Source organism: Neomonachus schauinslandi, chromosome 9 (genome assembly GCF_002201575.2).
Source record: "Neomonachus schauinslandi chromosome 9, ASM220157v2, whole genome shotgun sequence".
Classification (NCBI taxonomy): Eukaryota; Metazoa; Chordata; class Mammalia; order Carnivora; family Phocidae; genus Neomonachus; species Neomonachus schauinslandi.
Genome location: NC_058411.1, coordinates 113,074,945 through 113,214,487, shown reverse-complemented (window position 1 = coordinate 113,214,487; position 139,543 = coordinate 113,074,945). Strand labels below are relative to the sequence as shown.

At 42.2% G+C, this 139,543-nt stretch overlaps 1 protein-coding gene across 2 annotated transcripts; it reads left to right on the top strand.

Annotated features, from left to right (window-relative positions):
• The first annotated feature begins 18,143 nt into the window (after window positions 1-18,143).
• HMG20A (high mobility group 20A) lies at window positions 18,144-90,163 on the top strand. 2 transcript variants are annotated; one of them, XM_021693735.1, is made up of 9 exons: window positions 18,144-18,357; window positions 71,588-71,680; window positions 74,456-74,603; window positions 76,461-76,673; window positions 80,014-80,146; window positions 80,953-80,984; window positions 88,159-88,234; window positions 88,944-89,159; window positions 89,829-90,163. In XM_021693735.1, exons 2-9 carry the CDS (start codon window positions 71,592-71,594, stop codon window positions 89,963-89,965), a joined length of 1,044 nt encoding a protein of 347 aa, XP_021549410.1. In that variant the 5' UTR covers window positions 18,144-18,357; window positions 71,588-71,591; the 3' UTR covers window positions 89,966-90,163. The 2 variants fall into 2 exon arrangements, with proteins under 2 accessions (XP_021549410.1, XP_044773671.1); XM_044917736.1 differs by lacking the exon at window positions 18,144-18,357 and adding an exon at window positions 49,437-49,460.
• The last annotated feature ends 49,380 nt before the right edge of the window (window positions 90,164-139,543 follow it).

The following is a 139,543-nucleotide window of genomic DNA, read 5'->3' as shown; positions in this document are numbered from 1 at the left end:
AAAATCTTTAAAAAAAAAAAAAAAAAAAAAAAAGAAAGAACCAAAAGTTAATGCAGAGCATATTGTCAAATGCATGAGCAACAATTTGGTCTATATTAAAAGTGCCAGTTTTACTTTCTTAGGGAGCTTTTGCTGATATGGATTGGACTATTTAAGGGCCTAATAATAAAAATTATTCAGAATTAGATTACTATAAGTAGTCATGAGATGAACATCTTCTTTAACCAATTATCATTAGTATTTTCTAAGCTAAGAATGAGCAGATGCAAGATATATAAACAGCAGAATTAAAAAAAAGGACAAGATTTCAATCCTTTTTCCCTTGTGTCTGAGCACAACAGCAAACAGTAAAATTCAGAATGGAACAGAAATAAGCAGAGGATTTTTTTGTAATAGAATCACTTTTTTAAAATGCACATCTAGCCTACACATCAGGGAGAAAGATCAAACAAGGGAAGAAATCAAGTTAACCTCTTCTCTGTTTAATTGAGGCCCATCATTTCATTCAATCAATAGATCACTCAGTTCTCATTTGGCCAAATGGTCTGCACTGTCACTGCATAGATCTCTTTCATTAATATGTAGTTTCTTTTTTATAAGTTTATTTAAGTTATCTCTACACCCAACGTAGGGCTCAAACTCACAATCCTGAAATCAAGAGCCACACGTTCTTCCAACTGAACCAGCCAGGCACCCTTGTACTATATATTTCTTGATTTCAACAATTTTAACATTTACTGTCATGGGTAAAAAAAGGGAAAAAAATCGAGTTTGATTTGATTATCCTTCTGTCACTAAATATCCAAAGATACCCAAAAGTGTTGGGGGAAGGTAGAGGTGGGGGAATGTAATATAACCACTCCTGGAGAGTATAATTTAGTTAATGGTGTCCTAGCACACAGATAATATTCAACTGCTTCCTAAAGTTCCTCATTCCCAGGAAACAATGAGGCATACTGTCACACTGCACAGGCTATTTTACATGAGGCTGCTTACTTCATTCATAAGAGATAAAAGGAAGCCACTTTATCAAAAAATATACCCTAAAAAATGGGAAATATCCAAATTTTCAATTGCTACAGATGACTCAGTGAGTGGGCAGTTACAGAAACTCATAGCTGGTGCTAGAAAAAGCTAATGTTTTCATGGGGATCACTTTGAAATGACGTTCTGGGTGCACATTATTGGCTCTTGCATTATAATTTTGTTTTACTTCCACATTAAACATTTATGAAGTGCTGGATCCCTTCTGGAGGAAAAAGATGGAGTTCCTCCCATCATTATATAAATAAGAAAGCCATTCTTACTGGGGACATTTTCTGATTACCAGACCACAGTATGGTAATTAAAATATTGCTACTTTGGGCGCCTGGGTGGCTCAGTTGGTTAAGCGATGCCTTCAGCTCAGGTCATGATCCTGGAGTCCCGGGATCGAGTCCCGCATCGGGCTCCCTGCTCGGCAGGGAGTCTGCTTCTCCCTCTGACCTTCCTCCCTCTCATGCTCTCTGTCTCTCATTCTCTCTCTCAAATAAATAAATAAAATCTTTAAAAAAAAAAATTGCTACTTTGCCTCAACAATTTTGGCATCCAATAAGCATGCTTTAGTGTCTCAGGCTGATTTTTAAGCTGATAAAGATGGACTACAGAGAAAACAGTCCTATCTCATAGTAACAACAAAAAAATTAACTGTTTATGCTAAGCAGGTCAAGATATTTAAGTGCTAGACATCTTTTAAAACAAGATAATTATAATGTATTTTAGAGATACACTTATTTACAGACAAAATCTGGTGAATAAAATAATAATGGTTAGTAAAAATACAACCACAACACGCAATCCTATTTATTGAGTATATGGGGAAATATTATTACACTTCTCATATTCCAGTCAAGAAATTAAAAAAGAAGAAATAGTACAAACCAAGTAAACATAATGGCTTCCATTTGCAGCACCCTCAGATTAGAAAGTTCTTTTACATATATTCAGACTTTGAATACAGTATTTATTGGGTGCCAGTGTGTCAAACCCTATACTAAGTCCTGGGGACATAAAGATGAATAAGGCATGTTCCTTTAGTCTCCATTCATTTGATAATCAAAATCATATTAAGAAAAAGGCAGGATTATCTCCATCCTATAGAACAAAATAAAGCTTAGAGATATTAAGGAATTTTTCACATGATCACAAGCTAAATTAAAAGCAAAACTTGTTCTTTACTCTTCTGTTATATATTATATATTATATATTCACTAATCTTAGGGATCTTCCTGATCATGCCACAAATTCATTTGAAAAAGAAAAGACTGATTTTAATTGCTACTGTTTCTTCAGAATAATGATGAGGATTATGACAAATGTGTGTGCATGTGTGTATGTAATACACATACTTTGTATATGCATATGTATATGTAAGTACATGTGCATACGTGTTTGTTACTCACTTCATAAAAGCACTCTCTACAAGGAAGGATACATTTGTCCTCAGGTCTTAAACCATGAAGTGTACTTGTAAACTCTTAAGTTATCCAAAATCCTTGGAATATGGAATTGATCTTATTGACATTTGAGAATGGCTACAGGTAAGTATGCACAGTAAACCTTTATGTGACTACAAATTTAACATTCTTCTGTGACATGAAGGTCCATAAATACAGGAATAAGTCGTATTGAGGCAAAGTTTTAAAATTCCATAAGACACCAAAATGAGTGCTCAGCATCCCCAGTGCAACCTGGCTTTGTAGTTTTCTTCTCATACTAACCCGCTCCAAAGTACCTGAAAAGTGCTATTTTGTTGTATTTTATGGGAGAAATTATATGCTCCAGGACTGTGCTAATTCTAGTCACCTGTGACTCTTGAGCACTTGAAATGTGATTAGTCTGAATTGAGATGTGCTATAAGTAGAAAACATACATCAGATTTTGAAGACTTGGCATGAAAAAAAAATTGCGAAACATCTCAATGGGGCACCTGGGTGGCTCAGTCGTTGGGCGTCTGCCTTCGGCTCAGGTCATGCTCCCGGGGTCCTGGGATCAAGCCCTGCATCGGGCTCCCTGCTCTGCGGGAGGCCTGCTTCTCCCTCTCCCACTCCCCCTGCTTGTGTTCCCTCTCTCGCTGTGTCTCGCTCTGTCAAATAAATAAATTTAAAAATCTTAAAAAAAAAATCTCAATAATTTATTATTTTGAGTATATGTTACGATGCTAGTTTAGTTATACTAAATAAAATGTATCATTAAATTTAATTTTACCTGTTTCTTTGTACTCTTAAAAACGTGGCTACTAGAAAATCTGAAATTACATTTGTGGCATGCATTATTTCTATCAAACAGCACCAGTCCTTAATAGATATGCCCAAGAGATTTGAGATACAGTCTTTGAGACTATCAAGGGCCTATTCAACTATCATACCCTATATTGTTGTCAGTCCTTTATCAGAAAGTGAGCATGGGGTGTGAAGAGGTAAGATTTTTTAATGACATAGGAAAATGTCCATAATCCATTATCAGAAAAAAATCAGGATAGGAGATTATTAAAAAGTGGAGCTGCTTCAAACATGCATTAAGTTATTCAAATTTAGTTTAACAATATGAAAAAGAAAAAAATATCAATTCCTCTAAAAGCAAAGTATCTCCTATAAGTGAGCATGAGTCTGTCTCCTTGGCTGGTCTCAGCTCCTACGTGTCTCTCACCAGCTTACTATACTGACTGTAACACAGTATGATGTCAATTAGGCATTCTGGAATATATATACATATATGCACAAAAATGGGGCGAAAGGCACATATATATACACGCAGAAAAATGGAGGGAAAGGCACCAAACTATCAGTACTGGTTATCTCTGGATGGTAGGATAGCAGATTTTCTGATAAGACAGTTTTCATGCAGCTACAAAGCCCTATATTTGCCTTTTATGGGGATGCGGAGAAAGGGGAACCCTCTTACACTGTTGGTGGGAATGCAAGCTGGTGCAGCCACTCTGGAAAACAGTATGGAGGTTCTTCAAAAAGTTGAAAACAGAGCTACCATACGATCCAGCAATTGCATGCTGGGTATTTACCCCAAAGATACAAATGTAGGGATCCGAAGGAGTACGTGCACCCTGATGTTTATAGCAGCAATGTCCACAATAGCCAAACTGTGGAAAGAGCCAAGATGTCCATTGACAGATGAATGGATAAAGAAGATGTGGTACATATATACAATGGAATATTATGCAGCCATCAAAAGGAATGAAATCTTGCCATTTGCAACGACGTGGAGGGAACTGGAGAGTGTTACGCTGAGCGAAATAAGTCAATCAGAGAAAGACATGTATCATATGACCTCACTGATATGAGGAATTCTTAATCTCAGGAAACAAACTGAGGGTTGCTGGAGTGGTGGGGGGTGGGAGGGATGGGGTGGCTAGGTGATAGACATTGGGGAGGGTATGTGCTATGGTGAGCGCTGTGAATTGTGCAATACTGTTGAATCACAGATCTGCACCTCTGAAACAAATAATACATTATATGTTAAAAAAAAAAGAAAAAGAAGAAGATAGCAGGAGGGGAAGAATAAAGGGAAGGAAATCAGAGGGGGAGACGAACCATGAGAGACGATGGACTCTGAAAAACAAACTGAGGGTTCTAGAGGGGAGGGGGGGTGGGAGGATGGGTTAGCCTGGTGACGGGTATTAAAGAGGGCACGTTCTGCATGGAGCACTGGGTGTTATACGCAAATAATAAATCATGGAACACTACATCAAAAACTAATGATGTAATATATGGTGATTAACATAACATAATAATTAAAAAAAGGGGGGAACAACACCTGAAGATAATAAAAAACAAAAAAACACAATTCTCTCATTGACAAGATTTTTTGTTAGATTTTTGGAATATAAAACTGACAACAGAATTACAAGTTGCATTTATAATAGGATTCAAATTTTATTTGCATATGTTTAATAAAAATATTCATGTGAAGTAAAATCTAAGTTAATAAAAGTTCAGCTCCCGGGTGCCTGGGTGGCTCAGTCAGTTAAGCGTCTGCCTTAGGCTCAGGTCATGATCCCAGGATCCTGGGTGGGATCGAGTCCCACATCGGGCTCCCTGCTCCATGGGGAGACTCTCTCTCTCTCTCTCTCTTTCTGTCTCTCTGTCTCTCTGTGTTTCATGAATAAATTTTTTTTAAAAATCTAAAAAAATAAAAGTTCAGCTTCCTAAATTAGGAACTACTGTATTTATAAATTATTTCTATGCTACTGATAGTGCCATTTGTATTTTACTGATGCTATCATTCCACAAGTTACATTTGTATAGAAAGGAGTATATTAAGAAACAAAGCAGAGACACCTAGGTGACTCAGTGAGTTAAGCCTCTGCCTTTGGCTCAGGTCATGATCCCAGGGTCCTCTCAGTCAGGAGCCTGCTTCTCCCTCTGCCTGCCGCTCCCCCTGCTTGTGGGCACGCACGCTCACTCTCTCTTTCTCTCTCTGACAAATAAATTCTTAAAAAAGAAAGTAAACTTGCTCTTACACTGTATAGAAGAAAAAAGGTTATAAACCACAGGATTCTCTTCTGGACCTCTCATCACTTTTATATTATACTAACTTCCTCACTGAATTTGGAAACCAACAACCTCTTTTAACTTCAGGAAAAGCAGCTGAATTAAGATCTGTCAGTCTACCTGAAATATTCAGTTGTAAGGTTTAACATTGTGAATACAGCCAGTCCTTAATAGGCAAATGCTGAAAAACAGTCTGGGGATATTGCTGCTAAAAGAATTTTCAAGTCAAGGAGAGAACTGGCATTGGGAAAATACTTTTTTCCTTGCTTCTCCAATGCCTTAAGTCTTCTTTCACACTAACTCCCACAATTACTCCTACTTCATACCCAAATAAAATCTATAAAAACTGTTGCACACCTGGGAAGAAGAAAACAGTTTCTCAGCCTTTGAAATATTCAACTCACTATTCCAAAATATTTAAGAGGTGTACCATGGCATCTTCCCTTGTAGTAACAAAAGTAACTGAACCTACTTTGAAAATTATGGGAGGGTGACGGGTTAGATCCTAACTTTAAACAATGAAAAATGCTCCTGTGATACAAAGAATTTATGAGAAAAATAGTTTTCCTGCTTCTCCACCATCAAGGGAACCAAAGAAGCTCAGGAAGGTGAGATAGGAGAGTTAGAGGAAAACCTGTAGATTAGCCTATAAATACACTGGAAAGCTAAAATCTTTCATTAATTTTTAAATGTAATATTTCTACCATCCTTTATTTTATCAGCAAATACATGATACTTCCTATGCCCCAAGCATTATTTTAAGCACTTTGTAAATATTAGCTCATTAAAAACCCTCTGACTTAGGTACTATCATTATCCCCATTCTACAGATGAGAACACTAAGGCATAGAGAAATAAAGTAACTTTCCCAAGATCACACAGCTAATAAGTGGCAGAGATGACATTCAATCCCAGGCAGTCTAGGTCTAGAATCCATGCTCTTAACCATAATGCAATGCTGACTCTCAAAAAGTAAAATGCTCTTGAAAGCCCATTTCTGGCTTATAGTTAAATGCTTAACAAAAATCTGGTAAACAAATTAAGAGGAAAAATACAGAGATAGCAAAAAGTAGAAAACTTATTATTCAGAGTTCTGACACATCACTATGAATACATTAGTATACTTCCCATCAGCCTTTTTCCCTTTTTCACATAGGGTTTTTTCCCCTTTAATTATTACTCAGCATACATGATTTTCTAGAAAACGAAAAACTTTAAGATACTAGCCTCTCAGCAATTTTAGAGTAACAGTTAAAATTAACTTAATACTATTGCATATCAAAACATCTATGTGCTTGCTATCTATTACTTCACCTGACAACCTCACAAAGTAGGTAGAAATATTCATTTTATAAATGAGGAAACTGAAGAATAGTCAAGAAACAAACTTAATGTCAAACATCTAGAATGTAGTTGAGCAGGATTCAAATTCAAGCAATTTGACTCCTGAACTAGAAGAACTCTACTACCAGAAGGTAGGATTATGGGCTACCTGAAAAACAGTGATCATGTTTTTAGAGAGTAGTATTATTTGTCTGGCTTAGTCTAAAATGAGGAGTTACCATACAGACTTATTTTACTTTGCCCTAATTCTGATTTAGACAACTAAAGTTTTTAGTATCCTAACTTTTCTTGAACAAGCTAAGTAACTCTTCATGTCTTACTTTATGTCTTCAAGTATCTTATGTACTTCCTTCACCCAACAATCGTTTGAGTATCCATTATGTGCTAGGGACCATGCTAATAAAACATAGTGACAGAGTCTCTTTCCACTCAGCATATGCTCAAGTTTCTCACAACTAATAAATACAACACACACATATATAGTGAATAACAGCTTTGCCAACCAATTTGGTGGAATAACTGAGAATGGACTCATGCAATTCTCTGCCCCCTATTCTATAAAACAGATAAATCCCTTATTTTTCTTACAATTCCTTAAGAGTGACTGAGAAATAATTACTTGATAGGTACTACTAATCTGTCTCACTCTATACTACCTCTTATCAGCAGGCAATGAAAGCCTATATCCATTTTTAGTACAAAGAAGATGAAATTAAAATATTTTACTAAAACCTCGGTTTACTAGTTTACAAGTTTAAATTACTTTTAAAGTTCTATAAATGTATTTTGGGTACGACCTTAATAACCAAATGATAAATGGGAATGTCGAAGACCATCTAAGAAGCAGTCAAAAAATAAGCATGTTCACAGAAGAAGGTAAGGCCACTGCTGCTTGATTTTACATGGAAACATTTTATCTTAAGCAGTCCTGAGTTGAATCCTACTGATTATGAAAAGGTGGCAAAGGGCAAAAGTTAAAAAGTAAAGTGCAGCAGAAACCCTCCTAACCAGTTCACTGAGTGGCTTAATTGATAGCCAACGACCATAGGTACAATTACCAACCCAAAACCTTATAATGGCAGGTGACCAAGAGCAGAAACAACCTAAGAAACCAAGGTCAACATATGGAGGAGCTTCTGCTTGTGGATAATTACTAGTTGTGTGCATGAAGCCCTGGCAAGTTTCCTGACTGACACATGCTTGCGTTAATGTTTACCTGTAGCTGGCACACTTCCTGCTCTCTTCTTTTGTCCATGTCCTCTGACAAGCTTCTCCAGGATGTCGTATCTGTACTATTATTTGATATTTGCCTTCCACTGCTACTCTTTTTAAGTCTGTAATTTGTCCCATCCTAGATTGTAAATTTATGGAGGAAGGAAGCAAGGTTAACCCCCAAAACAGCTCAGTGCCTTGAAAATAACAAGTGTTTATTAATGATGGATATGGAATCCACCCTATAACTACATCCCAATCCTTAACATTTTGCAGAACTGCTGCTCTTCATCTCTCTGACTGGTATGCTCCAGGGTTCAGTCCTTGAGCTTCTTCTCTATCACCATTCACTCCATTCACTCTCTATCACCACTCACTCTATCACAAGGCATCAATCTCACCTATACGGACAACTCAAATGTATCAACCTGGACCATTCTCCTCTGAACTCCAGATTCATCTGTTCAGCTGCTGACTTGATATCCCTATTAGCATAGCTATTAGACATCTCAAAAACTTAGCCAGTCTGGAAAAGAATTCCTGAACTCTTCCCAGAAACCTGCTCTGCCCACAGTCTTCACATCTCTGTTAATGACATCTCCATCCTTCCAGTTCTCAAGCCAAAAACCTTGGAGTTATCCTTGACCACTCTCTTCACATTCTACATCCAATCCATCAACAAAGATAGTTGGATCAAAACATATCCAACTCGGGGCGCCTGGGTGGCTCAGTCGTTAAGCGTCTGCCTTCGGCTCAGGTCATGATCCCAGGGTCCTGGGATGGAGCCCCGCATCGGGCTCCCTGCTCGGCGGGGAGCCTGCTTCTCCCTCTCCCACTCTCCCTGCTTGTGTTCCCTCTCTCGCTGTGTCTCTCTCTGTCAAATAAATAAATAAAATCTTAAAAAAAAAAAAAAAACATATCCAACTGGAGTGACATAAGCGTAAATGCAGGCCTACTTTTATATACAGAAATAAATGCAGATATGTGTGGATACATAAATTAGTATACATACATATATTTCCAAGCTCTCTGTCCCTGAGTGTGCCTAGAAGCAATGACACTCCAGTAGCAACAAGCACACCTAACATCCAGATCTTGGCCTCAAAATACCATTCTCTGATAAAAAGAGCCACAGCTTCTTGAAAAAAATGAGCCCAGGGCTATTGCAGGAAAAATACAAGATGAGCCTGAAGGATCTAGTAGTACCAGAGAATAGAGAAGTATACATGTATACACACAAACAAAGGGTAGGAGTATGGCAAAGGACACAGAGTCAACCTAAAAGAGATCCCAGTTGGGGCACCTGGGTGGCTCAGTTGTTAAGCATCTGCCTTCAGCTCAGGTCATGATCCCAAGAGTCCTGGGATCCAGCCCCTCATCGGGCTCCCTGCTCTCGCTGTGTTTCTCTCTGTCAAATAAATAAATAAAATCTTTAAAAAAAAAAAAGAGAGAGATCCCAATGGCAAAAGCTGGATAATTTGGTCAATAAAATAAATAATGCTAGCACTGAACTATAACCTTAAGAATAAAATAAATATCCGTGAACTGGAATTGATATAAATGACTATGTAGGTAGACAGAAAAACAGAGGAGAAAGGACAAGTCTTCCTTACAAAAGAATTCCAATTAATAAAGAAAAAATTAGGAAAATAAAGAAGTACTTTTAGAACACAACAGCAATAATTACTGCAAGCATGATCTACTGATGAATACTAAAATTAGTGAGCAGAAACAGGATACTGGCAAAGCCTCAAAGTATTCCCCCCTCAAATATTTGCGAATTACTGTGGTGGTTTTAATATATGTCACAAATTCTTTGATTCTCCTCCTCCAGGAAGTAGGTGTTTAATTCTTCCCCCGCTTGAGTGTGGGCTGGACTTAGCAACCTGCTTCTAATGAACAGAGTATGGAAAGGGAAAAATACCTTTCCAGTGGAGAAACTTGCCAGAAAACACCTTAACAAAGTGATCACCTGTGATAAGTCATGTTGGTTTCACGTATCTCCTATATGACATGATAAGAAGGGCACTTCACTGCTATGGTATTCTTCCCCCCAATATCCATAACCACTCTAACAAGAAAACATCAGACAAACCCAAACTGAGGGACATTCTACAAAATACCTAACTAGTACTCTTTAAAAGTATCAAGTCATAAAAGAAAAGACCAAGAAACTGTCACACATTAGAAGAGATAAAGGAGACTCGAAAACTAAAAGCAAATGTAATATCCTTGTTTAAATAATGGAATGGAAAAAGGATATTCGTGGGAAAACTGGTAAAATACAAATAAAATCAGGGGTTTGAAGTATTGTATGAATGTTAATTTCTTAGCTTGATAAATGTACCATGGTTATTTAAGATGTTAACATTAGGGGAACACAGTGAAGGGTATATGGTAGTGGTTCTTAATAGGAGCAATTTTGCCCCATAAGGGCCATTGGGCAATGTCTGGAAACATTTTTAATTGTTAGAACTGGGGAGAGAGTACTGGCATCTAGTGGGTAAAGGACAGGGATGCTGCATAACATCCTACTGTACAGGGCAACCCCCCACGACAAAGGATTATCTAGTACGAATGTCAATAATGGGAAGATTAAGAAACATGGTATAAGGAAACTCTATGTACTATCTGTGCAACTCTTCTGTAAATCTAACAGATCCAATCACTTCTCAATTCCCTGGTCCAAGACTATCTCTCAACTGGAATTTTTAGGAGAGCCTCCCAACAGGTCGTCTTGATCTTATTCTGTAACCCAGAGTGAAGTTTTTAAAGCATAAATCTGATCATGTCACTCCTTTGCTCAAAACCCTGTAATAGTTTCCATTGCACAAAGTAAACATCCAAGTGCTTACAATGACCTACAGGTTCTATGAGATCTGGACTCAGCTATCTCTCTGACCTTACCACCTTCTCTTCTATTCAGTCTAGTACAGGTACACTGGCCAAGCAGGTCTCTGCTTCAGGGCCAATGCAAAATGTTTCTTCTACCTAGTATGCCCCTTACTTCTTTCAAGTCTTTGCTCACTTCTCATCAAGTACTTCCCAGACATCCTCTTTAAAAGTGCACAGCCTCTGTGACATTCCTGTCCCTCTGCTTGCTTACTTGCTTGATTTTTCTCTACAGCACTCATCTATTACCTTCTAATATAACAATAACTCTCACTTATTTTGTTTAATGTCTGTCTCATCCTCTCTAGAATGCAAGATTTATAAGGGCAAGGATTTTTGTGTTTGGTTTGCTATTGTAACCTGTTCACCTAGAATAATGCCTGGCACGTGTACTAAATGCTCTATAAACATTTGTTAAATGAATGACACACCTCTGAACTCCTAAATTAAATATCCCACTGTCTTTCAACCACTTTTCATCACTACTGCATTTTCTGTCTTATCTCATTAAGAAGAATATGATTTGGGGGTGCCTGGCTGGCTCAGTTGATGGAGCATGTGACTCTTGATCTCGGGGTTGTGAGTTCGAGCTTACTTAAAAAATAAAAACTCTTTTAGGAAAAGAAGAAGAATATGATTTGGAGAAAAAAGAATAGGCTTTGGATCATGGTTTCATCACTTGATAGTGTATGCCTCTGGACAGATTATTTAACCTCTCTAATCCTGTTTCTTCATCTGATGGAGAATGACAAAGGGAAGACTATAAAGTTAGTAACACTTACATTGTAGAGTTAGTGTTAGAAATAAGGTGGTAAAGTGTCTAGCATATAGTAGGTACTCCATAAATAAAAACTAATATCATTGCTTCCTCCTCACTAGCTCTTCAGCTTCACAGTAATATCTATCTAGCCTTTCATGCCCTTTGTTTTCTCCTAATTGAATCACCCTTTCCAGGCTTCCTGTTTGTGATCCAGCCTGGACTCCACAGTTCTTTGATTCACTCACAATCCTCAATATCAATAATTTCCTTATCCTTCAGGAATCTCTACCAAGCAGGCATCTGCAAAGCACTGGGTAACAGCCTGGGTTCTGGAACTGAACTACCAGTTTTTGCAACCCAGCTGTTCATCTTATAATCAAGGAGATTAACAGTACCTACCTTATGAGCTCCTGGGAGTATTAAATAGTTTCTTCAGCTATACACAGAGTGATCATCTGGAGAAAAAAAAAAAAAATCAAACAACCATGCATATCGGTACCCCTACAAATCCAAGGTGTACAATCTCAAATGGGCCTTCAATGCTGCCTAACAATCCTTCATTTTCCTACTCATGTCTCTTTCAGCGTCTGCCCCTCTCTCCCTCCATGTCTCTCTCTCTCTCTCTCTCATTCCCTTGGAAGTTGTTATAAACTCACATATTCTTTTTAAGAACTCCTATTCCACCACATTCTCCTTCTCTCTTATCAGGTATTCAAAAATGATACATGTTGGGCGCCTGGATGGCTCAGTTGGTTAAGCAACTGCCTTCGGCTCAGGTCATGATCCTGGAGTCCCGGGATCGAGTCCCGCATCGGACTCCCTGCTCGGCAGGGAGTCTGCTTCTCCCTCTGACCCTCCTCCCTCTCATGCTCTTTGTCTCTCATTCTCTCTCTCTCAAATAAATAAATAAAATCTTTAAAAAAAAATGATACATGTTATCAACTCATTCTCCTTCCTGCCCTGTCAGTTATAAACTTTATCTCCAACTTTACCTCCTTCCTTTCTGTTCACTAGAATGGAAAATCACCTCCTACCCAAGGCTAATTTCTCTACCTATGCCTTGGATCCCATCCCCTCCTATTGCTTCCAAATCTTTATCCGAGGCGCGATTATTGCTAATTGAAAACTTTTCCCAAATCTTTGGCTCCATCAATCACCTTTCTCCCCCTCTCTCCCTGCCCATCTCTCTCCAACTTTGGTTCTTTTCAATCCCATATAAATGTGCCCCAAATCCTCTTAATTTAAAAGGGGGAGGAAGTAAACTTCTCTAAATCCCTTGCATCTCCCTCCACCTATACTCTTTTTTTCAGTTCTTTGTTGAAAACACTGTATTAGCTCTGAATTAGCTTATATACAGAAGCACTGTATAAGCTTCTGTCGTTCACTATTAACTCCCTAAATGCATTACAATGTAGCTACCTGCACTAGCTAAAGTTACAAATGACATCTTAATCAGTCCTTATCTTATTTGGCCTTTTCATGGCAGGTACAGTGTTGACCACTCTTAGTCCTTGAAATACTCTCTCCTCCCTCAGCTTCTGAGACAAATCTCTCAGTTTCCTTTTTTCATCTTTTGTCTGTCTGGCACAGATGGTTGGCTTCTCTTCAGTTGCCTGCCCCATACAGTAGCTCACAACCTAAATCTTCAGCCTTGCTCAACTCCGTAATCTGATTATTTACCCTGTACTGTTGGTAATAATACTTCCTCAATCTCTTATACATCCACCCCGCCCCTTTTTATCCCTCATCCTTTCTCACCAAGAACTGCTTCCTAACTGATCTTGCTTCCAGTTTTGCCCTTCTCTAATCCAGCATTCACTTGACTGTCAACATGGTAGATCTAAAACACAAACCTGATTCCATCACAGCATTTTTCCCCACTAAATCCTCACAGCCTTCAGGATAAAGTCAAAGCTCCTTAACTTGGCTGATAAGGCATTCAATGATTTGGCTTCTTACCACTTCACTGGCCCCAGTTCGAAAACTGTGCTGTCCACCTGTGGCTACTGATTACTTGAATTTGACTAGTCTAAATTGAGATGTGCTTTAAATTTAAAATACATACCAGACTCTGAAGACTCAGTATGAGAAGAATATCAAATATGTCAATATTTACAAAATATTGATTACATGTTGAAATAATATTTTAGCTATATCAGGTTAAATAATATATTATTAAAATGAATTTCACTTTTTTAAATGCATCTACTAGAAAATTCAAGCATATATATGACATATTTGTGGCTCACATTATATTTTTATAGGACAGAGCTAGTCTAAAATGTTCTTTCCCACATCTCGAGGTGACAGGGTTAAGGGAAGGGGGAGGCCGGATGGGTTAAGGAGCAAAATAAACTGGTCTTTTATCAAAAATAAATAAATAAAATTAAAATAAAATGTCCTTTCCCTTTTTCTGCACCTAGTTAAGTCCTACTCTTGAAGATTACCTCAGGTAACCAACAAGGATGCATTTCAGGACTCCCCTTCCCCAAGACCCCAAGTCTGAGTCAACTACCCCACCTACCTGAGTCGACTCCCCCTCCCCAACTACTCCAAGTCTGAGTCAACTACTCCCACCTACCCCACTCCAATCCTCAGACAGGTGGTGCTTCCACCCATAAGAATCTACTTACACCTGTGTCATAGATCACATCACATTGTTAATTATCAGTTATCAACTATCTTCTCCTCCTCCCTGTACACTGCTTGCAAAACAGAACATCATTCTACATTACACTCAGGGCCTACCATGCCTACCACTTAAAAGGCAATCAAAATATTCGTCAAATAAATATGATCTATTCCTGCCCTGAAAGTTCCTAGAATTTCTAGTTCTACAAGGAAAACAAATCAGCAGTGAAGGAGCCTAGACTTTCTAAAGAGCTCTAGTAATGAAAGGACTGTGGTGGTGGTGAGGAATAGGAATTACAGAGAGAACAGCAATGAGAAAGTACAGCTCATCACACACACCTGCCTCTTAGAATGAAAATAGGGATTTGCAGCAGTGATAGGGAACCTTGAACTCACTCTTGGCATGCCAGGGGCCACAGTCTCGTTCCTAAATTACTTAAACAACCCAACCAACAAAAGAGTATGATTTGGCAGTTTTCAATACAAACAGCTAGAGCCCAGCACCTGTTCCACTTAAACAGCACATCATTACAGTTAAAAACAACAACAAATCTCTCTCATGAAGCAAATGCTAATCTCATGATGCTTCACCATGGAGCAATTTAGAAGAGTTATTATATGAAATGTGCCAAAGCATGAATTTCTGGCTGATGCTTATTTGGCAAATACGGTTGGCACTGCTAGATGTTGAAAAACATGTATGCAAATAAGCAAATAAAAGTTTTTAAGCTCTCAGACTTAAATATTTACACTACCATAAATGTACAAAGATAAATGTTTATATGAGTACACATATAATGCATTCCAGGAACACATTTTTTAATGTGATTGTCAGAAACAGTTATGAAGTGGCATTATTTCTTTATGGGCCTCAGGGTAGACTCTTAAAAATGAATTCTGACGGAATGTTAATGGGGTACAAACATTAAGCGAGGAAGTTTCTCTGTACTATCACTGGGTAAAATGAATACTCATAATCATAACAGTTCAAAGCAATCTTATCTTTTCCTTTCGCCAAAATATTTTCTTCCCTGGGCGCCTGGGTGGCTCAGTCATTGGGCGTCTGCCTTCGGCTCGGGTCATGGTCCTAGGGTCCTGGGATCGGGCTCCCTGCTCAGTGGGGGGCCTGCTTCTCCCTCTCCCACTCCCCCTGCTTGTGTTCCCTCTCTCACTGTGTCTCTGTCAAATAAATAAATAAAATCTTTAAAAAAAATATATTTTCTTCCCATCCTGGGACCCAGCCAAACATAAATATCAGCCCCTAAGTGGGAGATAAAGGATGGAAAGGAGGACCACACATCACAAAGCCGCAAAGAAAATAATTTGACATTTTTTTCCCACGTAATATAATCAAGTTAGAGTCTCCAAAATAAAGACATGATAAAATATTTCCCCCTCTGACAGCTATGGAAAGATGTTTGTTTTTTCACATAGTTTGTGAGTTGGTCATAGCCAAAACTCACTACGAATGGTATGAATTCTGCTTCCATTGTTAACTATTAATCTCTGGGCCGAAGCTGTAACTCCCATCTTTGAAGGCACAAAAATGTACCATACCTGCCATTATAGCTTACTAAACGAGTCACCAAAGAGAAGAAGTGCCAGGCACTTCAGAAAGTAATTAAGCTAGTCAGCAAATTGAGCTATCTGGAAATGCTCTGAGATTACAGAAGAAGCCATCATGAAGCGAGTATCCAAGACTGCTCATGGAAAGTTTTACCCCTGTGCATAATTCACGTTTTTCACTTCCACACTACAGAGAGCAATATGGGTTCTCCCACTACACACATTTCTACATCATTTCATTTATCAGGGAAAAAAGACGCTGTGGCTGAACAAAAATCAGTACGCAGGCCCCAAAACAGAATCCTCAAGGCAAACCCAATTCAGGTGAAAAGCTGTTGACATACATCATCCAATGACCTAAAAATAGCCTTTTATGTAAGTAAGTCTCCAGATATTTAATTCAACGTCTAATCTTACCACATTTAACAGAGGCAGAAGAAAAATGTATTAGGTTTTCTATAGCAAAGCCAATAAAGATGAAATCATAGTTTTCTTTTAACTCGTCACTATCCCCTTAGGGCCAGCCTTCTAATAACTCCATTCCACAGCTTTCAAATTCCTAAACTTGGATCTTGAAAAACAAAACAAAACAAAACAAAACAAAGGATTGCAAGAAAGTAACATTTAAAGGTGGGAAATCTCTTTCCTGTTGCACTCTGCAGTCCTTAACGTTGTCAAAGGGCGAAAAACGAAATCAAATTCTCAGACGGATGGTGCAGGGAGGGGGAGGGATGGGGGTTCAGACTGCTAGTCCCCAACGCGGGAGGTAAGAAAAGTAGCAAAAACGGATGAGTCAAAGGGCAAAGGAGAAACAAACTGACCGACCGAACCACTGAAAATTCCCAAACAACCCAGCAAACCCGCACGTTAGCGGGCTCACAAACCGCAGGGCCAAGTGAGCAGGCAAAGAGCCCCCGGGTTTCGTCCCGGCGCGGCTGGCGAGCCTGCACCGAATCCTCCCGGATTTGAAGCGGGATGACCGTGTGTAGACTTAGCAAGAGAGAGAGAAGCCCTTCCTGCCCCAGTCTCCCCGCATCCAGCTCTTCACAGGCTTCACTTTCCCCAGCAGCCTCCCAGCCGCGCCCGGGGGCGTCCCTCTTCGCCAGGTCCCAACTTTCCCTCCTCTGGGGGGCGCCGAGCTACCGGGACCGCCGCCGCCGCCGCCGCGGGAGGGGGCGGCGGCGGCGGCGAGCCCCGGGGGCGGCGGGGCTCGGGGGTGGCCGCAGAGCCCGCGCCAGGCGGGACACACCGGCCGCCTGGGCCCCCGCGGCGGCGCCACTCGACCCCGCGCAGCCCCGCCCGGATTCCCCCAGGTCAGCGCCCTCACCCCGGGACGACCGTGGTCCCACAAATCGGCGCCGGAGGAGAAGGGAACCGAGGGGACGCGGGTAGCCCTGCCCCTGTTACCTGAAAGGCGCACATGCCGCTGTGGTGACCACCATCGTCGGCCGTCCCGTCCCCTTCCCGGTGACCGCGGCCGCCGCCACCGAGCAACTGACACTGACTAACAAGTAACTAACTACTCGCCGCCGCCGAGTCTGCCGCGCGCTCCCGGCCGCCCGCCGCCCGCCGCCCGCCGCCCGCCCAGCCCACCAGCCTGCCAGCCTCCTCCCAGCCCAACGCGCCACCCCTGCGCGCTCACACTCTCCGCCGCGCTCCTTGAGGAGCGAGCACGCGCGCGCGCACAAGCCCTGGCCTTCGGCCCCTCTCATCAGTCTCTCTTCGACCCCGCGGGAGGAGTCACCGTGACGCCCCTCCTCTCGCGTTCCTACCTCCAGAGGATGAGCCTATGAGGGCGCCTGACTGGTGACGAGGGCGTGGCCAAAGGAAGAGGGCGGGACGACCAGGACCTTGGGCCAAAGTGAAGGGAAATTTTGGTTCCATTAAGTTCCAGAGGAAAAGGGCAAGGGCGTATTGGCCCTTTTGATGCCGAAGTCCCCTGGTGAGCCTGCCCTCGAATACAAAACATGTGTTTCCAAGGACTCCAGTGTATAGTAATTACCGATTCCTTTCTGCCGGCCTTAGCAATTTAAAAAACTACATCTCCCAGAAACCTCCGCGAAAGTAAGTCTCACCTTGCGTAATCACGTAGTCCTTCGCCGCATTTGAACAAAATAATCCCCTCATTTTTCTGAAGGTATGGATAATAATATTCCATTTTTCTCCCCCCGGGAACAATTTTAAATGTTACTGCGATAAGAAAAGTTACCTTTGGGAAGATGGTTAAGCGACTAAGTAAAGGGAAAGAAAAGATAACAAAATAAAGTACTGCGGAGGAATTTTTTCCATGCTGTGAGACGACGGAGTGAGAAGAGTGAAGGCGATTGAGAGGGGCTCAGGGAATTGTCCTCTGTGCAAGGGACTTTCTTTAGGCCCCAGGCCCCTGCCTGCCCCTATCGTCAGCAGGTCAGTAAGCAAGGCGAGCTTCGGGGTGGCCACAGTGGAGGTGCCCTTCACCCCTTGAAGATCATCTCTCTTTTGCTGTTGTTACTGGTTTGTCTCGGTTTGAGGCCGACTGAATGGGGGCGCTTCACTTCCGGTTGGGGGAGGGGAGGAAGGCCGTCCAGGGGGAGGGGGAAGACAGAACTCATTTCCTGTGGGGGTAGGGTGATGGTTTGGGGGTGTCCAACCCACTGCCATTGCCGGCGAAGGCTGGAAAAGGTGATACTTGGTGCCATTTGCGTAGACGGTATCTTAAAGTTTTAGGATTGTGTTTTATGTGAAAAGTTAGGTTATTCCACAAAGTTGTGCTAATCACCAGCCTCCAGTCAGAAGTTATGAGTTTTATTTCCACGTGTAAGATGGAAAATTTCCTTCCCCCCCAAAAAATTTTTTAATGCGTTCATCAAAGTATTCGAAGACCCTTGTTAAAATTACTCAGCTCTACAAGACATACTTTCTTGTGTAATTATGGATTGTCCACCCCTGCTCTCCTACTCAAGTCCAGCCTTGATTGAGTGAGGTATAGTGGTGTTCTCTGTCTTGGCATGCCACCGGAACTCTGTAGCTGCTCTTTTAAGGAGGTGGTTTATTATAGGACTCAATGTTTTACATAAATTATGAGGCATTTTCACCTTACAAGAGTGGAAGTATCGTACTGAAGTACTGAAATACTTGGTGTTACCTTAACTGGTACGATTAGTGTCTTAAATTCTTAGACCTGTCGTTGATTTGAGGCTGCAGCTTTTGCCCTGTACCTGAAAACAACTTCCTCAACCTTAAAAATTCTTACATGTAACTTTCATGTAGCACTTGTGAGAGTTGTGCATTGGTACATTTTTACCTTTGTAATTTAATTAATTTCAGCACTGATTAAAAACTGGTATCTCCTCTTTGTGTTTTCAAACCATGGGGCAAGGATCATGATACTCAGCTAGATTTTAAGCAAGCAGGACATTTGGCTCACAAGGGACAAAAGATGAGTAAGACAGAACTTTTTATTTTTCCTATGTTTTCAGTGTTTTATAAGAAACAATATGTAAAGTGGTAATAAACACTCAACAATTTAGATTTCTTGGCTTCTCTTTTCAAGTATCACTGTGTGTGTGTGTGCGTGTGTGTGCTGAAGGAATCAATCTGGAGCCTATGAAATCTCAACTTTATTAATTTTAGAATACCAAGTGAACTGTAATGTCTTTAAAGGATTTTTAAAAGAATAAGGCCTGTGTATTTTTTCCTTTGGGATTTGTTATATAATCTATCCTCAGAATTTGCGGTTGTTTTAATTCTAGTTCTTTTAAAAAGTTATTTCACTTAGAGTTTATTAGAAAATGTGTTTTAAACTAAATATTACAGTAAGGAAAAAATACATGTTTTAACCTGTGAACATTAAAAAAAAAAATCTAAGACCCTAAAATCAGTGAGTTATCTTTAGAAAGACTACAAAATTTCTGCAATAATTGAAAAGGCAAGACCTGATAATGTGTGTGTTATTATTAATTGAAGGTTAGGGACATGTAGACTGCCTCAAGCAAGTATTAATTAGTTGATTAGAAAGAAAGTGCTCACTATCTTCCATATTAATGTAATATAAAAGAAAATATGATATGATCACCCTGACAATTAAACTATAGTATTAGGAGTTATTGAAGTAAGCAAAGATTGTGGAACTAAATGAAAAAGATAGAGAAAATTTAGTTAAAATATTGATGGAGATACGTAGTATTGCCTTTGGGAAACTGGAGAGCAAAGAAGTTTTTTTAATTGGGTCTTTATGATATTCTGTGGAAGAATTGCAGTATAACAGAAATAAGAAAAATTGCTGCAGCTGAAAGACTTGAGCAGCTTGAAGAGCTGTCTGTTCTGAAGAAAGTAATATATACAGCACATATCTGAAAGAAAATGTTTTGTGATAAGTGGTAGTTAATTCATTGGTTCCATCAAAGAAGAAATATTAGAAAAGCTTGTGAAAAACAGAGGGGAAATGTCCACGGAACCTGCTTTTATTCTTTAAAATCTTTAAAAGTGTTTCTTGAGAAAGGATTGCAATCTTCCAAAGACTTTTTTTTTCCTTCTGTGCTCTTTGTTGCAGCTTTCTTTGTATGTTTTAATAGAAACATAGTATCAAAATTAGAAAAATAAAGACTTATGGAAGTGTACTCTGCTACTTCTTTGAGTTAATGATTTTGAGATTTTCGTTCCATTGCTTGCCATCTATAAGGAAGAAATTGTTGGTACTTTTAGGGTACTCAGATTAGATAGCCATTTTCTTTTCCAAAAACAGTCATTGGATATACTGCTCACAAAAGTTTAAAACATTAAAATAATAGGTCAAAATTCTGGATTCCATTTCACTGAAATTTGATTATCCACAGAGTGCTAGGTACTATATAAAGTGCAAAAGTGTCTTTTTAATTTCTTTTGTCCACCTTTCATTGTAAAATCATGCTAATGTTTTACAACCATTGCTTTTTTTGTATGTTTGTTGTTTTGGTAGTTTGTTTTTGCCATGGGGTTAAGTGTTAATGAGAGTATCCTAACAACTTGGTTTTTAAACTTACTACTCTTCTGTCTCTTTATCTCTATTTCAAGAGTATTCAAATGAGAATACCCCTTAATGACTTTTCATTATATCAGGAAGAGTTTATTGAGTGCTTACTGTGGGATAGACCCTGTTCTAAGGACTTGTGATGTATCAGTGAGTACAGACAACCCTATTCTCTTGGAATGTACTCTCTAGTCTCCAAATGAAAAGTAGAATATTGCTCCCTTGGTATTCCTAAATAAGATCTATTGTACAATCATTGTTCATACTGGATCGAGAAGCAGCCCTGAACTTCATCCGACTTGATCTTGATCTCTAAACCATTCTAAAACCAGTTTTGAATATTTCAGCGTAATTTTTCTCCAGACCATTAAAGCCCCTCTGTTAAATATTTAGTCCTTTTCATCGATGCGTGTATCATGAACTTACCATTTTGGTCTCCTTTATATAGTAAAAACAAATAAAAGTAAGCAATAGAGAAAATAGGGGATCAGAGAGGCCTGGTTTCAAAACTGATGTCCACCTTTTACTAGCTGAGCTTACTAGCTTAGTTACTGTGAGCAATTTATTTGACCTCTCTGAGCCTCAGTTGCTATAAACCTAAATAGCGTTGTTTGGTGGATCGAGGATATTCTGGGTAAATCACCTGGCACAGTGCCTGGTGTTAGGAGCTTAATGAATGCAATTATTTTATTCCCAGTCTTGCTTCTGCTATTTTGGCCATTAGTATTTACCTACATGAGTGTTTTAAGCCTTACGTGTCCCCAAAAGTATGGAGATGCAGTGCCAGGATTACTGAAATTATGCCTTCTCCTATCAGCCTGCTTGGCTATTAAGATTTTATTTTTTATCCCTTGTTGGAAGGAGAAATCTCTAATATCCATGATCACTTTAGAAAATATATATAATAGAAAAGTTTTAAAAAAAGATTAAGGAATCACCAAAGTAATTTGAATTGTTATAGGAAGACTTTCAAATGATTCTTCTAAACCTATTTAAATACTAAGCCTAACATCCAAGAGCCTTCACTCATTACCCATCTACACATTCCTAACTAGATTGGTCTCTGAAAAAAATTCTGTACTGTACCCAGCCTTTCAATCTTTGTTCTTGCTATCCTCCACCTGAAACACTTTCTCTTTTCCTAGGAATCCCTATCTATCAAAATGCCATCATCTTGGAGGCCCTACCACCTTCAACTTCAAGAAGTATTTTCTGATGTTGGTCCTTCTCACTCCACTCTTTCAAGCATGTATGCTCTGACCATTGACTCTCCAGAGCCTTTTGTACTTGCCTTATGGCATTTAGCATCCAGCGATGCTGGTGTTTGCTTTTGTCATTGTTATTTTTGTATGTAGAGCTTATGTACTGCCATAAAAGGCTGCAGACTATATCTTATTCTTATCTGTGTCTGCTGAAATACCTGACACAATGCTATTCACATCATAAGTATTCAGTGCGTATTTGTGGAGTTGAATTGGCACCTGGGGTATGATGGAACTTACTAACTTTTGTGCACTATTTGTACCCAACATTAAGCACAGTGACCAGTGTACAACCAAATATCTGCCAAATGAAGGAATGAATAAGTCCTCATTCTCACATTTGTGGGCATCTCAGGGTGTCAGTGTATCAATAAACATATATTAAACAACTACTGTATGATCAAAACTGTGAGAATTGATCCCTGTCCTCAATTTAATTGGAAAGAAGTAAGTTGCAATTAACATGTGTAGATTCTGAAGACTTCAGCTGTTTGAGTGAAGGTGGGATGGAGAGGTCAGTATAGAGTTGTTTGCATTGTGAAAGATAACCCAGGGGTGCCTGGGTGACTCAGTTGGTTAAGCATCTGCCTTCAGCTCAGGTCATGATCCCGGGGTCCCGGGATCAAGCCCCACATCAGGCTTCTTGCTCAGCGAGGAGCCTGCTTCTCCTCCCACTCCCTCTGCCTGCCGCTCCCCCTGCTTGTACTCTCTCTCACTATCTCTCTCTCTCTCTCTCAAATAAATAAATAAAATCTTTGGAATAAAAAAAAACAAAGAAAGATAACCCAAGCTATCTGAACTCAGAAACAATAGATTTGGGTATCAAGAGGTATTTAACTTGCATTTCCATTCATAGTTTGCATACCCAAGAGATTGAAAATACAGGGGCACCTGGGTTAAGCGTCTGCCTTCTGCTCAGGTCATGATCCTAGGGTCCTGGGATCGAGCCCCGCATTGGGCTCCCTGCTCAGCGGGGAGCCTGCTTCTCCCTCTGCCTGCTGCTCCCCCTGCTTGTGCTCTCTCTCTTTCTGTCAAATAATTAATATATATATTCACACAAAAACTTTTATGCAGATGTTCATAACAGCATTACTCAGAAGAGTCAAAAAATAGAAACAAATCCAAATGTTCATCAATTGATGAATGAATAGACAAAGTGAAGTATAGCCATGCAAAGAAATATTATTCATCAATAAAAAGGAATGAAGTAGTGATACATATTTTCAAGTATGTATTGAAAATATTACACTCAAGTAAAAGAAGCCAGACACAGAAAGCCACATTATGTGTGATTCCATTGATATGAGATGTCCATAGAGATGGAAAGTATATTAGAGGTTGCCAGGGGTTGGAGATGGGGGATGGGGAGTGACTGCTGATGGGCATGGAGTTTCTTCTGGGGGTAATGAAAATGTTCTGGAATTTGATAATGGTGATGATTGTACAGTCTTGATACTAAAATACCTGTATACCAACATACTAAAAACCACTGAAATTGTACACTAAAGAGGTACGTGAATTGTATCTTTTATAAAGGAGATACTTAAACTTGAAGAATTTGGATTTTGGATGGAACTAGAAGGAGAAAGCAAGAGTATGGAAGCAAGGAGGTGATAACAGAGGGAAATATAAGTGGCTAGGTACAAGACCAGAGATATGGTGAGGATCAAGTGAGAATGGATATGAAGGTTTCTGGCCATCTTTTGTCTTAATGAAGCAGGCAGTTAGACTAGAAAGGTGTTGACAAAGGAGAAAGACATCCTAGGATTTTGAAGGAAGCGTCAGATTTTTTATTTGGTCAAGGATGTGGTATATCATCAACTTGGTTTCCTTGTGAAGGTAAACAATTTAGAGGGTGAAAGTATCAGAAGGTAAGGGGGTCTGATAGGAATCAACAATGAAGTTAATGGAGAAGGTTGGAGAACAGAGACTAGACAAAGACACAAGAATTTGATTCTGAAACTATCCTGAGATGATTAAAATAGAAAATCATAAATGAGAAGGAACCAAGGGCAGTGACTTGGAGAGGTCAATGCAAATAAAGGTATTCATTTGAAGAAATATGTGAGGACCTGTTATGTCCGAGCTATTATCCTTATTTGAATTAATGTCTTAGGATAGTCTTATGAGTGGGATTATAAGAGTATGGGCATTTCATAGTTCTTAGTACAATACTATATTATTTTTCTGAAAGGTTGTACTAATTTTTGATGCCACCAGCAATGTATGAGTGTGTTGTTTTCCACATAATTTCACCAGCAAGTTTTTGGCTAATTATGAATAGATACAAAATTATTCTTCATTTTGGCTGTTGCTTTTAATATACCATTTTCTATACCTTGGAATTGGCATCTTTTGGACCATGAAAGAATTCAAAGCCTTTATATTTGCTCCCCATCTAGAATGGATTCTTTAAAAGATGCCGATTTTTTAGGACCCTAGAAATCAAACCAGCCTCTAATTTGAATCAGCTTAAAAACTACTTTATTCAATGGCGCTCTCCTTATTTTCTAAATGATATTCGCATTCAAACCACAGATAGCCATAATTCCAAATACCATTTGACTAACTTAATTCTAAAATTTGGTGTTGTAAGTATTAACTAACTTCATTTTACATATGAAAAAATCGAGACTTAGAGAGCTTAGGTCACTTGCCCAAAATCACTTGATCAGTAAGTGATAGAGACAGGATTTGAATGCCTCGCAGGCAAGTTATTCTCATACTCCATGATTCCTCAGTATCACTGAAATTTTCTAGGAGCTAACAGAAACTGGAAGAAAAATCTGAAATGGAACTTGGATAGTCAGGCACTTACCTGTGCACATAATGAAGCAGTTAGCAGAGAAGTTTTTTGTTTGCTTCATTTTTTTTGCTTGGGGAGCCTACAGTGCAAAGACAGAGAGGAGGGTCTCTCTTTAAAAGCCCATATTTTCAGGGCCCTTTCTGTTTCTCCATAATGAGCAGGTACATACTGTCCCAAAATCCACAATGGGAGCAAAGGAGAAAAGAGGAAGGCAGTGGTAGAAAAGCAACTGCCTTTGAGTATATACGCTGAGATTCATCTGATGGTAGGAGCAGACAAATGGTCCTAAGAGAGTCCCATAAGGTAGCTTTTAAAGTAATAACTTCAAATCTAATCTGGTAATAAGGTTAATAAGGCATTAAAATTAAAAAGAGATAATCAAATCATGGTAGGCATTAGCAAAAAAGGAGAGATTCTTTCACTTTTATTCAAATATAGTATACTCACTAAACATATTTAAGATTAGGAATATTAAACAGATGCCATGTTCCAATACTGGTTTTTAGTCAGATAAAATATAATCCCAATATATAGGTAAGACAGTTAAGGCCCAAAATTATGCACCAAGCAGATGACACAGTGGGTGCTTGAACATAGGCCTCCTGCTTCCCAGTACGCTTTACTAAATTAACTGAACTAAGAGAAAACAATAACACGTGTGGTTATTTTGTAATTTATATGTATAATGTTTTTATAATTTAATATGTTATCCTGAAGAGAGATTATTTCTCTGTGTATCTTCAAACAGTAATAGAGATCCACACACCAGATTACTAAATGTTAGAATATTAGGTTAGAATAAGTGATACTGAAGATTAAGTTAAACCCTGGTGTATCAGATAATCTATCTGTAAATTACACCTAAATAATATTTCTCTGTATCCAACATTGCACTGATGAGGGTGGGAAACACGTATCTTTTGAAAACTTATCATAGAAACATTATTCATAAAAGATTATGATGTGCATGTATGTGTATTTATATTGAAGCATTTGAATTTTCAACACAGCCCAGTCCTTTTTCCATCCCTACTTCTTTAAGTGAAGCTAATACCCCTCTTTCACAAGAATGAGTATCCAGATACTCCACTTTTCTCTTTCTCAGCCTCAGAATGTATATCTTTCTTCTCTTTCCCATCTCCACATTTCTTTCATTCCTGTACTCCATAGCTTTAATACCTATTCTCTTAACACAAACCTTTCATTTTTGTTGCTGATGGTATCACAATTACTCCAAATCTTTGGGGGAACAATGTAACAATATAGCTGTTATATCAGCAATAATAAAGTGTTCATAGTCTTGAGCCAGTAATTCACTGATAGGATTTTATTCTGAGAAAATACTTCAAATGAAGAAAGTAGTTAAAGGCACAAAATGTTAATAGTACTGATATCTGTACTTTCTAAAAAAAAAAAATGGAAACCTTCTGAATATCCAACAATAAAGTAATGGTTAAGCAAATTATTACCTCCCCATTCAGTAAGCTATTAGACATTTTTCACAATAGCTTCTTTTAAAATACATAGGAAGATGTTTTAAGAATTTTTTTTCAAAAATGAAAAGGAAAAAATAAATAGAAGAGGAAAACTGATGTGATTAGTGTATATTTCTAAAGCATTTGTATTTCCTGTATAATAATAACTGACATTTATTGAGCATTTAACTGGTATCAGACATGATACAAAAGCAATATTATTGAAGTAGTATTGAGTAGTTAGTAAGAAAAGTGCTCTAGAGTCAAATCCTGGCTCCATCACTTAATACTATGTGACCTTGGAAAGGAAATGGGAGTTAATAACTATATCTCCATTAAATCGTTAAATCCACATAAACTGCCTGCCACATAGTAAGCCCTCATTAAGTGTTTTTGTTACTAGACGTTTTACAAACGTATTTCATTTAATCGTCACATCCTCATAACTTTATAAGATAGTATTCATTTTACATAGAAGAAAATTGAAACACAGAATCTTTAAATATCTAGGTTAAGTAATTTGCCAAAGTCACACAGCTAATAAGCAGTAGAGTTTTGATTGAGAACTCTGCTATGACTTCCACTTCTGGCTCTGAAGGACTAGGTTGCTGCAGACTGATGCTTTTGCTGAGAACAACATGAAAAGGCAGATATCATACCAAAAAAAGAAAAGAATAGTGGCATCAGAGACCTAATGAGGTAGCCAGGACTTAAGAAACCAAAATTATGGAGCACAGGCAACTTCAAAGAAGTGGGCTTATGTTCTGTGCTTCTCTTTTCCCCTCTAGGAATTTGCTTAATTCATGGTACAAGAGAAGAAATTATGAAACTTAGCAGAGGACTTCTGCTAGAAGCAGAGGAGCCAGTTTAGGGCTGGTACACAAAAATTGGAGTTTAGAGATCCCCAGGTGGCCAGGACTGAGGAGCCAAAATCCTAGGAGAAAAGGTTAGGCACCAAGAAATGATTTTTTTAATTTATTTTTCCCTTAGGGTATTTGCTACACAGAGTCAGAGGCTAAGAAGCTAAGCAGAAAACCCCTGAAAAACAGAGTGAAATTTTTGTCCATCTCATGATGTTAAGAAGCAAAAGTTAAAAATCAGGTCCCTCCAAGGAGGAAAGGACCTATAAACATCCCAGACTCTCAAGTAGGATTCCCTTTTAAAGGATTACACCCTTTAAGTGGAGGCAAACTAGAGGTAGAGAGAGAGCCTTAGAAAATTGCCACCTAACGTCAAATCAGGACAGTTTCTGATTAAAATAAGATGATCTGGGGGCGCCTGGGTGGCTCAGTCGGTGAAGCGTCTGCCTTCGGCTCAGGCCATGATCCCAGGGATCCTGGGACCAAGTCCCGCATCGGGCTCCCTGCTCGGTGGGAAGCCTGCTTCTCCCTCTCCCTCTACCTGCTGCTCCCCCTACTTATGTGCTCGATCTCTCTCTCGCTGTCTCTCTTTCCCTGTCAAATAAATAAATAAAATATTTAAAAATAAATAAAATAAGATGATCTGTCTGTTGCTGCATTCCAGAGGGGAGGGTGATTTCTCTCTGAAGGAAGTAATATCATCCAAAGCTTCTACAATTTTTCGTCTACCTTGTTAGCAAAAATTACCAGGCATATGAAAATAATAGGATTAAGAGAAAATTCAGACAATGGAAACAGATGAAATAATACAGATATTGGAGTTATCAGACACAGACAGTGACTAATATGTTTAAAGAAATAGATGCTAAAACGGAAAATGTCACTAGAGAAGTAGAATTTATTTTAAAAATCATTTGGAAGTTACAGAAACCAAAAAATACAATGATTGAAACTAAGAACCTTTAATAGGATTTAACAAAACAGAAGAGGTGAATTGGAAGATGGAGCCTTGGAAAATATCAGACTGAAGCATGGAGAAGAAAAAGTATGAAAATATAATAAAATGTATAAGAGAATGTGGAGGGCTGAATAATGATCCCTGAAAGATGTCCATATCCTAATCCCCAGAACCTGTGCGTATGTTACCCTACTTAGCAAAAAAGAACTTTGCAGATACGACTAAATTAGGAATCTTGAGGTAAGATTATCCTGGATTATCCAGATGTGTCCTGTCTAATCAGAAGGGTCTTAAGTGGGAGGCAAAAAGATCAGATATAGATAGAAGATACACAGAAACAAGTCAGAGAGAAGAGAAGATGCTGCATTCTTGCCTTTGAAGATGGAGGAAGGGGCCATAAACCAGGGAATGGAAGCAGCACCTAGAAGCTGGAAAAGGCAAGGAAATGGATTCTCCCCTAGAGCCTCCAGACGAATCCAGCCCTTTGGAACCATTTTAGACTTCTAATATCCAGACTATAAGAAAATAAATTTGTATAACTCTAAGCCAATAGTTTTTTGGGTTTGTTTTTTTTTTTTTTAGGATTTTATTTATTTGACAGTGAGAGATACAGCGAGAGAGGGAACACAAGCAAGTGCAGTGGGAGAGGGAGAAGCAGGCTTCCCGAGGAGCAGGGAGCCCAATCCGGGGCTCGATCCCAGGACCCCGGGATCATGACCTGAGCCGAAGGCAGATGCTCAACGACTCAGCCACCCAGGCGACCCTCTAAGCCAATAGTTTTATGGTAATTTGTTACAGCAGCGATATGAAAATATTCAGAAACATGATGAAAAAGTCTAATACACTTGTAATTGGAGTCCCAGAAAAGGAGAGAGAAAATTAGGAGAAGCGATGTTTGAAAAGATAATGTGTTGTGACTAATTGTTAAATTAACCTTTGGTAAGTAGAGCTCTGTGGTGTCAAGTGGTGAAGCACAGTTCAACAAAAGATCATAAGGGAATTGAAATAGAAAAATTTATTTTTCACAGGTCCTAGAGGAAGTACGTGGTACACCTTGAGGGACCACACAGGAAAATCAAGGCAGGTTGCAGATACAGAGAGCCACAGGACCAGGGCATATGCCTTTATGAGGTTCCATGGGCGAAGTGCTTTGGAGTTCCCGGGCTAGGCTTGACTGGTCAATTGAAACCAAAAGAACAGAATTTGGTAAGCTCCAAGGGGATCTTACCTAGGGGATGCGCAAGGGGAAGGCCCTGGAAGATAGGGGAGACTGTTACCACTGGGGCTGTTGGGTAAATCACATCAGGAACTTAAATTTATGTGTGACTCTGCGGGCTGTTGGCTAAGGCACATGCTTTCCCAAGGGGCAAATGTCAGTTTAAGCATCCCCCCTCACCCCCCAGGCTGCTTGGCCAAACGAAATGGACACCCAAGGCAGCAATACCTTAGCTAGCAGAGTACCTTAGCTAAACTTTTGACATAATGACTGAGAATTTTCTAAAACTGATAAAAGACATCAAGCCATGGATTTCAAAAGTATAATAAACCCCAAGCAGAATAAATGCAAGGAGGAAAAAAAAAAAAAAGACTAAATGCAAGGAGGACCAAACTTAGGCACTTTGTAGTAAAACTGCTGAACATAGCCAGAGAATTAAAAGACCCTTCATATTCAAAGGAACAATGATAAGACACATCTGACTTCTCAACAGAAATAATGGAGGTAAAAAAAAACTGGAATGCAATCTTTAAAGTGCTTAAAGAAAATAACTCAATCTAAAATTCTATTCCCAATGAAAATGTTGTTCTGAAGTACATGAGACATAGAGATTACCAGAAAAATAACTAGAACAACTTATTGCATGCAGACCCTCACTAAAAAAAAAAAACAAAAAACCTGAAGGTAATTTTTCAAGCAGAAGAAAAATGATCCTGGATGGAACTTGAAAGTTCAAAAAAGAAATGAAGAGCAACAGAAAGGATAAATACATAGATACAGCTACATTAACATTGACTATATAAAAATAATAATAATGATTTGGGGGATATTAAATATATATAAAATTAAAACATGTGATAATTATAATACAAAAGGTAGGATCAGTGTAAATGGAAAATACTAAGGTCCTAGCGTTGTCTGGGAAGTAGTAGAATTCCTAATGTTTTATTAGACTAAAATAAGTCAATGACTCAATCTCTTGTATAACCAGTAAAAACAATAAATGAATGTATAGCTAGGAGAAAAATAGAATGAAAAATTACTAGATTAATCCAAAAGAAGGAAAGAAAAGGTCATATAACAGATGAGAAAAAGTGTCAAGTGGTGAAGCACAGTTCAACAAAAGATCATAAGGGAATTGAAATAGAAAAATTTATTTTTCGGGGCGCCTGGGTGGCTCAGTTGGTTAAGCAACTGCCTTTGGCTCAGGTCATGATCCTGGAGTCCCGGGATCGAGTCCCACATCGGGCTCCCTGCTTGACAGGGAGTCTGCTTCTTCCTCTGACCCTCCTCCCTCTCATGCTCTCTGTCTCTCATTCTCTCTCTCTCTCAAATAAATGAATAAAATCTTTAAAAAAAGAAAAAAAAAAAAAAAATTTATTTTTCACAGGTCCTAGAGGAAGTACGTGGTACACCTTGAGGGACCACACAGGAAAATCAAGGCAGGTTGCAGATACAGAGAGCCACAGGACCAGGGCATATGCCTTTATGAGGTTCCATGGGCGAAGTGCTTTGGAGTTGAGAGACAATAACATAATAGGTAGAAACCGGATTTTATTGAAAAACAAAACAGTAAATGTCAGATTGATTTTTTTTTTAAAAGATTTTATTTATTTATTTGACAGAGAGAGACACAGCGAGAGAGGAAACACAATCAGGGGGAGTGAGAGAAGGAGAAGCAGGCTTCCCGCGGAGCAGGGAGCTGATGCGGGGCTCAATCCCAGGACCCCGGGATCATGACCTGAGCCGAAGGCAGACGCTTAACAACTGAGCCACCCAGGTGTCCCAGGTTGATTTGTTTTCAATCCAACTACATACTGCTTACGAAAGACACACCAGAAATGTAAAGACCCAGAAAGATTGGAAGTAAAAGAATGGAAAATATCATACAAACACTAAACAAAAAATATATATAATGTAAATAGCAACACACAGTAGACTTGAATACATGAAGAATAACTAGAAATAATAAAGAATATTTCATAATTATAAAAGGGTCATTCTTTTTTTTTAAGATTTTATTTTTTTTAAGTAATCTACCCCCAACATGGGGCTCAAACCCAGAACGCCAAGATCAAGAGTCCCATGTTCCACCAACTGAGTCAGCCAGACATCCCAAAAAGGTCATTCTATCAGGAAAGCGTAAGAACTGTAAGTTTGTATGTATCTAGTAATACAGCTTCAAAAATGTTTCTCCAAGTTCACACAGATCTTTTACCAAAATAGATCATATGATGGGCCATAGAGAAAGTCTCAACAAATGTAATCCAGAATATGTTATCCAACCACAATAGAATTAAGTAAGAAAGGGGGGGCACCTGGTTGGCTCAGTCGTTAGGTCTTTGGCTCAGGTCGTGATCCCAGGGTTCTGGGATCGAGCCCCACATCGGGGTCCCTGCTCCATGGGAAGCCTGCTTCTCCCTCTCCCACTCCTCCTGCTTGTGTTCCCTCTCTCCTGTCTCTGTCAAATAAATAAATAAAATCTTTAAAAAAAAAAAAGTAAGAAATGGATTATAAAAGCATAGGTAGCAAACTCCCCCCAAAATACATTTCCAAATAACCCATTGGATCAAAAAGAAAGCACTATGGAATTAGAACACATTTATAACAGAATGATAAGGAAAATACAGTATATCAAAATATATGTGAATGTGCTAAAGCTATATTTGATGGGAAATTTATAGCTATAAATGCATATATTAGAAAAGTCAAAAATCAGTGATTTAAATATCTCAAGAAATTAGGAAAAGAACAGCAAATTAAAGTAGAAAAAAGGAAATTATATAAAGTAGAAATTAATGAAACAGAAGACAAATGTGCAATAGGAAATATCAACAAAGCCAAAAGTTCATTCTTTGAAGAAATCAGATGCATAGACCTCTAGCAATACTGATCAAGAAAAACAGAGAGGAGCGCCTGGGTGGCTCAGTCAGTTAAACATCTGCCTTTGGCTCAGGTCATGATCTCAGGGTCCTGGGATTGAGCCCCAAGTCGGGCTCCCTGCTCTGCTGGGAGCCTGCTTCTTCCTCTCCCTTTGTGCGCTCTCTCTCTCTCTCAAATAAATAAATTCTTTAAAAAAAAAAAAGAAGAAGAAAGAACACAATATTAGGAATGGAAAGAAGACATTTCTGTGCAGATTCTACAGATGTTAAAATGGTAAGATATTATGAACAACTTTATGCAAGCAAATTTTAAATTTCAGGTGGAATGGTAAACATACTTTACCAAAATTGGCACATGGAGAAATAGAATATCTGAATATTGCTTTTACCCATTAAAGACATTGAATCCATTATTTAAATTTTATTTATAAAGGAAGCCATGCCTAGATGATTTCACTGGTGAATTTTTTTTTAAGATTTTATTTATTTATTAGAGAAAGCAGGAACAGGGGGACGGGCAGAGGGAGAAACAGACTTCCTGCTGAGCAGGGAACCCGACATGAGGCTCGATCCCAGGACTCTGGGATCATGACCTGAGCCAAAGGCAGATGCTTAACCAACTGGAGCCACCCAGGTGCCCCACTGGTGATTTCTTATAAATGTTTAAAGAAGAAGTAACCCCAATCTTACTCATATTCTTCCATAGAATACAACTTGTTTTCTGCAATCAGCAAAGCCTTGATGCCAAGACTCGACCATCACATTTTGAGAGAAAATATTTACAGGCCAGTTTCTTTCATGAACCTAAATGTATTACCTGGGAACGTAAAAAGTCTAAAAGAATCTACAAATTATTAGAATTAATAAATGAATTTAGCAAGACTACTTGATGCAAAGTCAAAATACAAAATTAATTCATATACAAGCAACAATAAGTTAGAAAATTAAATTTACAAAAACAATACCATTTACAATAGAATCCAAAAAAAAATCAAACTTAAGTCTTGCAAGGCCTTTTGACAGAAAACTTTGACAGAAATTAAGAGCTAATAATCTGTAGTCAGATTGGGAAACTCAGTACTGTGAAATTGACTCCTTCCCAAATTGGTCTATAGATTAAATAGAATCCTAATAAAATGCCAGATGGCTTATATATAGGGTAGAAAGAGGGAGTGACAAATTGGTTTTGAAATCCACATGGACATGAAAAGGGCTAAGAGTAGTCAAGACAATTTTAAGAACAAAGCTGGAGGACTTTCATTACCAGATAACAGGGTTTGCTGTAAAGCTACAGTCATTAGACAGTGTCACAATTCACATGAGAATAGACAAGTGGATCTATGGAATGGAATAAAGAATCCAGAAATGGTCTCACATAGATGTAATTACTTAATTTTATGACAGCAAAGGCGCTGCAGCACAGTCAGGAAAGAATGGACTTTTTTTTCTTTTTTTTTTAAAGATTTTATTTATTCATTCAACAGAGAGACACAGAGAGAGAGGGAACACAAGCAGGGAAGCGGGAGAGGGAGAAGCAGGCTTCCCGCCGAGCAGGGAGCCCGATGTGGGGCTCGATCCCAGGACCCTGAGATCATGACCTGAGCCGAAGGCAGACGCTTAACCGACTGAGCCACTCAGGCGCCCCGGGAAAGAATGGACTTTTCGATAAATAGTGCTGGGTCGTGTGGGGAGGGAAAAAAAAATGAATCTCCATTCCTACCTCACAACAAGAATCAATTCCAGTTGGTTCATAGATCTAAATATTAAAGATAAAACTTTAGGGAAAAACTGAAAATATCTTAATCTTGGAATAGGTGAGGATCCAAAAAGGAAGAAGATTGCTAAATTGAACCTTATTAAAATTAAGAACTTATATTCGTCGGAAGACAGAACTATTATAAGAGCGGACAAACAAGTCACAGAGTGAGAGTATATATTTTTGTATTCCATGTATCCAATAAAGGACTTGTGGAACTCCTAAAAATCAGAGAAAAAAGAAAACGAAATTTCTAAAAGGACAGAATACTTGAATGGGTGCTCCACAAAAGAAACTATCCAAAAACCAACATGCAGCCAATAATTGTTAATCATTGAATAAATTCAAATCAAAACCACAATGAAATACCACTACATACCCTAAGAAACAGCTAAAATTTTAAAAGACTGCAATATCAAGTACCTTGATGTGGAACAACTGAAACTTATGTGCTACTGGTGGATGTGTATGTAAATCGTTAAAACTATTTTGGAAATCAGTTTGGTTGTATATTCTAAAAGTGAACATGCATATATCCTCTGACCTAGCTATTCTGGGGTGTACAGCGAGCAGAAATCTATACATACATTCACCAAAAGACAAAAATGAACAAGAGTATTCATAGTAGCATTATTAATAGCCTTACCATCCATCAAAGTAGAAAGGGTGAATAAATTCTTCTTGTAACATGGGGTGATCATCAAGCATAATACTGAGCAAAAGAAGCCAGACACAAATGAATATGTAGTGTATGGATTAAGTTTGAAAACAAGCAAAACAAATTTATGGTGTTAGAAGTCACTCTAGTTACTTTTATGGGGCTAGTGAATGGGAGGGGTTACATGGTAGGTGAAAGTCATACTTTTCACAAGCTATGCACTTACAATTTGTATAATTTTTTTCTAACTTAATTTACTTAACCTCCTCCAAATGACTTTAAAGGCTATGTTTTTTTCTAGTCATCCCCCCACCTCGTACAAACCACGTAGATAGTATGCTTATCTACAACTACCAGTCCATCAGAAGGGTCTTCGCTCGTAACTTCCGTGTTATCAAAAAAGACATCTTTCACATTCTCATTTTATTTAATCTCTCAGCAACATTTGGGTTTATCTTTTTTTCTTCAAATATTCTGACACCATTCACTCCTGGTTCTCTAGCTGCCTGTGATCACATCTTCTCAGACACCTTTGCAAACTCCTCTGTTCATCTAATTCCTCAGGACTCAATCCTCTTTCATTACTCTACCATCTCTCCCCAGGATATCTCTTACATTCTTGACTTAAAATACCAACCATCATATGTGCTGAAAATTCCTAAATTCCTGTCACCAGCCCAGACTTCTGAGCTCTAGGGTCTGGTATTCAGCTTCTAACGTGGTATTTATCTCAAAGGCATCTTATGATGAGCATACTCAGTCTTAAGCTCTTGGCTCTTTCCCTATTTCTACATCTTTGATCTTCCTGATCTCTGTAAACCTTATCTCCATAAATATTTACTAACTTCCTAATTAGACATCTTGGATCATTCTTAAGACCTCTCATTACCGGGGGGCACCTGGGTGGCTCAGTTGGTTAAGCATCTGCCTTTGGCTCAGGTCATGATCCTGGGGTCCTGGCATCGAGCCCCACATCCGGCTTCCTGCTCAGCAGGGAGCCTGCTTCTCCCTCTTCTCTCCGCTCCTGCTCTCTCTGTCTCTCTCAAATAAATAAATAAAATGAGTGCACACACACACATATCCAGACCACTACTAGATTCTATCAATTCTGCTTCCTAAATAGATCTTGAATTCGCCCTCTATGCTCTGTCTCCACTCCCAGTATACTATTTCAAGCCACCATCTTGCTGTGGTGGACTATTGCAGTAGCTTCCCAACTGGTCCTTAAAGATCCATTCTTACTACCTGTCAGTTCATTCTTCACACAGAAGTTAGAATGATCCCTTAAAAAACATAAATATATCATGCCTTTTCTTAAAGTTCTTCACAGGTTTGCTCTTGCACTTTGGAGAAAGCCCAACCCTTTAACATAGCTCCACATTCTCTTCAGGTTTTAGTTCTTGCTTATGTCTCTTTATTGTCCTCCTCTCCTGATCAATCATTTTCTATAGCCCACTCTAGCCTTCTCTTACTTCCTCCAAAGCACCAAGTTCTTTCTCACCTCTGTTCAGCATGGAATGTATCTATTTAACATTCAGCTCACTTCTTTAGAGACGTGCCTTGTCTAAATGACAACTCCCACTGTTATTCTATAGCATTCTGTTTTCCTTCATAGAATTTTTTTATTTTAAATTTTGTTTATTGGTATATTTGCTTGATGTCTTTCACCTCAAACCATAACTTTCATGACAACAGAGACTGTTTTGCTCCCTGTTGTAGTTCTGGTATCTTAACTAAATGCCCATGTTATACGTTTAGTAAATATATGGTAAATGAGAGAAGATAGCATGCCACCTTAGGTAAATTATAGGTCAGGAACCATTTCATATGTGTGCCTGTACCCTGGGAGCATGAAAGGGTTATTTGTTTCCTCTGGTTTAGTCCTTTATTTCTTCAGAATTTCTCTCTGAGAAAGGCAGCACATAATCATTGTAATGCCTGGAGACCATTTTTGATGATAAGTCAGGCTTCTCAGTGATGTATAGTTTATGTGCTAAGCTGAACTGTCAGTTGTGGGCAATTTTATTTAAGCCCCCAAAGAGAATATACCTGCCCACATTTCTTAGATTGGAGCTCTTAAAAACTAGAGGCAGAGTGTTCTCAGTGGCAATCTTGGCGAAGTAATTTGTCTTCTTTTCTAGAACTTCATTTTTTTTTCTTTTAATTCTTAGGGCACTAAAAAGGAAAGGTGGTCTAATTAATTGCATTTGCTTACTACTGAAGTTGACAATATTGTTCATGTAAAGATTATTAGCTGTTTTGGTCATATAAGTATGTTGAAATGCCACCACAATAAGTATATGACATGGGGGCGCCTGGGTGGCTCAGTTGGTTAAGCGACTGCCTTCGGCTCAGGTCATGATCCTGGAGTCCCGGGATCAAGTCCCGCATCGGGCTCCCTGCTCAGCAGGGAGTCTGCTTCTCCCTCTGACCCTCCCCCCCTCATGCTCTCTCTATCTCATTCTCTCTCTCAAATAAATAAATAAAATCTTAAAAAAAAAAAATAAGTATATGACATGGCTTTTAATCACAAGGCAAAAATGACCACATTTCATAATGCTAATATCTTCATATATGTTTCATAAGCTGTACACAGCTATTACAATTCAATATTACAAAATATTCTACATTTTCATAAGAGCTCATGTTTGCTTTCTTCATCTTAGACTTAGTTTTTAATTAAAATTTTAATTGTTTTTAAGCTAATTTCAGTAAAATGAGATGTGTCATTGTATGTTTGGTAGAAAATGACTGAAGTCCAACAATTTGAAGCAGTTTTCAGGCCATTAGCATGAAAAAACCCATTTAAAAAATGCCTGTTCACTACCAATTTTAGACCAGATAAATATCATTTCAAAAGGAACAGTTTTAGGGATTTATCATATTTCTTAATGTATAATAAATGAGGTATTCTTTATTTCTAAGGTCTAGATACCATACTTAGAATTCTCCCATAAATTAAAAAAACATGCCAATGTTTATTGTGCATATAAGGAGATTCAGGGCCATGGTGGGGAAGGGGTGCAGAACAAGAATGAGGATTTTGAATGCTTTTGAAAAGCCAAGTTTCTGACATCACCATCAACATCATCATTATTCTACCTTTAGCAAAATTGTTAATTCTCTCTTGGTGAAATAATTTTTAGAGTTTCATCTATTTATTGATATTTGCAGATTTACCAAACATTCATAGCTATTTTCATATCAATGAAATTAGGGCTCATAGGAGTTTTAAAATGTCTGCTCTTGAGTATGACTGAATAAGTTTCTGAATTTCACAATCCTCTGGTTGCTGCTGCCAGTTTTTTCTTCAGATTTTTAAATGTAGATCACTGACTCTAGAGCTAGTGAAATAATAGAGAAATACTGAATTTCTTTCTATAGTACTATAGCAACATATAAATATGGTACACTATGGTTATTGAGGGGGTGGGGAGATTTAGGTACAGGGAACTCTGCCATATGTAAAAACAGTCTTTTCAAGCTAATTGCCAATTTAGGGAGTGTATTAAATAAACATAATGGTTTTTATGTTTATTTCAAAAAAGGGGAAAGAGCTGCTTTATTTTGCCAGAAAGACAATGTCAGCTGCTAGCCGTTTATTTCCTAGCAAAACAAACTACTTGCAAAATTCTAATTGGCAGATTTCTTCTCCCTGGCATTTAATTAAAATCTTTCTCTAGCAATACATGATACTGAGGGTAGTGTACAGATTCATTTATTGTACCAAGAAAGACTTGGGCCAAGTATGTCTTTCTAGCTTTCAGCCATTACTAATTATGTGTCTTCTCTGATTTGTTTAGCACTATCATTGGTGAGGAGCAGAGTAGATGTATTGTTTACAATCTTTCCCTTTTATGCCTGTGTCACTGTTTCTAGAGTTGTATTCATTTCTGCAAAAAGCTTAATGTTTTTTTAGATAAGTAAAGCCTTACCACACTAGAAATTACAACTCAATTTTTGTGTGTAGCTTAATGTCTGTCATGTGATAAAATAATCCTGGTGCATAGGATTGGAATTGATCTCTATTTGCATCCTACCTTAGAGTGCTGCCCTACAAATGAATATTGCTGCTCCAAGGGGACTGGGTGGAAGACTAAGGATGAATTGGTGTAATTGGATCCTTGTTATTAAAAAGTAGAAAATGCTTAGCCAGTGGTACAGCAACCATTTTTATATCAAGGACACTATCCTGTTAGTTAGCAGTTGATCATCATCCGATAGGAGGCTTGAGTTCAAAGATTTGAAATTCAAAATGCTGTTTTTCAAATAGATTAAGTGGATTTAAGTTCAGTGGTGCATCATTTTATGAGTATAGTATAATGATTGTGAGAGCTTTTTTCCTCCTAAGCACTTAAATTATTATTTAAATCCTTTCTGTTTTTTTTTTTTTTTTTTTTAAACTGTGCCCTCTTAGGAGGTAGGAAAAGCATGTGTGTAACCTGGTGTGTTCAACTCTTAGCTGGGCTTCATGTTTATTGTTTCAGTACTTAGTAAATATGCATAATAAAAAATAAATTGTAGCTACAGATCTGAACTTACTTTGCTATGACCTATAATAGTCTGCTCTACACTCTGCTATTTGTCTTTCAAGTAAATCACATCACCCAAAACTTAAAACCTACTTTACTACAATAGTGCTGACATGTTTTGGGAGCCTGGAAGGCAGATTAAACTGGCATCATAGGATCTCAGTCGGTTTAACAGCTTCTCCTACCTTCTTGGTAATGCATGTATAATAATACTGAATGGCATTTGCTCTCAAGAGATTTTGGAGTTGATAGCAACAGAAATGTATTGCAGGAAAGAACACAGATACTGTAATTAAAAGGGTTACGGGAGAGACTAGAAATTACTCTATCTGAGTAATTTGTTAATCTGAAGAGCTCAACTGTGTGTTTAAATATGATACTGTGGAAAATAATCTTCCCAGTTCAAAAACTAAGAGTAAACTCCGTCATAGGTAGAAGACTAAAGATGTACATGGAGCTTTAAATCTTATACTCACTTATCTTTTCATAATTACATTTATTTCCTGGACACAAGCTACTTGATATAGTTTATTGTTCTTATATTTACTTAAAAAGAAGGTCAGGGCTGCACTTTTTTTTCCTGAATATTTACCAGCTCTGTGTGACAGTCTTATTAGCAAGCCAGATGCATCTTACAACCTAGGGGATAAATTTGTAAGATATTTCATGCAAGAACAAAGAGAGGGTACTAAAGATATAAATTCGATGTAGGGAAGATATAGTTGTTTTTAATACATTGTTTTAATTTAAACTTTTTTTAAAAGATTTATTTATTTTTATTTTAGAGAGAGAAGAAGAGAGTGCAAGTGTGGAGAGGGGCAGAGGGAGAGAATCCTCAAGCTGACTCTCCGCTGAGTGGGGATCCTGATGAGGGTCTTGATCTTACAACCCTGAGATCATGACCTGAGCCAAAATCAAAATCAAGAGTCGGACACTCAACTGAGCCACCCAAGCACCCTATAAACTTATGTTCTATTTCATTTAAATGTTCCTTTTCCTGATCCCAAAACTGGTTTAAGGTGATCATTCCCTATTACAGGGCCAAGTGTTACTGCTTATTCTAATGATATAGTAATGTATCCTTATCGTAAAACATTTGAACTTTAAAGACTCAAAACAAGCATGACTTTTATGCTTTCAAACAGAATTTTAAAATGAAAAAAGTAAAAATACCTGAAGACAGTGGGTAGCCTCTTGAATGACTTTATTTTTTTTTTTTTTTTAAGATTTTATTTATTTATATGACAGAGAGAGACACAGCGAGAGAGGGAACACAAGCAGGGGAAGTGGGAGAGGGAGAAGCAGGCTTCCTGCCAAGCAGAGCCTGATGCAGGACTCGATCCCAGGACCCTGGGATCATGATCTGAGCCAAAGGCAGACGCTTAATGACTAAGCCACTCAGGCGCCCTCTTGAATGACTTTAAATAAGGAATGATATGCATGATTAGATTTTTATTCTAGAATGATCACTGGTAGTTGTGTGGAAACAAGTTGGAGTCAGGAGGGACAGGCAGGCAGGAGGCCGTTGGGAGTACTCAGACCAAGAAAGCTAAAGGCTTTAACTGGGACAGTAATAACAGGAACACAGAAGAAAGGACAGAATCAACTGGGTTTGGTGAAGGATTCATTGTGGCAGGAAGACCAGGGGAAATGCTGAAAAGGACTCCAGGTTTTTGGCCTTAGTGACAGAGTAGAGTACTCTCAGCTGACATGGAGAACATGGGGGATGGAACAGATTTTGAGGAAGATTATGGATTCAGTTTTATAGCTGTTAAGTGTGAATTGCCTATAGCACATTAAAGGAAGATTCCTGATAATAGAGTTTAAGTGCCAAGCATTCGATAAATAAAAAGTCGGCAGCTCCAGAAGAGTTCAGAAAAGTGTGAGAGTTTGGGCGCTTGGTTGGCTCAGTCAGTTAAACGTCTGCCTTCAGCTCAGGTCATGATCCTGGAGTCCCGGGATCGAGCCCCGTATCAGACTCCTTGCTCAGCAGGGAGTCTGCTTCTCCCTCTGCCCTTCACCCCGCTCATGCTCTCTCTCTCTCTCACTCTCTCTCAAATAAATAAAATCTTTAAAAAAAAGTTTGAGAGTTTGATGTCAAATGCTAAACTCAGTCAGATATCCTGGCACATTAGCTTTCTCCTTTATAGATCAGTACATCATTGAGCAGTGTGCAGATTAAGCCTTCAGTTCATTGTTGTTGATGAGAATCTTTAGATGTGTTTAGGATTTCCCTGGTTCAGTCTGATAGATGACCTTTACTGCCTTCAGGCTTTTAATCCATCCATATTTCTCTGCCAGCTCCATAAAACCATCCATTTCAGGGCACCTTTAGTCTTGAAGAGCATAGCCATGCAAGAATTTCTCTCCCAGGGGCACCTGGGTGGCTCAGTTGGTTAAGCAGCTGCCTTCGGCTCAGGTCATGATCCCAGAGTGGTGGGATCAAGCCCCGCATCGGGCTCCCTATTGGGAACCTGCTTCTCCTTCTCCCTCTGCCTGCCTCTCTGCCTACTTGTGCTCTCTCTGTCTGTCAAATAAATAAATAAAATATTTTTTAAAAAAAAGAATTCCTCTCCCAGATTACAATAAAGCATTACTATTAGTAGGTCTTCCTTCTTGTTCTTACTTTATATTCTACATCAAAACTTCCTCATAGTCATGAAATGAATACATTTCATTTTGCATAATTCATATTGCAGATTTTATAGATAATCTTGAGTCTGTCTTGATTATTGTTCTAGTCCATTCAATAAAGGACAAAATGGTAAGAATATGAGGTTGTAGCAGTGTATTTGTTTGACAGAGAGATAGAGAGCACAAGTAGGCAGAGTGGCAGTCAGAGGGGAGAGAGAGAAGCAGGCTTCCTGCTGAGCGGGGAGCCCGACATGGAGCTCGATCCCAGGACCCTGGGATCATGACCTGAGCTGAAGGCAAGGTTGTAGCAGTGTAAAAGGGCAATCATAGGTATGAAATGATAATACAGGCATACTTTTAGTGTTGTGTTTTTTAAACAGAATGCCTGAGTACTACTAGAACATACATTATCTTGAGTGTGAGAAAAATCTCATTCTGGTTTTACGTTTATCTCCTAAACTTTACTCTGTAGAGACTTTTGAATGCCTTAAAATACACAATTCCATGAATGCTTCAGTTGGCTCTTTGAGGTTAGAGAAATGCTTTTATGTTTGTTCATGAAGCACGCTATGATTCATCGCTTTAGGCATAACCAGTGTTTTCCATATATTCATCCTTATTTGGTATGTACTGGCCAAAATAATCACCATTGACTTGACTTATCCTTTGTCTGAGAAATACACTTCTCATCTTCCCAGCCTTAACATTTAATGGTAAGCATTCTCCAAATCCAAGTGAGCTAGGTATCTTTCATAAGGAACTCTGGTATTCTAATGTATTAAGCATTGAGAGATGTTCCTTCTTGCTCTCATTAGCATACAGATGTGGCCAGCTATATACTGTAAATATTGACCTCCATTTAAAATTTACATTTTGAGTAAAAATCTACCAGCTGGTTATCTACTCAGGTTGAAGCTTAACTTTAGAATACTTTGGTTGAAAGAGTAAAGTAAAGGTTGAAAGAGATGTAGAGAAAGAGCAAATGAAAGAAATGTGGACTAATAAAAATATAGAATTCTAGAATTTTTAGAGCTGAAAGGAATCTCATCAGGCATCAGATTAGTCTTGGGATAACTGAGACAATATGATTTCGAAGAGGGAGCACACTTGTTCTATTTGTCCTCAAAAGAGTAGAATGAGAACCCAAGGGTGGAAGCTCCTTGGGAATAGGTTTGGGGTTCATTATAAAGAAAACCCTAATGATCAGAGCTTTCCAGACATTCCCAAGAGTAACATTCAGGTTGAGACCTGAGCCTTGGATGTATAGTTGGACCTCGTGATCTTTGTGGGAACTTTCAGTACTGGAATTCTTACCTAAACTAGTGCTTCCTTTTTTTCTTTTAACTTTTTAAAACTGTGGTATTTACAGGAAAGTACACAAATCTTCAGTGAACAAGTCAATGAATTTGTGCATATATATCTGTAAATATTTCCAGCACTTCAGGAGAATTTTCTCCAGTCAGTAGCTCTCTCCCCCTACCGCAGATAACTGCTATGCTGATTTCTGTCCCCAAAGAGTAGTTTTACCTTTACTTAAACATCATGTAAATGGATTCATGGAATATTTACTCTCTGGGTCTGGCTTCTTCTGACATCGTTCTGTCTGTGAGGTTCATCCATGTTGCATGTAGCAGTAGTTCAATCTGTGCAAGTGTTTCACTGATTTCATTGTAGGAATACATCATAATGTACCTTGCCACTGTTGATGAAAACATAGGCTGGTTCCATTTTGAGGCTGTTTTTAATAATGGGGTTCCATTTTGAGGCTGTTTTTAATAATTCCAATAATATATGGAAAACACTGGCTTAATAATATAGTGACTACCATAGCCCCCATTATTAAAGCAGAATTCAGAATACATACTGTGCTTCGAGAACTTTGTAAAATCCTTATTACATGTCTTTTGGTGAACATCAGCTCTCATTTCTCTAGGATATATCACTAGGAATGCAGTTGCTGGTTCATAGGATAGGTTTATTTTAGCAGTTGTTGCCAAACAGTTTTCCAGAGTGATTGGGCACATTTAAATTCCCACTAACAACATATGAGAATTTCAGTTTCTTCTCATGCTTGTCAGCACTGTGTATTGTCAGTCTTTTATTTTAGCCATTTTGGTGAATATGTTGTAGTATGTCTTTTTCTATGGTTGTTGATCATTCGGGTGGTCTCTTTTATGAAGCACTCACCTTATTTTTATTCCCTTTGGGGAAAAAAAGGGTCATTTATTTGTAGGAGCTCTTTATACATTCTGAATATGAGTCTTTAGGGAATATATGTATTACAAATATTATTTTACAGTCTGTGGCTTACTTTTTCACTCTTTTTTTTTTTTAAAGATTTTATTTATTTATTTGACAGAGAGAGAATGAGAGAGAGCACATGAGAGGGGGGAGGGTCAGAGGGAGAAGCAGACTCCCTGCCGAGCAGGGAGCCCGATGCGGGACTCGATCCAGGGACTCCAGGATCATGACCTGAGCCGAAGGCAGTCGTTTAACCAACTGAGCCACCCAGGCGCCCTTACTTTTTCACTCTTAACATAGTCTTTGATGAACAGATGTTCTTAACTTTGGTGAACTCTAATTCATCATTTTTCTCTTCTCTGGTTAGTGCTTTTTGCTTCCTCTTTAAAAAGTCTTTGCCTAGCCCAAGATTATGAAGACATTTTGACCAATAATTCTTAAATTCTGATACTAAATTAGATAATGGTAAACTTTCATTGGTTCACGCATCAAAAAAAAAAAGAAATGCATAGAATTTTATTATTTTCTCCCATAATTTAAATCTTAAACCTTCAGCATTAGCTGCAAATAAGTAGATAATTATGATACCAAATCTGAAATTTACTATCAAGATAGACTTGGTTATTGCTATAATAACCAAACCACTACAGGATCTCAGTAACTTTTTTTCTCACTCATGCTATTTGTCCAAACTGGGTTAACAGGGGGCAATGCTATTTTTGGTCAGTTAGGCAAGGACATAAACTCCATTGTGATAACCACAGTCACTGTAATGGAGGAGGGGAACATGGAAAATAGCTTTTGGACTCTTGCTACTGTGAGTTGACCCTCTGAGTTCCATGGTGTAATCTTACTGTGTTCCTGAAAGGAAAACTAAAAATATTTGTGAGTAGCTGTAGTGACTACCACAGTTAACTTGGTTACATTACTTATCTTTTCTGTGGATAGTTCACTATAAAATAAGGGCTAATGATAGTATCTACCTGGTGGTAGTTGTGAAGATTAAATGGGGTAATACATGTAAAAGTCTTAGAATAGTACCTGTTACTTAGTAAACACTCAATAAGTGCTTGCTACTATTACTGTTATCATTATTGTTGTTGGGCCTTTACTATGTGATAGATACCATACTACCTGCTTTACATGGCTTAATTCCTCAAATAACTTCTATAGTAGGTACTATTATTATCCTCATTTATAGATGAGAGAACAGGTTCAGAGATGATTAACTTGCCCAACTTCCGTAGCCAAAAATAAAAGATGGCATTTGAATCCGGGCAGTCTGATTTCAGAGCCTTCAGTTTAACCATGACTCACTTCCAGACAGCAAAAAATACTAATAGAAGAATCCAGAAATACATACTGTGCTTCGAGAACTTTGTGTTTGTGTATGTACATACATGTTCATTGTTGTGATTTTATATTGAATTTTTAATATATTCCTATTTTCTGCTAGTTTATAAAATTGTTTTTAACTCATATCATTTAATTGAATGTACTGTTTCATGGTGTTCTGTCATTGTGTGACAAACAAACTTGAATTCATTTTGTCCTTCATTAGCCGATGAAGGAACTGTGGCTGAAGGAGTTTAGCGATCCCAGAAGACCGGTTACTTGGTGCCATAGCCTGAACTCAGAGCCAGACTCCCTGACTCCAGAGCTCTTTCTGCTGCCTCAGGTTGCCTGCCTGAAAAAAAGGATTATATTATGTGGCACATAATCCTTTCTCAAAAATTTGAGGTGCTTTGGTTGCCCCTTCCCCAAAATTGTGAGGGAACTGTTATAGAATTTCCTCATAGTTCACATTGGTTCATCTTGATTTTAAGTTATTAGTTTTGTCTTTTAAATATGCTAATGTTCCTAAACACCCAGAACCAAATTAGATATTTGGAGAGACTTTGTAATAAGAATAAATGCCTCCAGAGAAGATGCTTCTGTGGAAAAACACTGTAATGATGAGCTTTTCCATCTAACTGGATTTGGAGTCTGAAGGGGAAGAGATGATAGTAGAATTAGAGATGGATTAAGTATATTCTGCTTGAAGTAGATCTCAAGATAAATTAGCAAGAAGTAAAATGATAACTTATTTATAAAAAGCTTGTTACTTTTTCTCCCAGTGACATAAGAATATACATTGATCAACCTCAGATGTATTGTAATTTTCAGAATTAAACCTTTTAGGGAAATGCCAAGCCATATTAAATTCATGGTCATGGACTATTTTCCCATAATTAAATGGGATTTTTATATGATAATTACAGTGTATTGTCATGTAATTTTATCTGGAAAAATAACAGTATAAATTGAGTTAACCATACATTTCTAGCCAATAGTAGAATTTCTCATTATATTGCTGTATAGTAGAGAAGGACTAGAAAGTCACACTTATTTTTCTCGGTATCAGAATGTGTCCATTATCTGCGGGGAAGGTGAACCTAATCTGTGCTATGTGGTATTGCACTCATAAGGAAAGGTATTATTGTTTTAAGAGTGGTATTTACAGGAAAGTACACAATATAGAAAAGAGTTCAAGATGCCTTCCCCTGGTCTCCTGGAGTTTCAAACATTCATGTGTTAAACACTGTTCTAAAAAATTGAATGCAGAATTTAAATGAATTTTTTTATATAAAATGCTAAGTTTAAACTGTGCCCTCATGCTCTTCCTGCTAGACATGTTTACTCTTCTCTGCCCTGTAGGGCTAATTCTGATTTGAGAGAGAGAGAGAGAGAGAATGAATATATCACTAGAAATTCTCTTGAAGGCTCCTTTCAGCAATAAGCTATTAACTTCTCTAATGGTATATTTTCTGGAGAGGGGAGTGGGAAGAATCAGGTCAAAGAGAATTTTAGCTTTATGTGTAGTCAAACTTTAAAAAGAAACTATTCATGTATTGTGTGTGAAATTAAAATTGAAGTTTAAGAAGCCTATGATTCTTGATGGCACTTTCCTCTTTCTTTAAAGTAACATAACCGTATGACTGGATGTTGGGGAGTTAAAACAAAAGGTAGAAAGTAATTACTTGTAATCCCACCACTCTAACATAATTACTTTGAGCATTTTGGTGTGTTTCCTTCCAATCTTTTTTTCGTTTGTATATGGCCATTTAATATAGTCTGTATAGTATACTTTCTCATATATATTTCATTGAAAACTTTGTAACATGATTAGCAAAAAGCTTTCACGTTCTTTTGTTGTTTGTAGAGCACGTAAAGAAATATTTATTTGATCTTCACCACATGTTTTTGGGTTAAATGGAGAAGGTATTAGCCCCATTTTACATATGAAGGTATTGAAAGCAGATAATCATATAATGCCTCTGCTTGGTGGCCCAGTGGATTTCTGTTCTTGACAGAAGTAACTTGCACTAACAGAAGTGGGTGCATTTAATGCAGAAAGAGGAGCAAAATAAATCATTCTGCACATTTTTAACTCCCTGAGACCTAGTCCTGCCTTACTAGACAAGTGAGTCTTTGAACAGCAATAGGCAACTCTGGAAATACAGATTTGTCAGATTTTAGTAAATACACACCAAGAATCTTTGAGATGCTATAATTAGTCTGGTTACTCCTCAATTAGAGTTACAGATAATGTGGTTTTATTTTTTTTAAAGAATTTTATTTATGTATTTATTTAAGAGAGAGCGAGCACAAGCAGGGTGTGCGGGGGAGAGGGTAGAGGGAAAGGGAGAAGCAGACTCCCCACTGAGCAAGGAGCCCGATGCGGGGCTTGGTCCCGGGACCCCGAGATCATGATCTGAGCCCAAAGCAGACGGTTAACCAACTGAGCCACCTAGGCACCTGATAATGTGGGGGTTTTTTTCATTATGTTCAGTTAGCCCCCATATAGTACAACATTAGTTTTTGATGTAGTGTTCAACGATTCATTAGTTGTGTATAACACCCAGTGCTCATCACAACACATGCCCTCCTTAATACCCATCACCCAGTTACCCCATCCCCCACCCCCGTCCCTTCTGAAATCCTCAGTTTGTTTCCCTATTTTTCACCTAAAAACAAAGGAAACAAGGGGCACCTAGGTGGCTCAATTGGTTAAGTGTCTGCCTTCAGCCCAGGTCATGATCCCAGGGTCCTGGGATGAAGCCTCAAATCGAATCGGGCGCCCTGCTCAGCGGGGAGCCTGCTTCTCCCTCTCCCTCTGCCTGCCGCTCCCCCTGCGTGTGCTCTCTCTTCTCTCTGACAAATAAATAAATAAAACCTTAAAAAAAAAAAAGGAAATGAAATGAAATGAGTAGCTTATAATAAAACAGAAAGATAACATCCAAACACTTGGTCGGAATTGCCTGGGTCAGTGAGAGCCTAGAGGTTCTGTGTATGAAGGGCAAAGCCTTATCATACTGGGTAGGGTATTTAAAGGAACAATGTTCCTAGGAAACTGTACTTCTGGAGCATTAAATATGTCAAAGTTGAATTTGGGGACCATTTGATTTACTTTCTGAAGCCCTGAGCATTGTGAAGATTTAAGATTTAAAATCAAAATATAGAAATATAATTCTGTTTTAAATTTTCTCCTTTTTAGTTGAAACTGTTCTGTTAAGCACATTACAATGGTGTCTTATTTGTCTTGTGGGGAAAACTGAATTTCATTTTACTGTTCAAAGTAATGAAGACTATTACTGCTTGGCCTCCCTGCAACTAAAATGTTTTGGGGTTTTGTTTTGTTTTGTTTTTTGTCTTCAACTTTTGGCTGAAGAAAAATTCCCTACTACCCAAAGCTCTCTGTTTTTCTTTTAGGAATTCTTCCTAGGAAGAGAATTTAATTTGTCAGTTGATTAAAATGAAGAACACTTTGATGGAGTCTCTTTCCTTTTTTTTTACACTATAGTTTTTATAAATGATCTCCAATTTTCCTTCTCAAAACATTTCATCTTTTAGTATTCATCGGCTTTGAAAGGGTAGAAGGTTTCAGAGTTGTTGCCTGTAATAGAAAGGAACGTTCTTTCCATCTCTTCTTTGCAGTCTTGTTTCGCAGCTGCAGGTTTGAGCTGAAGAGAACAGTGTAAAATAAAAGAAAATAGAGGAGCACTGTTCCTTGAACCAATAAGGACCCTTCCCCTAGAACTGTTAACTAGTAAGTTTTTGTTTGGTTCAAAATACTAGCGACCTTTGTTTCTTCTGCTCTCTCATATATTGCTTTCCTCAGATTCTAGGCTTGAACCATTTTGTTTTAGAGCAAGAAAGGAATTCTATCTACCTCTCTGATATGAAACTGGATTCCAAACATGTGAGTACCCTTCACTAAGTGTTCTGTCCCAGGCATTTACTTAGCTGGTATTTTCTGCTGCCTTCAGATCTCCAATGCATCTGTGAATTTATTATGATAATGAGCAGTTAGCTGGTCACTCCATCTGTTCAATTCATCTGTCTCTTCCCTGTTTTTCTCTCAGATTTAAATAAATATCTTTACACACATCAGCTACAACCTTTACATTTTTTTACTGTTTGTCCATCTGTCCCTCACTATGTCATGAACTGTAAAAGGACAAGAATTTCTTGTCAATCTTATTTAACTCTGTGTCTTCAATGCATATCATAGTTACATGTAATAAACTGTGAAAGACCTTATTTTTCAGCTTTAAAACTGATTTCCAACTCATTTAAAACTCATTTCCCCTCTTGATAAACATAAAATTCCTCTATTCTAGTATACCCTCCATGAGAATCACCAAGAAGTAAGTGAAAAAATATGTGTCTTCACCAAACAAGAACATTAACTTTCTGTATTTTGTATACTTGATTGCTTTAGTTTTCCGAATGTAAAATTAGATTATAACATTGCATGTTGTTGGAAACACCTTTTTGTATATCATATGGCCTCCTACCAGGAGTATGCCCATTACGGTGTTGCTCTTCCCCACCTTCCTCCCACCCCTCCTCCCCCCACCTCATACACATCCACCGTTTTACTGTTTCATAGTACCCAAGTGTCCCAGGAGATTGTTTGGCAAAGTACTCTACCCAGAGAAAGTAATGCCAAGTTTTATTGGATTACTTCAACTCTTAGCTCCGGTACTGGGCCAGAAGTTGTCTTAGGCAGTTATCTCCTTGTTTACTAATAATAAAAGCAGTGCTTAGATAGCCTGTGTAGAAAGGGCCACTTGGGACCCACCATCCACCATGAAAAAACCAGATAGGTGGACTGTGAACTCAAAAGGCAACACCCTGCTTGTAAAATGACAGATTCTTGCTTTGGAAGAGGTATTTTCCCTATGTTATTGCTGTGCTTTACACCCGATACGAAACATTATTTCTAGATGTTTGGGGTTTTCTTTTTTCTCATAACACATATTGTGTCCTAATGAAAACAGTTCTCCATCAAGGTTCCATTGTGGGGGGGAAATTCACGTACAGTAATCGAACTGTCTAGAAGGAAATCTAAACCGTGCTCTGTTTCTTTTGATGATCTAATACTTCCGTGTTTTTAAAAGAAAATATCTGACTCAAAAGTTTGCAAAACTTTGGGCGCCTGGGTGGCTCAGTTGGTTAAGCGACTGCCTTCGGCTCAGGTCATGATCCTGGAGTCCCGGGATCGAGTCCCGCATCGGGCTCCCTGCTCGGCAGGGAGTCTGCTTCTCCCTCTGACCTTCCTCCCTCTCATGCTCTCTGTCTCTCATTCTCTCTCTCTCAAATAAATAAATAAAATCTTAAAAAAAAAAAAAAGTTTGCAAAACTTTTACTTCAAAAAAATCACAGACAGAGATGGAAGATTTATGTTTGTTGCTAATTCTGGCCTCTTCCCCCCACTTCTTGTTGTTTTGAGAATAGTTTCTCTAGACCAAGGACCATAAGAGACTGTAAAATTCTATAAAGCAAACCTACGTACCGCTTGACACCAAGCACAATCTTAGTCACACAGTAAAGGTGCTCAAGAAATATTTGTTGGTGAAATATAAACTCTACAAGCACTTGCATTAAATGAGGCTGGATTATGTCCTTTGTGACCCCAAAAAACACTGTACGATATTTAACTTCACAAAAGCTGCAAGTAGTATATTGCCAGGAGAGCCCACCATTTATCACTAAACAGGTTATGAGTCTGCAGTTGAAATATATGCAGGCCAGAGCTTATAGATTTTATTCCTAGTTTTTTTTTTTTTTCAGTTACTTTGAACTGAGAAATTAGTTCTACCTTCAAGTCAAGAATCTAACCACTTCTCACCACCTCCACTACTGCCACTGTGATCTAAGCCACCATCATCTTTCAGATGGATTATTGCAGTAGATTTCCAAATGAACTCATTGCTCCGCCCTTGACCCTCTCTACTCTTCATTCTGTTCTCAAAACAGCAGCCAGAGTGGTCCTATAAAAATGTTAGATAGCATGTCTTATTTACTCAAAACCTCTAGTGGCTTCTCATCTCAGAGTAAGAAGCCAAAGTCCTTACTGTGACTTACAAAGCCCTATACAATGCCCTATGAGAGCCCTTATCAGCTCTCAGACCTCATCTACTGTTTTTGCCCCTATTTCTGTCCAGCCACATTTGCCTCCTTCGGGCACATTCAGTATCCTCCTTTGCATTGGGTGTTCGCCCCGCCCTGGCCGCTCTATCCTCACAGACATGCATCGCTCTCTCCTGCATCTCCTTCAGGCCTCAGGGAAGTCTTTCCTGGCCTCTATTTAAAATTCCAGACACGGGGCGCCTGGGTGGCTCAGTCGTTAAGCGTCTGCCTTCAGCTCAGGTCATGATCCCAGGGTCCTGGGATGGAGCCCCACATCGGGCTCCCTGCTCAGCGGGAAGCCTGCTTCTCCCTCTCCCACTCCCCCTGCTTGTGTTCCCTCTCTCGCTGTGTCTCTCTCTGTCAAATAAATAAATAAAAATAAAATAAAATTCCAGACACCCTCTTCCCTTGAACTCTTCCTGTCCTCTTTACTGGCTCTGTTTTTTTCTTAGTACTCATCACTATGTGACATCATTCATTTTACTTGTTTTTAATCTTGTTTTTTGTCTATCTGTTCCAGTGTCCTGTGAGCTGTGTGAGGGCAGGGATTTTGTCCTGTTTGATCACTACTTGTATCCCAGTACACAGGAAGTGCCTAGAATGTTAGATAATAAATATTTGTTGCATGAATGAATCCATTTCTTTATTGTTTAATTCCTACACTACTGGGACTCCTGGGTGGCTCAAGTCAGTTAAGCGTCTGCCTTCGGCTCAGATCATGATCCCAGGGTCCTGGGATCGAGTCCTGCATCGGGCTCCCTGCTGAGCAAGGAGCCTGCTTCTCCTTCTGCCTGGCGCTCCCCCGTTTGTGCCCCTGCCCCCTCTCTCTCTCTGACAAATAAATAAAATCTTTTTTAAAAATTAGAAAAAGTAATTCCTACACTACCCTACCAAAATTTTTAAAAATTAATAATAGGAGCAGCTGGGTGGCTCAGTTGATTAAGCGTCCAACTCTTGATTTTGGCTCAGGTCAATCTCAGGGTCTTGAGATCCAGCTCCACACTCAACCACGGAGTCTGCTGACGGTTCTCCCTCTCCCTCTGCTCACACTCTTTCTCTAAAAAAAATAAATCTTAAAAATGTATATATATAAATTAATAATATTTATACTTATACGAGCCTAGGCTCTGCATTTTAGGAATAGAGAGCCATATTTTCTGCACGCTCCCACCTAACCCCCAGCTAGACACATACCTCATTATGCCCTTTTCTTGAAGTAACCCTAAGCTTTATATGTATATTCCAGTTATCTCCCCCATACTAACTACCCCACCCAAAAAAGTATTTAATTATCTTTTTCCTTCTCATCTACCATATCAAAACCTACAGTGAAAGAGTTCTTAACTGAATTTCACTTAACTGAACCCCAGTTAACTGCCTAATGGGATTAGCCAGTGTTCTTATTCCCTCTGTAAAACATATTGATTAATGCCTACAGCCTGCTGACTGCTCGTAGCTTAATGTTCACAGCTAGTAGACTATTCTCTAGTAAGTCTTTGTGCTTTCACCTACTCTGGTTAAATTGCATGCATATCAAAATTGGTTGTATTTATTCTTAAGCATGTTTATAACAGGACTATCTTATTATAAATTGTATAATTATAACATATTAAATATATAATATTTATGGTTATTTTTAATTAATAAACTTTATATTTTATAGCAGTTTTAGGTTCATAACAAAATCAATCAGAAAGTACAAAGAATTCTCACATATTCCCTTTCCTCACCTATGCCACAATCTCCTCCACCGTCTACATCTGCAACCAACATCATACATTTGTTACAGTCAGTGAGCTTAATTGACATAAGCATCACCCAAAACCCTAGTTTCCATCAGGGTTCACTCTTGGTGTTGTACCTTCTATGGGATTTGACAAATGTATGATATGTATCCACAATTGTAGTAGTGTGCAGAGTAGTTTCACTACCCTAAAAATCCTTTGTGTTCTGTCTGTTCACCCCTGCCTCCCCTCTAATCCTGGCAGTCACTCATCTTTTTACTGTTTCCATATTTTGCCTAATCTGGATGTCATATGGATGGAATCATATAGTATGTAGCCTTTTCAGATTGACATCTTTCACGTAGTAATATTCATTTAAGTTTACTCCATGTCTTTTCATGGCATGATAACTCATTTATTTTTAGCACTGAATAACAGTCCATTATCGGGATGTACTACAGTTTGTTTATCCACTCACCAACTGAAAGACATAGTTGCGTCCAAATTTTGATGTTATGAATAAAGCTGCCGTAGACATTCATGTGCAGGTTTTTAGCAGACGTAAGTTTTCAGTTCCTTTGGGTAAATACCAAGGAACTCAATTGTTGGTAAGAATATAGTTTTTAAGAAACTACCAAACTGTCTTCCATAGTGGCTATATCATTTTTGCATTCATTCCCACCAGCAGTGAATAGAGTTGTTCTAAATCCACATCGGCATTTGGTGTTATCAGTGTTATGGATTTTAACCATTTTAATAGCTATGTATTGGTATCTCGTTGTTTTATTATTTTTTTTAAGATTTTATTTATTTTTTGACAGAGAGAGACACAGCGAGAGAGGAAACACAAGCAGGGGGAGTGGGAGAAGGAGAAGCAGGCTTCCCACTGAGCAGGGAGCCCGATGTAGGGCTTGATCCTAGGACCCTGGGATCATGACCTGAGCCGAAGGCAGACACTTAACGACTAAGCCACCCAGGCGCCCCTCATTGTTGTTTTAATTTTCAATTCCTTAATGACAGGTGATATTGAACATCTTTTCATATGGATACTTGCCATCTGTATATCTTCTTTGGTGAGGAGTCTGTTCAAGTCTTTTGCCCATTTTTTAAATAAGTTCTTTATTTCTTACTGTTAAGATTGAAGAGTTCTTTGTATTTTTTTGATAACATTTTTTGTCAGATGTGGCTTCTGCAAATACTTTCTCAAAATCTGTGGCTTGTCTGCTTGTTTCCTCATTCTCTTGACATTGTCTTTTTCAGAAGAACAGTTTTTCATTATAATGAAGTCCAGTTTATCAGTTCTTTCTTTTATGGATCGTGCCTTTGTTCTATCTGTCATACCCAAGGTCATCTGGATTTTCTCCTATGTTATCCTATACGAATTTTGTAGTTCTGCACTTTACATTTAGGTCTCTGATCCATTTTTTAAAAAGATTGTATTTATTTATTTGACAGAGAGAGAGAGCATAAGCAGGGGGAGTGGCAGGCAGAGGGAGAGGGAGAAGCAGGCTCTCCACTAAGCAGAGAGCCCAGGACCCTGGGATCATGACCTGAGCTGAAGGCAGACATTTAACCAACTGAGCCACCCAGGCGTCCCTCTGATCCATTTTCAGTTAATTTTCGTGAAGGGTTTAAGGTCTGTGTCTAGATTCTTTTTTTTTTTCTTTCTTTCTTGTCTTTCTTTCTTTTTGGCATGTCTGGTTTTTCCAGCACCATTTGTTAAGAGACGATCTTTGCTTCATTGTATTGCCTTTGCTCCTTTGTCAGAGATGGGTTGAATGTATTTATATGGGTTTATTTCTGGGCTCTCTATTCTTTCTATTCCAGTGATCTTTTACCAGTACCACGCTATCTTGATTATTGTAACTTAATAGAAAATCTTTAAGTTAGGAAATATTTGTCTCACAACTTTGTTCTCCTTCAGTATTGAGTTGGCTATTCTGGGTCTTTTGCCTCTCCGTATAAACTTTAGAATCAGCTTTTTTATATCCATGAAATAACTTGCTGGGATTTTTATTGGAATTGAGTTGAATCCATAGATCAAGCTGGGAAGAACTGGCATCTTGACAGTATTGAGTCTTCCTGTTCATTAACTTAGACTATTTCTCCACTTATTTATTACTTCTTTGATTTTTTTCATCAGGGTTATAGTTTTTCTCATATAGGACTTACAGATATTTTGTTAGATTCATACCTAAGTATTTCATTTTGGGGGATGCTAATATAAATGGTAATGTGTTTTTAATTTGAAATCCCACTTGTTCATTGCTGGTATACAGCAAAGCAGTTAACTGTTTTTTCAAGATTTTATTTATTCATTTGAGACAGAGAGATACAGAGAGAGAGCATGAGCAGGGGAAGAGGCAGAGGGAGAGGGAGAAGCAGACTCCCCACTGAGCCAGGAGCCCGATGTGGGACTAGATCCCAGGACCTGGAGATCATGACCTGGGCCGAAGGCAGACGCTTAACCATCTGAACCACCCAGGTGCCCCGCAGTTAACTTTTTAAAAAATATTTTATTTATTTATTGAGAGAGAGAGAACATGCACGAGCTGGGGGAGAGGCAGAAGGAGAGGGAAAGAGCACACTCTGAGCTAAGCGTGGATCCAACATGGGGCTCGATCTCACAGCACTATGATCATGACCTGAGCCAAAACCAAGAGTCAGATGCTTAACCAGTTGAGCCACCCAGGCACCCCGGAAAGTAGGTAACTTTTACATATTAACCTTGTATCCTGCAACCTTGCTATACCTGCTTATTAGTTTCAGGAGTTTTTGTCAATTTGTTCAGATTTTCTACATAGACAGCCATGTCATCTGTAAACAGAGTTATTTCTTCCTTCCCAATCTATATACTTTTTATTTCCTTTTCATGTCTTAATTACATTAGCTAAGACTTCCACTATGATGTTGGAAAGCTTTTGGGGTGGGGGGTGGACATCTTTGCCTTATCCCTGATCTTAGAGGAGAAGCTTCGAGTTTCTCACCATGAATATGATGTTAGCTCTAGGTTTCTTGTAGATGTTCTTTATCAAGTTGAAGGAGTTCTCTTCTATTCCTAGTTTGCTGAGAATTTTTAGCATGAATGGGTGTTGGATTTTATCAAATGCTTTTTCTGTATCTGATCATGTGGTGGTTCTTCTTTATCCTTTTGATGTGATGGACTGCATTAATTTTTGAATGTTGAACCAGCGTTACATACCCGGGATAAATCTCACTTGGTCATGGTGTATAATTCTTTTTATACGTAGTTTGCTTCAATTTGCTAATATTCTGTTGAGGATTTTTACCTCTATGTTCATGAGAAATATTGGTCTATATTTTTTTGTGTTTGATGTCTTTGGTTATTAGGATAATGCTGGCCTCACAGAATGAATTAGGAAGTATTCCCTCTGCTTCTGTTCTCTGAAAGAGTTTGTAGGGGATTAGTATAGTTTCTAACTTAAATGTTTGGTAGAGTTCTCCAGTAAACCCATCTGGGTCTGGTGCTTTCTAGTTTGGAAGGTTATTAATTACTGATTCAATTTATTTATTAGATATAGACCTATTCAGATAATCTATTTCTTACTTTGTGAGTTTGAGCAGATTGTATCTTTCAAAGAATGGGTCCATTTCATCTTGGTTATCAAATTTGTGGGCATAAAGTTGTCCACCACATTCCTTTATTATCCTTCTAATGTCCGTGAGATCTGTAGTAGTGTCCCCTTTTCATTTCTGACATTGGTAATTTGTGTCTTTTTTATTCTTAGCCTGGCCAGAGGCTTAACAATGTTATTGATCTTTTCAAAGAACCACCTTTTGGTTTTGTAGATTTTCTTGATTGATTTCCCATTTTCAGTTTTACTGATTTCTGCTCTAATTTTTATTATATCTTATTTCCTGCTTACTTTGGAATTAATATGCTCTTCTTTTTCCAGTCTCCTAAAGTGGAAGCTTAGATTATTGATTTTAGATCTTTCTTCTTTTCTAGTATATGCATTCAGTGCTGTAAATTTACTTCTAAGCACTGCTTTTGTTGCATCCCACAAATTTTCACAAGTTCTATTTTCATTTTCTTTTAATTCAAAATATTTTTAAATTTCTCTTTATTTCTTCTTTGACTCATGTGTTACTTACAAGTGTTTTGTTTAATTTCCAAGTATTTTAGGATTTTCCAGCCTTCTTTCTGTTACTAATTTCTGGGTTTATTTCATTGTGGTCTGAAAGTAGACATTATATGATTTCTAGTCTTTTAAATTAAGGTATGTTTTATGGCCCAGAATTTGGTCTATCTTGGTGAATGTGCCATGTTGAGAAAAATGTGTAATCTACCATTGTTAGATTAAGTAGTCCTACAGATAACAATTATATCCAGTTGATTGGTGGTACTTTTGAGTTCAACTATGACCTTACTGATTTTCTATCTTCTTGAAATGTCTATTTCTGTTAGAGGGGTGTTAAAGTCTCCAACTATAATTATGGATTCATCTGTTTCTCCTTACACTTCTATCAGTTTTTGCTTCACATGTTTGACCCTCTGTAGTTAGACATATAAACATTAAAAATTATTATGTCTTCCTTGAGTATTGCCCCCTGGCATTATGTAATGCCCCTCCTTATTCCTGATGACTTTCTTTGCTCTGAAGTCTGCTCTGTCTGAAATTAATATAGCTACTCTTGCTTTCTTTTAATTGATGTAGTATCATTTCCCATTCCTTCACTCTTAATGTATATGTGTCTTTATATTTAAAGTGGGTTCTTTATAGACAACGTATAGCTGAAACTTGTGTTTCAGTCACTCTTTCATTCTGACCATCATTGTCTTTTAATTGGTGTATTTAGAACATTCACATGTAAGGTGATAATTGATATAGTTGGATTAATATTTATCATCTTTGTTACTGGTTTCTATTTGTTGCCATTGTTCTTTGTTCCTTTTTTTTTTTTTTTTGTCTTCTACACTTTTTCTGCCTTTGGTGGTTTTAATTGAGCATTTTATATGATTCCATTTTCTCTCTCTTCTTACCATATCAATTCTCTTTCTAGTTTTACTTTTTTAAGTTGTTGCCCTAGAGTTTGCAATATGCATTTAAAACTACTCCAAGTCCACTTTCAAATAACACTGCTACGTTCATGGGTAGTTCAAGTACCATATAATAGCAAAATACTCCTAATTCTTTTCTCCCATCCCTTGTATCATTACTGTCATTTATTTTACATAAGAGTGTGTGTGTGTGTGTGTGTGTGTAAGCATGCATAATCAAATACACTGTTGGTATTATTACTTTAAACAAGCTGTTATCTGTTAGATCAATTAAGAATAAGAAAAATAAACATTTTTATTTTGCCCTCAATTATTCATTCTCCAGTGGTCTTCCTTTCCTTATGTGGGTCCAAGTTACTGACCGGTATTGTTTTTTTCTCCTTTCTGAAGAACTTTTTTTGTTTGTTTGTTTCACTTTCAAGTACTACTTTCAAGGCAGTCTACTGGAAACAAATTCCTTCAATTTTTCTTTGTCTGTGAAAGTCTTTATTTCTCCCTCACTTTTGTAATATGATATCACAGGGTACAGAAATCTAGGCTGTTGGGTTTTTTTTTTCCCTCAACGCTTCAGATATTTCATCCCCTCTCTTGATTACATACTTTCTAAGGAGAGATTGGATATAATTCTTATCTTTGCTCCTGTAGGTTAGATATTTTTAGGGGGCTGGCTTCTTTCTTACCCTTCTCCCCCCTCAGGAGATGTGAATGGATCAATTTTATCTTAATTCCAGTGTTTATTTTAACATACAGTGCTATATTAGTTTCAGGTATACAATGTAGTGACCCAACCTTCCATACATTACTCAGTGCTCATCAAGACAAGTGCACTCCTAATTCCCTTCAACTATTTCATCCATCCCCCCACTACCTCCCCTCAAACAAACGCTCAGTTTGTTCTCTATAGTTAAGAGTCTGTCTCTTGGTTTGCCTCTCTCTCTCTTTCCTTTCCTTTGCTTGTTTGCTTTGTTTCTTAAATTCCACATGAATGAAATAATATATTTGTCTTTCTCTGACTGGCTTATTTTGCTTAGCATTATACTGTCCTGTTCCATCCATGTCATTGCAAATGGCAAGATTTCATTCTTTTTATACCTGAATAATACTCCATTGTATATATATATATACCACATCTTCTTTATCCATTCACCTATTGATGGACACTAGGCTACTTCCATAGTTTGGCTATTGTCAATAATGCTGCAGTAAACATAGGGGTGCATATATCCCTTCAAATTACTGTTTTCACATTCTTTGGGTTAATACTCAGTAGTGTGATTATTGGGTCACAGGGTAGTTCTATTTTTAACATTTAGAGGAAAGTCCATATTGTTTTCCACAGTGGCTGCACCAGTTTGCATTCCCACCAACGGTGCACAAGTGTTCTTTTTCTCCACATCCTCACCAACACTTGTTTCTTGAATTTTGTATTTTAGCCATTCTGATCAATGTCAGGTGATATCTCATTGTGATTTTGATTTACATTTCACTGATGATGATGTTGAGCAAATTTTTATATGTCTGTTGGCCATCTGGATGTCTTTGGAGAAAGGTCTGTTCATGTCTTCTGCTCATGTTTCAATTAGATTATTTGGGGCTTTTGGTGTTGAGTTATATTAGATCTTTATATATTTTGGATACTAACCCTTTGTCAGATATGTCATTTGCAAATATCTTCTCCCATTGAATAGGTTGTCTTTTAGTTTTGTTGATTGTTTTCTTCACTGTGCAGAAGGTTTTTATTTTGATGTAGTCCCAATAGTTTATTTTAGCTTTTGTTTCCCTTTAGGAGACATATCTAGAAGGATGTTACTATGACCAATGTCAGAAAAATTACTGCCTGTTGTTTTCTCTTCTAGGATTTTTATGCTTTCAGGTCACATATTTAGGTCCTTAACCCATTTTGGAGTTTATTTTTGTGTATGGTGTAAGAAAGTGGTCCAGTTTCATTCCTTTGCATGTAGTTGTCCAGTTTTCCCAAGACCATTTGTTGAAAAGACTCTTTTTCCCATTGCATATTCTTGCCTCTTTGTAGAAGATTAATTGACCATAGAATTGTGGGTTTATTTCTGGGCTTTCTATTCTGTTCCATTGATCCATGTGCCTGTTTTTGTGCCAGTACCATACTGTTTTGATAACAATAGCTTTGTAATATAACTTCAAGTCTGGAGTTGTGATACCTCCAGTTTTGTTTTTGTTTTTCAAGATTGCTTTGGCTGTTTGGGGTCTTTTGTGATTCTATACAAATTTTAGCATTGTTTGTTCTAGTTCTGTGAAGAATGATGGTGGTATTTTGATAGGGACTGCATTATATGTGTAGATTGCTTTGGATAGTATAGACATTTTAACAATATTTGTTCTTCCAATCATGAGCATGGAATGTCTTTCCATTTCTTTGTATCAACCTCAATTTCTTTCATCACTGTTTTATACTTTTCAGAGTATAGGCCTTTCACCTCTTTGGTTAAGTGTATTCCTATGTATCTTATTATTTTGGGTACAGTTGTAAATGGGATTGTTTTTCTTGATTTCTCTTCTTCTGCTTCATTATTAGTGTATATAAATGCAACAGAGTTCCATATATTGATTTTGTATCCTGTGACTTCATTGAATTAATTTGTCAGTTCTAGTATTTTTGTTGTTGTTGTTGGAGTCTTTAGCATTTTCTATATATATATTATCATATCATCTGCAAATTGTAAATGTTTTACTTCTTCCTCACCAATTTGGATGACTTTTATTTCTTTCTCTTGTCTGATTGCTGTGGCCAGGACTTCCAGCACAGTGTTGAATAAAAGTGGTGAAAGTGGACATCCTTTTCTTGTTCCCAACCTTAGGAGAAAAGCTCTGTTTTTCCCAATTGAGTAAGATGTTAGGTGTGGATTTTTCATATAAGGCCTTTATTACATTGAGGTATATTCCCTGTAAACCTGCTATGTTGAGAGTTTGTATCATAAGTGGATATTGTACTTTATCAAATGCTTTTTCTGCATCTATTGAAATGATCATATGTTTTTTATCCTTTCTCTTGTCTTTCCTTAAGATTTTATTTTTAAGTAATCTCTACATCCAATGTGGGGCTCAAACTCACAATCCCAAGATCAAGAGTTACATGCTCTACCAACTGAGCCAGGCCAGGTGCTCCTATCCTTTCTCTTATTGATGCAATGTATCACATTGATTGATTTGTGAAAATTGAACCACTCTTACATCCTGGAAATAAATCCCACTTGATTGTGGTGAATGATTTTTTTTTTAAGATTTTATTTATTTATTTGACAGAGAGAGACAGTGAGAGAGGGAACACAAGCAGGGGGAGTGGGAGAGGGAGAAGCAGGCTTCCCGCTGAGCAGGGAGCCCGATGCGGGGCTCGATCCCAGGACCCCAGGATCATGACCTGAACCGAAGGCAGATGCTTAATGACTGAGCCACCCAGGCGCCCCAGTGGTGAATGATTTAACATATTGTTGGATTCAGTTTGCTAGTATTTTGTTCAGGATTTCTGCATCTGTGTTCATCAGAGATACTGGCCTCTAGTTTTCCTTTTTTGTGGTGTCTTTATCCGATTTTGGTATCAGGGTAATGCTTGCCTCACAGAATGAATTTGGAAGTTTTCCTTCCTCTTCTGTTTTTTGGAAAAGTTTGAGAAGAGTAGGTGTTAACTTTTCTTTAAATGTTTGATAGAATTCCCCTATGAAACTGTCTGGTCCTGGACTTTTGTTTGTTGGGGGGTTTTTTATTACTGATTCAATTTCATTCCTGATAATCAGTCTGTTTAAATTTTCTATTCCTGCTTCAGTTTTGGTAGGTTATATGTTTCTAGGAATTTATCCATTTCTTTTAAGTTTGTGTAATTTATTGGCATATAATTTGTCATAATATTCTCTTACACTCATTTATGTTTCTATGTTATTGGTTATTATTTCTCCTTTTTCATTTGTGATTTTGTTTATTTGAGTCCTCTCTTTTTTTGAGGCTGGCAGAGGTTTATCAATTTTATTGATCTTTTCAAAAAGAACCAGCTTCTGGTTTCAATGATATGTTCTATTGTCTTTTTGGTTTCTATATCATTTATTTCTGCTCTAATCTTTATTGTGTCCTTCCTTCTGGTTTTAGGTTTTGTTTGTTGTTCTTTCTCTAGATCCTTTAGGTATAAGGTTAAGTTGTTTATTTGAGATTTTTCTTTCTTCTTGGGATAGGCCTGTATTGCTATAAACATCCTTCTTAGAACTGCTTTTCCTACATTCCAGAGATTTTGGAGCATTCTGTTTTCATTTTCATTTCTCTCCATGTAATTTTTTATTTCTTCTTTGATTTCTTAGTTGACCCATTCATGATTTAGTAGCATGTTACTTAGCCTCCATTTGTGCTCTTCTAGATTTTTTCTTACGGTTGATTTCTAGTTTCATAGCATTGTGGTCAGAAAAGATGCATGGTATGACTTGAATATTTTTGAATTTGTTGAGATTTGTTTTGTGACTTAATATGTGATCTCTTTTGGAGAATATTCCATGTGTACTTCAGAAGAATTTTTATTCTGCTGTTTTCATATGGAATGTTCTGAATATATGTGTTATATCCATCTGGTCTAGTGTGCCATTCAAAGCCACTGTTTCCTTGTTGATTTTCTCTTTGGATGATCTGTCCATTGATGTAAGTGGGGTGTTGATGTCCCCTACCCTTATTATATTACTATTGATTGGTTCCTTTATGTTTGTTATTAACTGTTTTATGTATTTGGGTACTCCCATGTTGGGTGCATAAGAATTACAATTGTTATACCTTCTTATTGGACTGTCCCCTTAATAATTATATGTATGTCCTTCTTTGTCTCTTATTACAGTCTTTGTTTTAAAGTCTATTTTGTCCCTTATCGGTATTGCTACCCCAGCTTTCTTTTGACATCCATTTGCATGATAAATGTTCCTCTGTCCCCTTATTTTCAATGTGCATGTGTCTTTAGGTCTGAAACGAGTCCCTTGTAGGCAGTGTGCAGATGGGTCTTGTTTTTTATCCATCACGTCATCCTGTGTCTTTTGATTGGAGGAGTTAATCCATTTACACTCATAGTAATTATTGATAGATATGTATTTATTGCCATTTTGGTACTTGTTTTGTGATTGTTTTTGTAGTTCTTCCCTGATCCTTTCTTCTCTTGCTCTCTTTCACAGTTGGCTAGCTTTCTTTAGTGATATATTTGGGTTCCTTTCTCTTTCTTCTTTGTGTATCTGTGTTTGGTTTTTGATTTGTCATTACCATTAAGTTTTTATATAACATCTTCTGCATGTAGCAGTCTATATTAAGTTGATGGTTGCCTAAGTTTGAAACCAGTCTTTTCTCTTTCCTCCCCCATGTTTTAGTTGTATGATATCATATTTTACATTCCTTTGTTTTATGAATCTTTTGAATGATTTTCACAGATATACTTATTTTTACTACTTTTGTATTTCCTACCTTTCTTATTCTTACTTATAGCTTTTCCTTTCCACTCAAAGATTCCCCTTTAACATTTCTTGTAGGGCTGATTTAGTGGTCATGAACTCCTTTAGCTTTTGTTTGTCTGAGAAAGTCTTTATCTCTCCTTCAGTTCTGAATGATAGCCTTGCTGGATAGTGTATTCTTGGCTGCAGATTTTTTCCTTTCAATATTTTGAATGTATCATGCCACTTTCTTCTGGCCTACAAAGTTTCTGCTGAAAAATCCACTTAGAGCCTTATGGGGTTTCCCTTGTGTATAACTGTCTTCTTTTCTCTTGTTGCTTTTAAATTTTCTCTTTTCATCCTTACTTTTTTACATTTTAATTACTGTATGCCTTGGTGTAAACCTCCTTGGGGTGATTTTGCTGGGGGGATCTCTCTGCCTCCTGGATCTAGATATCTCTTTACTTCCCCAGATTAGGGAAGTTTTCAGCTATTATTTCTTCAAATAAATTTTCTGTCCCCTTGTCTCTCTCTTCTTCTCCTGGGATCCCTATAATGCAAATGTTGTTACACTTGATGCAGTCACTGAGTTCCCTAAGTCTGTTCTCATTTGTGTATTTTTTTTCTCTTACCTGCTCAACTTGATTAATTTCCATTACTCTGTCTTCCAGATCATTAATTCATTCCTCTGCCTTTTCTAGCCTGCAGTTTATTCCATCTGGTGTATTTTTAATTTCATTTATTGTGCTCTTCATCTCTGATTCTTTTTTATCTCTTTGTTAAGGGTCTCCCTGATGTTCTCCACTCTTTTCTCAAGTACAGCGAGTATCTTTATGATCATTACTTTAAATTATCTATCAGGCATATTACTTATATCCATTTAGCTTAGGTCTCTTGCTGTGGTTTTGTCCTCTTCTGTCATTTGGAACATATTCGTCTCTCTCATTTTGTCTAGTGCTCTGTGTCTGTTTCTGTGTGATAGGAAAGTCAGCTATGTCTCCTGCTCATGAAAGTAATGGCCTTATGAAGAAGAGATCCTGTAGTGCCATGCAGCACAGTATCCTCTGTTTACCAGAATCTGGTACTTCAAGGGGTGTCTCCTGTGTGTGTTGCATGCATCCACTATTGTGTCCTGGCCACTTTTTCCTTCAGTCTAGTTGTCTAGAAAGTCTCTCTTTGCCTGTTTTGCCCAGTGTTTGGTCCACAGGTGGGGTATGCAATTTTATCAAGGTGCACTTAGGACTTGCAAGGCCCTCCACCACCACCAGGACTGAGGCGCTGCAAAACACACGGAATGGGAGGTGGGTTGGGAGATGCAATGTTGGCACAGCCTTCTCGGGGAGGGGACTTGGCAGTGCTGGGACTGAGGCAAACTTGACTGGAAAGGGTAGATCCACCAAAGCACAAGGAGTTGGGGTTTGGTGTTAACAACTTAGGTAGCAAATAGTGAGTGTGGCTGCCGTTGGCTCCTTTGTTCTGGAGAAGCTCCTCCGTGATCCCTGGCCCTCTAGGACACACTCAGGAATGAGTCAGTTACTCTCCCTCTCATATGCCCCAAGCATTTTTTAAACTGCTGCTTCTGTGCTGTATTTCCGCTGGCTTTTTGACTTGCTGTCTCTTTAAGAGCAGGGACTCCGCTTACTATTGCCCTCTGGGCTGTCCCAGAACCGAGCCCATTGATTTTCTAAATTCTGTGCTTTCAAACAATGAATCATGGAACACTACATCAAAAACTAATGATGTACTGTTTGATGACTAACATAACATAACATAATATGAATAAATAAATAAATAATGTACTGTAGGGTGACTAACATAACATAAATGTAATATAAATAAATAAATAGATAGAAAGATAGATAGATAAATTAATTCCATGCTGTAAGTCCCGCTGGTTGTAAGAACTCAGGAAATTTGGCCCTCTCACTTTGAAAGCCAAATGTTACAGGAATTCCTCTTCCTCATGCAGGCTTCCCAGTGATAGTTTGTTTCTTTTCCTCTCCCAGCCTGCAGCTCCCTTCCCCTGGCCAGCCCAGCAGCCTACAGCAGCAGTTTGGCTCCCCACCACATCTCTGCCCTCCCTGCCCTCTTCAGTATAGCCTCTTCCCACCTTCAGTTGTGCAGTCTGTTCTGCCTGCCGGAGGTGGGGGGGTGGGGGCAGGTGGTGGTTCTGGGTTATTTACACTAACGTGAGTGTTATCTGGTTGTATCCATGGGACAAGGAGAGCTTAGGGTCCTCTTACTCCACCGTCTTTCCAGCCTCCCCTCTGGTCTGACTTCTTTCAAGATTTTTTTTCTTTGTCTTTGATTTCCTGAAGTTTGAATATGATATTTTTTACTATAGTTTTTTTGTTTGTTTTTTATATTACTCCTCTTTGGTATTCTCTGAGCCTTTGTGACATTAATTGGGAGGAATTCTCAGTCACTGTTGCTTCAAATATTGCTTTTGTTCTTTTCTCTCTTCTGCTATTCCCATTACATGTATGTTACACGTTTTGTAGTTATTCCACAGTTCTTGGATAATCTGTCCCTTTTTTGTATTCCAGTCTGTTTTCTCTTTGCTTTTCCGTTTTAGAAATTTCTCTTATATTATCAAGCTCAGAGAGTCTATCCTCAGCTATGTCCAATCTACTAATAAATCCATCAAAAATGTTCATTTATGTTATTTTTATCTCCAGCATTTCTTTTTGATTCATTCTTAGAATGTCCATCTCTCTGTTTATATTTTACATTATCTGTCTCTTCCTGCATGTTGTCAAAGCCCTTAACATATAATTTTAAAATATTCTGGTCTGAAAGCTTTAGTATTCATGCATATATTACTTGTTCAGTCTCTTCAAACTGTGTTTTTTGTCTTCTAGTATGCCTTGTAATTTTTTGTTGAAAAGTAGACATAATATACTAGATAAAAGGAACTATGGTACATAGGCCTTCAGTAATGTAGTGATAAGAGTAGAGGGAGAAGCATTCTATAGTTTTATAATTAGGTCTCAGTCTTTTGGTGAGCCTGTGCCCCTGGACTGTAACCTCCAATGCTTCTCAGGTTTTTTCTCCCTTTAGGTGAGACAGGATGTTTGGAGAGAGCTGGAGTTGTATGTTTCCCTTAGTCCATGTGGAAAGCTAGAAGGGCTAGAATTGATATTTCTCTAGCATTCCTAAAAAGTGTAGTAAGGATATGGAGAATTTGGAACTCTCATATATTAGGAGAGTTACTGCTCTCCTAATGTTAGGAGGAATGTAAAATGGTGCAGATGCTTTTGAAGACACTTTGGCAGCTCCTCAAAATGTTAAATATGGAGTTACCATATGACCCAGCAGTTCCATTCCTAGGTATATGCCCAGGAGAATTGAAAACATGTCCACAAGAAAACTTGTACACAAATGTTCATAAACAGCATTATTCACAGTGACCAAAAAGTGGAACCAACCTAGGTCTATCAGCTGATAAATGGATAAGCAAAATGTGATGTAGCCCTACAATGGAATATTATTTAGCCATAAAAAGGAACGAGGGGCGCCTGGGTGGCTCAGTTGTTAAGCATCTGCCTTCAGCTCAGGTCATGATCCCAGGGTCCTGGGTTCGAGCCCCGCATCGGGCTCCCAGGGAGCCTGTTTCTCCCTCTCCCACTCCCCCTGCTTGTGTTTCTGCTATCTCTCTCTCTGTCGAATAAATAAATAAAATCTTTAAAAAAAAAGGAACGAAATGCTGATGCGTATAGTGTGATGAAGCTGGAAGACCTTTATGCCAAACGAAAGAAGCCAGACACAAAGGGCCACATAGTGTATGATTCCATTTATATGAGATGTTCAGAAGAGGTATAGCCATAAAGATGGAAAGGAGATTAGTGGTTACCCAGGCCTTGGAGAAGGGGAGAATGAGGAGTAACTGCTAATGGGTACCAAGTTTCTTTGTGGGATGATGAAAATGTTCTAAAATCAATTATGGTGTTGGTTGTATGGTATAGCCTTGTAAATACATAAAAGCCACTGAATTGTATACTTAAAGGAGTGAGTTTTATGGTGTGTGAATTATATGTTTAAAAAAATAAAGCAACTTAGGGTGACCTTTGATATGAGTCAGGGACAGGGAGTGTGAAGAGAGGAGGGTGAGTGGGAGGGTTTGGGTGACTTAGGTTTGAATTGGTTGGAAAAGTTTGACAGAACTGATATGGCAGTTGGGGAAGATCCTAAGAAAATGTAGAATGATTGCTGAGAACATTGAAGGCCTAGTTGTGGTTGGATAAATTTATAGGAGCACCCTTTGTTTTGTGATTTTTCTCCAACACCATCTTGAGCTAAAACTCAGAATTGATCTATATCTGAGGTGTAGAAGGAGTAGCAAGGCAAAAGATTTGAGAGTGTTGACAAAGGAATATTTGAAATGTGGCCACGGAATCTGAGCTGGACAGAGAAGGGAAAATCAAGGGTCAGTGAATAGAAGTTTGTGTGGTTAGAGGTCAGTTGTAGTAGAAGTAATTGAGAGAGCCAAAATGATAGGGAATAGTGGTCAGAAATACTTGAATTTCAGGTTGGTTGGACAAACGACACGATTTTTAAAAGAACTGGGAGTTTTACGTTAGGCTTTTAGTGTGGAAAATGAGGGCAGAATCCCTTCTTTCAACTCTGAGGTGTGTGATGGGGAGGGAATATGGTGCCTCTCCATGAAAGAACTTAATGAAGTGGGTTTAACATATGAAAGGAAGGAAAGGGCACTTGAAAAGAGCCAACCCCAGAAAACCTAAGTACAAATTAGGCTTCCAGCACTGTCCAACACATGTGGAATAATGTAGTCTCATTGTTGAGATCATCCCTTTTTTTGGGAAGGGTTACTAGGAAAATCTTAGTTGAGGAACATTTCTTAAACTCCACCTGTATTGACCAAAGCAATGTTCTGAATATGATTTGGCTCCCCATATTTACTATAGGGAGAAAATGTGTTGATTAGCCAATAAATATCTAATATGTTTAATATAATTGTCATTAAAATATCTTAAATTGGCACCATGTTTTATACATCATTTTTTTTTCAGTGAGTGGCTAGTGTTGGAGGGTATTTTTGGATTTTCACAGCTACAGTCTAGACCCTCGTTCAAAGTGTAAGCCCCAAGGTAATACCGTTTTTTGAGGCCTCCAGGTAGAAGCCTTCACTGGGAGGTCCCTACTGTAAGGAAACGTCTGCCTGATATGCTTACTTATGTAAACTGCAGTGGAGAACCAGAGTTGTATATTGCTTTGTCTTTGCATATTTCTCTTCTTTTCCCTTCCAGAACAGCATTCATTACATTTCTTAAGTGCTTCACATAGAATTTCAAAGTTCAGTGTGACCTCTGTACTGGGACATTATCAGACACAGATGCTACACTGGAAGGCTTTTTGGCAGTCAGTGGCTTGGTAGCCATGATTCTGTTTGAATCACCCCCTCACGGACCATATGAAAGCAGATTCTTGCAGGATCCCAGTATGTTCTTGGGAATCATTTTCTTTTCCAACTTATTGGACTAGTTTAGAAGCCTTTGGGTTTCACTGGACTTTTTCCTCATTTCCTTCTTTTGTTGATCTTGGCCCCTTAACCTTCCACCCACTTTATTACTCATTTCTTAGGGACCTGACTACTCTGTAATGCTAGAGAAAATATATCTGAAGCCATATGGGTTGAGTAAAACCAACTTAAGAAAAGAAAAAAAAAAAGCAAGAAATTTGTGTTCTTTCAACTTCCTTTGTTTATATGATTTGTTTATACGTTACTAAGGTTGTATTGTCCAGCTACCTCCCAATATCTCAACAATGACTGAAGGAAGATAACTGGGCAGCACCCTAAGAGGGTCATGGTGGCATAGTGAATGACAAGACACTTCATTCACCCCCTGCCAGATAAGATATTGCCTTTGAGTTTTGAGGAATGCCAGGAGCTTCAGATGCTGAATCTTAAAGTTCTTGAAAGGCCATTTGCATTTAGGGAGACGTTTAGAAAGAAGCCAGCTAACTGAGTCCTTCCTTATAAAGTTTTGGAATAATTATCTGGCTATTTGAATGTTTGCTCGTGGTTTACAGGTAAGCTGTATGGCATCTAATTGATTAATGGTTTTTTTGATCAGATGAATATCAGGATAAGGTGATGTTAGCAGCCCTTAAAGCCCAGGCTCTAATCTGGTCTGTGCATAATGTGAATTAAAATTAAATTAAAATGTAGTACACTTACATCAGGATTATTCTAGAAAACATCTAGAATGGAATTTTGTGGTATTTGTTAGAGCCCCTCGTAAACCCCCCTGTCTTGAAGGAATTGGGAAGGGTTAGCAAACATCCCTGCACGTGGAATAAACTCCTGATTGAGTCTAAAGTTCCTCTCTCTGCTTTCCATGCTCCACACACCACAATGGGTAAGAGACATACAGATGCGTTTTTTCCACATTAAGCTGTGTAGGAACCTTGGTCTGCTAACTAACAAATGTAGAAGGAAAAACAAGAAAATTAAGAATAAGAAAGAGGTAAACTGTCAGTGTTACCATTTCGGAAGTATAGGACTCTGCTGAGCATTTAGAATTTGGTGTTGGCGTCATCCGTCTCTTCTTGGTGTTTCCTCCTCCGTAGGATGACTCCTAGCTCCTCCTGGCCTGCTGTGCCTTCCCCTTAATTGCGGTTTCACTCGGTCCCCTTAGCAGCAGCCCCTGAAATAACTGCTGAGGGAGCTCCGAAGTGAATTCTCATAATGTGCTTCTCAGTTCTCCCTGTTTGATTGAGGCACTCTTTCCTGGTTGGTGTGCCATTCCACCTAAGTGGCTGCGGTTCGGGGTCACTACTAAACGTTCTGTTTGAGTATCACTTTCACGATGAAGGGGAGGCTGCTGCTTTTAGCTGTATGGGGTGACGCCCTCAGTGGTAAGCCTTGAAAGGGAAAATCTTTCGTTGTAGTGATATGCTAAATGAAATTACTCTCTGTCACTCTGTCCTTTTATCCTTCCAATCTGATAACCTCAAGTTCTTGTGATTTATTTGGTTTCCTTCAGTTGAGCTCAGTAGTTTCCTGTATCCAGGTGCATGCTATTTCCGTTGGTCATCATGGGGATGCAGAGCATATTTCTGACCTGGAAGTGTGGTTGCTTTAACTCTGCACCACATCAGTCTGCCTTCCAGCCTCCACTTCCTCTGCATTATTTCCTTTTGGAGGGCTCAGTTTGTTACCATTTAATCTAAGGATGATTCATCTGGGACTGAGACCCGGTAATGCTGTAATAACAATACCTTGCTTTATATAATAATACTCAAAGCACTTAGGATCTTAGCCTTTCTCTGTTTATGAAGCTCTTTCAGCTTAATCCTCACAATAACCCTGTGGGTCAAGTCAGCAATTTTGTCTGTGTCTAAGCTGGTAAAACTATATCTCAAAGACACTGAATAACTTGTTCAGGGTCACAGTGCTTCTGAGTTACTCTGCTTAACAATTTTTACAGAAAATGAAGAATGCTTTTGAAGATATTCTGATTGAACAAAAAGGAATTTCCAAACTGTGTCCCATTTATTAAAATCTAACTGTTTTTAGTCTGGTCGGTCGGTAAGACCAAAGTCAAGAACCCATTAACCAGAGTTTAAATTGACATGTCCAAGTCAAGAAAATAAATATTTAGTTCAGTTTCTGTTCTGCTGCTGATGTGGTAAGTTTAAGGAAGGCCGGCTCTTAAATTACTGGAACTTCAACTGGAAGTAATTAAAGCATTATCATTATTTTCTTATCCTCTCTTCCTTTTAGAGAGATGGAAACCTTGATGACTAGCTCCACCCTGCCACCCCTTTTTGCAGATGAAGATGGCTCTAAGGAGAGTAATGATCTGGCTACAACTGGGTAAGCAGCTGCTTTGGGACACTGGGCCTCTCTGCCTAGGCTTCAAAACAAAATGTGTGAGGTCCTAAAGAGACCATTTTATAGCATAAAAATAGAAGGTATGTTTGTTATGCTTTGCAAAGAGAGTGAGAGCCACTGTAAGCTGCTTTGTAATCTGCATTCAACTGTCATCTGCCCTGCTCTGGTTGCTGTGAACTGGAACAGCAGTATATGGACCTAGGAAACATCATCGGTTCCTCACAGTTAAGAGAATTACATAGTCACCATTAAGTAAATACCTACCACAGGGCCAGCTCTGAAAATCAAGTTCATTTTCTGTTTGAATTGCCACAGATATTGAAGTAATTTTTCCCCCAAAGGTCAGATTGTTTTTCTAGATCAGATTTTTTTTTTTTTTTTTAAGATTTTACTTATTTATTTGACAGCGAGAGAGGGAACACAAGCAGGGCGAGTGGGAGAGGGAGAAGCAGGCTTCCCGCTGAGCAGGGAGCCCGATGCGGTGCTCGATCCCAGGACCCTGGGATCATGACCCGAGCTGAAGGCAGACGCTTAACGACTGAGCCACCCAGGCACCTCCAGATCAGATTTTTTAATAAGGCTCTTTTATTCAAGATGCGTGCAAGCTCTGACTGACTTCTATTCCTTTTTTTCCCCCTATCTCCTTTCTTTGATATTTTCGGACAAATATGTAAAGGAATATAAAAAAGGACTAATAGCAGTAGTCCCTCTTCCCTTGAAAATCTCTGTTCCACTTGAATTCTTATCTTTGTACTTAGAAGTTATTTGCCATGGAAAAAATATATTCACTAATAGATTGAAGTGCTAGCTAATCTCTACGACGAATTATTTTAACATTCTATAGTGCTCTTTAAATATAGACTACGCTTCGTAATTCTGCTTCCTTCCTTCACATTTCTTTCTTTCCTCATTAATATCTGCCTTTTGACCTTACTATTCAGATAAAACTGCTCTCCAAGACTTTTCTAAAAGCTGCCTCGTTGCTAAATCCAATTCATTCAAGAAAAATGTTCTGAGTGTCTCCTATGTGCCAGACACTGTTCTAGGCACTGAATACTATGCAATGACCAAAGCAGACAGAAATACCAGCCCTGTACAGCTTAAAGCCTCCTGGGGACATCAGGCAATAAACAGGGCAAATAGGTAAAATACATACTGTGTTGTTAAGAACTATGGATTAACAAATAAAGCAGGGAAGAGGGATAGAAAGGCTTTGGGGTACCGTTTTAGATAAGATGGCCCCAGAAAGGCTTTAAACGTAGATTGAATAAAGACCTGGAAGAGGTAAGGTAGCTAGAATACAGTTCTCTAGGGAAGATTATTCGAGGCAGAGGGAGGAGTAAGTGTAAAACTCCCTGAGTTAAGAGTGTTTCTACCTTTTAGAAATAGCCAGGAGGCCAGTGTGGCTGGAGCAAAGTATTCCAGGGGAAGGGTAATAGAGGGCTACATCAGCACTTTCTAAGTCAGAAAGTCTGAGTGAGGGCCAGAGGTTTTACACTGTAGTAGGTTCCCAGGCGATGTCAATGCTGCTGTGTGAGGCCCATATTTTTCAGTAGCAAGGGACTAGATCGTGTAGGATCTTATAGGTCAGAGTAAGCACTTTAACTGGCACTCCAAGTGAGGTGGGAAAGTTGAAAAATCATAAATCAAACCATCTTAAATTGGGGACTGCCTGTATAAATAATTTTATAAAGGAAAGAAGAAAAATGACATGGGATCAAGAGAGTGCTTTTTGTTTCATTTTGTTTTGTTTTAAGATAAGAGTAAAAATGCCACATTTGTAGGCTGATTAGGCTGATCCAGTAGACAGGGAAGAATTGATAATGCCAGAGAGGGCAGAATTGCTAAAAACCTGTCTTTGTGTAGGCTAGACACTGTGGGGTCCACGGCACAAATGGAAGGGTTGTTGACTTTAAGAGCGTGCCAGTTCATTCATAGGAACAAAAGAACCTTTTTTTTTCTCTTCAGTCTTTATCCAACTTGCCATCTCCAAGGCATTTGATGCCTCTGACCACTCCCCTCTGGTTCCTGTTCATTTCAGTCAGGGTTCATAGGATTGGTATGCTTTCCCAAACCTAGTGCCCATATTTTACTGAAATAAGAGTGTACAAGAATTAGTAACTTAAAAATTGATGGCACCATTGAAATGAGAGTGACAGTGAGAGAACAAGTTGCCGAAGACATCACAATTGAAATATCTGGAAAACACAGCTACCCAGATCAAACTGGGTTTCTGATGGCATCTCTTTTCAGAGAACATGATTGGCATTGAGTTCATAGATTCTCTTAGCCTTTTTCAAAGGACCTCAATGACCTCAAAAATGTTGGAAACTCCTGCTTAAAATCATCTATTATATTTTCTAGAAAGGGTCAGAAAAGTATAATTTCTTTCATTTCCAGGCCAGTCTGCAGCTGCTTTCATTCATTTCTCAGCCCGCTGTAATCTGGTTTTTATTCCCATAATTCCACTAAAACTATAGTCCCTAAAATTGCCAGCAACCTTCAGGTCTTCAAATTTAGCAGATACTTTTTAGCCTATCTTATTTGACATCTAGTTCATTCAAGCACTGAAACTATTTTTTTTTACTGCTCTGTAACTGTTCTGGAGACATTGTTTTCATTTACCCAAATGAGGTAGGGGAATTAAAGCCGGCTTCTGCTTCTGCTGGCAGGGAAATTTGTCTTGAACCTTGGTAAATAGGAATTTTTGATGCCGTTGATAACTGAACCATTGCACATCTGCCTGTTATCCTTAAGGTTAACCCACCCAGAGGTTCCATATAGTGGTGGAGCCACATCGTCCACCAACAATCCAGAATTTGTGGAGGATCTCTCCCAGGGTCAGTTGCTTCAGAATGAGGCCTCAAATACAACAGAAGGCACTGAACAGAGGCATGAAGATGAGGTAAGCTGAAGCATCTCTTCCTGTTACCAGTCTCTGAAGTTTCTGAAGAAGCAGTCGGCAAGGGAATTGATCGAAGTGTTCATCCTCTGGCCTTCATACATTCTGCAGAATTTTCTTCAAAGAACCATAATTATGGTTTCACACAGAACCACATTAATGGTTTTAATGACATAGAGACAAGTAGAATCTTTCCCCCCCTACTTAATAAATTTACACCTAACATCATATTAGATGCTCAACAAATGCTTGTTGAATGAATGATTGATTTAAATAAGTAATTAATGAGAAGTCCCCGTGCCCTTGTTGAAGGCCACACATTGCACACCAAGCCCTGCAGTGTGGAGTCCTATGTGTACTGAAAGGATTCTCACCACTTACCAGGCCGTTCACCTTCCCCTAGAGGGCGTCTTTCCTAACTCACATGAGGTTCCAAGTGGGCCCCCGTCAGTCATGCCCTTTTTGGACTTTAAGCCTTCCTCGTGAATGATTGATTCCATTGTCCAAGTTTTAAGGCACTCATTTTTTTTTTAGGCATAAAAGAGTAGCACCATTAATTTTGTCTTTTTCTTATTCTAAAAGAGCTTTTTTCATGTTGGCATCCTTAAAGATTATAATGAATGCTTGAAGCTTCTTAAACATCTTAAAATCCTTAGTAGCTTTAATGTTACTAAGTTTATAAGACAAAAACAGAAAAAAAAGCTGATACTAAATACACCAATTGCCCATTGGTGAATTATTGCACCATTTTATATATATTTTGAGTACAGTCCTGTAATTAATATTTAGATGTTCTTGTCCCATTTTGTTTATCTTTTTCTTCCCTGAAATAAGACTTCTTGTATCCATAAAACTATTAGATAGGCTGTGTGTATTTGTAAAATTATGAAGCAGAAATGTGATGTAGTTTGCATCTCATTGAAAGGGCTGTGGTAAAACATCAGTAGTAACCTCAGTCCTTTCTTTAAAGTTTTTGAGGTGATTTCATCTTTTGATTTAACTAAGAACATATAAAGACCTCTGACTTTATGAAATAAACATCTTGAGGAGCAAGCCAAAAGAACTAAGTATTCATTTTGGATATATTATACTTGATGAAGTTTTTCTAAGACTTAGCTCTTAATTTAAAAATCTTTATGCTATCTGCTATGGGAAATGAACCGGTCTTTGAATGATATCAGTGAAAAACATCCTTCATGAATGATTTTTAATCCCTGTACTACAACTTGTCTCTTTGTCTGCCCAGTGCTTGTGACATCTTGTTCTGATCTACTGTGATGGCATCTGCTTTACATTTCTCATTTAGAATATTCTCCTCTCAGGAGGCCGGACTTTTTTTTTTTTTTTAAGATTTTATTTACTTATTTGACAGAGAGAGACACAGCAAGAGAGGGAACACAAGCAGGGGGAGTGGGAGAGGGAGAAGCAGGCTTCCCGCCTAGCGGGGAGCCCGTGCGGGGCTCGATCCCAGGACCCTGGGATCATGACCCAAGCCGAAGGCAGACGCTTAACGACTGAGCCACCCAGGCGCCCCAGGAGTCAGGACTTCTTAAGTGCATATGGAGGCCAAAGCTTATGTGATCACGGTACCCCTTATTCTCATCAGTTAGGATTAGCCCCTTAATGTAACAGTTTGTAGTGTGGTACATAAAAGGATGTGCAAGTGAACCATCTGGAGTTCCTTCTTGAAGACTGCATGGCCGTCATTTGTACCTATGACAGATTTGGAGAGCTTTGAATATCCAGCCCCTTAATAGTAGGAAAATGCAGCTCGTGTCCTGTTTTGTTCCTTTGTTTTATTGTTGTGTTATTTGGGCAGATTTTGTAATTTGGTTTTTGGTTTTTTATTTTTTCTTGTAGCAAAGAAGTAAGCGAGGAGGTTGGTCCAAAGGAAGAAAGAGGAAGAAACCTCTTCGAGACAGCAACGCACCCAAATCCCCCCTTACAGGATATGTTCGGTTCATGAACGAGCGTCGAGAACAGCTTCGAGCTAAGAGACCAGAAGTCCCATTTCCAGAAATCACAAGGATGTTAGGCAATGAATGGAGTAAACTGCCTCCTGAGGAAAAACAGGTAATTGTTCCTATTCCTGAACCTTTGCTTGATTTTGATTTTACCTCAAAGACAGCTTCTTTCAGAAAAGCAAAGAGGATGGATGGCTGGTTCTTCAGTTTTGTCACAGGGCCTAGGAGAACAGAATAGCAGGATTGACCATAGCTCTTTCCTCTACCACAGTGGTTTTTAGACTGTTTCAGGGTCTGCTGCAGGGGTACAAGCAGGAGGGACTCTAGGAGCTTCACCCCCAGGCCCCCACTAACCAAAAGTAGCTCCGCTTTTATTTGATTTATGTGCTGAGAGTTCACATAAGAATTTTGTAAAAAGTGATTCAGTATTACAAAATTAAGAAATCTATCAGCATAATTTATTCCACCGAGTTAAATGAAAAGTCAGGGCACCTGGGTGGCTCAGTTGTTAAGCCTGCTTCTCCCTCTCCCACTCCCCCTGCTTGTGTTCCCTCTCTCGCTGCCCCTTTCTCTGTCAAAAATAAATAAAATCTAAAACTTATGACTTTTCTTTTTTTTTTTTAGATTTTAAGTTAAATGAGAAAAGGTCATTTGATAAAATTCTGCTGTTCCCATAAGATTTTTGTTGTAAATTTTTTTTAACTAGAGTTCTGGCAAATTTAGCCTACTATGAAAAATAAAGCAAGTACTGTTTGAATTCTTTCTTCTCTAAGACAGAAACTAACACTATTGCCAAACTGAAACCAATCCATTTGTTAGAGAGAGTTCAGAGAAATTAAGGACAAGGTAGCCACAAATTGGTTGAAATGCCACAAAAGTGGAGCGATTATAATGATTGTGGGAGTGGCTTGGGGTTAAAAGTTCTCAGCATTTGCAGCATCTACAAGATAGCTATATGTCTTTTATGTCTCATACTCTTTAAAAAGGATTCCAAACAGACTAAAACCAAATTGAAAAATACTCTCGGGAATTAACTGAATTCAGAACATTTCAAGGAGATTATATTAAGTTACAACTTGAAGCTCTTTGTGGTAGCAAGCAAGTAGAAAGCAATGCATATCGTCCCTTGTTTCAGCTCTAATGTATAAAGGGATCCTGAGCTGTACATACTCAGTTGGTTACTCTTTTCTTTTTAATTTCTTAATTTCAAAATTAGTACATGTTCATTGTTTAAATTTTTTTAGATGTTACAGAAGTGCATAAAGAAAAAAGCAAAAGTAACAGTAGTCCTCTCCAGAGATAACTGCTGTTAGGTAGGTAGGGTAAGGGTTTTTGTGTTTTTGTTTTTAACTTTTTATTTTTATTTTTTTTTAAAGATTTCATTTATTTATTTGACAGAGAGAGAGAGAGAGCAAGTGTGCACAAGCAGGGGGAGGGGCAGAGGGAGAGAGAGAAGCAGGCTCCCCGCTAAGCAGGGAGCCTGACGCGGGGCTCAGTCCCAGGACCCCGAGATCATGACCTGAGCCAAAGGCAGACACTCAACCAACTGAGCCACCTACGTGCCCCTAACTTTTTATTTTGAAAAAAATGCAATGTGCAAAGAGTTACAAACACAGAATAGTACAAAGAACACCCAAATATCCTTTACCCACATTCGCCTGTAGTTAACACACTTACCCCATTTCTCCATTTGTATGTGCACCCACACTCTCCTGGGCAAGCTTCATGTGTATGTGCACTCATGCTCACACCCACTCACTCTCTATCACTCACTGACACAGACATGCATGTATGCTTATGCCCTCTACCACTGACACACACGTGCATGCACACTCATGCTCACGCACTCTCTCACACATACACACACACACACTTTTTCCCAAAATCATTTGAGGGTAAATTATATACCTCATACCCCTTTACCCCTAAATATCTTAGTGTGTGTTTCCTAAAAATAGGCATATTCTCTTACACCATAGTTTCATTATCACTTTTACAATTTTATATTAACACAATAGTAGTTAGTAGTCAGATCTCTGGATTCCTTTAACCTGGACTATTTCCACAGCCTTTCTTTGTCTTTTATGACACTGATACTTTTTAAGAATGCAGTCCCTCTTCCTTCACCTCCTTTTTGTTTACTTCTAACCGAACATTCCTCATTTTGTACTTCTCTAATGTTTCCTTGTGATTAGATTGAGATTATGCATTCTTAGAATACTGCATAGGTGGTGGTGTGTCCTTCTCCGAGGATCACATGTGCAGGCACACAGTGTCCTTTTATTCCTCATTGTTAATGTTAATTTTGTTCACTTGATAAAGTTTTTTTATTCTCCCTTACAATTAATAAGCAATCTGTGGAGAGACATTTTAAGAACATGCAAATAGTCTGTTCCATATCAGATTTCCCCCTAGATTTAGCATCTGTTAATAACTTTTGCTTGATCTAATCTTTACCGTGAGGGCTGCAGAATGATAATTTTCCAGCTCCAACACTCCCTCCATATTTACCGGTTGGTGCTTGGCATTCTAATCTAAGCAAGAACCCTCTTCCTCCCTGCCCCACCCCTGTTTATGTATTTGTTTGTTACTTATTTATGGTTGGTATGAGCATATTAATTTCTTTTTTCCCAATGGTTAATAGTTTTATTACTCTACTTCAGTGTTTGGGTACTTAAATTGTGCCAGATTTACTAGTTGGGGTGTCCCCTCCATCTGGCTCTTGTGCAAGACAAGGTTTTTAACATAATATCTGCCTCCAGTTTTTGTCCATTTAAAGGCACTATTTTTATACTTTATTCCTTAAACGTAATTGATGAATGAAAAGGACAAGGCACTAAACAAAATTATCCTGGTAGATCAATGACTTTGTTTAAATAATTAATAACACAAAGTATGTAGACATAGGCTCTTTTCATAGGAGTCCATTTTAGGTCCATAGGATGAGGTCATTCCTTTTTATGTTCTTTGTGTCTCCCGGCTTTAGTGCTCCACTCTTCTGGCTCTTAAAAGGCCAATTGATGTATGAGATCATTCTCCGAATGGGTTGGAGATAGAGAAACAAAGTAATATTCCATCCTTTCTCCTGGGAAGACTAAGTGTGTCTATATGGTCTTCAGTCCTCTTGAGGATTCTAGTAACCATGTGTAGATTAGAGGACTAACTGTAATATCTTCTTGTGAATATTTTATGAGAATGATCTCAATAGAACTTGTCTTCATTAAGTTAGAAAAGGCAATAAATAGTCTAAAGAATCACAGTCACCTATTTCTTTTATAATTGAGAGATTATATTTTATTCTATCCATATGATTTCTTTATTCTCCCTTAGAGCTTATCCCTTATATACTTTCTTTCCATGATCTAATTGTCCTCTGTTGTCTTCAAGGAGTGCACTGATACCCAAATAAAGATCTGTTTCTTGAAAATAATTGCACATTTCTTTCCTAGCGCTATCTTGATGAAGCAGACAGAGATAAGGAGCGTTACATGAAGGAACTGGAGCAGTATCAGAAGACTGAGGCCTACAAGGTCTTCAGTAGGAAAACCCAGGACCGTCAGAAAGGCAAATCTCATAGGCAAGGTACCAGAACCAGAACGAAATGTTTTTTGTAGTTTGTTGTGCATGATAGAGTGTCACAAAGCCTACTGTTAGAGTGATAAATACAAAAGATAAGTTTCCATCATTTCTCTATTCTACATTCACTTACAAACGGCACCTTGGAATTTTATTAAAATCACATTGCTCTCATTTAAAAACTTCAGTTGGGTTTCCATATCCAGTATCAAACAATTTCACTGGTGTTCCAAGACCCTTTTTAGTTGCCTGCGTGTTTTTTCTAATTCCCAGTTTAGGCGTTTCTCTGCCTCTAAAGTCTGTCTACTAAACTATATACCTGCCTTCCTTTAACACCTGTAAGCCTTCATGCACCATTTCTCCCAGCCCACAGTGACCATCCTTCTCATTCATCCATTCACGTTTTCCTGTACTCGAACAGTACATAGTTAGCACCTCCTGGGATACATCAGGCTTTCACCTAGGCATTAAAGATGCAACAGTGAACAAGATAGCCAAGACCCCAGTCTTCGTGGATCTTTTGTCTTCTGTTAAAATTGTTCATCACACCCTTCAAGTATTGCTTCAAGCTCCCTTTCTTCAGGAGACATTGCCAAAGAAACCCCACCCACAGCTTGTCTGTTGTGCACACAGCCTTTGGCATGCATCTCCTGTCCACTCTTGCACTCTATTCTCTTCAGAGGTAGGAACTGCGTCTGCTGTTTCTCTTGTGTCTGACTATAACTAACTGTAGTGTGGCACAGTTCATTTGCTTGGATTTGTTATTGTTTTGTTCTTCAAATTAACGTTCTCTTATTCTTTTGTATTTTTAGATGCGGCCCGGCAGGCCACTCATGATCATGAGGTAATTTGCTGTCTATGTATCATATATCTATGTAGAATAATGTTGCTGTTTGTCATGTTATTGGACTTTTTTTTTTTTAATGAATGACAGAGTATTTCCTACCCCATAATTCAGATGGGGTGAGTTGCTTTTGCTCAAAGATTCTTACTAAATGGTGGACACTAATCATGAGTCTGTCCTTGAACTACAACCCCTAACTCCAGTCCTTTCCTGTGAAAGAATTTTATTGCCTTGACATGCTAAAGATGGCTGGAATTTGGAATGAGGTATAGAAATAAGGACCAGCTGAAAGCCATAACTTGGTCATAGTTTATCGTCATCAGATACCTCACTCTGACTCTCAGAAAGTTGTGATTTAGGGAATCCAACATTCAGTTAAAATGAACTATTCAACTGAAGTGTCAGCAGAGCACAAGGGACAGTATCTTGGTTCCTAGCTCACTGGCACTTACTTGTTTACTGGCCTTTTCCCCTCCATTTGCTTTAGCCTATCACCCATAGGATTTAGGCCTGTGCGTCTTGACAATGTGGCAAAGAGAGCTTTAAATATATATGTAGCCCAAGGTTCATGTATGGTTGTAAGAAAGTAAAACTTTTTGGTAATTCCATGCTTTATAATGCTCAGTGACTTTTCGTTGCTTACCAAATCCCACTCAGCTCAGCGGTCTGAGTCTTCTGTAATCAAGTCCCAACTGCCCTTTCCAAACACCTTAACTCTCACGTTTCCCATGTATATCTATGTACTTAAAAACCTTTACTGCTCAGGCACCTGGGTGGCTGAGATGGTTAAACGTCTGCCTTCCACTCAGGTAATGATCTCAGGGTCCTGGGATCGAGCCCCACATCAGGCTCCCTGCTAACCAGGGAGGCTGCTTCTCCCTCTCCCTCTGCCTCTCCCTCTGCTTGTGCTCTGTGTGTGTGTGTCTCTCTCTCAAATGAATAAATAAAATCCTTAAAAAAACAAAACAAACCAAAAAAAACCTTTACTGCTCACTGTCTTCCACTGTTCCCATCCGTTTCTGGCTCATGCCTGCATTCATATTCCTTCTTTCACAAAAATACTTCTCTCTCTCACTCATTTTATCCACTACCCCTCCCCCATCATCCTATTCTGCCTCACAAAATTCTAGCCATCCATCAAGCCCTGTTTCAAGTTCCATTTCCTCCTTCAAGCTTTTCCTGTGTCCTCCAACTTCCTTTAACCCTCACAGCTCTCTATATTTCCCATACGTAATTAGCTAATCTAGCTAAGATGTTGAGGTTATTCAGGTGCTTCTATTATTCACACTCTTGGATTGTAATCTTTTTGAAGAAAGCATGATCTAATTTCCATCTTGTACTGCCCCATACCACCTAGCATGATGCACTTGCATTAGGAGGTCTTCCATAAATACTTATTTTTACATAAAACCCATTCGCTGAAATATCAGTGGAAATTTACAAAAAAGAATTTTCTGCTGTACTCTTGTGTGCATTTAGTTTTTTAAAGAAATAATTTCTTCAAAAAAATAATTTCTTCAAAATAATAACTTATTTATCTTTGGTCTATAGTTTTCTCATACGTAATTTAGCATTGGTGACCTTGAAAACATAGAGAAAACATTTAGATTCACAAGTTAAATAGATTGATTACAATCCATGAATTAGAAAGTAAGAAGCACAATAAAAGCATTTTATTCTTCAAATAAATCCTATGTAAATGTAGATATATGACATCTCTGTGCTCTAATTAGGGTGAAATACTATGATTTTTTTTTTTTACTTGAGAAACTGTATACTTTATATATAAAATCCTAATCAAATAGTGTTGCAAGCTTTCCATATTGTCAGATACTTGTATAATTACTTAGTTCTCCTTTTATTTGTCTGTGCCCACCTACCAATATCATGAGATTTCCATATTCTTTTTTTCCCTTATTAAGCATCCTTTATAACTTCTCTATCCTTAATGGTTACAAAAGAGAATTTGGACAATAATCTAAAACATTAGATCTCACATTTTCTAGTCTACAACTCCTTTCATCACTATGAATTTTGCTGGCCAAATTACATGTGGCATTTTGTCTTCAGTAAGGTTGATAGTTTTAGTCAGGAAAGACTTAGTAGATTTACTCAGTCACAGAAGCTGCTGCTGATGATTTGAGAAATGAAGCTTTTTATTAAATGAGGCTTTTTATTTATTAAATGAAGCTTCTTATTTTTATTTACATGATTTTAGCATGGTATGGATTTCTGTGATTTATGAAAAGGAATCAGTCTCCGTGTGATTTCCCTGTCTTAGGATTAGATACATGTTAAATCAAAGGAAAACAAGGAGAGAGTAGATGGAGAGCCAACAGTAGTTTCTCAAATGTGTATACAGTAGGCTCTGTAAATCTGTTGCTATGCCCACATCAGGATAAAGCTCTCTTATCAAGGTTATTGACCCAATTAATGTCCCTCACTTTACCAGTTTTTATTTTTTGTTGACTACTATCTTTCCTAAAGTAGGTAATTTTGAAACAATTGCAATTAAAAAAGAACTAGTTGGAGTTTTTTAACACAGTTACACAGTGATTTCCTTACATATAATTTCTTAGCATAATGGTTCAGAAAAATAAGAAAGGGCTATGAGTGAAAAGCAGCCACAGGGAAGCCCATGAAAAGGAAGAACTGAATCAGACCTTAAAGATGCCCCAGCTTTTGTGGGGGACACCTTGAGGTTGGTGAAATGGCTTGGGCAGAGTTATGAGTAAGTTAATAAAAGAGCAAGTATCTTGCAAAGTGCCTAAAACATCATAGATTCTAAATACATGCTTATTTCCCTTTACTTATCCTATTAGGAGTAAAATGACAAGCGTAGAATAGTCTTCCAGCTCACTTCAAAAATACTAAGAACGTCAGAAATTCTCTGAACTGACCAACCCCCACTTCCCCCCGCCCCATTTTACGGGTGAGAAAAGTGATTTGCCCAAGACAGGAAAGAACTTCCGCAATCACTTACTGAATTAGAGGCAGAAGTGTGAGTGAAATGCAGGCCTCTGTATCCTCGTCTGGCATTCTTGGCCGCACATGCCATGCTACATGGAACAAATTGGTGTTGAAAGTGAAAATGGGCCTGCTTGCTGGGGATGTCCCCAAATTTGTTGCCAGTTAAGACAAATTATTTCATTTGTATACAGAAAAGAAACCAATGACATTCCTAACTGGAACTTGGATTCCTAAGACTGCTACCCCGGCAGGTGCTGGCAAGTGCATGCCAGAGCTAAGGAAATGCTGACCTGAGAGCCACTGGGGTGTGGGGTGCAGCAGTGGGGCACTCAGCCTGCTACACAGTATTGAGAGTGTTCCCTAAAGTAAGGGCACTTGAGAGAAGCCTGTCACGTTCTATGAAATTCTAGATCACAGCAAAATAGGTTCAGTTCAAAAGAGCCTCTGTTCTCTTACCCTCCACTCAATATATAGAATGAAAAGCCAAAGTGAAGAGCATTTTTGCTCCTCTCAGATCAAAAGCCAGCCCTCTAGACACAGGAGTCAACTAGTGTTACTCTCAAGAAAGGGCCTACATCCCAAGTGAGGACCAAGATAGAAACAATAATTCTGTTTCTCCTTTAATTTATGAGAAATGAGAAAATGACACTCAGCCTGAACAAATTAGACCCTTTCAATGAAGAGGTAATGAAATCCTTATGATTTTAATCCCTTGAGCAATCCTTGGAACGGCTTAAGTATATCCGAGCCCCCAGGAGGATCCTCTCCATGCCGAGTAATGTACTCAGCAATGGGAGAGTGCTGATGGTTTCTATTACCACTCTTCCATTAAGTAGAATTTCTGTTGCCTTTCAGAGACTGAACCGTTTCATTTCATTGCTTTCATGTTTATTATTTTGCACTCTAAGAATTTGTACCAAGGGGCAGTGTGTTAATGCACCTACAAGGTGCTGTTCTCTATGCTTATGTAGTTAGCTTGGTTTGGGCCACTCTGGCAAAGAGAAGAAGAGAATTACCAGTCTGAGGAGAGTCAGGGGACATGGAGAGGGCTCTTGGTACCATGGTAATGGGAGCCAAGCATCGCTCCCTCCCCATCTCAGGGGCAGATATTCAGACCTGGGACTAGGTGACTGATCTCATATGAGCCTGTGCAGTTAAGTAGGAGACTGACAAAGGTAGGACGATAAAGTCAGAAGACTATATGAAGTCATTTGTGGCCTTACATTTATTATACTTTGTTTGTGTTGAAATTGTACGTCGTAAGTTTTCTGTTTTCCTCTAGCAACCCAGTAGCAGGGTTAAAGCGTATGTAAGCCTACAGAATCGAGAGAAAGCCACCGTGAAATATGTCTAGGATCCCTTTTGGCACCAACTTTCCTGGCCCATACTTTGGTTCTCTTTGAAACCACTAGGAACTGGCCCAAGGTAGAGCTTTACGTGTTGAAATTGGGGTTTTGACTGATAATTTTATTGTTTATTTTTAAATTGCTCTGGGAAACTTTGCTTGCCTTCTTTAAGAGTAAAAAGATAAAAATTAAGTGCTAAGAAAATTTCTTCAGGTAAATACACTGTTTTTGAGACTTAACATCTTAGATGGCTCTCTTGATCAGCTGCTGTTGGCAGGCTCTTCACACAGCCCAGCCCCCTGACAAGGCAGACGCCAATATGAAAATAGGAGCTTGGCCGTCAGAATCCCCTCATAGACTCTTAACTGCTTAGTTTTCTACTGGGCACCAGATCATATTTGTGTTCAAAGATAAGAGACTAGTGGTGGCAAGAGTAGGAAAGATATATTCTATCTCTGGCTTTAAACATATTTTTAAAGCAATGCCTTTAGTTTTTTTTGTTGTTTTTGTTTTTTTTTTACTGTTCTTTATTTTATAAAGGTTTTGGAATCTTCAGATTTCACTAACAATTTCTTCAGTACTCATTTTTCCACTGTTGTCTTTACCATCTTATATTATGCAAGATTTTAAACACTGTGCCAGTACACTTATGATTTATATTCCTAATGCTTTCAACGTCAAATTCACTGTAGAAATGGCAGCCAAAGCATCTTGAAATTGACTTTATTCTTAAGGGTCATTGTGGGATATATTTTGCAGTAATTTTGTGAGGCCTTATTTTTTTAATTTTATTTTAAATTCACCAAATTGGCGAATTAATTTTAGGCTTTGTTATTTTCTATCTCACATAATCCCTCACTTTTCACATTTAGAGCCTACTTATTTCTGACTTCTTGATTTTGTTTTGTTTTGTTTTTCCCTGTTTGAAGAAAATCTAAAAGATCCCCAATTATATAGGCTGCCCCCTAAATAAGTAAAGTGGTAGTGCCGATAGAATGCCATTATTATTGCTCATGGTTGGCAGAGTTCTTATTGTCCATTCTGCAAACTTAGAATGGACAGCCCTATCTCAAAGCATTTTACATGCATAACAGAAGCAACTGAAAAAACACCTAGAAATTCCCTTTATCTATTCCTGCCTCAACCACTTGCACAGCTGTATACTGTTGACTGTTCAAAGCACAGAGTTAAGAAATGGCTTCCAAATTCTCCATTAGGGAAATTTATGTAGGTTTTTTATTTTTTTTCAGATTTTTATCTATCTATGAAAGAGAGAGAAAAAGAGCGCAAGAGCGGGGGGGATAAGCAGAGGAAGAGGGACAAGCAGACTCTGCACTGAGCGCCGAGCCCAACTCGGGGTTCAATCTCAGGACCCTGAGATCATGACCTGAGCAGAAGTCAAGAGCTGAATGCTCAACTGACTGAGCCACCCAGGCACCCCTATGTAGGTTTGTTTTAAGGTTTCTCATTACACAGCAGTTGTACACCTGAGAAAACTGAATACTTAACCTGCTTGAGCTCTGTGAAAGGCTGATTCCAATGAAAAGATGAACATTTCCCTCACACCTCCACCTGAACTGATTCCTGCTCACCCTACTGTTTCTGTAAGGAAGACATGGCCTTCAGGCCTTACCTATTTAATTTAGCTTCTGTTTAAGAATTAACTGTTTTGGGGGCGCCGGGTGGCTCAATCGATTAAGCGTCTCTGCCTTCGGCTCAGGTCATGATCCCAGGGTCCTGGGATTAACCTCCCCTGCTCCGCAAGGAACCTGCTTCTCCCTCTCCCTCTCCTGCTTCCCCTGCTTGTGTGCTCTCTCTCTCTCTCTCTCTCTGTCAAATAAGTAAATAAATCTTAAAAAAAAAAAGTTAACTGTTTTGTAGGGCACCTGCCTAGCTCAGTCGATGAAGCATGAGACTCTTGATCTTAGGGTCATGAGTTTGAGCCCCACATTGGGCTTAGAGATTACTTAAAAACAAAAATTCACAGTTTTGTGAAAACACTAATTTGAAAAGATATATGCACCCCTATGTTTATTGCAGCATTATTTACAATAGCCAAGATATGGAAGCAACCCAACTGTTCGTCAGTAGATGAATGGATAAAGAAGATACACACACACACACACACACCTATATATACATACATCCAGTGGAATATTACTTAGCCATAAAAAATAATGAAATTTTGCTATATGTGACAACACATATGGACCTAGAGGGTATTATGCTAAGTAAAATAAGTTAGAGAAAGACAAATACCATATGATCTCACTTACACGAGGAGTCTTAAAAAAAAAAAGAATAGACAAAAAGCAGAAACAGACCCCTAAATACAGAGAATAAACTGGTGGTTACAAGAGGGATGGGGGCAGAGGGATAGGCAAAGTGGGTGAAGGGGAGTGAGAGGTACAATCTTCCAGTTATGGAATGAATAGGTCACAGGGATAGAAGGTACAACCTAGGGAATATAGTTTGTGGTATTGTAATAGCATTGTGTGATGACGGGTGATAGCTACCCTTTGGTGAGCACAGCATAATGTATAGACTTGTAGAATCACTACATTGTACACCTGATACCAATGTAACATTGTGTGTCAACTCTACTTCAATAAAAGAGAAAAGGGGGGGGAAAGAATTAACCGGGTGCCTGGGTGGTTCAGTCAGTTAAGCGTCTACCTTCCAGTCAGGTCATGATCTCAGGGTCCTGGGATCGAGTTCCTGCATCGGGCTCCCTGCTCAGCCGGGCGTCTGCTTCTCCCTCTCCCTCTGTGCTGCCTCTCCCTCCCTCTCTTAAATAAATAAATAAAATCTTTAAAAAGGAAAAAAGAATTAACAGTCTTGTTACTCTCAATTCACAGAAAGAAACAGAGGTAAAGGAACGGTCTGTTTTTGACATTCCTATATTTACAGAGGAATTCCTGAACCACAGCAAAGGTAATTACCAAAGTATCATTTTGTGTTCCTCAGGTTTGTGACAGGGGGTTTCATTCTCAGGAGGGATTCATTGCTCAAAAGCAGCAGTATTGATATTCATGACCCTAGGACTGGTCTGGAAGGAGAAAACTGTTTCCATTTCACTCTGCAGTGAGGGTAGCTACTCAAAAACCAGTGAAGGAAAGCTAGGCCAGTTTTGTCAAAGCTACTTTAGTCTCTGGATCAAGGGAAATAAATGTGCATCACTAATTCAGTTGCTTTCCGACTCTTAGCCTGAAACCCTTTGTATAAACAAAAGCTTACACGGGCATCCAGAATATAAAATAAGTAAAAGCAAAGCTGACCCCATTGCAGTAAAGATGGAGACCCACAGCTGTGCTTGCACAGTCTCCCAGGATCCCCCTGTGAAGCCCCTCAGCCTTCTCATTGCACAGTTTTAAAAAAACAAAATAAACAGAAATACCGAGAATTGCAACTGTTCTTTGCAGTCTTAAGTAGGAATATGACCAGCTTTAAGAATTAAAATAGCTCTGGGGAAGCAGGCATTTTATTGCTGATATTGCTATCTGGAAGGCTATAATGAGAATAGGGAGATGAGGTAGGGTAGCTAATTAGAGACAGCTAAGCAGAACTTCCTCGTAAGAGTCTCTGGGAATCCTCGGAGACTCCTAGTGCTACATGTGTTCTGTGCGGGGGGGTGTGTCCTCAGCTCGGGAGGCAGAGCTCCGCCAGCTTCGGAAATCCAACATGGAGTTTGAGGAGAGGAATGCAGCCCTGCAAAAGCACGTGGAGAGCATGCGCACAGCAGTGGAGAAGCTGGAGGTGGATGTGATCCAGGAGCGGAGCCGCAACACCGTCTTACAGCAGCACCTGGAGACCCTGCGGCAGGTGCTGACCAGCAGCTTTGCCAGCATGCCCTTGCCTGGTAATGTCACCCTTACCTGAGCATTTCGGTGGTGGGGAAGGGAGCGGGTGCTGTCTTGTGTTGGTATTAGTGGGGTGAGGCTGAAGGCTCCCCACCAAGAGGAAAATCAATAAAATAGGGTTTTCTTCCCTCAGAGGTTTCTGTGGGTCTTGTCATAGTATCTCAGTATTGGCTACCGTCATCCAAAATTTCAGGCTCTCTGGTCATTTAAAATTTTCTTCAGTTATATTTTAGTGTAATTTATTTTCCTTTCTATTAAGTTTAATTTGATATTCAGAATAATGGAAACTGAGTAATAAGTCCTGAGTAGAGCATTTTTCTTATATATGTTTGCTCGCTTTGTAATTTTGTCATTTAATGGGAAGGAAGAGGAAAACAAACGCTAGTATTTTTTATATCCTCTTTCCTGTGAAGGATAATCACAGCAGAAAGCAGGGAGAGTCTGTAACTTTTTGTTATATGCAGCTACTCGTATATACTGTAGAACAATTACACAGCCCGTCTTTTTATTCAGGATATGTGGATTAATTTCATTGCTTTGAGGTCTCAAAGTCTCTCCTCTGAAATGAAAATCTTATCTGTGGAGCAGACCAAGTGTGGCATGCTTGTGCCCTATGCTTGAACTGAATAGGGAGGATTTTCTTACTTTCTCTCCTTATCTCACTTCAGGAAGTGGAGAAACACCTACAGTGGACACCATTGACTCATATATGAACAGACTGCACAGTATTATTTTAGCTAATCCCCAAGACAATGAAAACTTCATAGCTACAGTTCGAGAAGTTGTGAACAGGCTTGATCGTTAGGGAATGGTGAGTGCTCACTGATGCAATATGTATGTGCCAACACGTCATCAAAAATAAGAAGGCAGTAGACTTTCTCAATGCTACAAAAACCCTGGCATTACATCAAATAAATGAGTTGGAGACTTGATTAAAATTACTGTTACATGGTTACTAAATGTAGTAAATAATGTTAGGAAAGAGTTCTTTCTCATGCATGCCTCAGCATGGTTTAATGGAAAGAGCATGACTTTTTTGTGGTTGAACCTCCATTCCAGTTTTGTTAGCTATTAGCTGTATTCTCCGGTGTTAGTTTCCCAAAGGGTTTTGAAGAGTGAATGAGAAGCTTAGAGGAAATCACCCCCAAAACAGCACTTAGAACAAAATAACTATCACTTAATTATTAAGCTTCCTTTTCCCTGGAAAATACTGATGATAACTTACAATAGCAGTCACTGAGACATCGCATGTGTATAAACCTACGTAAGTAAGAAGCTTTTCATTCAGCACTCAATATCAGAGTAACTATTGTATGTTCAGTGTCACTGTGGAGTATCCTTACAGTGAAACAGCTATTGCCCTGTTTAAAGAGATTTAGACTTTAAAAAAAGGGGGAAAGGGGGCACCTGGCTGGCTCAGTCAGAAGAGCGCACAACTCTTGATCTTGGGGTCATGAGTTCCAGCCCCACATTGGGTCCAGAGATAAATAAAATAAAAACTAAAAAGACTTTAAATCGATTTAAAAAATAAACTCAGTAAGCAAAAAAGAGAGGAGAGAGAAAATAAGTCTTCTAAAATATATTCAACAAATGACTAGTAGTATGTGTTATGTCCTCTTAGAAAAGAAAAAATGTACATTTCCAGAAAGTCTCTGCCCATATAAACTTTTTGGCTACTAATGGTGAGTCATCAGGTGTCATTTCTTAAATAGAACTCGTATGTGTTCACTTAAATTCCTAGAGCTGGGGTGCCCTGTAGTATGCCATCCCACAGAATTGACATCCCTTTGGTCTGCAGGTCAATGCCTACAGACGTATAAACTGTGGAAATCCTAGGACCATATGGTGAGGTGGCCATATATGGGTAGGAAAACAAAAATGGACAGCAGGATATGCTCCTTACAATGGCCAGTCATGGGTTTGAATCTTTATTTATTTGTCCCGCAGGTACATGAGCACACTCATATACATATTCATACTCTAGCATGGTTTGGACCTTGAGCAAAATGTATAAGAATAAATAAAACTCATGGTTCTTTGTCTAATGAGGCAACATCTGCTAGCAGAGACAAAAGCAGTAGTCTCTCCTCGGCCATGCCATTGGATGGTAACCCTGCAAGACAATTGATTATACTTTAGCCTCAGCTGTGTTCTGATGGGGGAAGGATTACCATCCTTCTAGCGGGTAGCCAGATGGAACAGACTGCACTTCTAAGAGATGGCTGGACTCCCTACAGGATAAAGAATGGCATTACCGCTGCTGTTTATGAAGGGAACAGCTTGTAAATCTAGGCCTGGGATTTTCAGAGTCTCATCATCCTTCTCATTTTCACACGGTGTTTTCAATTAGCACTGTTGTAGGCTTGAAAAGAGAGAGCCCGGAGAAACTGTGGAAGATTGGGAAAGAACACAGTAATTGATAACATGGTGTCTCCTCACGTAGGTATAGGGCAGTTATTGCAAGTTTTGAGTCAAAAGTGGTTTTCTATTTTGAGCATTTTGCCAGTAAGACTCTCCTAAAGCTATGCCTATCTCAGGATATAAACTGTAGTATCGGCTTTCAGAGGTGTCGTTGAAAGCCTAGAATGTTACCATTATCCTTGATTTGAACCTATATTCTGCTCTTGAAAAAAGCAATACCTGAAATGTGAACCATTTTTATTACTACAGATTCTTACAATCTAGTCACGCAAACATAACTAAGAGTAGATAGTTCCCCACACCCCTCGAAACTGTCGAATGAAACAATTATTAAGACTGTGATTAATACTAGCTTGGCCTCATTATACAAATATGTACAGACAGATAGGCCTGATGTCCCCAGCATTCGTGGTGCAATTAATTACTCTGATGTGAGCTTGGCAAAGGTTTCATCCACTGTCAGGAGCCAGTGAGTGAAGGGAAGCCAGTGTCCTACAGTTTTAGGAACATATTAGAGCTGGAAGGGACCTTTAGAAATCCCAACATTTTACATAGGAAGAAACTGGGTCCCAGAGAGGTGAAATTTCTTGCCTGAATATCTAAGTAGATGAGTGCAGAATCCAAGACTAGAACGCGTATACCTAAAATCTGGTTCGGTGGGGTTTCTAAAACATTGCTATAAGGAGTTGGGGCAGGTGTAAGGGGAAAGCACTAAAAAAACCTTGGAATGTGAGCATTAAGATAAATAGGAAGCAAATAGAAGAACTTACAATGCAATAATTATAATGTTACAAAATTTTGGTTGGCCCATTTAAAAATCATTTTTATGGGGTGCCTGGGTGGCTCAGTCGGTTAAGCGACTGCCTTCGGCTCAGGTCATGATCCTGGAGTCCCGGGATCGAGTCCCGCATCGGGCTCCCTGCTCGTTGGGGAGCCTCCTTCTCCCTCTGACCCTCCCCCCTCTCATGAGCTCTCTCTCTCTCTCATTCTGTCTCAAATAAATAAATAAAATCTTTAAAAAAAAAAAAAAAATCATTTTTATGGACGTACAGTGAAAGACTTGCCCCAGCTGCCACCTTTCTCTGTGACTAACTGGTGCTTAGGAAAAAAGTAGGGCTGGGAGGAAACCGTGGGGGCAATTTCACATTGAGAGGTGACCATGTCACATAAACTGTCAAAATCCATGTTACTTGATTTCAGTTTAACCAAATGAAAAATATTCGGCTCTTTGAGGAATTGAAAAAAAAAAAAAACCTTTTCTTATGCAATTACTTTTTTAGCAATGTAAGAAAATATATTGATCCTGTGCACACAATACATTTCTATATACATGCCAAGATTTTTAGATTTATGCTTGAAGAAAATTGGTTTTGATTGATTATACATTCTTTGGACTAAAATGGAGTACTAATTTTCTATCATCAGATTTGGCCCTGATAGTTGCTTTTCTGTGTTGGGCTGACGATTTTCCTACCCTCCCCATTGTTGCTGAACTGGAGCTGGGCCATGTTTCATTGAAATGTTATCTAAAACATCTCAGTGAGCTTGTCTGCTTGCAGCTTTATGAGCTCTTTTGTTTACGCACACCCTGCTCCTCACCTCAACCCTACCAGAAATAGAACAGAGAGAGCCCTAACATTTCTGATCAGTGCTTACCTTTTTGGTATCTTCATTGTTTTTCTCCCTCCCAATCCTACAGGTCTTAGAGCTCCATGATGTTCTGTAAGTGGTTTTACTTGTGAGGAATGAGAAGCCATCCATGGAAATTTGAACTGAGTGGAGGCAGAGAGGGGGTACAAATTGCTGTGCTTGGGAAAGCACTGTCAGTTAGGAATTCAATGCCTTCACCCCAGGAAGCATATGAGAGAGCAGCTAGAGGAACGTGGATATGCACTTCCTGTGGAACCGTCCTTGTGCAGCTTTGAAAGCGTACAGCCACTCTCCCGGGTCTTCGGTTTCCTGTCATCTGCATTTCTTTCTGATAAAGTGGGTCTGCATAGATTCTGCCCACCAGCTGCCCTGACCCTGACCGCTCCTGCAGCAGAAGGGAAGCCTTCTCATTGCTCCACTTCACACAGGACCCTTTTCCCAGTGGTTCTGGCTTTCTTACCTAGCTGTCACTTTTTTTTTAATACCTTTGGGGGTGAGTTTTTATTTCCTTCAGCCCCTCCAAGTTCAACATCTCTATTTTCTGACCTTTGGGGTCTGTTGCTCAGCAGGGCTCTGAAGGAGAGCCTCTCTCATTGGACAGGCCCAGGCTTCTCCCATCACTGTCCTGCTGTGACTCCAAAGAAAGGAGCTTCTTGTCGACAGTGCCCTGTGGAGCGAGGCTGTGTTTCCGACCCCACACGGTGCTCAGTGGGTGCCAGCCCTCACCGAGGCTTTGTGATTGCTGCCCTGACGAAGAATGCTCTTTCCTTCCTCCTTGCTACTGCCTGCTGTTTCCTAAGCATTGCTCCTGCACAGACACCGTGTCCCAGCCCCAGCAAGGCTCTCTGTTCCCATCTGTTGGCGATGTCTTGTGGAGCATTTTTGCTAAGGAAAAGGTCATTGGCAAACAGGAGAGAACGGGAAAAGTAGTTTCTCGTTTGGCATTGAAAAAAAAAAAGAACCCCAAAGTTTATCATGAGTGAGAACTGAGGGAATCCCTGTCTGCTTTAGGTATACTGATGCAAGGATAGGGACAGGTGGAACTGTTCAAAAGCGTCTCTTGAGCTGACAAGCAAGGGCACAGAGGAATTCGTCTTCTCTCTGCGGCCACAACTGCAAATCGACGGCAAAAGGACAGGCTTCCCTTCCTTTTCCCCTCTTAGGAAGTGATTTTTTTTTTCTTTTAACACCAAAAGGGAAGAGAGGTTTCTGATTCTCACCTCAGGGTTTTGTTGTGTTTTGTTTTGATGCTCTAGAGCACAAGGCTGACAGTTGCAGCTGAGATCTTTGGAACCAAAGTGGGGCATGCTGAGCCCATTGTCTAGGCACCACGCCACTGAAGCAGGTGGAAGTGTGTCCCCCTCACAATCTGCTCATGAGCCAGGGTACAAGCCAGAAACCCCCTGTCGTGTTGCTGCACCATCCTGTCTTCTCAGCATCTCCTTACCTGATTTCTTTATTAGCCCAAAGGAAATAAAATAACAACAAAAACAACCTTTTTAAAAAATGTTATGTGAGCACACGTCAAATTTCCATGCACTGAAGCCCACACACCACTGCTTGGCAACTTCTTAGAATAAGAGCCCATCATTATCTGTCACCATAAGCCTAGCCTGCTTTGTTCTGTATTTTCCTGTTTTCCTGCCCTAACCTGCTGTTCCTGGCGCTTCCCTCAGCCTCCTTGCCTGCTCGGTCCAAGCTAGAACACCCTGTGTGTGGCAGAAGGACAGCCAAGCCAGTTCTGGAAGTTTGTATCTGCCTTCTGCCAGACACTTGGTCTCCTTTTTCTTTCCTCCTGATATTTCTGTTTCTCCTTTGTGTCAGTTTTGTGCCCCTTTGTTAGCAGCACTGTTGAGCAGGAACGGCTGTAACTTGGTCCGAAGATTATCATTCTCCAGACTCTAGCTAGGACATCTGACATTGACTTGAAACATTTACATATTCAGGAATGCCCCAGATCTTGCAAGAGCCTACACTCTGAAACCATTTTCACAAAACATGCAGCCTGCTTTTGAAATACTGCCTCTCCCAGTAACTACACACCTGACTCTGGTGGCTGGGATTCAGCTGCCACAAAACCGTCAGATTCTGTAAAGCAGGTCTGCGTCACTCAACCAGGAGGTGGTAAGTGAGGTTACAGGCTGACGTGGCACCTGATTCATGTTTCCCAATAAACCTGTAGATATTCCTGCACACTTACAGGTTCTTCTCAAGAAATAACTTGTTGCCTATTCAGTGTTACAGATCTCTTTTTTTCTTTCATTAAAACACAAGGAGCAGCTGAGGAAAGTAAGACAAAGTGTTTTATTTCTGACAACATTAAATTTTAGGGAAAAAATTGTGTACATGTGTTTGGAACTGTTGAAATGCCAAGTTTTCTGTACAAGTGTTTTTGTAATTAAACTTTTAGATTTTCTTTGTTTTTGAAGAAGTTGATATGCTTGCTTGACACTTGCCTCATTAAAACTTTTCTATGTTGAATCCACCTCATTCAATTTTCCCTGCATTGTAATGAAAAAAAGTCCTACCTCTGCCTTTTCATCTTAAAGACTTTGTCAACTCCACATTAATCATCAAGACTGTTATGCTTTTAAAACATTAACACATTCATTTTACTAATTGCTTATTCAAAATGTGTCTTAGCCTGTTTGAGAGTTCAACTCTTTTAATGTATGGTATAACAACAGTGAGCTGTAATTCATTTTAATGTAGCAGTGGTATTCTGGAGGCAACATGGAAGAAGTCTGATGTTCTTCCTTTTGACAGAAGAGATTAGTTGTCCTTAGATGCTTGCTTTTAAAAATAACCACTACTTAACCAATCAGAATCTTTTTTTTTAATATTTATTTATTTGACAGAGGGAGACACAGCGAGAGAGGAAACACAAGCAGGGGGAGTGGGAGAGGCAGAAGCAGACTCCCCACTGAGCAGGGAGCCCGATGCGGGGCTCTATCCCAGGACCCTGGGATCGTGACCTGAGCCAAAAGCAGTTGCTTAATGACTGAGCCACCCAGGAGGCCCCAATCAAAATAATTTTTAAAGGAGATCTCTCACCTATTTCCACCATGCTTTTAAAATCCTAGGGGCGAGAGAGAACCTGGCTTTCAAAGCCTGCTGCTCTCCAAGTAGCCAGTGGTGTTGCGCTGGGCGAGACTTGCTTTGCTCCAGCTCCAGTTTCCTCTTCTGACAGAACACATGCCTCACAGCTCTCTTACACTGTTGTTAGAAAGCTTTAGGGAACAGAACTGACCATGCTTTGGAGGACACAAAGACTTGGTTACATGAGTGCCGAGAATTATTTATTGAGCCAACTTAGTTAAGATGGGCCTTGGCTGTACGCTTAACAGAAACCCAAATCAGCAAAAACTTGAACAAGAAGTGCGTCTCTGTCATGGAAAAGTATTCCAAAGGTTGGCAGTCCAAGACCAGTATAATGGCTCCTGTCTGCACCACAACATGGCTCCTTTCTCAGGGTCACCTCATGGTCCAAAATAGCCACTTGACCATCAGCCATCCTTTGAAATTCCGGGCAGCATGAAGAAGAAAAGAGGGCGAGGACAAAATGGGCAAACACAGCTGAGTCAGTACCCTTTAAAGAGTCTTCCTGGAAATCACACTCAACATTTCCAGAACTCAGTCACGTGACAGCAGCTCGCTATAAAGGAGGCCAAGAAATGTCACCTTTCCTTGGACGTTACTTCCCCCAATGATATATGAGTTACAGTCATTGAAGAAGGGGAAAATGAATACAGAGTAGGCAACTAACAGTTACTCCGTGCATGCACCAAAGCCAGCCCTGCTATATCAGTGAGCAGGGTGCATTATATTGCCTTTGCCTCTTGGCCATCTGAGAATTGGTCCTATACTTCCTTGGGACCCCACCCCCAACCCCGCCGCCAAACAGCGAAAAAGCCGAGAACTAGCTTCAGTCTGAGTTTGCCTTTCCTGTTGCCACTTTAGCTTGTCCCAAACCCCTCAACAGCTGGTGGCCAGTCCTGTTTGGTAAAAGTCAACATAAACAGGTGGTATTATTTCCCCCAGTTGTTTGTTCCCTTTCTCTAACTGCTCAGCATCTGCTGGATTAAAACAACACCAGGATAAACTTACCCTGAGGGTGGGGGAATTGAAGGCTTGCTTGGAGGAAAAGCTCATAGCTACTTCCTGCCTTCCAAAAGAATTTCCTGCCTTGCAACTGAGAGTTCGCAGTCAAGGGCTTTTTCTTTGTTTCATTTATTTGCCTTTTGACACATACCCTGCACTCAGAATATCTATAGAAATAAACACTAGCTCATGAGCCAACTCTGGACTGAGAGAGCAGGTAAAATGTCAATGTCCATTCATCCCCTAATCCAGAAACCATTTCAGTGTAGTTTTCATGGGAACGTGTGTCTACACGGGGAAACTGCATAAAAAGTTCTAACATGGGGCACCTTGTATTAAGAGCTTTGATACAGCTAAATAATTTTTGGAGAGTGAAAGAATGGCTTGAATCTCACCTGACAGATGATTTTTCCATAATTGCAGGAGGGTTGGCAATGGGGAGTAGATCTGAGCCTTGAGGGATCTGCATCTTAACTAATAAAACCCTTATCTGAAACATAAATATAAAAGTCTAGCTGATAACCATCAGAGTTTTTCTAGTAGAGGTTGAGATAACTAGAAAGTAAGAGTAGTTGGATTAATTGTAACTTAGATGAATGGCTTTCAAAGTGTGCTTTTGACTTATTAATAGGCCATTAAATCAAGTCAGTCAAAAACATTTTTAAAAATAAAATGAACAGAGGGGCGCCTGGGTGGTGCAGTCGGTTGAGCGTCCGACTCTTGATACCAGGTCAGGTCTCAATCTCAGGGTTATGAGTTCAAGCCCTGCATTGGGCTCCAAGCTGCACTGGGTGTGGAGCCCACTTAAAAATTAATTAATTAAAATGAAGAGAAACTGTCAATACATATAGTAAGGGTAAGTATTATTTTGCAAAACTTTTTTCCCCACTTTAGTTCATACACATGTGCTAGGTTAGAATGTAAAATATGTTTCTTACCAAGGGGTCAAAATAAAGACGGTCCATGACGTTTCACTACCTCTGAAATTGGATGGAATCGCTGAGTTCCAGTTTGCTGGGCTCTGCAGTTTTCTGCTGCGTGACCTTAGGCAAGTTTCTTAAATCTAGTCAGTTTTCGTATCTGTTACACAGGGATATTTATAGTTTCAATTGTGTAGAGTTTTATATGGATTAAATTAGCTAATCCGTGTAAAACATTTAGTACCTATCACAGAATAGACACCTAAATGTTAACTATTATAATTTGTGAAAGATTCAAGGGAAATGAGAACAATTAGACATACCATAGGCCAAGCACTCTCCTCTGCTTTTTATATAAATTATGTCATTTAATTCTAACCACAACGTTATAGAGTAGGACTACTGTACCCACTTTACAGGTAAGCCAATTAAGACTCAAAGATGATAAGCAATTTGCCCCTGGGAAGAGACAAAGAATGGATTTATACCCAGATAGTTCTGCCTCCGCATTCCTCTGTACCCAGACTGTCTTAGAGCTATTTAATGAGACTGACCTGAGTTCAGAGCAGTGGTGTAGTATGGTGGATGTGAGAACCAGAATTAGAACTACTCATCCAACAATATTTGCTGAATGTCTTTCTTTTGTCAGGAGATACTCTAGATCCCTGTCCCCATGGAGTTTATATCCTGCTAGGGGAAAAGAGACTATAAACAGCCTAACAAACTCTCCTCAGCTAGTTGCCAAAACAAGATGAAATGCTACAAAATAAGATAGAGGAGAGGCTTCTCTGAAAAAGTAATGTTTAAAGACAGACCAGGCTGATTCCAAGGAGCCAGGCCTGTGAGGACTTAGGGAATAGAACCGCCAAAATCCTGAGGCAGGGATGAGCTGTGGAATTTCAAGGAAGAGAAAAACCCATAAGGCTGGAACAGAATACAAGAGAGGCGGAGTGGCTTTGAAGTTGCCATGTAGGCAATATGAGATCAAGATCGTGTAGAGCCTTGTAAGGTGTGGTAAAGAGTTTAAATTGTATTGTAAGTGGTGTGTGAAGAGAGCTCTACACAAGTATGCAGCAAGATCTGATTCATATTGCTCAGGCATCACTCTGGCTGCCGTGTCCTGAACTAGGGAGGCAAGAGCAGAATCAGGCCAGTTAGAAGACTGGCACAGGGGGTGCCTGGTGGCGCAGTCGGTTAAGTGTCTGACTCTTGGTTTTGGCTCAGGTCATGATCTCAGGGTCGTGAGATCGAGCTCCACATTGGGCTCTGCGCTCAGCACAGTCTGAGACTCTCCCTCTGTCCCTCCCACTGCACATGCTCACTTGCTTGCTCTCTCTCTCTCAAAAGAAATAAATCTTTAAAAAGAAGAAGAAAATTGGCACCGGAGTCCAAGGCAGAAGTGGCCTGGAGTGGTGGCAGTGCGGACAGAAAAGAGCAGACAATTTCAGGATATATTTTCAAAGTGTAATGGACAGAAGTTGTGAAGAGAATGTGGAGAATGAAAGAAAAGAATTAGGAATAACTCCCTAAGAGGGGTGCCTGGGTGGCTCAGTCAGTTGAGCATCAGACTCCTGATTTTGGCTCAGGTCATGATCTCAGAGTCCTAGGATCGAGCCTAGATTTTTTTGGCTTGAGCAACTGGGTAGTGCCATTACCTGAGATGGAATAGGCCTAAGGATGGAACATCATGGAGGAAAAAGTAAAAGTTCTGTGTGGGACTTGCTAAATCTGAGAGTCAACCAGCAGATTAGTCCCTGGGCAAGACACTTAGATCTCTCTGCTATCCACTAAATGTTTCCTTTCAGCTCTTCAGTCTGTGGTTCTGTGAGAGTCTAATTTCAGGTCAGTGTTTGCTAACATTCCTTCTAGCCTCAGTACATGCACGCACATGAAGATCCAGCTACTCAAGCTGTTTGTTGAACTATGAAATTAAGGAATGGTCTCTTTTTTAATTCTTCAAGCTCCTTAGGAAAAGAATTTTTCAAACCTTGCATTTGCATTTATTTAAGGTTGGCATAAAGCAGCTGAATGCTCTATGATATAAAAATCATACCGTAACCTGATGGCTAGAAAATCCTGGGGCAAGTAATGGAAAGCGTCTGCTTGAAGGAGACTGGCCAGTATGTTTGGCGTCATTCAAAGAAGGGTAATGGGAGAAGACATCAGTGATACAGCCAAAAGGTTTATGGAATCAGCAAATGAGTTCCTGCCAGGGGTGCTTTTGCTATCTTCAAGGATAGACATTAACTCAAGGCAGCTGGGTCCAGGCACTGGAATGTAAGATAATAATCTGTTTTCCTTGGGGCTGCTGTATTTTTTTTTTTTTAATTTGGGTTTTTGTGTTTTTTTTAAGATTTTATTTTTAAGTAATCTCTACAACCAACATGGGACTCAAGCTCACGACCTGGAGATCAAGAGCCTCACTCTCCACTCCAGCCAGCCAGGTGCCCTCGGAGCTGCTGTATTTTTTAAGTGGACTTACACTTATCAAAAGAAGTTCTTGTTTTTGAGGACAAACTAGTTTGTCATTATGGATTTTAGTCACCTCTCAGGAGAATGAATATTTTAGATATAGTCATTCATTCAAATATTTTCCAAATACATACTATGTGTTTGGGGTATAAAAGCTAAGGACGTCTGTCTCCTCAAGAAGTTCACAATATAACAAAGAATAAACATGAAAGCTGACTTCAGTAGGATCTGATAAATTATCAAATGGCTGTAAGCAAACTGTTCTGGAAAACACAAAGGTTGTACTTGGGGGAGGTCAAAAAAGAGCTTTACCAAGATAACAGTTTGAGCTAGGCCTTAAAGTACAGTTGACCTCTGAACAACATGGCTTTGAACTACATGGATGTTTTTCAATAAATACAGTATAGTACTGTAAATGTATTGTAACATACAGCATATAATATATATAACATACAAAATATGTGTCCATTGACTATGTTATTGCTAAGACTTCCAGGCGACAGCAGACTATTAGTAAACCTTTTTTGGGAGATCACAGTTCTGTGTGGATTTTCGACTACACAGGGTCTTGATACCCCTAGCCCCTGGCATTGTTCAAGGGTCAACTGTAGTTCTTTAAGAGAAGCTAAAAGTAGAACTGGCGATATGAGTGCATTTTTGCTGTACTCAAGTAATTCCTAGAACACAGGAATCCAGGGTATTGATAAAAAATATATAGTAAGATTTTTTTGAAAATGGATTATAAATGGGCCTTGAATGCCATACTAAGGGACTTAGCTTTTATTTGCCCAGGGCAAGACATCAAGGCTGTTTTTGCAAGGCAGTGATGGGAGATGAAGAAAAACTAGACCAGAAGTTCTTAACACGTCTTCTGCCATGAACCCATTTTTGCAATCTTAGGAAGCCCCTGGACGCTTCTCAGAATAATGTTTTTAGGTGCATAAAATAAAACGTAGGATTACAAAGGACACCAGCTATATCAAAATACAGCTATCAGAATATTAAAAATGAGTTACACAGGAATACTTGTGTTTCTTAAAGGATTAAATAACATAATCTAGCAGCAGCTCTAATAACTACCATAATTTTAAAGTAGTAATGATCATAAAAGGTATTTCAACATCTGCAACAGCTGTTACGTGGTAAAATACCTGTTTCTGCTGGTGGCAAGGTCACAGGGCCTGCCAATACTACTGGGCTCCGTTGCCAACATTTAAAATCCAAAAAAAGTGCAAAATTTCAGTTAGAGGTTTATGAAAATCAAGAAGCAACTTTTTTCCCCTGTTCGTGTTTGCAATTCTTAGTCCTTGCTGGACTCCTGAATTCAAAGCAGTGTAGAGAGAGACTGGTTAGCAGGCTGTTAAAATAGGCAGGACACGAAGCAAGAAGAACTTGTAGTGGGGGTGGCGAAGGAGCAGGTTGGAGAGACATCTGGGAATTTGACTTGGTTTCCCCCAACCCTCAGTGAGGGACTCCTCAGGGAGGAATTTGGGAGTAACACGCGGTCTGGCCAGACAGGCTCAGGAAGTCATAAACCGTTAAAGTAGCATAAACCCTCGCATCAACTGTCCAGGTTGCCGTAGAGTTTCATTCACAGGGTCAACTAGTATTTATTCCACTCTGTGGCCGGTACAAGGAATGCAGCCGAACAGACCTGGTTCTTGCTTTCATGGAGCTTACTGTCTCGTGGAGGAAACATGATTAAGCAAAGCTAAGTCGATAGGCTATCACCGTTGGGCTCAAAAGCAGGAAGAGAGTGGTGGTTCTGCAGAGACTGCTGGCAGGGAGTAGGACCTATTTTAGACTGTGGGGTCAGGGAAGACCTCTCCAAGGAAGTGACTGTTGAAATGAGATAAGAACAACGAGTAGGACTTAGGTAAGGAGTCAGGAAAAGAGCATGAAGCCCAGCCTCTGTCGGTGCTGTAGAGGGGCTAAATGAAAATCAGGGGAGGTGAGCAGAGGAAGCTTGGGGAAGGGTGGCAAAAGGCAGACAGGAGTTAGACCACAGAAGGTCTTTCAGCCATCCTAAGGACTTTGGGTATTGAGTGCAAGGGGACACCACTGAAGATACAAAGAGGGAAGTGATAGAATCCAGTTTGTGGTTTTCAGAAATTCTTCCGGCTACTCTGGGAAGAGTGGGTTATAGGGAGCAAAGCATTGAAATAGGGAGGGAAGGTTTGGCTGTGGCTGAACCCCAGGAGAGATGCTGGTGGTGGGAGCTCCCACTGAGGCCGGAAGGAGAATGCAGGGGAGGAGAGGATGCAGCAAAGCTCTGTGGGCGGCAGAAGGAACAAGATGAGTGACAGCTAGAGGTAGGAAGGTGGGAGGAGAGAGGGCAGCTGTGCACAAATCTCAGCTTCAAACAGATCCATAGAGGCGCCATTTGTTGGGATGGAAAGTCTAGAAGAGGAGCAGACGGGGCAGGCAGGAGTGTCTACGAATCAGAGATCTCTGTGGGCACGTTCATTTGAGATGCAGGAGGGCAGGTGTTAAATAAGCATCTATATAGCAACAATTCTAAAGCTTAAAGATAGGTCTGGACCCGGGGTGACATTTACGAAAGACCCCTAAGGAGGCGCTCAGTGTCGGCCCCTTCCCCCTCAGATCCTGGCACGGAGCTACAGGCACAAAGACCCTGCCAACTTCTACCATCCCCACTAAAGATTTCACTCTTTGATCCTTGGCCCTGCTGTCAACTTTGACTATTTCTTTGTTCTGCCCTTGATACCAAAACAGCATCTGGACCCAGGTGCAACTTTCCGGTCGGCTTAAATCAGGCAGTATCCCTAAAGGTGTTCAGAGCATTTAACTTGCAGAGCTTTCTCGAGTGGGATTTCTGCAGGGGGAGCTTTGCATCTATAAAGATGCTAAACAGCCTTGTGCCTTCCAGTGAAATACTGTCTGTTTATCACAGACGATTTTATAGCAAATATGATTGGGATATTTACTGATTGTTTCTTAGAACTGGAAGAAAATAACAGGACAGACCAAGGGAATTGCGACGACTAAACATGCTAACGACACAGGGGAAAGGGCTATAAATTTTAGAAAACGAAATTGTGATCATGCAAAGAAGAGGTTTCACTGTAGCCTGAAGATCTGACCCATGGCTAAATGGGGCCAAGATTAATCATGTCTTGGTCTTATACATAAGCCGAAGGATCTTTTCTAAAGATCATGTCTATTAAAGCAGGGAAGACTTTTCTGCAGGTAATACCATGATGAGCTGCAGGCATTTAATGAGAGACAAGTGCTATTGTTAAAAGGATAACCTTCAGCATCTAATCTGGAAATGAAGTGGGCTTGCTTGCTCTGCAAAATGAGGCCCCAGTTCAGTCCACGAGATGAAGAGGACACTCACATTTCTAGATGCTCCGGTGCAGGCAAAACTGAAATCTTTTGGGTGAGGGAGAAAGGTGTTTGGTTTTGTTTTTATCATTAGGAAAGGACTTTACATGTTAGGAGCAAGGCCCTGACTCCAGGCTGCAGGCCTAGAGGCTTCTAAAGGCAGTCAAATAAAAACAGCATTCAGGAAGAAGACAGCCTAAGGAGCTTGACATTTTTCCCAAAAACCTCCGAGGAATAGAGAGCGTTCTGAGGAGAGGAGCCTTGGCTTCCATCTCTGTCCCCGTGGCTGTCTCCGGCGAGGGGGACTGCTTGGCAAAAAAAAAACATCACCAGTGTGACACCAGAAAAAGTGCCATCTCACCCTGTCCCTTGGTCTCCAGCCCCCAGAAGTCTCTCGTCCAAGGATTTATGTTGTGTCAGCTCTCACTTCGATATGCACTAGAAAGTGCCAGGATGCAAGCCTGACCCTCCTTCCCCCAAACAGTTATGCGGACAGGATGCTGCCTCCCGTCCTGGCCCCTGCTGCACCATCCTGCCCCACTTGCTGCTTCTCACAGTCCCCGGAGACAGAAGGCAGTAAGTAGGGGCAGGAAGGGAGCTTGCAGGGTCTCAGAGGCGGACACCCTCTAGATGCCTGAGCCCCAGCTGCTTTGCCATGGGCCTGCCTTTCTGGGTAGGAGCAAGGGGAACCTCCAGCTTCCCCCGAATGTCCCTTTCTTAAACCTGCAGCAGCACAAAACAAGCCAGTTCATTGTGTTCTTGGATATAAATATTGATTCTAGGTGGTGTTAACATTCTGTTCATAAAAGAATGTAACACATTTCTCCCACACCATATTAGACTGATGTGTTGTTTGGCCAAGAGAAGTACAGATTGCTGGCTTCTGCGGGGAAAATGTGGACATTTAAATGCATGCAGCTTGCGGACGTCTAGGGAGCATTCTGGGAATAGCAACCAGGTCCCTTCCTGGGTTCTGGCTCTGCCCTCCTCCGGCCAGTCTCTCCTCTCCCAGCTCCATTGTTGCAAATGTCACTGGCATTTCTAATCGCTTGTCATTTGGGAAGATGCTTTCTTAGAATTAGATCTTGTTTCTCAAGGAAATGTGGGCAGTTGCTCTCTTCAGGAAGCCCACAGGGGCAAGGCCAAACATCTTTAGCTTTCTTCCCCTAGGGGAAATACCTGGGAGGTCCTGCTCTTCTGTTTTCTTTTCCCCCCTCCACGTGGGAGGGAAGGGCAAAGGCTTCAGACCAGAGGTGGCCCCTCCAAGCATTCCACCCAGGCTGAACCAAGCCCAAGACTCCAATGAGCTGGCTGCCTTGGCAAGGCGAATTCCCCACATTCCACCAGTGCTCTTGAGGGGAAACTGAACTAATGAGAGAGTGGAATTCTTGATGTGTATGCTCGCTCACTCGGTGCCAGCACGTCTCACACGGACAGATCCGCATCCAGCATTTCGTAAGAGAGTGGTAGAGCCCATTTCCAGATGTGTGGGAGAGTTGCCCAGGACGGAAGGCCGTCGGGAGAGCCGGCGCCCTCTGCTGTTCTGGCCGGGAAGCACCACGACGGGGGGGGGGGGGGGGGGGACCTGGGGGCTCAAGAAAGCTGGCAGCTCAGGTCAAGCCCACAGCAGGCCCGCGCTGCTCTGAGGAGGGCCTGCGGCTCCTTGCTAGTCAAACGTTGAGTCTGCAAGGAGCTGGCTTGCCTCCGTCTAGCTGGCTCTCTTTATGCTTCGTGGTTATGAACAAGCCAGAAATGAAGAAGATTTATAATAAAACCCCAGCCTCCCCCAGCATCCGCTGGTCCTGTTCCCGAGAAGGTGCAGAACAGTGGTGCTGCTGCTGCCCGCGAACCTGGCCAGCAGGCCCAGGCAAGGCGAGGCAAGGAGGGCAGCCTGCCCAGGGAGAGACCTCCCGCCCATCCGCGGCCCTCCGGCCACACCCTTGCCTAAGAACGCAGCTTCCAGAGGCCTTGCTGGCTCCGAAGGCTTCAGCCGAGGGGAGGTTGCCGCTGCCCCCACTCAGGCATACTGGCAGCCCCAAGGGGCCTCCAGAGCTGGCACAGCCGAGCGCCCAGCTCCGTTTACAAGCTGAGGCCGAGCTGCCGCCCCCTCTGCTCGCTGCCTGCCAAGACAGCAACACAGCAGTGGGTCCCCCGCTGGCTCCAGGGCCCGGCCTGCGGCTGCAGGGGAGACAGACAGAGGGAGAGGGAGAGAAGCAGAAAGCAGTGCTGGTAAAAGATGACGTGGATGTGTTCAGGTGGGAGCGTGGGGAGTCTGGCGAACCACAGCACTGCTTGGACGACCTTGCGGCTTTGCAAAACGGCACCGAACTGTCCGATTTTGGTTTGGGGGGGCAAGGTTTTCAATTAACTTATTTCTTTTACTTATTAATTTCTCTATTTTTGGCAAACCGAGCTCCTCCCTGCTGGGAGAAGAAAAACCCACCCTGCCTAGCAAACCCCTAACAACAATGCCCTTCTCGCTCTGGGACCAATTTCCAGGCTGCACAGCGGTCCTGACAAGGTCAACAAGCTGGAGCTGTAAGCAAAAGATCTTTATCTATGTGGGAAATAGGAAAATCATTTGACTGATAAAAGGAAATACGATAAATAGCATCTAAATTCCTGGCCGCATTCCCCCGGGGCCCCTCCTCTGCTGGAGAAAGTGCGAGGGGCAGGGATACATGTGCTGCTCCAGCATGTTTAAAAATAGCACACAGCACACAGCCCTTTCTTACCTTCCAGAAAGACTTCATTACTGGATCCTCAGCCCTGAGCCCGCAGAGCCGCTGCCGGCGCTTTCTTCTCCCCGTGCGGGGTTTTTCTTTGTTGAAGGCGTCCAGGCAGTGTGCGCGATACATTTCACTCCCGGGCCATGTCCTGCTCGGCTCGTTTCACTCGTGGCCCATGGCCCGTCTGAAGCTCCGGGAAAGGCCATTGTATTTCATGGGGTGTTAATTCTGTTTATTCTCTGGGACTTGTGCAGTAATTTTGCACTCCCACAAAACGAGCAACTTGAACCTGAAGCGGGTCCTCCCGCCACCCCCAGTGGGGTCCAGGCCCCAGGCCCCTCTAGCCCTCGCAACCAGCCCTCCTCCAGCTCAGGTGGCCAAAGAAAGCCTGGCTGTGGTTGGAGCAGGGAGACCCGGGCTCTCTTGCTGGCGCTGCTGGGACGGGGGGCGGGTCTCTTCATCCCTTGGAGACTCAGTTTTCTCAGCTGTAAAATGGGGATTTAATTGGGCCCTACCTACCTTGGAAGGCCGTTGCCGTACGCCATGACATCGTGCAAAAACATTCGGGTGGGTTCTCCGAAGACCTTGATGCTGTGACTCCCAACCCGGCCACTTCTATATCCACTTGAAAGCCGGGTGACGTCTCCCGACCCTCTCTCCACTAGAACTGGGGCGGGGGAGATTCTGTACTGACCGTGAAGTCCACGGATAAGGCTGTGTCTTCACCATGCTGCTGGGATGTTCTAAATCTAGGACTCCTGCTACATTTACTGCTGGGCATTCTCCTCTCAGGAAGCAGCTTTCTCTTCTTGCCATTTATTTATGCACAGGGCCCGACCCTAAAAGGTACTGAACACAGAAAAAAAAAACTAGATGCTCCCTTCTATCTCTGAATCTCTGGGTCTGGATCAAAATGCCCAAAGCCCATGCAGTTTCAAATAGGCTGTAAAGTTCTGTGTGAATTACATCTTGGATTATTTCCACCTGACCGAAAACCTGGATTCTTAGGGACCTTCCAGAGTATGCCCCACCCCCACCCCCTTGCTCACACCCCATCTGGACCTTGGCTTGGTGTTCCCTCTCCAGGAGCTAGGATGTCCCTCCTGGATCCACAGTTCCTTGTCTCTGGCACCAGCTCTCTGAGGCCTTCCCCATCTGGCATTCTGCGGAATCCTCAAACCCAATTTGTCCAAAATGATACAGTGTCCCAAACCCACAGTTTCTCTTGTGTCTGCCGGCTCAGTTAAGAACTCCCCTGCCCACTCACGCTAGAGAACCTGAAATCATCCCGCACGCTTCTCCCTGGATCGTAACCCTCTTCCTGGCTCTGCCCCCACCTTCCTCATTCACAGAACACCCCAGATTCAGCCATCCCCAGGCCAGGCCTTTGTAAGGCCCTCAGCCCTCAGCTCTCTCCTGGGCTCCAACAATAGCTCTTGGGTTTGCTTTTCTTCTTTATTAACTAGTTCTGCAGTAGCTCCTACTGGCCTTGGTAGCTCTGGTCTCCCCGCAGTCCTATCCCTAGCTCCCCCGTCTGTCCTGCCTACCACTATAAGAGCAATCTTTCTAGAATGCAAATCTAAGCTTGCAACGATCACTCTATTTAAATAATCATTCTGACAGTCGCTTTTGCTTTTATCGCCTTGTGGTAATTCCAGATGATAAGCATTATCCTCCCCATTTTGCAGTTGAAACTGAGATTCGCTAGCTTAAAGGGCTCAAGGCCAGGTAGCTATTATGACTTGCAAAAGCAGGATTTGAACCCACGTCTGTCGTACACTGCAAAACCCACGTTCAAAGGGCGGCTAGCTCGGTGCCTGGCACACAGCAGGTGGACCACTGTTTGCCCTTTGTTCCCCCTTTGACAAACTTCAGTCTCTTTAGCAAGGTACAAAGGACCATTCCATCAGGCTGGCCAGTATCTCCAAAAGCGTCTCCTGCCACACCCCATGTCCTGTCATTTCCACCACCCATCAGGCCACATCAGATCACTTGCTGTCCTCCAGACCCCCTGCTCCTTCCCGAGTGCGCCTTTTTGAAATCCTCTTTCCCGTTGCTTGGCAGGCCTTTTCTCTATCCTTCCCCATCTGCAAGCACCAGGCCAATGACACCTCCCCTGGGATGCTTTTTCTGCTGCCTGAACAGAGAATGCACGGCTGTTCCTTTCGCCAACACCACTTGTGGTTTATGGCTATTTGGACCCCAGTCATACTGGAGTGCGGTTCCTCAGACCTTGCCCTTTCCCATCTTTGTATCCTCAGTGCCTGGCATGGTGCCTGGGACACAGTAGGCACGCAAAAGAAGTGTGTGGAGTTTCACTCAATCCCTCACCCTTCCTATGACGAATGCTTGATTTCATCCCTTTTGCAAAGGTTAGAATGTCTCCTAAGAATTGTTTGCATCACCTCCGCTCTCTGATTTCCATGCCCACCTTCACATTGATCTGCTCTTAAGGAAGGTCACCAGAGACCTGCCCATGACCAGATCCCCAGACACGCTCCACGCTCACCCTCCCCGCGCTCAGCAGCGCTGGGCACACCGGCCGCTCACTCCTTCATTCACTCTTTCCCCTTGGCTTCTGGCATCAAAGTCTGCCGTTCCCTCTTGCCTCTCCAGGCACTGCTGGTCCTCGGCTGACCCCCAGGAACAGAGTGCTGCGGGGCTCTGTCCTTGGCTCCATTCTCTTCCCTCTCTATATGCCGTTCCTGAATGGGCATGTTGATTTCCATGGTTTAAAATATTACCTCCATCTTCAGCTCTTAGCTCCAGATCCAAATATTTAACAACCTGTGTGATTTCATTTAATCACTTAGCTGATTCTTAGGTATCTAGGACTTTCAAAGGCTAACAGTGATTCTCAGTTTTATCCCCCAAACCTTTCCTCCCTGTCCTGCCCCTTTCAGTAAAAGGCACAACATCATGGGCCCCCTTTCTGGGATCTTGGGAGCAACTTATCTAGGAAGAAAGTACCTTGGAAGAGGGCTCCAATCTAGGGAAGTCTAAATATCATGGTTTCCTACATCTGACTTGGAAAATGATTCCTTAACCTGGGATCCAATGCCCAACAGGATCTGGCCCCAGCCTACCTTCCATCCTGCCCCTAGACCAGAAATGGGCAAACTATAGTCCACCAGCCAAGTCTGTCCCATCACGTGTGTTTGTACAGCCTATAAGCAAAGAATGATTTTTACATCTTCAAATGTTGGAAAAAATCAAGAGAAGGATAACATTTTGTGACACATGAAAATTATATGAAATTCAAATTTCAAAGCTGTACTGGAACACAGCCATGTTCCTTGGTGTACTTTATTATTTATGGTTGCTTTCCAGCTACAATGGCACCGTTGAGTCCTTGGAACAGAGAACATATGACCTGCAGAGCCTAAAATATTTACTCTGGATGTCTACAGAAGACGACTGCTGACCTCTTGCTATGGTCTGAATGTTTATATCCCCCCAAATTCGTATGTTGAAATCGAACCCCCAGTGTGATGGTATTAGAAGGTGGGGCCTTTGGGAGGTAATTAGGTCATGACAGTGGAGCCCTCATGAAGGGATTAGTCTTTTTGTTGTTGTTTTTTTGTGTGTGATGAAACCTGGGATTAGTGTCTTTATAAGAGACTCCAGAGAAGATCCCTCACCCCTTCTGCCATGTGTGAACACAATGAAAAGGACCATTTCTGGGTTAGGATGCTGGCTTTCATCAGACACAGAATCTGCCAGTGGCTGGATCTTGAATTTTCCCATCTCCAGAGCGGTGAGAAATAGATTTCTGTTGTTTATAAGCCACCCAAGCTGTAGAATTTTGTGATAGATAGCAGCCCCAGTGGATTATACCCCTGCTCTGGATGCATGAAGCCATCCCCAGCCCCCTAAATGTACCTTGCAATTTCTAGTTTTGTACTCATTGCTCTCTATTCCTCTCCATTTAATCCTACCTGCCCTCAGGCCTTTCCAATACAGCATCTTCTAGAATCTTCCATATCTCCTTCACCCAGTGACTTCTCATTCTTCTCTTAACATCTCCAGTAATACATAAAGTCAGTGGACTTCCCACTCAGGGCCTCGTCCTCACTGTTAGCTTTTCTGAAGCATAGGTCATGTGTCCTTTCCAGACTGGGAGCAAGGTGAGGGCGGGTCAGTGTCTTCATCTTGCACCCGGGGCTCAGCACAAGGCCTAGCAACACTGTAAGTGCTTAGAAAGTAGGTGTCCACATACTCCCTTCCAATGCTCTCATCTGTCCTGACATCCTCTCTTTAAGCCTGAGAAAGAGCTGCCCGTTTATTTACTTAGGTATTCTATTTTTAAGGAAGAAGCAAATTGTATATAAGTTCCCTCTAGTTTACCTCCAGGAGGTGTTGAAGACAGGGTGGTGGGCTGAGTGGGAGGGGGGTGAGGAGGAGGGGTGCGGGTGGGGGGCAGTGAGGCAGACAAGGCCCCAGTTCCCACCCCAGCGCAGCCCTCCTCCCTCATTCCGCTACTCCACCTCCCCTTCATCCACTTCATCACCTAGAAAATTGAGTGAAAATTGGGTATCCGCTTGAGCAGAGAAGTCCCTGAAATTCTTTCTAGCTCCCAAACATAAGGATCCCGTTTCTCCTAAAAGCCGTCAGCGTGGCGACAGTCCCTGAGCTCAGCCTGAGCCGGGCCTGCTCCAGCACCAGCCCGGTGAGGCCTCCCCGCTCGGTCCCCATTTCACACACAGCCCCTCTCAGGAAGAGACATTCTTGTCACCACTTGGCGGCCAGGAGGTGACACCCAAAGCGGATTCGCCTGAGCAGGGCCAGTTTGTCACATGATCCCAGGAGTGCCGGTCACACCATGGCCTGGGGCGTGGTGCTCCCTGGGATCCTCACATGTCAGCAGATCTCCAGCTTTAATGTTTGAATCACCTGGGGATCTTGTTAAAACAGATTTTGATTCAGTCAATCTGAGGTGGGACCCAAATTCTGTATTTTTAACAAGCTCCCAAGTGATATGGATGCTGCTGGTCTATGGACCCCACTTTGAATAGCAAGGTAGTGTACAACCTGTGCAGCTGTCTGTGGCAACCCTGACAAGCACACAAGTCAAAAGCAGCAGAGCCAGGACTTAAATTTAGGTCTTGGGCTCAAAGTACCGTGTACTCTACGCTAAGCCAGGACCTTACAAAAACCACCTCTATTCAGGGCACATGGGTCCCTGGGGATGTAGAGACAGTTTGATAAGGAAAGACTTACTAAAGAGAAACTGAGTCAGGAGTCTCAGTCCGGCCAAGAGTCCTCAGCCAGGGCCTTTTGCAGCATCAGTGTGGGAGCCCTGTGGGAATAAGAAGCTGAGGGACTGCACACGTAGCCTACTGGCCATCCGGGGCCAGGAGGAATGAGGAGAAGCAGCTGGGCTCTCGGTTCTGCAGATCCTCAGGCAGCTAATGAGCAGGGCATCCTTCCATGCAGGTGCTGAGAAGTAGGATGAGGTTTGCAAGGCGAGAGGAGCACTGAGCTGCAGGCTGGGAGGCCTTGTTCCCAGGATCCTCCCTGCCGCAGCTGAGCTGGCTCAGGGCCTGTTTCTGTTTACTTGGAATAGTCTGACATTTTGCAAGGAACTCCTTGCACATGGGGGCTTCCTCTGGCCTCTCAGAGGTAATTGCCCGAGAAGCCCAGGTGCTCCCCACTGGGGCTGGAGTCTCAGGTGGGGAAATCAACACGACCTCTTATCCGGGGAAAAGCCCTGTAAACTAGAGATTGCTGCGCCAATGCCAGGAGTCCCGGGTGGCAGGTGGGCCTGCGAGGATGTGCCGTGTTGGAGGGGCGTCCGAGGGCGAGGGTGGAAGAAGGACTTCTGGGCAGGAAGCCCTGGAGGCCTCGGGGGAAACTGGATGCAGAGAACTGGGCGTACTGACAGAGGAGGGGACAGAGGAAGCCGCTAACCCGCAGGTGGGGTTAGAACTGGGGGTAAGTGCTAGCCTGCCACTCACTGGCTTCTGCAAGTTCTCTGCAGTTCTGAGAGTTCTGTTGTCTCGTGTGTCCATGGGGGCAACAGAGCCACAGGGCCTGGAACATTTCCACCCAGTTATTGTGAGGCTTACGCGTTCGTGGGGGGCGGGGGTGGCCTGGCACAGGGCACGTGAGTCAGGCCACTGAACACTGAGCAAGGCCTCAGCTGGGAAGTTTACTCAGAGGCTTTGTCCTCCCCAACAGGGCTGATGCTGGAAGAGCCCTGCAAGGCCAGGGTGAAGATGAAGCCTCTGCTGGGGCTGATTCCTGAAGCCAGTGGCCGCTCAGAAGCATCTCCCCTCCAAGCAGGGGCTCAGGGCTGCCCGGGCCCCAGACGCCCGGCCAGATGGAGTGAGGGCCCAGCAGGACCATGTCTGTGCATCACTGTGAGCCCAGTGGGCGAGGCCTTAGGGCTCTGCAGCGCACCAGCACACCCTCGGCTTCCGCAGCCGCGGGCGGGAGAACCGGGGAGACACACTGGCCTCTGCATCCTCACCAGGCCATTGTTCCAGAAACTCGGGACAGCTCCTCTGGATTCACCAGCTAGAGAAACGTGATGGGAATAAGGACACAAAGCACGCTGCTGCAGGGCCTGTGGGCTCCGAGGCTCGGAGGCAGAAGCCTGAGGTTGCACGGAAGCGGGTAGTGGAGCCACGCCGGCGATGGCCCGTACCTCCTTCTTGACACTTGCTCTCTTCTTGAGCAGGCCATAGAGCTGCTATTTCCAAATGCAATCATTTCCGTCTTCTGGTTCTAACTGGCTCCCAGGACAGCTCTCCTGAAATTGAGAGCCAGGGCACCTGTCCCCCGGAGTCTGCCAGCCGCTGGGATAAATGTCCCGTTTCTTCAACCATTTTGGCCTCCACCTACAGTTGCTAGAGTTAGCCAAAAAAAGTAATTAGTTAATTAATTAATACAGGACACCCAGTTAAGTTTGAATTTCAGATAAACAATGAATAATTTTTTAGTATAAGTACATCTTATGCAATATTGGGGACAAGTTTATACTAAAAAAAATTCCTTGCTGTTTTCTGAGATTCAAATTTAACTGGGTGTCCTGTGTTTTATCTAGTAACCCTATGTACAACCTGCTTCCCATTCTGGCTAAACCCTCTCTGGAAAGTGCTGGAGAAGTTTCAGGAACATCCCAGGGGTTCGAGTTTGCGTCGGGGTGTCCTTAATGGGCAGCCCCTACCCCCATCACAGCGGGGCATCCGCCCTCCCCTGCAGGATCGCTTCCCTCTGAGCCAGTGGTTGGTGTGCGATGGGGCAGGGCAGAGAGTGCCTCTCTCGCCAGGCTTCAGCTCTGGACTGGCCTCTGAGCCCAGACGGTGTTTCTTGTCCCTGCACCACCTTTCCGGCTGAAGCGGGAGCCTGCCCTCTTGATTGCTCCTCTTTCTTGCTATTCATTACTGCCACTCAGCCACTTTGCCTTTGTTGCTGAACATCTAGAACACAATTTATTCTTCTCTTCCCCCGAAGTGGGAGTTCTGGGAAGGGAGCCAAGGATTTGAGAAGGGCCACTGCAAGGCAGAGCTCCATGTGGAGTGCCCTCCCCCCCACTCCGTGTTCTGATTTTCCACCTGTAGCATGGGTGTGACCCGCTGGACGCCCCGAGCAGTGGTCCCCAGGCCCCCGCGGGAGTGGTCGCTGCAGGAGGAAGTGTTCTAAAGATCTTGGCCTCCGTGGGCATGTGTTCAGTGCCCACTCTACACCAGCCACGAGCTTGGTGGGCACCTCCACGCCAGGGTTGCCGAGGGACAAAGGCAGAGAGGCCCCTTCCTCCTCCTCCTCCTCCCGCCCCTTCCCCTCTGGGAGGACAGAGGCCAGCCAGGCGGGGCACACACCAGCTCTGGGGAAGCCAGTCCCATGACAGACCTCTCCCCAACATCTCCCTTCCCTGGGCCTGGGGGGGTGCTCCCCTGCTGCAGGCTGAGGGAAGGATCGTGTGAAAGTGATCCATCAGGATGCGCTCCGTGGAGAAGGGAACAGCAGAAGAATGAGGACGTGGGACAGGGAAGCAAAGATAAGGAAGTCGAGCCAGAGCGTGGCACCAAGCAAAGTTGCACAGAGGGTGACTTTGGCCCAATCCCATGGGAAGCCCAGGGACACCTCAGAGTTGTCCCAATCACGGGCGAGGGAGCTGGGGTGTTGACAGCTCTGCACTGCTGGTCCTTGGGGGCGGTAGATCTCCAGGCACTTCCTGTGCTGGGTGCAGGCGGAGTGGTTCTGGAAGCCTGGGGCTGGCCTCCAACACAGGGCTTAAAGGCACAGGGGCAGACTAAGGCAGGGGGAACTGAGGAGGGAAGGCGTGGGGGCTGGTGCTGGGTGCGGGAAGGCAGAAGGAGGGAGGGGCAGGTTGAGTGCCTTTGGGCGGCCCACCCAAAGCTCACCTCTGTGAGTCTGAGTTCCCTCAGGAAAAAGCTTCCCTAAAAAAGCCAGTACCACCCAGCCCTGGCGCCCCACCCCCACTGTCTCCAGTTCCAAAGCTATTTCTGTTTTACTCGAATAACAATAAGCCCATTGTGCACACTTCCTGACTACACTGCTCAGAATGGCCCAGAGGAGAGGGGCAGGTCCCAGGTCAGAGGGCCCACCTCAGGCCTTGCACTCAGACCGAGCCTGCATGTGGGAAAAGACCCCGGCTCCCAGGCTTGGCCACTGCTGTTCCACGTCTGATGCAGCAGCTGCCAGGGTTGTGCTGTCAGGGTCCGCTTCTGGTGAGAGCTGCAGAAAGCTGAGGACCCGCTGGGGACTTCGTGAGCACCTGAAGGGCACCAGATCCTGCGCCAGGCCCTTTGCATGCCTTATTTCATTTCCCTCCTGCCCCGCCCCACAATGTAGCTACGACCAGCCCTTTATTCAGATAAGGAGCATCTGGTCTGAATGGGTGGGCATGGCCGCTAAGCAGTGGTGTCATGTTCAGATCCAGGCCTGCTGGCCCCCACGGCTAGGAGCTTTCTGTGCCTCCCAGGTCCTGTTGCCGGGAGTCCATGCGGGTGTCCGTAAGAGGTAAAGGCACCAAGCTAGGACGGGGTGGGCCAGGCCCTGTAGTTGCCTGGGCACCAGCAAAGCAGGGCACACCCAAATGAGAAGTTTTGGAGAAATTATTCATTTAAAAAAATCATCTCAGAGTCATAATGGAAAAAGACCATTGTAGGACTTCCTTACTCTTATTTTGTGGTTTAGGACTAGCTTTATTATAATTTGCACATGAGAAGTGGGGGGTACCTTATTCTTTTCCGGACTTAGGGCTCCTAAGTAGAGATCTTCCTCTGCCCCTGGGACCCGTTTGTTCACTTAGCACAGATGAACGGTGTACCTCCCATCAGCCAGGCCTGTGCCCTCCATCAGGGATACAGCAGTTTCCACTTTCCACTTCCCCATCTGCTCTTGGGAACGATCATACATACTGACATGCGTTATACACTGTAAAGAGCTGTGCACTTCACCTCCAAGAGCCATGGGCTTTCTTCCTCTCCACCTCCCTCAACATGAAGCCATCCCATGACCAGACAGAATGACTCCTTCCTCTGAATACACATGGTGCTCCAGCTGGGCCTCCTGCGGCTGCGGACACCCTTTGCTGAACGTGACAGCAGTTCGCTCAGGCTCCCAGGGTAGGAATCAGTCCGATTCCCCAGCACCCAGTCCAGGCCCACCTATGTGGCAGCCACTCTGGAAATACCTCTCGGTTCAAGCACTCTGAATTGGGTTGACCTCGATCACTATAGGGCCGCAGGGGGGCATGGGTTTCTAAGAGCGGGCTGGGGTCACCTGCACAGGTGGGAGACCAGGGGGACACACTAGCCTCCGCACCCGCACCAGGCCATGTTCCGAAGGCCTCCCCAGGCTGGGAGGCAGGCCGAGCTCTTGTCGCCTGGCTACCCAAGCATGGCCGAAACCCACTGCTGCACCTAAGCCCAGGCTTCATTCGGACAGAGACGCCGGTCCCCTTCTTGGATGGCCCTGAGTGGGTGGAAGGCCTGGAATACAGTGGCAGGCAAAACCCCTCCGACTCCAGTAGCTGAGATGAAGGGAAACCTCTAACTCATTTGCTAAAATGCAGCTTAAATGTATTGGGGGTAAGGAGGTTGCTCTCAGCTAAGAGCTTCTACATCAATTATGAACCTCTTCCAATTTCCAGCCTGACCTTGGACAGACCTGCCCAGGTTCCCCAGGCTGGCGTGGGGAGGCCCAAGGCCCCAGCATCATGCCTGACCTCGCCAAGTGCAGGGTCTCTGGGTAGGGTTCAAGTGCTGGGCGGGCCCAGCACGGCAAGGCTGCCTCCAGCAGGCGTCGAGGCTTACAAGTGTGGAGCCAGAACAGACTGGCTCACTGGGGCTGGTGTGCATCCCTGCACCAGGGGCCTGCCCAGGAGCTTCCCAGGAAGCAGAAGTCACAGCCCTGGGGGCCATTAAAGGCAAGTCCCTGAGCTTTCAGCCAATTACGTAGGGCAGAAATGCAGAGAAGCTGTCCACACACTCTACAAAACCCAGCACCGCCCTTGCTTACTTGCTTCCTTCCTCCCTGAATAATTGAATAATTCACTCCAAAGCCATTAGGTCTCCTTCCCCTTCCCCAATACATACTGAAGGCAGCAAGAGGGTTGGCATGGAGCAGGGAGATGGCCAAGTGAAGTGGTGGCCACGAGGTCAAGAGATTGGCTACTTACAAAGGGATCAAGCAATAAGTAAACTCATCGAGGATGGTGGGAGCCAGATTTCTCACTGTTGGAGAAGGAAGGTGCAAACATGGAAAGGGAAGAAGCTAGAATGAATCCTGTGGTGGTGGGTTGGAAATAGAGGTATTGATGTGACTTATGGTTTTCAATATATAGATATAGAAATATGTATAAATATATGTACGTATGTACCCATTCTATAGCTCTGACCACTAACAGGGCCTGGGAATACAACCCCCCCCCCCAAAAGCAATGAGCAAATCTAGAAGCCAAATCTGTTTGTAAATGCCATTCGCCACTAAAAGGAACCAGGGCTCTTTGGAAAAAGGGCTGATGCCAGGGCTGGGTCAGAAGAAGTAGACCCTCTGAAACATCTTATCATTTCAGACAGAAAGCAGTCAGAGAATGATGGAGACATGTCGACAGGAGACAAGATACTATCCAGAATATATAAAGAATTCCTACACACAATGACAAAAAATCAAATGACCCAGTTAAAATACAGGCAGAGGACTTGAATAGATATTACTTCAAAGAAGATATACAAACAGCTGAGATGTCTGTGTGGCTCAGTCAGTTAAGCATCTGCCTTCAGCTCAGGTCATGATCCCAGGGTCCTGGAATCGAGCCCCACGTCAGGGTCCCTGCTCAGCGGGGAGTCTGCTTCTTCCTCTGCCTGCCGCTCCCCCTGCTTGTGCTCAATCCCTCATAAATAAATAAATAAATAAATAAATAAATAAATAAATAAATAAATAAATAAAATCTTAAAAAAAGAAGACATACAAACAGCCAATAAGCACAGGGGGGAAATGTTCAACATCAGTAATCATTAGGGAAATACAAATCAAAACCATAATGAGATACCACCTCACATGAATTAGGATGGCTATTATCAAAAAACAGGAAATAACGAGTGTTGGCAAGGATTGAAGAAATTGGAACACTTTTCCACTGTTGGTGTGGTCACTATGGAAAGCAGTATGGTGGTTCCTCAAAAAATTGAAAATAGAATTACTATATGATCCAGCAGTTTCACTTCCAGGTAGCTACCCAAAAGCATTAAAAGCAGGACTCAAAGAAACTCAAAGTATGCTCATGTTCCTAGCAACATTATCCACAACAGCCAAAAGGTGGAAGCAACCTCGGTGTCCCATGGACAGAAAATGAGGTCTGTGCATATAACTGGATATAATTCAGCCTTAAAAAGGAAGGACATTCTCACATATGCTGCAACATGGATAAACCTCAAAGACAGTATGCTAAGTGAAATAGGTTAGTCACAAAAGGACAAATACTGAACGATTTCACTTCTGTGAGGTGCCGAGAGGAGTCCAATTCATAGACACAGAATAACGGTGGTTGCCAGGGACTGAGGGAGTGACAAATAGGGAGCTATTGTTTAAAGGGTACAGAGCTTCAATTTCGTAAGATGAAAAGAATCTGGAGATGGATGGTGGTGATATGACGTCACAATGCCAATGTCATCGATGCCACTAAAACTGCACACTGAAATGTTTAAGCCGATCGGTTTTTATCTTATGTGTATTTTATCACAATTAAAAATATGTTCTTAGAGGACACAAAAGTCAACTCGAAAGGCTTCTGTCCCAAGTCTGGGACAATTTGAGCATCAGAATAAATAGTGATAGAATCCATTAGTCCATACTAACATAAAGAAGTAAATGAATAGGGTGCCTGGCTGGTTCAGTTGATGCGACTCTTGTTCTCGGGGTTGTGAGTTAGAGCCCCATGTTGGGTGTAGAGATTACTTAAAAATAAAATCTTAAAAAAAGAAGTAAATGACTAGACACAAGAGAAGAACAGAAAGCTCTTCCTTAGAGTAGAATGCCACTTGAAAACTAGAGACAAGATCATGGAATCTGAAAACCATTATTTTGCAACCATTGTAGAAATAGTTGATTCAGGCAAGAATCATCCGTGGATGCTGAAACTGTTGGGTGAAATTTTCATGAGAAAGACGATATTTACACAATCTCAAACTCTCTTCCTGCAAAATATTTATTAATTACTTATAAATTGATAAGTGCATTATACTTATTAATTAATTTAACAGTGAAGAAGCCCAGCAGACAGCATCTTAACCAAGTGTTAAAAGTTAACATCCCCAGTAGTGGGACATATTGACTGTGTACAAGATGTTAGGATGCATGGGAAGCACACAGCGTCCCTTCTGTGCTATTCCTGCCAAAAACGAGTAACATCAGATAAACTCAAATTGAGGGACATTCTACAAAACAACCAGACTGTAATCTTCATAAGTGTCAGAGTCAGGAAAGGAAAGATTGAGGAACTGCCTCAAACTGCCGGAGGCTAAGGAAGTGGGACAACTAAGTGTAACACGTGAGCATGGATTGGACCCTTTGGATATGAAGGGCAATGATTGGGATCATTGGCAAAATTGAATTGGGTCTATTGATTAGACAGTAGTAACATAGTGCCCTGATTTCACTGGTTGTAATGTGGTTTTGGTGAGAGAGTGTATGCCATAACTTATTCTCAAATGGTTCCAAAATAATTTCTTTCTTCTTCTTCTTCTTCTCTCTCTCTCTTTCTTTTTCTTTCTTCCTTTTTTCTACCAATGTATCTCCTGTGTGTCCCACTCCTGGGGACATACTAAATAGACATAAGTGCTTATGTCTACCAAAAGTCATGTAGAAGAATATCGATAGCAGCGTATTTGTCATAGCCCCTGTGGTTAAGAACTACCTGTTGTCAGTCTGCTCAGGCTGCCATAACAGAAACCACAGACCGGGGGGCTTCAACAACAGACATTTATTTTCTCACAGTCCTGGAGCTGGAAGTCCAAGATCAAGGTACCAGTAGGGTTGGTTTCTGATGAGACCTCTCTCCTTAGCTTGCAGGTGGCTGCCTTCTTGCTATCCTGGGGGCCTCACCTCGATGTGCTAGCACTCCTGGTGCCTTTTCCTCTTCTTATAAGGACACCAGTCCTATTGGATTAGGGCCCCACCCTCGTGATCTCATTTAACCTTAGTTACCTCCTTAAAGACCCAATTTCCAAATACAGTCACACCGGGGCTAGGGCTTCAACCCATGAATTTGGGGGACATAAAATTCAGCCCATAGCACTACCCAAATGCCCATTACCAGTGGAATGTATATATAGGGTGTCTTTGTACAATGAAATACTACACAGCAACAAGAATGAACAAAATACTAACACACATAACAGAATGGATGAGTTTCACAGACATAATGTTGAACAAAAGCATCCAGACACAAAAGAACACGCAGTATATGATTTCATGTCTATGAAGGTCAAGAACACAAAAAGCTGATCTACAGTGCAGTTTGTCAAATGATGGAGTGGGAGGTCTGCCTGAAAGGAGCATGAGGGAGACTTCAGGGGTACCCAAATGTTCTCTGTCTCAGTCTGAGTCATACACAAGGGTGCTCACGTGTGTAAAAATCAAACTGAAAATGTAGAAACAACCCACGCGTGCACTGACCGATGAGCGGAAGAGCAACCGGTATGCATGTAGAGCGGACTATTATTCAGCTTTAAAAGGAAGGCAATTCTGCCATCCCTATTCTAGTCTGGATGAAATCTTAAGGTCATGATGCTAAATGAAATAAGCCCGTCATGCAAGACAAATACTGCTTGATTCCACTTAGATGAGGTGCCTAGAGCAGTCACAGAGAGACAGAAAGTAGAATGATTGTTGCCAGGGTCTGGGGGGTTCAGGCAAAGGAGGAGGTACTGATTAATGGGTACATGGTTTCAGTTTTACCTGATGAAAGAGTCCTGCATGTGGGTGGTGGTGATGGTCCTACAACATTAGGAATGTATTTAATACCACTGAACTGTACGCTCAGAAATGGCCACCATAGTAAACGTTATGTTAACTATTATACTGCAATAAAAAATTGGACGGGGCGCCTGGGTGGCTCGGTCGTTAAGCGTCTGCCTTCGGCTCAGGTCATGATCCCAGGGTCCTGGGATCGAGCCCCACATGGGGCTCCCTGCTCGGTGGGAAGCCTGCTTCTCCCTCCCCCACTCCCCCTGCTTGTGTTCCCTCTCTCTTTGTGTCTCTCTCTGTCGAATAAATAAAATCTTTTTTAAAAATTGAAGAAAAAACTCAAAGTGTAGCATAAGATGTGTATGGCAAATTGTATAAAACCCGTATTTCCTATTAAAAAAAACACACAAAGAAATGTGGAGGGTAGTGAGCTGAAATGTGAGGAGAGTGTATGGTATGGGGAGGGAATAGGAGGGCTTGCAGAAAGAGGCTGGAAGGGAGGCTGGCCCTGGTCCCAGGCCCTGGCAGTGAGCTTGGATTTTTTTCCTTGTAAGGAGTCTGGATTTTCCCTCAAGAGCAATGGGAAGCCATCGAAGTGGTGTAAGCAGGAAGTGACATGATCACACTGCATTATATCTTATTTTATTTTTAAAGATTTTATTTATTTGAGAAAGAAAGAGGGTGCGGAGGGGTAGAGGGAGAGGGAGAAGCAGACTCCCCGCAGGGCACTGATCCCCCCCACCCCTACTCAGCCTCCATCCCAGGACCCTGAGGTCGTGACCTGAGCCAAAGTCAGATGCTTAACTGACTGAGCCACCCACGAGCCCCCACACTGCATTTTTAAAGGCCCTTCTGGCTGCAGAGGGCTCTGCAGACTAGAGGGACGGGAGCGAGGGCAGGGTATAAACGTAGCCGCAGCAGCTAATCACTGCCCGCCCCAAGCCTCTATTGCTAAAGTTCTAACCCTGTGGCCTGGAACGTGAGAACAGGCTCAGGCTTCCAGGACAGAGTCATGTACCATGTGGCTAATTTAGCCTGCCTGAGACTCAGTTTCTTCATCTATAAAATGGGGCTAATGCCTTTCTAATAGAGTTGTTACACACGGTAACTGAGATGTTGAACATAGAACACTTAGCCTAATGTCTGGCACTGGTAGATGGTTAGCAAATATTTCCTTCGCCCCATCCCTTCACCCCCCTCACAAACACGTGGTCTGGCCCTGCCCTCTGCAGTCAGATCTTCCTAAGGATCTTGGGCTGAGCAGCTAGTCCCAACACAGTGTGAACTGGCATCCAGAGTTGTTACTTTGGCGGGAGCTCTTGGAGCTGAAAAAGTCTTCGGTTCCCTGAGGAAGGGAGTCCAAATGGTAGAAGTCGGCCAGGGAGACCCTGTGGGCTCAGCCTTCCACAGGTGAGCATCTGTGATCAACTCTGATTCTATCACCCCATCCCAACCTCTCTCAAAAGCACCAGTGGCTCCCCAGCCATTACCCACGGGATAAAATTCCACCTTGTCAGCCAGGTTCTCAAGGCCCTTAGTGATCTAGCCCCTTCTGCCCTCATCATTCATGCCATGAACCTGCCCCAGGCCCTCTGCTCTGTGTCTGTGCCCAGGCCGTAACCTGGGTCTGGAACACCTTCCCTCACCCTCGGCTTATCCCCATTACTCATCAGCCTTCTTGTTAGAGGCCACCTGGGGCTCTCCCGGAATACACTTTGCAGTCGCTTGTGTCTGTGTTTCCCCATAGGCTCCAGGCATGTGGTGGCAGGGTCCACGCCTGAGCCATCTCCAGGACACTCGCCACAGAGCCTCGCCCAGTGGCTTGCACAGGGCCACAGCTCAACGTCTCCTTGGAGAGAACGAGAGCTGGGCTTCTAAACCCAAGCCTTGCCCAGATCAGAGCAGTACCGAAGGTTGGAAAAGCGGGGCTGCACTGCTCCCATGGGATCCCGGGGGGAGTTCCAGAGCTCCCCCAGGGATGCTATGCTTTTGTCCTTGGCGCACAGGCAGCTTGGCGGCTGTTTGCTCCTCCGTTTGGCCATTCTCAATATGCAAAGACAGTGCATCTATCTCCCATCTGCTGAACTGCTTGGATGATCTCATCCGGCACTGCCCAAAAGAGCCCTGAAACAGCAGCTTGCAAAGTGCCCCAGAGATGCTGCAGGCGATGCCTCCGCCCACTTCCTTCTAGAACCCAGCCTCCGATCACACAGCAACGGACCAAGCCAAATGCCCATGACCATTCTCCTGGGCCCATCCATTGCTTTTTTGTCCAGGCTTTGCCTCGGTGATAGAGAAGAAAGATGGAGACAGTCAGGGAAAGCTTCTGGTGGAGGAAGCCTCAGATGTTGTTGAAGGAGGGAAGAGATGCGGGGCAGAAGCAGAGAGAAGACTGGCGTGTGGGTGAGGATACCCCGTCGTATGTACAGACGCGTGCCCATGAGGTAGGGAGACGGGCTTGGCAGAAAGAGGCCTGGGGGCTCCAGCACTTCCTATGCCACTGTGTGCCTGCTGCAAAAGCTGGACAGGGGGCTTTATTCCCATTGTCCGGAGGAGAAAATTGAGGCTTAGCTCAGTCAAAGTCACACAACTCAGCCAATCAGGGTGGGCAGAGTCACGTCTTCTGATTCCAAGGCCAGAGCCCCTTTATCACACCAGGCTGCTTCTCAGAATGGGGCCAATTTTGTGGTGATACTGGGGAAAATGCTATTTGCTCATCAAGGAAATACAGATTAAAATTCTAATACCACACACACACACACACACACACACACACACACACACACACCAGCATGGCTGAAATAAATAAGACAGACCAAAAAATCAAATGTTGGTGAGGATGTAATAAAAAACCAAAACAGAACCCAGTGTCAGTGAGCAACTAAAACCCTTATACAAGACTGGTGAGAATGTCCATTGGTGTAGTAGCACTTTGTGAAAGTTATGTAACACATACACTAAAGCTGAACATACACAAACCGTATAATGAGCAAATCCACTCTTAGGTACTAGAACGTTCATAGTAGCACTATCCATAAAGCCGAAAACCTGGAAATACCCAAATGCCCATCAATAATATAATGGATAAAAATATTGTGATACGTTTATACAACGGAATACTAAATAGCAATACGAATGATCAAACTATAACTACACACAGCCACAGGAATAAGTGGCACAAACAAAATGTTGAGCAAAAGCAGCATCCACCAAAGAGTATATATTAAATGAACCCACTATATATAGTATTCAAACCAGGCAAAACTAATTAGTTTAACGCCTCCAGAAATCCCTAATTTCTTTTTTTTTTTTTTAAAGATTTTATTTATTTATTTGAGAGAAAGAGAGACAGAGAGCATGAGAGGGAAGAGGGTCAGAGGGAGAAGCAGACTCCTCGCCGAGCAGGGAGCCTGATGCGGGACTCGATCCAGGGACTCCAGGATCATGACCTGAGCCGAAGGCAGTCGCTTAACCAACTGAGCCACCCAGGCGCCCAGAAATCCCTAATTTCTAACCCCATTTTCTGTGTGTGTTATTCGTCAGTAAAAATATAAACTTAAAAAAATGAGGACAATTTCTATGAACTGATAGAATGGTTGCAGAATGTATTCTTAGGTGAAAAATCAAAGTGCAAAACCATACGTATCGCATGCTACTTTTTGTGTAAGAAAGAGAGGGAAAGGAGGAAATTTACAGGAAAGCTTTGCAAAAAGAAACTCGGGAAAGATAAACTGACGGCATCAGCCGCCCACAGAAGCTGGATGGAAATGGAGTGGGAAGGAGGGGACTATTTCTCTGAGTATAACTTTGTTCTATAGTATGAACTCTTGGAACTAGGTTTTTGGCTTCGTTTTGTTTTTAGAGTTGGGGGGGAGAGGTGGAGGGGCAGAAGGAGAGGGAGAGAGAATCTTAAGCAGGCTCCATGCTCAGCATGGAGCCCGACTCAGGGCTCGATCTCACCACCATGAGATCATGACCTGAACCGAAATCAAGAGTTGGACGCTTAACTGACTGAGCCACCCAGGTGCCCCTGGAACCATGTGAATGCTTTCTATACTCAAATAATAACAACGATAATAAGATATGAGGGAAATCCCTAAAATGGAATCCCTAAATGGAATACAAACAGAAATAAACAAAACTTGACTATATTTCTTTTTTTTTTTTTAAGATTTTATTTATTTATTTGAGACAGAGAGAATGAGAGAGAGAGAGCACATGAGAGGGGGGAGGGTCAGAGGGAGAAGCAGGCTCCCTGCCGAGCAGGGAGCCCGATGCGGGACTCGATCCAGGGACTCCAGGATCATGACCTGAGCCGAAGGCAGTCGCTCAACCAACTGAGCCACCCAGGCGCCCAAAACTTGACTATATTTCAAAAGAATAACGTAACTACATGAAAAGGGGGAAGAAGGAAGTTTTGAACATAGTATCTTGGCTATATACATCCAGGTGAAGGCGGGAAAAGGGCTACAAAAATATCATACTCTAGTTAGCAGGTTTGATTTATGCAATGGTATGGATTTGCAATTCTGAAATGACTTTCTGTGCATTCTAGGTTCAAGCAAATGAGTAAATATGATGAAAATCATGGATCCAGGTTTCTGACAGTCGGAGAACTGAATTACAAATATAGCAATGGGAAGACAAGAATACACCTTTAGGTATTGGACAGGAGTTAGAGGTGATGGGTTCTTAAATACTAACATAGATATGGTTATGGGTATTCTAACTTCCAGAGTATTTTCTGCTAAACTAAACAAGGGCTTCTTGGCAAAACTGGCTGATCCCAGGACAAGTACATGATGAGTCTGAAAGTAAGCAAATGCCTAAGGAATGATGGGAAAATGTCAAAAGGACACAGAGGTAGCTTGGGGTACTGGCCAGATTTGGGGCAATTTAAGCACCAAAATAAATAATGATAGAAATGGATTATAACCCATTGCATAAAAAAAAAAAAATCCGTGAGTCCACACAGATATAATGAGCACAAATAAATACATGGGGGGAGAGAAAGCTCTTCCTTATGGTGAAACTGAAACTAATAAATACCTTATTTATTAGTTAGGGAATTATGGGGTTTGAAAATTACATTTGGCCACCATCATAGTAATAACTGATTTAGGCAAGAATCATCAATGGATATGACAATTAGTGGGTAAAAAGTTTGATGGAGAACAGGATATTTACATAATCTCAGGTGACTCCCCCCAAGTACTTATTAATACAAATGGGAAACAGTCACAAGAGTGGTAGACTCCACCTTCACCACGATCCAAGTGAGTATCACTAGTAATAGACAAAGAGGCAGTGTATACTCCTGAGATGATACACCAAGGACACAATGTCACTTCTGTGATAATCCTGCCAAAAATCAATAACCTGAATCTAATCATGAAGAAACATCAGACAATCCTAAACCGAAGAATATTCATTGAAACAACCAGCCTGTCTTTTTAAAACTGTCAAGCTTGTGAAAAGACAAAGGCTGAGGAGCGACTCCAAATCAAATGAGATACGAAAACATAACAACCCAAGCCAACTTGTGATCCTACATCAAATCCTGGACCAGGAAAAAAAAAAGTTTTTCAATAAAGGATATTGTTGGCACCATTGACAAAATTTGAGTAAGAAGGTCTATAGATTAGATAATAATATTTAATCAATGTTAACATCCCAATTTTGGTAACAGAAACAAAAAAATTTATCCTCGTTCTTGGGAAATACGCACTGAAATATTTTGGGGTAATATGCATAACAGGCTAACTCATAACAACCCAAAACTAGAAACAACCCCAACGTGGGGACGGGATAAACAGTGGTATGTCGATACAATGAAATACTACTCAGCCATATGAAAGAATGAACTACTGACACATACAACTAAATAGATGAACCCCAAATAATTATGCTGAGTGGCGCCTGGCTGGCTCAGTTGGTAGAGCATGCGACTTGATCTGGGAATAATGAGTTCAAGCCCCATGTTGGGTGTAGAGATTACTTAAAAAAAAAATCCAAGATAATTAGGTTAAATGAAAGCAGCCAGGTTACTCTCAAATGGCTCAGAAAAAAGAAACCCATATGTATATAATTATATAAAAACATTACATATATTTATACAAACATACAGAGAGTGGGGAGCGGAAAAGAATGGTAAAACGGATGTAGTAAACTGTTAATTGTTGGTAAATGGTGTGAAGGATAAATGGGAGTTCTTTGTGCTGGTCTTGAAACTTTTCTATAAATTTACAATTATTTCAAAATAAAGATTTAAGTAACTGACTGAATGATACCATTTGTTGTGTTTGTATTACTATTTACATACTTACTTACTGACGTACACTTTGCATAAAGCCTGAGGTGCACAGTTTGATAGGTTTTGGCAATTGTGCCAAAACCCACCACCCACACCAAGGTGGAAACCCATCTCTCACACCTCCTTCCCGTCATCCCCTCCTCCTACCCTGAGGCAGCCGAACGCTGCTCTGATTTCTATCACCACGATTAGTTTTGCTTGTTCTGGATTTTCACATAGATGGAATCATTCCATATGGACCTTTTTTTTTTTTTTTTTTTTTTGCCTGTCTGCTTTCACTCAGCATGATTACTTTGAGATTCCTTCATGTAGCTGCATGTATCAGCAGTTCGTTCCTTTTGATGGCTGAGGAGTATTTCATTGTACCAGTTTATCTGGTCACCTGTTGATGGAATTCGGGGGTGTTTCTAGCTTTTGGTTATTATGAATAAGCCGGCTATGGATATGCTTGTGTAAGTCTTTGTGGGGACCTGTGTTTTCATGGTACCACCTGTCTCCCTCTGGAGATAACTCTGCCCTTGACCTCACTCACATACAGGGGTGGACATATAACCGTGGGCTTTTAAGAATACCAGAAAAGCTTCCTGATCCAAATGATTTCTTCTAAAAATGTCCGAGTTTCCACCATTAACTGTCTCTTCTTTTGAGGCTACCTGAGCTCTAGCTGGTCCGAAATTTTATTGGAAGGGAGTTTACCAATATTTTTTTCTTCTAGGGGCTCCTGGGTGGCTCTGTAGGTTAAGCGTCTGCCTTCAGCTCGGGTCATGGTCTCAGGGTCCTGGGATTGAGCCCCGCATCGGGCTCCCTGCTCGGTGGGGAGCCTGCTTCTCCCTCTCCCTCTGCCTGCCGCTCCCCCTGTTTGTGCTCTCTCTCGCTGACAACTAAATAAAATCTTAAATAAATAAATAAATAAACAAATAAATGAATATTTTTCCTTCTGGCCAGGAGAGTCCATGGATAGGGCTATGGAAAGTGGGTGAAGGGAATGCAGAGAAACTTACCCCATTTCACTGTTTTCCAGGCTGTGTATAATTTCTCGTCCCCTCTGTGCCTTGCTTAGCAGTTCACACCAGACACTCCATCCCTGGGCTAACCCATCAGGTCTATTTAGGAACTTGGCATCTCAGCCCTGTCTGCTCACAGCAATTCTCCTGGAAGGACCGGGGCGGGGCGGGGTGGGGGGGAAGGCCCCTGGGGAGTCTCCATATCCCTGACAGTACAAGGACCCCTGGAGGCCCGGGCATTGGGGGAGGGGCAGCAAGCCGGAGTGTTGGCAAGAGCACGCTGGCAAGCTGCACGCAGGGATGATCTGCTGGTCCTCATGGGAGCAAGCCTCTCTCTGGATCAGTAGAATAAGCCAATTTGTGCCCCCACCGCCTTCCCCCCCAGGAAGGATTCAGTGGGCTTTGTGTACGGGGATTAAGGCTTTAGCCTGCTCAGCAGGGAGAAGGGCTCTGTGCTCAGTTCTGTGGCTGTGTGGCCACGCTTCCGTGTGTCCACAAGGTCATGTGGGCTGCCGTAGGCCCTGAGTCGCAGGCGGCAGGGGCTGTGGCTGGAAATAAGAGCTGCTGGTGGCAGCCTCCCTAGAGAGGGGGGTATGTGGGCCATGGAGGGGCCCAAGAAGGAGTGCCTCTGAGGAAGGGGGGCAGAGGTAGGCGGGAAGAGATGCCCTGAAGAGATCTGAGCCCAGGTAGGGGGGCCGGAGGGGTCTCACAGAAATCCTAAAATCCAAGGAGGACCGGTTCACACTCCCATTTCCCAGACAAGAGCCTGAGGCTGAAACAGAGCAGGCATCTTGCCCACTGTCACAAAGCAAGTCGGCAGCAGAGCTGAGAACAGAACCCAGCCTCCTGGTCCAGGGCTCAGTCACTGATCGCTCCAGCCAGGCTAGCGGCAGGGCCCGGGTCCTTCTACTCTCTGCAATGCCTCTTCCTCCTGTCCCAGCCCCGGAAGAGGGTCCTGGTGAGGGGGGCAGGCTGAGGTGAGAACTTTCCCAAGAGCCTTTTGCATCTGGACAGGGATGGTGGGTGGGTGGGGGTAGTTATCAGTAGATCCCAAATGAGGGATTCTGACAGGTCTGGGCCTGTGTCATGGGCCATCCAGACTGTCGACAAATCTTTTTGCATGAGGGTCTTTTTCTAGGGGAGAAGTGGGATGGCTTTTGCAGGCCCTCAAGAGAGCCACCTGGGCAGGGCTGGAGTGGGGGTAGTCTGGGTCTGGGTGGAGTAGGGGTGGCCCTTAAGCAGTTTCAGGGATGTGTGTCCAAGCCCTGTGCCAAGGGAGACCACAGGCAGAGAGGCCAAGAGCCTTGGGGCCCAGCGAGTGGGGCTTTGAGTCCTGGGTGGAAGGGGAGTCTCTGTGAGGCAGAGAGAGGCCCTCACCAGGCTTCTCATATTGCAGCCTGGCTTTAGCCCAGTGCCAGTGGCAGGGAACCCGCTCTGTGACTCTAGGGTAGAGACACTTGGCGTTCATCGGGAAACACAGCCGCTTGGGTGGAGGACCTTGCGAGGGGGCTGGAGAGGGGGAGGAGGGCCGTGCGGATGGAGGCTAACACCGCGATGGGCCGCAGAGAGAGGGAAGACAGCCAGGTGAGCTCATTCTCCGCGCCTGCTGGGCCCGAGCTGGGCGCCGAAGCAGACACCCCCCGAAGCTGTCTGAAGAGGGCCGTGCTTCCCTCTCTGAAAGGCTGGGCTAAGGGGGGCAAGTCAGGGGAGACATTTTGACTCCTGAACTTGGAGTCAGAAAGCCAGAGTCTGAACCTCGGGCTTCACTCACAAGCTCTGCGAAATGGGCAAGTCTGGTCTTCCCCGCAGTCAAGGGGGAATGAGTGTCCTCTGAGACAGGATGACTGAGAGACAAGAACATTGTTGTCCACTTGAGGGACACTTGCTGGGACGGCGCCACTCAGAAGGCGGTCCCTGGTATGTCCCTTGGAGGCCCTGGACCCATGTCAGTGGTGGGGGATGGGGGAAGGTGGATGGAGGCCTGCCCCACCCCCTCTGCTCACCACCCCAGGGGATCAAGTCCTGCAGATCAGCTGCTTCCCTGTCCTGCTTCGCCTCCTCCTCCACCTGACAGGGGCCCCAAGCCAGAGGCCAGGCCAGGCACTGTGATAAAAAGCTGGGGAGAGGGGGAGGAGAGGTTGGGGACAGCCTGCCCACATCCCTTGCCCTCCCCACCCCTAGCCTGGCCTTGCCAGGGCCTGCCTGAGTCTCCTTCTTAAGGGCCCTGGGCTCAGGGTCTTGCAGGCAGAGCTTGGAGCCCAGCTCCTGTGTCTGTGCGGTGGGCCTGGGTAAGGTCTCCTCATCTGTAAACGGTATGAGGCGGGGAGGTCTGGCCAAAACAGCTAGAGCAGGGCCCTTCTGATAGAGCCCCTGGGGTGGCCCCCTTTCTTCTCCCTTCTTGTGCCATGTTCTAGGTCACCCTCCCAGCACTTGGGAAGGGCCTGAGAAAGCAGCAGATGTGCTGCGTCCATTGTTCAGATGTGGACAGTGAGGCTTGGTGCCCCAGCCAGTGAGTCAGCAGAGGCTCAGACCAGATCGCCATCTCTTGGCACCCAGCCCTGGTGCTTTCCAGCTCCTGGTGCTCTCCCCAACCCCTTGGCCCTTAGCAGGAGCTCCAGCTTCCTTCCCCACCCCGCTCAGGGCCCCAGGCCAGGCCAGTCCAGACAGGCTCGGCAGGAATCTGCTCTGGTCATAGCTGCCTTCCGTGGGGCTGCCTCAGGGCTGGGCCCAGGGCCCCGAGGTCCTAGGGACATCGCTTTCTGTTTATTTTCTGCCTGGCTTCTGCACGCACTGTGGTTTCCACTTGGAAGTTCTGCAGTGGGAACTGTGGGGCCTGCTCTGGGGGCTGAGCTGCTTCTGTGGGAAAGTTTGGGTTCTGCCGACAGCTCACAGCCGCCGCCAAGACCCTAGTCCCAGAATTCCCACGCCGTGGGCCATGGGCTCTGTTCCTGCAGCCTCTGTATCACCTGGGCCGGGTAAGAGTGAGTAGATGGCCCCTCCTCCAGCATGGGAGCCGGAGGGGTCTTCTCCTACTTCACAGGTGGGGAAATTAAGGGCAGAGATGGGCAGGAACTGGTCCAAGCCCCTCCTAGCCCACAGCAGGGCGGGGACTGAAATGAAACAGCCTGGTTCCCAGCTCAAGGAGCTGTCCACAGGGCTTGAGATCCCCTCATCCCTTTGGGCTTCGCTGGGGAGGGGTGGACACCCAGGGATGCTTGAAGCCCTGAGTTTCCCATGACTTGTTCTGGAAGGGGCCTGGCCCTCCTTCCCCACTGTGTCCTGGCCTGTCGCCCAGGCTCTGGGCAGAAGGGGGTTGGGAGGGAGCCGCCCCTGCTCTTGTTCTCCCTTGGGTCCCCTTGGTGGCCTGGCTGCTGGAGAGCCCAGCTGGTCGCTGGGAACCTGACCCACTGCTGAGAGGGCTACCCATTCCTCTCCGGAAGGCAGGCTACAGGGGGCTCTGGTCTGGGAACCAGCCCTTGGATTTGAATTCCAGCTCCGCTCTCCCGTGCCTCCTGGCCCAGGGTCTCTAAGCAGACCATCCCACCTCCCGTGCCTCAGTTTCCTTGTCTGTGAACGGACTTAGGACCATCCCTACCTTCCAGAGCATCATGGGAGCAGCGTGAATGAGCTGTGACGTGCTCAGCACACACATGGGAGCTGAGGCCAATGGCCAACAAGAGAGCCCAGCTGGGGAGAGGCTGAGGTCTGGCCTTGACAGGCCTGCTTCGGGCCCCAGGGAGCGTGGTGACAGTGCCAAGCCTGCCCTGGAGAATTCTCGCCCGCTCTAGGGAGTGTTGAGGTGCTGTGCTGGGGGGTGGGGTGCGGGCCCTGGTGGTGGCTCCACATCGCAGGGCCGGATTCCTGCTGCCAGGCTGGCCCGGCTCTCTGCGAGGGGAGCTGATAATTGAGCCATCTCTCAGGGAGCCGACCCTAAGTTTTATTAATCTGTAGGACAAAGGAAGCAGCGCTGTCCTGCTGAGGGGCCTGTGAGAAGGAGGGGAGATGAAGGGGAAGTCGTTTCTCTTCCCAGCCTCTCTGCTCCTGGAGGAAGAGGAAACCAACACAGCACTGGGGAGGAAGGTCTCCCCTGCTCCTGTCCCTGGCTGGGCTTTGCTCCTAGTCCTGGCCACCTGCCTCTTTAATCCATTTAACCCTCATGGCTGTTTTTCTAAGCACTTGTCCTCAGCTCGGGCCCCCAGGGCCTCCTTGACAACAGAGCAACTCCCAGGTCCCAGTCCCAGAAACCCCTGGGCTTGCGCTCCTGGCACCGGGCTGGGTTGTTCCCCAGGAGGGGACAGGCTTCAAGGTCAGGCTGACGCCAGCTGACCTTGAAAGCTTCCCGGGCCTCTCCTGGCGTGCCTCTGCTTTCCAAGCCCAGTGAGCTCCATCACATTAAAAAGCTGTTAAAAGCGCCGTCTGGTTCACCACCTCCACGGCTCTGCGATCGATGGCTGCTGGGGCAGTCTCAGTTCAGGGACGGGCCTGCCAGGGTCTGCCCTGGGGACCCAGTCCCGGGGGCTGTCCGGCCGCAACCCCATCTCCCCGCCCCAGCCATCCACCCCCTCTCCAGGGAGGGCAGTGGGAGGAGAACAAAACAGTTGGGGTGGGGGTGCAGTATGGGGTGCCCCCTGGAGTTACGCTGTGGTTGGGGTTAACAGTCTGCACCAGGCGGTAGCCTAAATGCTTTCAGTAAATGAACTCTTTTCATCTTCATAGCAACCCTATGAAGGAGGGCTGTTACTAATCCCATGTTGCAGCTGGAAAAATGAGGCACAGAGAGGTCAAGTAACTTACCCACAGCCACACAGCTGGTAAGTGGCAGGGCTAGGGTGGGAACCCAGAGATTCTGGCTCCAGAGGCCCCTGCAGCATCCGGCGCTGGCTGGGCTTCTCCCTGGGAGGGAACAAGGCTTTCCCTGACATCCTCACAGCAATGCCGAGAGAGAAGTCTCATCATGCTCAAGTTACAAATAAAAGAATGGGGTGTGTGTGTGTGTGTGCTCAGGAATGTCAAGACACTTCTCCAGGGTCACACAGCTAGTAAGCAGAGGAGGAGACACTCAAGCCCAGACCTCACTGGCTTCAGCCTCCCCTGCAGGGCTTGTGCTGGGCTCACAGTGCCTCGCTGGGGCTGCAGGGAGCAGTCCCTTCTAGGCTGTGGCTAGCCCCACAGTGATGCACACAGAAAGCTGCTTCTGTCCACGGAGTACCAGGGTAGCCCGAGCTGGGCCTCAGAACTGTGAGGCTTTGACCTTGAGTTGCCCTGTGGCCACAAATAAGGCCTCCCTCCTGGGCCCGCATTTACTCAGGCCAGGTGCCCGGGAGCTGGTGGGTTAGATAGGTCAGACAAGCAGAAGGTGGTGGTGAGGGGGTGGCATGGAAAGTGGGTAAGGCGCTGCAGCTGGGCTTCAGGCCCTTTATTAAATCCCAAACAAACCTAGCGACAGGTTTCCATAGTGGGATTCAATGGGCCTCCAGATCCTTCTGTCTGCCTGCCCGTGGTTTTTAGTGCTCTTGTAGGTCCTGGCAGCTGCAAGTCCCTCAGACTTGCAGCCAGCCTTGCCTGGGCCGGAAAGGCTCCACAAAGAGGCCCTGACTTTCCTCTGTCACCCCAACCTGCCCTGGCTTCCCTGGGGACACATCTCAAGCAGAGCAGGAGGAAGAGGCAGCAAGGGAAGGGATTCCCCAGGGGAATCTAGCTGATTTTGCTAGATGTCCTCACTCCCACTCTGGTCCCAAGTGGCTCTCACATGCGGCTGGGATGACCCCACAACTTCGTCATTTGTGGGATCTTCAGATTAACCCATAAAGGTCTGCCTTCCCATGACAAATTTAATGCCATGGTCTACATGATGAGTTCCTCTCTCTCCATCACCTTTCCCACCTTATCACCTCCCACTCTTCCCTGGCTCGCTCTGCTCTACAGCAGCCTCCCTGCTGTACTCAAGCACACCAGGTCCACTGTGACCTCAGGGCCTTTGCACTGGCAACACTTCAATACTATGCTCCTTCCCCAGGGTCCACATGGTTGGCTGACTTCTTCAGCTCCCTGAGTCTCTGCTCTTGATTTGTACTTTCTCACCACGGCCTGCCCTGACCACTCAACTTCAGACTGCCATCCTCCTGACCCTGCTCTGTCCCACTCCACAGATTTATTACCTCTGGAACTTTGTCATTGACTTTTTAATGTTGTTTTCTCTTTCTCCTCCATTAGAATGTGAGCTCTCGGAGGACAGGGAATTTTGTTTTGTTCAACATCAAATCCTGCCCTCCCTCCCCCTAGCACTTAGAACATTGCCTAAAAACAGTGTAGGTGCTCAACAAATATCTGTGGATTAAATGAATGGACGAATGAATTGATTGCAGTACATCTCAAAGAAGAGTCAGGGTAACATTTATTTGTTTAGGGACTAGGAATGGAGCCTTGGAAGACATAGTCAGAGCCTCACCCCTGCTGTATCTTCGCTGTGTGACCTTAGGCAGGTCACTGCACTCTGGGTGTGTGAAGACATGTGTGTCAGGGCGTGCTCCATCCCTCACCACCAGGGCATTGTCTGGGCCTGTGTCAAGCTGGGCAGGTGTCCCCTAGACCTGGCTCAAGTTGGGGTGAGTAGATAGGTTGTGGGTAAGCATCATCCTAGACGGTTCTAGCAGAATTGTACTTCCTGTGCCCTCTCTGGGCCTCAGTTTCCCCAGCTTTGGATCCTCTGACCTCTAATGTCCTTGAGTCTATGATCTGAGCGAGGTGCTTGAGGCTGAGTGAAAGGCTATGGTCTCTGCGGGAGCAAGGAATGACTTGACAGAGGTGAGGCCTGCTGGGGGCAAGGGGGATGGCACGGGCAAGAGCAAATGAAAATACCCATGCAGGAGCACAGCCTTCCAAAGGTGAGAGTCCCTGTTCCGGGGAGAGTCTTGGGGGCAAGGACCAGCCTTCCTCCCAGCCCCACCCTCAACAAACCCCAGGTGACAGCAGCTGGCCTCCCACAAAGGCCAGCATAATATCAAATCAATCAAGACAGCAAAGAAAGCAATTGTAGGAGAAGAGGAGCCAGTGTTCAGCCGCATCACCCCTCTTCCGGGGCCTCAGTTTCCCCTTTGTGAATGGAGGGAGCTGGCTCTTCAGTTGTTTGGGGGATTTTCACCCCAGGCTGGCCCTGGAGCAGGAGAGGTGAGGGTGGTCCCGCCCGCCCTTCCCCTCTCTGTCTGTGATTGCTATCGCCTGCTCCCTCCCCTGCCCTCCCCCAGCCCTCCCCACCCCCTCTTTCACAGCCCCCAGCGTGCTGTGCAGAGTTATTAGTTTAGGTTCATTTAGAATCAGCTTAGCAACCCCACACCCCTGGAACCTGGAAGCTTAAAGCACAAGATGTCTGGCAAATGGAAATTCAATTGCTTTAATATAGAGACTATTTTGCTGCAGTCCAACTGGAGCCTCTTATTAAGAATCTGATGGAATTTCTAAATAGGGAGAGAGGCCCCAAGGAGGGGCCATCGCCCATCACACACCAACATTGCTCTTGACATATTTATGGCTCCAATAAAATCTCCCATCTGGTATATTTTAAAATAAAATTGAAAATTTATCACTTTCCCTGAGTCGGTCTGTCGTTCTCCCCAGGAGGAGATAGCCAGCCTGAGATTGCAGGAAGCAGTGGTAGCGGGAGGCAGGCAAAGAGGTTAGGCCGGGCTCTGATTTAAATTTCAATACCTTCCCCATTACAGCTGTCTGGGCTGGGGAAATTACTAGGGGGAAGCAGGCTGTGTGCTTCTCCTATTTCTCTGGACACCCGTTCTCTTCTCCCCACCATGGCCCACAGGCTTGGTTTGTTCTCTGCCCTAATTTGCAAAGATCTGGATGAGCCACGACATGACAGACAGGGGAGAAAGCCCAGTCCGCTGGGATGTTAGAGCTCTGGGCTTGGGGATCAGCCTCATCCCTACTCCCCCCTATGGAGCCCAGTGCACATCTTTGGGGACTACGGGATGGTTCAAGAGGGCCCCTCTATTGATTAGGGTTCAGAGGTGAAGATCAGGGCTTAGACTTAGGTGGGGATTAAGGCTCAGTCTATAATCAGCATTAAGGTTCAGTCTAAGATCAGAACTTGAACAAAGGCTAGGATCAGGTCTCAGTCTATAAGCAAGGTCAGGGCTAAGACTCAGGCCGGTGTCAAGGTTCTGTCCGTGAACAAAGACCAGGCTAAGACTGCATCATTATAGAAGTCAATTCACATCTCTGAGCTTCAGTTTCTTCTGTGAAATGGGGAGGGGAGTATGGCTCGTCTGCCTCACAAGGCTATTTTGAGGAATAAATGAAAACTTCTGTAGCATTTCATAGTTTATAAAACGCCTGCACATTGTCTCCTTTGGTCCGCATGAGAACCTCTATTTTAAAGACCAGAATATAGGCTGAGAGAGGTAAGGAAGCTTATCCAAGGTCCCACAGCCAGTAAACATAGACAGGAAGTAGGGGTTGGGCATGGCTCTTCCTGACTCCAACCAGTCCCTAGAACACAGTAACACCAAGAAGCAGTGACCAAGACCACACTTGTCAACCCACTACTCATTTCCACCTCTCTCTATGGTAACAGAACACATACTCTGTTCTGGGGGCAATGTGTCCTCCCAAAAGACTGCTACATGTCCCAGCTTCCCTTGCAGCCAGGAGTGACAATGAGATCTGAATCATTGTGTGGAAGCCCTGGGAAAGTTTTGTCATAGGGAGACAAGGAGCATGCATGTGTCCCCCACCTTTTTTCCTGCCTGGAATGCAGACACAGTGGAGCTCGGCAGCCATCTTGGACCACGAGGTGACCCTGCGGAGAGCAGGGCTGAGGATGAAGCCAGCAGAGAGAGAAGGAGCCTGGGATACTGAGGACATGGTGGAGCCATCACACCAACCCTGGGCCACCGACCTCCAGATATGGAAGAGTATTCGACACAACTAATTTGTTTAGGTCATTAAAATTGGGTCTCTGGTACCAGCAGGCAAATGTATTCTTAATTGATTCAAAGGTGTTACCCAGAAAAAGAACACCGTCAAATAAGCCTGAGAAATACCAAGTTAAACAGAGTCTTTCTTGCAGGATTTCCCAGAGCCTATAAAGGCTAACCAGTTTGGGGAACTGTCAAGCCAGGGATGTTATAGGCTACAGCTCCCAAGCTTGCTTGTCATAGAACCCTTTTGTAGTGGCACACTGTGGTGTGTGTGTGTGTGTATGGTGTGAGGTATGTGTGTGTGTGGTGTGTACACGTGACAAGGGTGTGTGTGCTATATGAGGGTGTGTGAAGACGTGTGTCAGGGGGTGCGTTTATGACGGATGTGCGAGAATGTGTGTGAGGGTGTGTGTGAGGGTGTATACGTGTGTATGTGTGTGATGAGCATGCGTGCGCACGTGAGGGTGTGTGTGAATATATGAGTGTGTGTGAAGGCGCATGTGCACGTGTGTGTGTGTGTGAGAGAGCGTGTGTGAGGTGTGTATCTGGGGTGTGGATGTGAGGGTGTGGATGCATGAGAGTGCATGTGAGAGGTGTGTGGGAAGGACGAGAGTGTGGTGTGTGCCGTGTGCTGTGAGAGAGAGAGAGACCGAGTCTGGGTGCCGGCAGGCCACTCCTGACGTCTGTAGCCTGGAGAGGCTTTGCCCAACACTCTCATTATTAAAACAAACGAAGACACTGGCCCCTTCTTCTGAGACTTCCTTCCGCTTCCACAAGCATTCTGATTTCAGTTCCCAGGAGCCCTCATGTAGGGCCAAGCAGACAGGGCTAATGTGGGGACAAACCTGGAAGTTCGGCCCGGGGCAAGAGGACCTCCTTGTGGCCGCTGGAGCCCTCAGGGACAGGGGCCTGCCTCACAGGTGCAGGGGCCACTACGGGAAGAAGAGGGCTCTGGGCCCCCTTCACATCTCGTGTAGGGCACTGGCAGCCCGGCCCTCTTGCCACCCCAAGGCAAACAGGGACATAGTGTCATGGAGTGTGGCCACAGACAGTGACTGGCAGGCTGGGATCTGGAGCCAGCTGTCCTGGTTCCTGGTTCAGGGCTCTGCTCACAGTTAGTCCCTGCCCTCTCAACCTCCCCGCTGCGCTTCAGTTTTCTGGAAGGTTCCGGCTGAGTCAGGTACTTATCTGCTCTAGTGGCTACCTCTCACTCCTCCGGGGGGTCCCATGGCAGGCTGCAAGATCTTGACGCGCCCTTTCAATGCCATGTTAAGACTCAGAACACAATGGCAGTAGTTGAGGCACCTGCTGCCTGGCTTGGCAAGGACTGCATTCCCTGTTGGGGAATTGTTTACTGCCCTGTGAAGGGGTGAAGTCTCCCACTACTGCTTAAACACGGGTCCTCCTTGGGGAACATGGCCGTAGCTGAGGCAGTTTGTCACCAGCCTGTGCCCAGGAGAGAGGCAGGAGTCCCCGCAGGGCAGCCCACGTAGAGAGAAGGGGGGCATGTGGTGCCCAGAATCCCAGACTGAGGATGGGGGCCTCGAGGCGGAGTTCAATCCATTGCCCAGGCCTCACTCTCTCTATCTGTGCCGTGGGAAGGTGGATCAGGCCTCTGAGAACTATCTAGGGCCAGAATTCTAAAGTTCTGCCCTGTAAGGACACTGTAGGGAATTGCAGGCGGGCCAGGAGGACGGCTAACGCTCTCTCTTGCCAGGGGGCTCCGGGGAGCTGGAGCCATGCCTGCTTCCTCTCCTTAGCCCCAGAGCTGGACTGTGCACAGCTGGGGAGGAAGAGCCCCTCCCCGCCAGAGGGGGAGGCACGGGCCGCGTTCTAGAGGGAGGGTGGGGAGAGGGGAGAGGGGCGGGGAAGAAACAGAAGGCTGAGGCCCCATCTGCAGAAATCCCAATAATATCAAAACTTTCATAAGACCCTCATAAACCAAGAAATGCATCTTGGACCTAGGAGGTGAAGGATCATTTAAATAGCAAATTCCCTTGCGCCTGCAAGGGCTTGTTTATAGAGTCTGGAGCTGAGAGTGCAGGTGGTCCCACAC

What these genes read in the sequence shown, in the direction of transcription:
- HMG20A (XM_021693735.1), top strand. Translation starts at nt 71,592, where the DNA reads ATGGAAACCTTGATGACTAGCTCCACCCTGCCACCCCTTTTTGCAGAT. An exon ending in AATGATCTGGCTACAACTGG is followed by an intron (nt 71,681 to 74,455) that starts GTAAGCAGCTGC and finishes GTTATCCTTAAG; the next exon opens with GTTAACCCACCCAGAGGTTC. An exon ending in AGGCAAATCTCATAGGCAAG is followed by an intron (nt 80,147 to 80,952) that starts GTACCAGAACCA and finishes TTGTATTTTTAG; the next exon opens with ATGCGGCCCGGCAGGCCACT.